Consider the following 124038-nt stretch of genomic DNA (forward strand, 5'->3'; position numbering starts at 1 on the left):
CTCCCTTACTAATCCACTATTTAATTCTAAATCATGGAAATTAAGGGATCAACTTTCCAAGGATTACTAAATTGTAAAATTTCACAAAAAAAGGAATTTCTCTAATTCTCTTTTTTTTTTAAAAGAATCCCAAATTCAACATTTCGAATCTCAAACATTATTTAATAGTATCAAATTAGAGTTTTAAAAGCAATGCGGAAGCTTGAAAGTCAATTGGGACCTAAAATAATGAGTTTTAGTTCAAACCAACTATCTCACTATACTCAATAAACTCTCGCTGACCCGTGCAATGCACCATACACAAACAAAAATACTCGTATCATAAAATTATCACTTAATCTCGATTTGCACAAAATATTTAGGAAGAGGGAATGTTACACAAAATTATCAATTTCATTTCAAATCTTTCAAAATATACATGTTTCTATTTGCATAAGTATTTTGGCCCTATTCACAAGTTTACAATCAAAACTCATTAACCCAAAGCACAAAATACACAAGTGATACATGAAATTATACAGGTAGTGCATAAAATATGTCAAATGATTCTAGTTGGCAATTAGCTCAACAAATACACATGAAAGTAACAAAAAGAGGCATAAAGAGGATTACTTCACAATCTTAAGCCTCTGTGTGCTTTCCCCTATTTAGATCCAATAAGCTAGGTCTTAAAAGTATTAAGAATTGAGGGGTGAGTATAACCACTCAGTAATCAAGTTTCACTTAACCTATACAGTTGCATATCAATTGTAATTAGATGCAAATAAGCAAATAAGCACAGATATCACAAATAAACACTCGACCATGGTTCACAAAATTAACAACTATGTGACCAAGCTTACCACAACACATTTTATGCACCAAGCATAACACGGAGTTGCAAAAATAACAACCATGCGCCCTCAACACATGTTGGACCACAAAACTAACAATTATATAGCCGGACTTATACGCATGATCATATGCCAACCTTATGTTCTCCTGTTATTTTTGACACAAAATCGGTGGCTATCACGTGACTATGTCCTTCACGAACTAACCCAGCCTTTTACTTATGAGGAGCTACCGAGCCAGGGTTAACTCACTCACTTATGTAATCTGGTTTCCCCCAATACTAACAACCATAGGGTGTCATATCCCTAACCTAGCCTCCTCATGAACTGGTAGAGACTAGATAGGTTTAAGTCTCTTATAGAACAAGTAGGACAATCCCGAATCAACTATGGGATAAGGGCTACCTATTAATTCCAACGATCGATGCCAAGGCTAGTTCCCAATTCCAACAGTCACTGCCAATACCACATGAATTTAAATCAATCTATTCCTCTCCCCAGGCAAACTCCTGTCAATGATTATGCTATGCACATTTCTCATATAATATACATTTTAACAATCAATTCATAGTATATGAATTCACATAAACTCAAATACTCCACAAACTCAACATATAATACATAACAATTCTTTGCTCACAATAACAAATCACAATCAATTTAGTAAAACATAAAGGATAGCATAATCAAAGTTATCTTTTCAAAATGATTTTACAAGTCAAACACATTGCCAATATGTATCATTGATTTAAATTATAAACCACATTTCACAAACACAATTAACATTCAACTATAAAGATTAAGTTTCTCCCGATTACTTCAAACCTTTGAGAGGTCAAATGTTTACTCCTCACTATACCAACTTTCTGAAGCTTCAACAAGCTCAAATGGTGACAAAATGAACCATACTACAATCACACCACAAGAATATCATCATTGTCTCAATTTTGAAAATTTATCAACACATAACTCCACTCGCTTTATTTTATCAACACATAGTCACTATCCATTCATACCTAATGGGCTTATTAGGTTCCATTAATACACATATTACTAATAATACCTTAAATCATCTTTAATGCACATAAACCTCTCCCAACTACCATATTTATATTAATTTTTGGATATTAAATGCTCTCATGGACCTATCACTTTTAAAATTATCAATATGGTGTTTCAATACATTAAACAACTCCCATCATACTCATTCTAACCAATGAAATTAGACCCATACCTCTATGGATTAAAAATCCATCTTTTAACTCAAACCTACCATAAATCATCATAAATGAGGAAGAGAAAGGAAGAATAAGGCACCATAAACTTACCTTAGGTATTTGGAAGCTTCAAAATATCAATAATAAAAGCCAATGTCGTGCCTTGGCAAAGTCTAAGTCGAGTTCTTTGTTTTCCTCCCCCCTCTTCTTTTGTTTTCGCACACAAAATGTATCTGATTTATCATATTTTTGCCTGTGCGCCGCAGCAGACATTGCCCTCCACTGTGGCGCATGGCACAGAGGAGCCTAATACATTTAAATTCATCTCTGTGCGCCATGGCAGACTGACCACGCACCGTGACATATGGCATAGAGGATAAATCTTCACTTTTTCTTTCTCTTTCATTGCCCGAATAGCCTACCATTAATCTGAAACCACTTCTAGGGCTAAAATCACCATAAATACACCAAGTTAAGTCCCTCTGGCCATACATCTTATTAACTCACTAATTACTCTCATTAGTTTAATAGACTAAGATTAAAATTTTTTGGATGTTACACGGGCTATTGTGTGAAGATAACATGTTTTTGGGAAAAAAGAGCTCTTTATTAAGATTGTGGATTGAAAAATTTTATAGATTTGCCATTTTTCTGGACATCATTAGAGAAACAAATCCAAACTTTGTTCCCTATTGAAAATACAACCATAGTTAAAATTATTACTCACAAAAATATTTTAAATAAGTACTTGCTTCAATTGTACCATGAACTATAGCAAATAGCATTCGAGAAATAGGTTAGCCTAGGAGGCTAGCCTGTTAACCTCCTAAAAATTGACAAGTTAAGTTGAAAATCTTTAAAAAGCAAGCTAATATAGCTCGTCTTACCAAAAGAACATGCTAGCTCCCCTTTTCATTTGCTCACTTTATTATTTTGATTCTAATAAAATGAGAAGCAACTAGTTTGCACTTATCTTAACTATAATGCTTTAAGCTAGGAGCTTGGTTCCATGTGTGTTTTCTCAATTTTCATTGATATATCACTTTTACATAGACAAAATGATTATGTAAAATAGATGACATGTTATATTTACGGGTGTCAAAGTTAATTTAATGATGCAACTTTATGAAAACATAAAAATAAATTGAATTTAGCTTGCAAATTAGTAATTCAATTTGAAAATTGAAAAATAAAATATTTGAAAATGTAAAAAAGAAAAAGAGGGTTGGTGGGGCATGCATATACAATGAGCTTCCAACCTTCTAGAAGGTGAGTTGATCAAAGCCACCCTATAATATTCTAAATTTTAAACCTAAAATTTATAAGTTAATTAAGGATATGTTTAGTTAAAGGATTTTGGAAGGGAGGGGAAATGGTTCCCTCCTCTCATTTGGTTAAGAAATTTGAGAAGGGAGCCCTCCCCTCCAACTTGGGGTTTTCTAGAGGGGGCTAAAATGTCTAACAATCCTACCCTTTTTTAATTAGCATTTTCTCTTGCGATAACAAGCTTATAGACTCCTTTACCCTATTGATCAATTACAATTCAATCAAGTAAGCTAGCCTAGATGTATGGGTGCTTAAATTTTAAATGGAATAACTTTTTGTTGTAAAATTGGTGCCAATAAGCTTAATGTAAATGCTTAAATTACTTTGATCAGATGTTGGATAGATAAATAGTGCATGCTAGAAGTTCACCTTTAGATGCTATCAAGATAGCAAAGTTTATTGTCATGAATTTTTTTTGTGTCGTAATGTATGACACAGTGGCATTTAGCTACTGCACAATTGACTTTTGGTCGCAACAGGCCTTGTCCATGTTTTTCGCCATGACAGATGACATATAGACTACAATAGACAGGCCGGGTTAAGAGAAAGTGATGTTTTTGCCCTTGTTTTCAATGTTTTCTCTTTTCTCGATGATTGCCATGCTTTTGAATTTATTTTAAATTTTAATTTATCATATATGTTGAGCTCAACAAATTTTTTAAAGGATTTTATTGGGATCTCAATATCAAAATGTTTTAGTATGACATACTCTTTTCTATCAAGATAAATCTAATTATTAGATAACTTCTGATTACCATGATAATATTTATATATGGCTTGTTCTAGTAATGTCAAGGTAAATATTACATACCCACCCCACCCCACATGTTAACTTGTATTATTGTTTTTTTTAGATAGATATTAAGAGTAGATGCCATTAATAATCAATATTTTTTTTTCAAGTATTTAGGGCAAATGATAGACCCCTCTTAACCTACATGCTAACTGTATTACCTACTTTTAACACCCCATTTACCACCATAAATTAAAGGATTTATTTATTTGTTCTTCATGTTTTGTCCCAAGAAAAGTGTAAAAGTGATTACTGTGCTCATAAAGAAAAAAAAAGGTTATAGGAAGCTTTGACGTTGACTTTCACAAATCACTTTATCATATAATAAATAATTCATTGGTAAGTTAAGAATGAGAAAGTTTTACATAAATTAGGTATACTATATCATTTGTAATCTATTTAATTAGAATGTCTGAAATAATCTAAAATAAAATTTCATATGAATTATTTTAATTGATTTTATTCATATCACATAATGCATATTGAATTTCTTATCCCTTCTCTCTCTAGAATTATTGATGTCAAAATTAATTTATAGTTAATGTTATTTAAATGTCGTATTTTTATTGGATAAATCACAAATGACATAGCACACTTGGTCTATCTAAAAATTTTCCATTAAGAATGAAATCTATCAAGAGATATAATAAAGGAGATTCAAATCACACGGTTCAAATAAACGAACAAAATAGAAATAGATAACCAAGGAATTATGAAGCTTCTTCATGAAGGACATGGTAATGTGTTCTTTTCTAGTCTTTAACATTGGGATTACATTGTCTTGCCTCTTGTAACCTCGTATCCATCTCTAGAAACACTGAGAAGGGAATGTTGGAAATGGATGGGTGTGCTTGAAGGTTATAACTGGAAGTTAAGTTTTTAATGAATGGAATAATGCCTAACATGTACCGTAGGTCACCAAATATAGTGGCTGAATGGAATAAAATTAGTATATTGTTGCCAATTTGATCTTTCATTTGCGATGGCTGTAATAGCAATATTGTTTGTTAGGATGACGTGGAATGAAAAGCCATTTGCTGTAGAGTGCAAACACTGTATATTTGAGTGTGTGGATTGCAGTCAATTAATTAAAATTTTAAGGTAAATATTCGTGGGCTTGCCGCAACCATTTGTATATTTGAGTCTCATGGAATTAGAATCTCAACGACCAGTTCAATTTCATGCAACACTACTTTATGACCAACACAAGATCACAAAAATATGACATCAGCATCTAGAACAATCACAAAGGTGATTGACTTTTCCACATTTAATCCAAGATGTCATTCATTTATTAATGAATTCAATTTTTTATCCTAATGGTATGAGCTCGAAATTTTTTAAAGTGAGTTATGTGTTCTTTAACTCCATATTGAAAATTACATAAATATATCTCTTCTACTTTTCAAATACATTTTTTTAAGGAAAAAACTCTTCAATCTTAGTTTACTTTTAAACTTCACTATCAAACTATCATTCTTTTAATCTGAAAATAAAAAAATTGCAGAAGATCCTTAATGTAATTTTTAGATCTAGGATCATTTGGAGAAGGCTTCTCGATTGTGCCATAGTGAGCTTTATAAGTTGAGGAAATGTTTTCTTTCGGAGTCACGCACCAATATTCATAGTACAAAAACTCCAACAAAACAATGTGTATTGAATGCAAAAATAACCGTGTAAGTGTTGTGTGAATTTAATAGAATAAGTTTTGACTTTTTTAAAGTATTGTTGCTTCTTAGAAATATTATAATGTAGTCAATTTTAGATGGAAGCCAGAGGGGGAGAAAACAAAGCAAAAGACTAAAAGTTGCTTCTGTCAGATGGATAATGTGTTAATTGTTGAAGGCATTATTTTTATTTTAAATTTTAAATAAGGGGTAAATATGTCATTTCATAATAAATTGAGATGTCTAACAAATCGCTAAGGACTAAAAAATAATTATCACATTTGGTGATACCTATTTCTCATTTACATGTTTCAAATGTGTTTTATTATCATTCTCCCTAGAAAAAAATAGATCAAGCTCTGTGTGCTTTATTTAATCATGGACATTACGATGCTCAAATAATCTTAAAAAGTATAGAAGAGGACTCAAGATATTAAACTTTAGATGGCTAAGGTCTTATTTGGTATCATTGAATTGACAAAGTGGAAATAAAATTATAAAAGGAATCTAGATCTAAGAATATTTGGCAGACAAGAAATGTGATTTTCAAGGAATTCAATCTCAACAAAAAGGCTAGAATCTAATTCCATCACAATCTTAATCCAATTGATTGGATTCCTTGAAATTCCGCTTCAAACTTTAATGCCCTCAGTTTCTACACTTCATCTCTATTGTAACTCTACCTTTCCACATCCCCATCACCTTGATGATGGTGCTTCACCCTCCAATACAATGGAAGCACTGACCTTCTCTCCAGCTTGAAGCTCAACTTTGACAAAGCTCAACCTCTACATGCTAGTGACATTTACACAAAGATTGAAGCTCAACTTTGGCTCCATCACTACTATTGAAAGTCTCAACTGTTGTTGGGAACACTGTTAAAACTTGGTAGAAAGCATATTCAATTAAGAAGATTAAGCTAGTGCCAAAGGCGATGATTGTTCTATCGTTGGTGAGATAGCTAAGTTCATTGATGCACCATTTCGAAGAGTTGATCTAATTATTGGTTGAGTTGTTTTAAATTAAATGTTAGGTTCTTGGAATTTTTTTTTAATTTTTTTTGGGTTTTGATCTAAGTTTAGTTGAGGTTTTTGGACAATCAAGGTGATATGGTTGCCACACACAAGGGAGGAACTCAATAGTTGTGGTTGGCAATTTTAAGTTCAAGTGATTTTTTTATTTTTATTTGACAAGGATAATTTAGTAATTTTACATTATAAGTATACTTATCAAAGAAAAATTTATTTGTATTTCATTTTCATAACAAACATATTTTTATAACCTCATTCTATTCCATTTTAATTTTTAATTTTGATTCCGATTCTTTCAAAAAATCTTACACTATACCAAATGGTGTATAATAGCTCATACATCTTGTTATTTGCTATAAATTTTATATTTATATTAACTATTAACAATGATATTTATGTTGATATATTGATAATTGATATTATGCATAATGAATAATATTTAAACTAAAATCTTAAAATGAAAAAAATCCATTATAAATTCGGATCATCCATGTGTAAATTTAAACTGTCCAAAATTTTGTCTGAGTCTCAGAATTTTTTGATAAAAAAATAATTATGCCAAGGATTTAAGAATCAATACCCGCTGCAGCAAGGCTAGGAGTTGGCCCAAAAAAAAAAGGGGGGGGGTCCCGGGCAAAGGTTACGCAACCCACAATCGCTTTCGCAGAGCGTCTTGGGAAGGCGGAAACAATCATCAGGGATCAAAACGACCACTGGCCGTTTAATCGTCTCCGTCGAAGAAAATCTCCGAGTCTCGTTTTGTGCTGGTATTGATCGGCCCTGAAAGAGGAGGGACGAGAGGCTGACACCGAATAAAGATGGGAGAAGAAAAGCGACACCAGATGATGCAGAACCTCTTCGGTGATCAATCAGAGGAAGAAGAAGAGCTTGATTCCGAGCATGAATCGAATCCCCAACCCACTTACGCTTCTGTATGATACGGTTTCTCGTTTCTTATCCCCAAATTCCCCTTTTTGCTTGCTGTTTGAATGTGCAATTTCATTGTCTGAGCCTCCGAGGCTAGGTTTCCCGTTTCTCATCCCCAAATACGAGTATCGGTTTGTCGGTTTCAAATTCATTCTGTGTTCGGACCTGTATTCTTATTTGTAAACTGCAATTCTACATTCAGTGTAGCACTGCACATTCCTGTAGAGAACGGGGCAGACTTTATGGCCGTCTGTTTACTGCTTTTTGAAACTTTGGGAATAGAAAGATGTTCTTATCTTTCGAGTGTATACATTATAAGTTGACTGCTTTCTGTTTCATCTCTTACGTGTAGTATGATGAATTGAAAATCGTTTTGTTTTTCTTCAGGATGAAGGGGAGGGGGGGATAGAACCTGAGGTTGAAGGGGAAGGGGAAGGGGAAGGTGAGGGTCATGGGGAGGTGGAAATAGAAAGTGAAGGTGACGTGCCTGATGGGGATCCAGATCCCGGTGAAAGTGAAGGAGAGAGGGAGCAAAGTTCCCAAGAGGTAGATATTGTTGATCAAAGAGAAGAAAGTGAAGCAAGATATTCAGATAGTGATGCAAAAGACAACTACAATCAGAGAGTTGTAACTAGCAAGCGTAGGGATGTGATTGAGAGTGGATCTGAGAGGTCAGAAGAGCACCATTATCCTGAAAATGATGATGAGGAAGTCGACGAAGCTAGAAGTCTAAGGTATCTTTAACAGGTTCTACACGCACACACGTCATGTAATACAGTAACTTTTTTCTGTTCTAGACTGTTCAGTGCACGCTCTAATGAACCTAATGACTGAGGTTGTTTGGTTATCTAAGTTTTTTTTTTCTAAATCTGTTTGAATGGTTGTGTGTGTTAAATTATGCCTTAAATTAGATGATGGAATAGATTAGTGACCGTGTTGAGGACTTGTGATTTATTGGCTTGTGCATGAACTATTGCAAGATTTAGTGAATGAAAATTATCTTTTGGCAGTGAATCACCCAGAGATGATAAGGATCGGACTCGCATGTTGCATTCTGCTCCTGAAATTCGTGATGTGTTTGGTGATTTTGATGATGAAGAGGAGGAGGCAGAATATGCAGTTCGGCATGACATTGAGCATGATTCAAATGTGAGTGAGAGGGGCCAATATTAAGATTTTTCTACCTTTTCTCCTAGTACTTTGAATTTAAGCATAAGACTAATTATTTTCCTGTCTTAGAGATCTCCTTTGGAGGAGGAGGAAGGCAGTTATGGAAAGAGCTTAAGACCAGAGGACATAATTGCTGATGAAGAAACTCATTACGAGTCAGAGGAGGATAACATTGAGATGAAACTTAAAGAGAAGCCACTTGGGCCCCCATTGGAGCTAGAAGTTCCACTTCGACCACCTCCAGCTTTTCCAGAAAAGGTATGCCTTTAATATGTATTGAAAATATCATGTCTATTGATGATTCTTTATTTCTCAAAGTGGATGGACAAGACACGTAACTAGTTCTCTGATTTTGCTTATGCTAACATCTTTATAATTTCGAAGGTTGCAAATTTAAAGGAGCTTAGGTGGATGTCAGAATTTTGAACAAAGTGCATAATGTATACTTTTAGGACTACTGTTTGATTATCACTTTACTAACCTGTTTGTTGAAATGGTAATGCAATCTTACATTTTGATACTGAAGATCATGCTTAATAGATTAGTACTGTTTTACTATATAGGTGCTTAATCTGCATATTAAAATTACTTATATAAAATCATATGCACTATGTTGACTGTATATGTTGAGTTTCGGCACTCACTTTTGTTTTTGGGCAGATGAACATGATCAAAGTATCTAATATTATGGGTGTTGACCCAAAACCATTTGATCCTAAAACATATGTTGAAGAGGATACATTTGTTACTGATGAATCTGGAGCCAAGAAACGCATACGCTTGGAGAACAATATTGTGCGCTGGAGGAATGCGAGAAATCCTGATGGCACGCTGACTGTATGTAGCAATATATCGTTGTAGTTAGTTTTTCATGCTCAAATGATCGTAAGCGTTCAATTCATGCCCATGGATAGGAAGGAAGATCATGCTTTATATAAACTGTTTATGGTTTTTATTAACTTTCTTTGTTCTCTCCCTTTTTGTTCTTTACAATTGTCCTTTTTTTGAGTGCTAAAATGTTATTTAAAATAACAAGCCTGATACTGAGTTAGGTCTAAACTGTTGAGGTAGAATTTCTTTGGAGAATGTAAAGTTCACAGGTTCTTTTGACATGTGGCTTAAACCTCTACTTGATTGATAGCATTTGTTTTTGCTGCAATGGACAAATAAATCGTTTTCTGTATTTTGCAAGTTGAGATAATGTTAAAGAAGTATTAGAATTTGGAGGACGAAATTTGAACATCACATTGGTCAATGATTTATTTATTTTGTGTTCCTCCTTTGTTTAATTTCCCATTGATTTGAACCAGGTGTGATTGAGAAGGTCTATTGTATCTAAGTTGAGTTGGTGAAGCTGTAATTTTAAATGGTAAAGGTTTAAAAGATGTTATATGACAGGCCTTAATGGAATAGGTAGTTTAAAGCTTCAATGAGGCTTCTGACAGGGTTGTTTCTGAATAAAATTGCTTCATGGTTGTGTCTGCACATAGTACCTTGGAGTCCATTGTATCACGGTCTAAATATATATAACTTGCATAATTAGTTTGTTCTATGTACCGGTCACACTATCAGCTTGAAGGCAATTTTCTTAAATGCGTGTGTATTAAGAGTGTGGATGTATAAATAAGCTCTATTGATGTATGAAGGCAAAATGGTTGCATATGGTTAATGTTTTATTCTTTTGTGAAAAGTTCTGCTTTTAATACCAGAACTATTTCAGTTTAACTGTAGCACCCTTACTCTTTGGTAGAAAATGTCATTGATGATCAAGATGAATTACTATTGGTTTTATGCTGATGCAGCGTGAAAGTAATGCTCGTTTTGTAAGGTGGTCTGATGGCAGCTTGCAGTTATTAATAGGGAATGAAGTTCTTGACATATCTGTGCAAGATGCACAACATGATCAAGCACATCTTTTTCTTAGACATGAGAAGGTGAGTTGTGATATGCTATATATCACTTTCTTGCTAGTAATTGTTTATTCTCTAGAGAACCATGTGCCCGACACTGGACAACGTGTGCAGGGGATCCTCCAATCACAAGGAAGGCTATTAAGGAAAATGAGATTTATGCCATCTTCCTTGTCTTCAAATTCTCATCGGCTGCTGACTGCCCTCGTGGATTCAAGACATAAAAAAGTTTATAAGGTTAAAAATTGCATTACTGACATTGATCCTGAGAGGGAAAAGGAGGAAAAAGAAAAGGTATAATTTATTTGGATAGTAGTTTCATGCCTTTATTGCCCATCTTGGTACTAATCTCCTATTTTTCTATGGATTTTGTAGGCGGAAAGTCAAACCATCAGAGCTAATGTACTTCTTAACCGTAAAAGAGAAAAGGTGAACCGGAAATATGCTCCACCTGTAGATAGGAGGCGCCAACTTTCTCCTGGGTTTTTGGAGGATGCTTTAGATGAGGTGTGCTCTCAAAATATTGTTTCCTGCCCAGTCATTGTAGCCTTCATTTGCATCTGCATATGCCAGAGTCTTTTCTAGTCTCATGACCCACGTAATAACTTCTTCTCTGCCAGTTTGTTTAATCTTCCACTTTTCTTTTTTCAGGAGGATGAAACAGATTATTATAATTCTCATCGTGCTCATCGTCGCTTTGATGATGATTTTGATGTTGAAGCACGTGCAGAGAAGCGAATTATGAATGCTAAGAAGGTATTATCACTCTGTATTCTGATGGTCTGAATTTTGCTGGTTATTTTCCTTCTATCACTAAATGAAGGTTCTTTTCTGGGATTGTAGTCACAGCCACCCAAAGATATCCCTCGAAGGTCATCTTTCCCACCTGTGAAGTCATCCCGGCGCCCAATCGAGTTCTCAGATGATGAGAGAGAGGAATCTGAGTATGAAACAGATGGTGAGGAAGATGATCGACCTCTGCCACGAAAGAGGGCTGAGGATACTGAACCGGAGTATGAGGATGAGGAAGAAGAAGATGAAGAAGAACATTATGAAGAGGAAGCACAAGTTAATGATGCATCAGAGGAAGAGGAGGTCTTTATATTTTCAAATAATTTAGTTTGCTTTAAGATTTATTAGACTTGTCAATGAATAAGTAGGCATAAACTGTCTTTTGTGTTTCATTGCTTTGAGAAATTTGGTCTTTTAGATTCGTTTTTATACAGTTTGAGATCGAACATTAGGGATTATATGCAACTTCTTTTGCACTTCGGTAGCTTTTTCCTCTCATTTTTTCCCCTTACGTTGACATACAAGTTATTGGTAGCAGCAAAACTATTTTGATTTTCATTGGCGGGATATAAAGTTTGTAGACTGTGGTAAATTGTAAATACCAATGATAAGTGTTGGGCATCTTCACCAAAGGAAAAATCTTGAATTGCTGCTTGGAAAGTTTTGACCATTTCTTGGAAAGAAATTTTTGGCATGTTCTCTGGATTAATCTTGAGAACTTTTGATAGAATATTCTAGTTTTAATTAATGCCTCATTATTGTAGTATCAATAGATCAATAGAGCGTATACTTAGTTGTGTTTACTACTAATGCTATCATCATCATCATTATTATGGCTTCACCTGTGGAACTCCTACAATCCGTGAGAGCTGTTGTACGTGCCTTTTGCGCAACATGAAAATGCAGTAGTAGTTCTTTTTTTTTTTTTGGGTGCGCACATGGTGCCGTAATTTATTTAATACTATAATGTAGAATATAAAATTAGGACCATGATTAATTGCTGCAGTTTCAATTTTTTTTATTTATTTTTTGGCAGGAACCAAAACAGAAGAACAAGGAGATCAGAGGCATCATGAAAAGGAAGGGTTTTGAGTCAGATGAGGAATCTCCTCCGAGGAAAGCAGCAACCCATGCCCATAGGCGAATGGCAGTTGTTTATGATAGTGATGAGGAGTGAATTTCTTCAAAACCAGATTACTTTCATGTGAGCGTACCTTAAACTTAATTGTGAAACTCGAGTGTAATTAATTTGTCATTTCTTTGAGGGGAGGCCAGCATAATGAGACCTAGTTTTTTTGGAGATGACGAGGAATGCAACTTTTCCCCCCTTTTTTGATGGCTGAATTTTGTCTTGTCTGCTTGGTTGGAGGGGAATGGAGGGGAGGGGAAATGAGTTCAATTTTTAAATAGTGGAGAAGTGGGGTGAAAAGCTTTTAATTAATTTTGCTTGCTCTTTTAATTTACTTTACATATTATCTTTATTAAAATTTTATAATCCTGCTTATCCATTTTTCTTCAAATCGAAGTCATTAGAAACTTCCTTTCCCCTACAACCAAAAGGGGGTTAGTTTAAAATGCCATCTGAATGCAGCCTGCCATCGTATTAGGTGATTGTTGATTTTATTTCACATCAGACGGGTCAAGTGACTGGTAATTCTTAATGTTCCCGTGGAGTCGACCACCTCGTGCTTTTCCCCTGTTTTTATGGATCCTTGCGATTGGGATTGCCAAGAGCAATGTGGTTGAAGGCAGCTTAGCAAATTATTGAATGCATCAGGAGCCAACGTGGCTCATCTTTTCTCCCTACTTCGCTTCCTTTGCGCAGTTGAATCTAGTTATTCATCTTTACGTACGACGGAAATTACTCTTTTTGTCTCCGTGAAAATTTAACGGAGTATCTTTGGATCATTCACAAAAGCATGCAACTGCGCTTGAATTATCTTCTGTAATTAGCTTCAATGTCTTCTTTTGTAATTGCATAAATGTTTACCGGCCTGTTCAATGAAAAAAAGTTTGATGCTTGCCGAGTCACTAGTTTTGGACGATCATCATTGTATTTTCAAGCATCATTTAAAGAGATGTAAATATCTAAAAATAAAATTTGAGGGATTAAGGAAAGATGAATGGTGGAAAAAGTATATGATGAGCGAGAAGTGACAGTTAAATTCAAAATGCACCTATTCAATTTATTTTGGGAACAATCACAATTTACTCTATCTAATATGCAAAATTAGCTATTAACCTTTTCAAAATTTTAATTCTCCACAGCTCGGTCTTTTTGTTTGAATTTATAAAATATTGGTCCTGCCTACGTGTAACCTTTCTGTACATGCCACTTAATGGAATGTATTTTATATTTCTTGTTTTACATTTTCTTTTATTTTGGAAAGATTCTATAATAAATTTGGAAGAATGAATCATAGGCCAAGGATGGAAAGAATGAATCAATATCAATATATTAATATATACTCAATTTGGTCTTATTTATAAATGTTTGAAATATTTTTCACTTATTTAAGAAAAATTATTATGATTATGATGTTTTGTTTGTTAAAAATCTTGCAACTTTTCAATTATAAGTATTTGTTATCTACGCGAATGTCTTTTCAAATTAAAGGATAAACTGAAAAATTATTTCTTTTGATTTAACATCTTATAATTAAGATTAGTTTTTATTTTTATAAAATATCTTACAAACATGACTAGAAAATAGCAAGTACTTTAGAGTTATCCTATATTTGGGTAGTTATAATGTAACTTATATTCACACTTCCAAATTCAGTGAACTTTTTTTTTTTTTTTTAAACATAAGGAGTAGGTTTTGACAAATGTAGAGTGATAGACAAACCTTTTTCAACTAAATTGTTACATACACAAAAGTGATGATTTAAAATTTAATTATTTATTTAATTGAAAATAATCTTTATTATTCATGTTAATTTTAATTAATAAAATCACTTGAACTTGAAACTAGGCCCACCTCCAAAGGTTGGCGTCCTTTATGGAAATATAAAAAAAGACTGGGCTTCAGAATCTAAAAGCGGATTTGGGCCTTGTCTGTACATTCTGGGGAAATCCAGTGACCCCAACTTGATTCACCTAACAGCTCGAATTTAAACAGGCTCACCAAAATTTGGAAGCGACTCTTCTAGGAGCTTCTGCGTTCGCTCGCGAAGGTCCACAAGCCTTCCAGATGCCTCTTTTGGATCAGATATTCACATCTCCCTCCCCCGCTCACCTCTTCACTCTGAGCTAACCAAATTCGCGAAACGTTTTCATCTACTCTCACAACCAAAACTCCCGAAGGGTTCTGTACGTGCTTCTCTCGCTCTTTGCTTCAATCGATCAAGGCGTCAAAACTTGCTAGTCCAATTGGCTTCGTAGTTTTTCGTTCTTACTTAACTTTTTCTTGTTGCTACTTCCGACAATTGTTCATAAAGTTTTTATCTCCCCCTTACAGGTATGCCAATTTTTATCCCTTTTGTGTTTAATTGTGTTGTTACTGTGATGTTGGATACTTGATGCGTTCTTGATTTTGCGTCGTTATAATAATTTGGGTCCTTTATGTGTGTCACGGTACTTGCGCTTTCTTTTCTTTTTCTTTTTTATTATTTTTTCATCATCACATAGGTTTCTGAAATTCTGTATTATCCTCTCTTTGTAAGGTTCTAAGAGGCAAATGAATCCTGATAAGTTCACCCATAAGACCAATGAGGCTCTTGCCGGAGCACATGAGCTGGCAATGAGTTCTGGCCATGCACAATTCACACCCCTTCATCTCGCAGCTGCTTTGATTTCTGATTCCGCTGGCATTTTCTCCCAATCAATTTCTAGTGCCGCAGGGGAAGAAGCTGCGCGTGCTGCAGTGAGAGTCTTCAATCAAGCGTTGAAGAAATTACCGTCTCAGTCTCCTCCTCCGGATGAGATACCCGCTAGTACGACCCTCATCAAAGTTATTCGGAGGGCACAAGCAGCGCAGAAGTCGCGCGGAGACACTCATTTAGCTGTTGATCAATTGATTCTGGGTCTTCTTGAAGATTCCCAGATTGGCGATTTGCTGAAGGAATCTGGGGTTGCTGCGGCAAGAGTGAAATCAGAGGTAGAGAAGCTTCGTGGCAAGGAAGGGAAAAAGGTTGAAAGTGCTTCTGGGGATACAACCTTGCAAGCACTGAAGACTTATGGGCGGGACCTCGTTGAGCAAGCAGGTAAACTTGATCCTGTCATTGGCCGTGATGAGGAAATACGAAGGGTAGTGAGGATTTTGTCAAGGAGGACGAAGAACAACCCAGTCCTCATAGGAGAGCCAGGAGTTGGTAAAACAGCCGTGGTAGAAGGTTTGGCGCAGAGGATAGTTAGAGGAGATGTTCCTAGTAATCTTGCTGATGTGAGGCTTATAGCGTTGGACATGGGTGCTCTGGTAGCCGGTGCGAAATACAGGGGAGAGTTTGAAGAGAGGTTGAAGGCAGTTCTAAAGGAAGTGGAGGAAGCTGAGGGGAGAGTGATACTCTTCATTGATGAAATCCATCTAGTCCTTGGTGCAGGTCGAACTGAGGGCTCCATGGATGCTGCCAACCTCTTCAAGCCTATGCTCGCTCGTGGTCAGCTACGATGCATTGGTGCTACCACGCTAGAGGAATACAGGAAGTATGTAGAGAAGGATGCAGCATTTGAAAGAAGATTCCAACAGGTCTATGTGGCCGAACCCAGTGTTGCTGACACTATCAGCATCCTTCGAGGGCTGAAAGAGCGATACGAAGGTCATCATGGTGTTCGGATTCAGGATCGTGCTTTGGTTGTTGCAGCTCAGTTGTCTAGCCGCTACATCACAGGTATGTATTATATCTGGGTTCTTTTTTTCTTTTATTTATGTTTCCCTTCGTGAAAACTTGGTGATTTTGATAACATGCATTTCATCTACCTACGATTGCATACATGGTTTTACAGGGCGTCATCTTCCTGACAAAGCAATTGACTTGGTGGACGAGGCCTGTGCAAACGTGAGAGTTCAACTTGATAGTCAGCCTGAGGAAATTGATAACCTTGAAAGGAAGAGAATGCAGCTAGAAGTGGAACTCCACGCACTTGAGAAAGAAAAAGACAAGGCTAGCAAAGCACGTCTTGTAGAAGTAAGTAGTGTTCTCTTCTGCATTGTGAAATATTTTTAATGGTTTCTGCTGTTGGATTGCGGGCTCTTATTTTACTTGGTTTAGAGGTTCTAATTGCTCGTGTTGCGTTCAGGTGCGAAAAGAGCTTGATGATTTAAGGGATAAACTTCAACCGTTGATGATGAAGTACAGAAAAGAGAAGGAAAGGATAGATGAGCTTCGCAGGCTCAAGCAGAAACGAGAGGAGCTCTTGTTTGCTTTACAGGAGGCTGAGCGACGATATGATCTTGCCAGAGCTGCGGACCTGCGATATGGGGCAATTCAGGAGGTGGAATCCGCAATACAACAGTTAGAAGGAAACGCCGGCGAGAATTTGATGTTGACGGAAACTGTTGGACCAGATCAAATAGCTGAGGTTGTGAGTCGCTGGACTGGCATACCAGTGACGAGGCTGGGCCAGAATGAGAAAGAAAGGTTAATAGGACTTGCTGATAGACTGCACCAGAGAGTGGTGGGACAAGATCAAGCAGTCAGTGCTGTTTCGGAGGCAGTGTTGAGGTCAAGGGCCGGGCTGGGAAGACCTCAACAACCCACGGGCTCATTCCTGTTCTTAGGGCCAACTGGTGTTGGTAAGACTGAGCTCGCAAAGGCTCTTGCGGAGCAACTTTTTGATGATGAAAATCAGCTGGTGAGAATAGACATGTCTGAATACATGGAGCAACACTCTGTGGCACGGTTGATTGGCGCACCACCTGGGTATGTCGGCCATGAGGAAGGAGGCCAACTAACGGAAGCTGTGAGGCGAAGGCCTTACAGTGTAGTCCTCTTTGATGAAGTGGAAAAAGCACATACATCTGTGTTTAATACTTTACTTCAGGTCTTGGATGATGGGAGGTTGACTGATGGGCAAGGTCGCACTGTGGACTTCAGGAATACCGTCATCATCATGACTTCAAACCTTGGAGCAGAGCATCTCCTGACTGGACTCTCGGGAAAATGTTCGATGCAAGTAGCTCGAGATCGAGTCATGCAAGAGGTATCTTTTTGCAGTATTTTTTTGGGGGTTACAATCTTATTGTTGAATTTTATGTGTAGGGTAAAGGGTAGCGTTTTCTTCTTGGGGCTGTAGTCGCTTAAGTACTTTGCTTGTACAGGTGAGAAGGCACTTTAGGCCAGAACTGCTGAACCGGCTCGATGAGATTGTGGTATTTGATCCTCTTTCACATGACCAACTGAGGAAGGTCGCGAGATTACAAATGAAGGAGGTTGCGGCACGTCTCGCTGAGAGGGGAGTTGCTATGGCAGTGACTGACGCAGCGTTGGACTTTATACTGGCCGAGAGCTATGACCCGGTTGGTATTAGTGCATCAAATCCGATATTCTATTCGCTTTATGATCCTAAGGGACGTTCGTACTTAATTTGTCGTTCATTATTTGCAGGTTTATGGAGCTAGACCAATCAGGAGGTGGCTTGAGAGGAAGGTGGTGACGGAGCTCTCAAGGATGCTTGTAAGGGAAGAAATTGATGAGAACTCGACGGTCTATATAGATGCCGGGCCTAATGGTAACTCGTTGGCGTATCGTGTGGAGAAGAATGGAGGAATGGTTAATGAAGCTACTGGGCAGAAGTCAGATATTTTGATTCAGATCCCAAATGGATTCAAGAATGATGCTGCTCAAGCAGTGAAGAAGATGAAGATCGAGGAAATTGATGGCGATGAAGATGCTGAGATGGAAGGTTGAAGTGTGAGAATCAGACGTGAGTGACTACCGTTTCCTTTCCTTTTGTTTGTTTCTTTTGCATAGGGCACTGTAATGATGGTGCGTGAAAATGCCCTTTATGTAATCGTAAATTATTTTTGTTTGTGAATTGAAGTTAAAAATGTAAATTGGTTTTTTTGAGCTGGAGTGAGGAATGAAGACCTTTCTTTCTTGTGAGACGTCGATACGTTTGTGAGCTTCAATTCCCTCCTTAAGATATTTTCCTTTGCTGTGGGGCTCGAATAGTTTGGATCATATCAGAGATGTGATATAAAACTCTGTATATTTAACTGGAAGTCTCTTCTTGGCTAACTTCTGAGCATATGGAAATAGTTGCGTGTTAGAATTAAGAGTAATCAAATTTGTAGACAAGCCGGTGGGGTCTGCAGAGATCGTGTGTGGAAAGAATTGTCCGAGTGGTATGTTTTAATTTACTATTTTCATATTGGCATTGCAATAGATATTATTGAAAATTGATTCGAAGAATTAACTGAACAAATTAATAAAGAGGGTTACAAATAACGTTACTTTAATGTATTTCTAAATGTGTTTTTTCATCTTTCTCGTGCAGCTGTTCCCACATAAGAAACATTTGGAAAAAATGAGTGTGTTGCACATTTTAATGAATTAACATTTTAGAGAGGAATTAGTGACTCCATGATAAAATGATATGAAAGCCAAATTCAAGTTTGCCTCATTGATGGGTTCCTCTGGTAGGTCACCCGTGATAGGAGCATCATGAATTGGCTGAATAGTTATATCTCACATCAAAGAAATTTAAGGAAAATCTTGATTATATAAACGAGTGTATTGCACATCTCGACAAGTTAGTTTTTTGAGGAGAAAATAATGATCCCATGATATGGTAACATCAGACATGGGAATATTGGTTCATTTTTTTTTTAACCACATGAGTCTAGCCCATTCATTCAAAACTTAGTAAAACAACAACATAAAAATTTTCCATGCCGATGTAGGATGTTGGCGAGTCCCGTGAGTTTATTGTATGTTTTTTCAATGTTGATTTAATTTGCATATAATGTTGGACTAGTGAAGGTGATTAGTGTTTATCACTTAGTTAGTGACCTTAAAAATCTATATAAAGGATATCAAATTACATTAGATTAGGTAAGGAGATTGAAAGAGGAAGATTAACAGATATTCTTACCTCGTGTTTCACCTCAAAATGTTTTGGGAGTTAGGTGTATAGTCCTTCAAGTGAAGATTTTCTCATTTTCTTCTCTTTATTCAAGTTTATATGAGCTAACATAAAATAAATGTCAGGCAAAGTTTAAAGGAGTAAATGGGGACAATCCTACTGATTCTGATGGATAAGATCAATAGAGTGTTGCAGCAGTAGTGTTATGAAAACAATATGGTAGAGACAACTGTGAATATAATAGCAGGGGGCAGGAGCAGCAAAAGTGGAGCAGTAACCTGCAATTCTTGCATGGCCTTCGATTAAATCAATTACTTGCACTTTCAAATCATGTATTGAATTTGTGCATATTCATTCATCATCAACAGCTATACATGTTCCGAGCAGGGAAAAGAGCAAGACAACAAAAATAGAGGGGGATGCATATACAGTACGTACCATCAGTCAGTCACAGTCATCCACCAAACTGTTTAGTCATTATTGTTTATTTAAAAAAAAAAAAAGGGCGCGTGAGTGTGTGTTTGCAACAAGCACGAGAAAAGGCTGGTTGATTGTAAAAGTTTGTACTTGATGCATGGTTTAGTCAAATAATGTGAACAACATTCCAGCCAAAAACAAAAAAAACACAACGTGCGCAGCAGCATATATAGGAATGGAAGGAAGACATACATGACATGGTATAACAATCCTTTCTGTAATTCCATGAAGTTGGCCGACATGGGGAATACAACTTGAAGAGGAGAGAATTACTGAAGACACAAGTCTCCAAATTTGATATTTTTGGCAGGTGCTTGGACGGTCGTCTACAGTGTGAAGTCTGAGCAGTTAACATATACTCCAAACTGATATTGACGTCCGAGATCTGAAATAAAACTGTTCTATTCTGAACGATGTCTGCCAGTGGATGTCATAGAATAGACGATTGTTTCTGTAGTTTGATTTGGTTAAACACATCAAAGTCAAATATTCATTTTGTGTGTTTGTTGCATCCACGGGCTTTTCAAGAGTCAACATTTGGAGGTACACAAAGTACAAGGCCAAATCTTCCAGACAGCTATTTGCCTCCACTGAGTTCCCAATCACTGCCTTCTATCTTTCAGATAGTTCTTTGACCACTTGTGCCTCAAAATTCTTATACTTATTTTAGGTGGTCTGTACGTGTTAGGATTTCATCTCTATCACCAAAAAATATTCCTCCAACTCAAACATTTTTAAACTTCAATATTAAATTAAACACTAACTTAAGACATTAATAGGCCGAACTCCACCTTTTATTAATAAAAAATAGACAACATGCTATAATAAATAGAAAAAAATAAACAAAAAAATAATATATAGAAAATAAAGGAATCACATAAAAAGTGCCGCAACATGCCAACTTAGGGATTTTGTTTCAATGTATACTATGTACAAAGTTAACCAGCTTGTCTCGACAGACATCTGGAAGCTGATGACACGACATGGACGTACTGTGTACGTACAGGATCATCAATTAAACTCCATTGGTAATTAATTTCTCAATTTGAATCCCCCCGTCGGAAAAGAATATAAACAACAATTAAAGACCTTTTCTTCTACGTTCTAAGTAACACGCCAATATTCATATTCTGTAAATAGAAATGAGAAGCCAAGAATCATCATTCAGTTTTAATTTTGTAGTGGACAGGAGGATAACACATAGAATGAAGACAATTACAGCTTTAATTTCAAGTCTAAATTTAATTGAATAAGCAAGTTACAAATATGAATGATCAAAAGTTTATCCCAACAGTTAAATATTCAACGCGCGCGTTCATATATATATATATATATATTTTGAACGGGTAATTAAAGAATGGGACGTGGATAGAGACAGATAGAGGTGATCAGCAGACAATTTGCTGAATTGCATTAATAAGGTCAGTTTGAGTCCCCACACGACAAAGCAATAGAAAATAACATGTCAGTTTCTATCGTATGAATGCGCATACTTCATACGCTGTCCTTTTAAAACAATTTTGACAATGGAAGCCTTATCGTGTAGCTCCGTTCTTATTCTTACTCTTTTTAGAAAGAGAAATGTATGATATTAAGTACTCTTATATTTTTCAGTCAACTACTATCCATCAATTTCGTGGATAAAATTCAAATAAATCAAGCTACCTAATTAAAAGGAGCCTGTCTTTTGAACTTCTGCTCTGCATTATGAAAGATGTATATATAATCTTCTTAAACTACCGACAAATGATATTCTTGGCCTTTGAAAGAACGAAGATACTTCCTCTGTTCTTAAATATTAGAGAAACTATCCTATATTTTATTGTTTTTTTATTTTAACCAAAATTATAAATAAAAAAACAGTAATTACATTTATCTCAAATTTTCCTTATAAATGGAAAGTATCATTAAATTACTCCTCCCGTCCCTATATGTAAGGTATTTTCTATAAGTTTAATTATTTTATTTCTACACATAAATAAGGGATGTCATGATACTTTTAAGTGATTAGATAATTTTTCTCTTATCTTAAAAAATAAAAAGAGAAGGAGATATTAATTATGTGTTTTACTCATCACCATGATATTAATTGTGACATTATCAAGGAATAAATTGAAAATTATTGTGATTTTATGTGCTTTCAACCATAAATAACAAATTTTTATTATTATGTGAGATTCAATAAAAAAACACATTATACATTTTTCTTGTCACATACAAACATCTTACATGCAAGGATGGAGAGAGTAGAGAAAAAAAAGTAAACATTAATTACAAGGAAAATTTAATTCAAATATTTCAATTTTTGACATAATTATTGAGATTGATAATTACATTTTTTTAAACTGCATGAGTTGGTTCAAATTCTCTTATATTATACTCCAATCTTTAATATAAGACAAAGTTAACAAACATCATGCTTATTAAAGAAGAGTAGTTATATCCTTAAAATTATTAATTAATATGTAATTTTTCAATTTTACCTTCTTTGCAAATAATAATCATACTAAATTATATCCCAGGAATTCAAACAACACTTAATAAACAAGGAGTAAAATTGAAGAAAAAAGTGTTAATCATTCTAACTTCATCTTTAAAAAAAAAAAAGTTTCAAGCTTCGTTTCATATTGAAGACCCTGAGGGGTATGACTTATTCATGGTTTCAATATGTACCCATATGCAAGTTGACTTCAACTGAATTAATATAAAATTGTGTGAAGTTTGAAAAAGCCTATTCGTCAACTGTATCTACCAAGTCCTGGTTGACGGCAATATTCAAGTTGATCTCTTACTCTTAACCTTCATAGCTTTCTGGAAACTATGAATATTCTCATCAAGGTTTGTGTTCATATGCTAAATCTCCTCGCAAATTCAGGCATTTATATGTCACATGCCACTTGTAAATTGTATTTTTTAAGGAGGGCAAAAAGGAAAGGGTGACATATATCTGAAAATAATTTTGCGTCCCCAATGCTATTATATATAGAGTATCCTGTGTCAATGTTGTTTTGTCGCTGAATTTATGTAGTTTCGTATAAAAGATTATCAAGAAACAAAAAAAAAATGAACTAGTAATTCGTTACAATATAATTTTGTGAATAATTCTGATTTAATTTAATTCCTATTTCATAAATACTAAAAGAATGCGATAACTACTACGAATTTGATCGTTTATAATGAAACGATGTTCATTGCAAATTACAGGACACTACTACTCCGATCCGATGCACCGAAAGTGTATTTATCTTGTCTAGTAATATATGTATAAATGTGAATACCATCTAAATATTTACGAAAGCTGCCATTCATAAACACGAAAGGGAAGTTAAAATAGACATATTTAACGATCGCAATTATCTTGACCTGGTTTGCGACTTCGTTTAATATACTTGTCTTTCGTGAGCAGAGGGTCTTATTAGGAACAAACTAGATTTAATTCATGTTTAAAGAGACTTTTATAGATACATATATAGTTCATCTTTTGTGCATGCATGTTTTATTAATCAGGATAGTTTAAATTTATTTTAAATACTTAATTTTTTATTTTTAATGTAAATTAATATTTTCAAATTTATAGTTAGAATAACATTTTATGTTAACGGAGACTTTTAGTTAGCAATATATCTAAATATTTGACTGTTAATAGCATAAAGTGATATCGTGCATTCCAACGAGATAAGCCTTATTGTTGTTTTGTAGTTAGAATGGCATACTACTTTTAATTCTGTATCTGTTTAATAAAAAAAAGTGAACAACAAAAATTCAAATAAAGTAAAATTCACGTCATTCAGATGTAATTTGAAAGAGTCATGTTCTTCGCTGCTCTCAAAACCTTTTTATTTCCTAAAACAATAATGAAGATTAAAAAAATCATCAGCTGTGTGTATTAGTGGATATGAGAAATCAGTGGAGAATCTTTTTACCAAGTCAATCTGAATATACAGTGGGAAAAGTATATAAAAATAAAATGGCAAGTCCTATATTTTGAAAAACGACAGCGTTCGAGTCTACTCTTCGCAGCCTCTTTCTGCTATAAATCCTGCTATTACCTTGTATTTGACCTGATTAAAAAAACTTCAAATATATGTCTTCACATAAATTAGAATATCTCTGTTGGCAAAAGAAATATTCTCTCCTTTTAAAAATTAGGTATTTTTAATCAAATCTCATCTCAATAAAGTAGTTACTTATTTTCAAACTAACCATATTTTTTTATATTTATTCCTTTTAAATACCCTACAATAAATATAAAGTCATTTATCAATAGAGGTATTTTTGAAAAAAGATAATAATTACACATCAAAAGATTAAAAATATCTTATATTTTTTTAATATCAAATTTTTTAAAAGAATATCTCACATTTTTAAAAAGAGGGAGTCTCTAACTTTACAATACACATATTCACTAAAGGCCGTATGACTTGTTCGTGGTTTCTATTTTCTAAACATGGTATAGGATATGCAAGTTGGCAACATCCAATCAAATGAAATTTCTTGCGAAATTTGAAAAACCCACACGTATTAATTTTTTTTGTTTTGTAAATGATATAAAGAAAATATCTTGCCTTTCGCGTGTTTGTTGAACTATCTTGCCTCCTCAGATAAAAGAATACGAAAAAGTCAGCGCTTCAACGATTGTTTTCCCCATTAAAAAAATAACAAAAAAGAAAATAGGAAGAAAGAGAAATGCGTCTCTTATACTTGAAGCTGATGGAATAATTTCTATGGATATATAATTAAGTTTGAACCTGCACAGGCAAATTCTTCAACATATCATGAATGAAATTTAACACATCAGGACAGTGGACATATATGGACGAAATTAAGTATACAATGTGTGCATGTGTGTGTAGGAGAAAATCTTGAATATAATTGAGGAGATAGCAGACTTTTTTTACATAGTACGTATGAGTTATGACTGGCATTTAATGGATGAACCAAATCTTCAAACAGAAAGCTAAGCCAACATCAGTCTATCAATAATTATGGGATAATAGTAATGTGCTTATCTCGAACCCTGACAACAATTCCTTCTAGCCAGAGACTGAGTCAATTTCTGAATTATACAAAACCATCGAAAGATTCCAGGTTCTGTGCCTTTGTAGATTGCAAACTACTATTATTTTTTACAAAAATTTTTAACATGTCAATTCACGTCTTCATTGCATCAAGCATCTTCTTCTTTATCTTCAGATTCACATGCATGTATTGCTGGCTGCTTTTCAAAATTCTGCCTTGAAAATTGTCCCTTCTCCAAGGCTCATGTCATTGATCTGTATATATCCTGACCAAGCAGCTACTTATTAATTCTCCATGAAATTTTTTATAAATTCAGATCGATTATCATTAGTTTCCTGATCCCCCGAATAATTATCACTTTAGATTTATAGATGATATGATTGAAAAAAAAATTCAATTTTATATATCACCTACAAGTTACTTCAGACTTGATTATCACTATTACAAATCTGTTTACACATACTGGATGGTTTTTAAGATAACCATCTAACACATGTATATAAGATTGGATAGTTCTTTGTATAACCGTCCAATATTATTTTCTGCCTTTACATATTGAATGATATTAGCTAAATAACTGTCCAACAAGACGTGTTTAGTATAGACTTTTTTGTACGTAGTAGTGTATTCTTATTTCATGATGCAGCCTAGATGGTTCAACTGTTCAAATTAAATGTATGTCATTATAATCCACAAGTTGTGGTCCAAGTCTTAGTTGAGGCAAATGGTAATTGGGCACCTGATGTATAAAAATTTATAAAAGTGACCATTTTATATTTGGGTTTTCAATTTTTAAATGAGATATCATTTTGAAATAAAACTAGTGTTATGAGTTAGATAATTATATAAGTTTTATGTGAGTGGTTGAATTACCTTAATTAAATATTGGATGAAAAAAATGGCACACTTTATAAATTCATCCTATCACATGTTATGATAGCCAAGAGCTATCATGATCCGCATAATGGCTTGCAAAGCATGGTGTCCATATCATGGTGCATGATATAGCGTGAGGAGTAACTTTTTGTGTAATCTGTTGTGGCGGATGATACATGAGTTGCTGTGCACATACTAGTTTGGAATGAAATGACCTTTTTGTCCTTGTGTCCTTGTATTAACTTTTCTTATATTATGCCATGCTTCCTAAGTGTTTTAAATACTGATTTATATTTTTGTTTGACTTCAAACACTTTATAAAGGATTTTTAATTGGAATACCAGTTTTAAATGTTTTTAATTATAAATCTGTTTAACCTTTTCTATCATGATGGTAAAAAAGATGATTAGTCAAATCATAATTACTATAATAGCGTGATTATGTGTGGTTTGTTCTAATAATGTTAAGACAGATATTACATTTTTTTCATTATTTTTGCCTATTTGTTTTCTTATTTTTGGACGATTGCTCCTCATTCCTAATAGATTGTAAAATGGAAATAATGTCAACTTTTTTAAAAAAAATCCGTTCATATATTTGATCCAAATGGCACGGAATTAAAAAAAAATAAAAAATACAGAAAAGTCAGATTAATAATTTTTCGTGACGATTCAAACGAAGAATATAGAGGGAGACAGCAATTTCGTATGATGATCTTATATATTGAACAAATGTCCGTGTACGTTGATTCTTGAAAACGAAACAAAATAATAAAAATTGTAACCAACTCAGTTAAGTTTTTCATTTGGGCCTGGTTATATTGCTATAATGTATTGAGTGCAAAAACAATATTCAGTTGTTTGAATCGTTTGAAGTCAACTCCTAAATTGTTTATATATTATAAACTAAATTTCGCTCTCGTTTTGTATAAGCAAATATAAGAATACGGCGCGCTGTAAAACAATATTAAAACAGGGTTTTCTAATATCACGAGTTGAGACTTTTCGTGGATATTTAATATCTGTCACTTCCACTTTGGCTATATATATACTTGTTCTTGTGGGATTTTGCCTGAAAATGGAATCATTATAAAAATTAAACAAAACCCTCCAAGACTACTCTCTAAGCCAGAATCCAAGGCCACGTCTGTGAATTTTCAGAGGAAAAAATTGATATAAAAGACTAAAAGAGAATGAACTTGTCGTTGATGGAAGAGACTACTCTTAGCTTCTCTTCATACTGTTGTTTTCATGTCTGCACCAGTAGGATTATGATTCATTGGTTTGGTTGAATTGATATCGCGTGAATGATTTTGTTGATTAGAGTTCAGTTCAGAAATATTTTTAGTCTGCATGCGAATAATGGCATCGTTTTGACGAACCATGCATTAAAGGTTTCATATATAAATCATATATATTCATAACAAAATAAAATTCATTCGAATCAAACAGTTCGTGAGGTAAGATTTTTTTTTAATTGTTGCTGTTGTTATAAAAAAAATTGTATATCTACATTGTCAAGTTAATTTGCCGTCTCAACTCGTTCAATCAAATAGATGTTGGCCAATTACTTAATTTGTTTGACCAACAGTCAATTACTTAATTTAATGAATGAGTAAAAATCTGTATACAAACCTTAATTTTAAGTTCAATTTTAATAATGTTGTATATCCTTGTGCACACCTGACTTTTAATTGACATTTGTATATCATGCATACTATTCTAATTCTCTTGTCATGTTATCATCATAACACGTTTTTCGTTGGTTATGAGGCGTCTCATTCCATCTATTTATTTAGGATTAGGGTGTAAAAATAGCCAATGAATTTTTTCTACAGGAACTCATAGTATTCTTTAAATTAAGAATAGTACGTGGATATCTATTGATTTTATAAAAGAGGTTAACTTTTTTTAATATATTAAAATAGCGTGACATAATTGTTGAATTATTGAGGAATTTTAACTTTTTTTATAAAATTAATATGTACTTATATATTATTGTTAACTTAAAGATATTAAAAGTTTTGAAAGGAAATTTTTTTTGATATTTTTATACTTTAAAACATTTATTTATTTAAGGTAGAGTCTTACGTATGATTTTTGAAAAATAAAAAGGAAAGACAGAGGGGAGGAGTTAGTTCAGGTTATAGCATTACCTACTAATTAAGGTGGAGTGGATATATATGAATATCATAAAATAATGCTGGAAGTTGTCACCTACGTCACGCTTATGACTTTGTCAATTAAGTTATGAATATTAATCTGTACCATTGGCATTTTTCATATATATATATATATATATATATCTATATATATTGGCTTAATGAGAGGGGCAAATGCACCCCCTCACTTTGAGAAATATTACAAATATAATATAAAAATTTTATAACTTTGTATTCCTTATTTTTAATTATTTGCCCCCTTCAGACTAAATAAAAAAAATATTTGAGCTCAAAAATTTATTAAATATAAAATAGTTTAATGGTTTATATAAGATATGAAAAATAAATTTATATAAAAGATTATATCAACTTAATCATTATAATTTTTGAGAAGAAAAATGATAATTAATTTATTTATTATTTTTAAAAAATATTAATTTTTTTATTAAATTATCCCACACTCTTGGCTCTTGATCCTGAGTCCGCCACTATATATATTAGTTTGTTAATAACTCGGCCATCATACTAATTAACATGCAAAACATTACGAGTATGGGTCGATCGAGTGTAATGACTTGAGAACATCAAATGAGTTGTGGGAAGATAAGAAGCAGAGAGAATAAAAATAATCTTTTCAATGAAAGATGTGGAGCAAGGTGAAGGAAATTTTTAAGAAAAATCACGTATAGAAATCTTAGCCAAAAAAAAAAACTCATAAATGGTGTAGTAACTCCATATAAATTTGATGACGATATCACAAAATGGGTTAAAGGGAAGTCAGATCATCACATAGTGGCCAAAACATAATGGTGCTTAAGTATAAAATAAAGAAAGTCGCAAGACGCACAAATAAACATTGACAAAGCGTATAAACTAAAACAACGACGGAGGGAGGTTAGTCAAAGGGTGAGATTAATTGCCAAAAAAGAAAATGCAAATGTTGGGAAAATATAATCAAACATAGGAGAGCTGATGTTGAATCCATTGATTACAAACATTATTACTGTGGTTTCGTTTAACCAGAGATTTAAATTTGAAAGTTTCAACCCCAACACCAACTTGGGCTTAGCTACCCCACACCGCATTTCCATCAACCTACCACCCTCCACTCCCATCAAAAGTCAACTCCCCCCGCCGTCACCATTAATTCCCATGCCAATTTTTGTTACATGTGATACTGTCACCAGTGTAGCGGCAAAATTATTTCCAAGGACCAACTCCAAAAATTATTCATTTTTAAGAACTCAATATATATTTGCAATGATAGATTTGAGCCTTTGAGGTCCTCCGGAATAAATAATTTTTGTACTTGGTCCTTGAAAGTATATGCATGTAAATCAATGCCATTCTGCTTCAGAGAATCTATCGTTAACCATGCATCCTTGGTTCCTGATGTCCCATATTTCACGTAAACCTCTTCCTTTTCTTGTGCATATAAAGTATTATTGATGACCAAAAAAACACTATTCCGATTAAATATATATCATCCGTAGTAAATAGTAATGCATTATTATAAAATATAAAATTTAAAGCAAGTTATATTATTTGTAAATTACAAACAACACAACTTATTTATACTCGCAGCCAAGTGAATCAACGTTTAAATTCCTGCGTAAAAAGGTACCCATATCTTGTAATCTTGACTATACATCTGTAATAGAAAAATAATCATTGTGTGCAATTAAAAAAAATGAAACAGAATTTATCATTAGTTTTTAGAACCATTATTTATATTTTGAAAGTCTTCTAATTTGGATCTTTTATCAAATAAAACATGAATATTAATATTATTCATATTTGAAAATCCAGAACTGCTAATATTATAATCACCCCCGCGAAAGACTTGAGCTTGCCCTTTGGCTGTCACCACTCACCAGTATGGATGGTATTATAAAAAGGGCCTTGCCCTTCCATGGAAAGCCATCGGATCACCACACGGATTATGATCGTCGTCTCTCAGTCGGTAAGAACAACACAGTTATAATCTCACATCTTTCTCTCTCACATGGCTACTCTGCCGTCTCCGTGGCTTCTCGCCTTGGCCTCTCTGGTTTTAGCCTCCCTCCTTTATCGCCTTCTCAAGCTCTTCAATCGACCTTCTCTCCCTCTTCCTCCAGGCCCCAGGCCATGGCCCGTCGTCGGAAACCTCCCTCACCTGGGCCCCGTCCCCCACCACGCCCTCGCCGACTTGGCTAGCACCTATGGCCCTCTCATGCGCCTCCGCCTCGGTTTCGTTGACGTCGTTGTCGCATCTTCCGCCTCCGTCGCCGAGCAGTTCTTGAAGGTTCATGACGTCAATTTCTTGAGCCGGCCGCCCAACGCCGGAGCTAAGTATATGGCTTATAATTATCACGACCTTGTGTTCGCTCCCTATGGTGCACGGTGGCGCGCGCTCCGCAAGATCTCTGCAGTTCACCTGTTCTCCGGCAAGGCCCTGGACGACTTTAGACATCTCCGTCAGGTTAGTAGACTCTTCCATTACAACTGTACATACATGATTCTGCTTTTGTGTATCCTATTTTTAATTTTTTTTTATCGTTTTTTCTTTTTGAGATCTAAGTTGATGATAAGAAGTTTTCTTTATCGTTTGACTAACAAATAATTTATTTAGAGTTTGCAATGCTTCATCGAATTGATCTATCACCATCAATGTATGTTCAATTCCCTTAAGAAATGGAAGCCTATTTGTTACTTCTTCTTGTTGTGTTCGCGGGACTTTCGGATAATAGTTTATTTCGTCTTAGTCAACTGCTTCCCAACTTGAATTTTATAGCCATTGGATGGCGAGAGTTAATTAACAACTTTAAGTATTCTTTAATTTAGACGATCAATCACTTAAGAAACATATCGATTCTTCGATGTTATATCTTGAAAAATATAGAATAAAAAGATGCTGTTACTTCAAACACCATTAAGATTTCTATTAAAGAAAGATGGTGTTAATTACTTTCAATAAGTAAAAATATCGAAAAATTTACCCAGATATTGCAAACCTTAGTTGATACCCTTGGGGTGGAACTCCAGTTCTTTTCTTAACGTTTGAAAAGGCTGATTAGGAGATGTACTAGAAAAATCACGGAAAACATGTACTCCGCCCGACCAAATATGTAAATTATTTTTAATTAAATATCATCTTTTAATAAAATATTTATTTATTTTTAAATTAACACAATCTTTTCATATTTACTCTCATTTAATAGAGTGTTTTATTTTAAAATAAATATAGAGTCATTTATTTATTAGGGACACTTTAAAAAAAATGCAATGACTATGCTATAAAAATACTAAATATATCTTATATTTATTAACATTTAATCCTGAAAAAAATGTTTTCCGTTTTTAAATGGAGGGAGTATGTTTATACTTAATGAATGAAAACAGTACTATTTTTGTTAATATAATTCATTATTTGTCTATTTTAAAAATTGGTGTGTTGTTTTGAAACTTTTATTTTTGGTACCTTTTTTCCCAAATTGAACCTGTAAATGTTTGTACCTCTACGTGTTTTAATTTAATTCTTTATTTCTTTGCATCTTATTGGATGTACTTGTTTTTATAACTATCGATCACAAAGTCCATTCAATTAATTAAAACTGACAAAATTGATCACATATCGCTTTCAGCGGTTGTAAATTTGGGTTCTTTTAAGCTGACAGAAAATTGTAGTCATCATTACATCATCAAACAAAAAAATTAGACATCCTGATATATTAATATTTTCTTGGAGAGAAGTTATGGTTATAAAAAAAATTAGCTGACGAAAAATAAAAAACAATGGCCGATCATCCCAAAAATGTTCTTCTCACGAGGGGAAAAAAATACACATCACCAAAAATTAAACATTTACTCAAATGCTTTTGGTTTTACAAAATTCGTAAATAATTTTTTTTAAAAATATTAATCATAATAAATACTCATTTGATTTTTGACCAACTTTGCCTGATTTTTGCCTTAACAAGTATGCTCGCCTTATTTAACGGAATGAAAATATTGGCAGGAAGAGGCATCACGATTGACACGTAATCTGGCAAGAGCAGGGTTCCGCGCGGTGAACCTGGGTCAACTGCTCAACGTGTGCACCACCAACGCGCTAGGGAGACAGATGATAGGGCGGCGCGTGTTCAACGACGGGGCCGAAGGATGCGATCCTCGGGCAGACGAGTTCAAGTCGATGGTGGTGGAGATGATGGTGCTGGCCGGAGTTTTCAACATTGGCGACTTCATCCCGGCGTTGGAATGGCTGGACCTTCAAGGAGTTCAAGGCAAGATGAAGAAGCTCCACAAAAGGTTCGACGCCTTCTTGACCAACATCATCCAGGAACACCGGGTCTCTAAGAGCGACCACCACAAGGACATGTTGAGCACTCTGCTTTCCCTCAAGGAGGTTCCCGGCGAGGAGGGAACCAAGCTCACTGACATCGAGATCAAAGCCTTACTTCTGGTACTCCCCTATAATTTTTTATTAAGTAATTTCTCTGCACCTGCTTTTTTATTTATTAAAATAATATACCGGAATAATTTTTGCAGAACATGTTTGCGGCTGGAACTGACACGTCGGCAAGCACCACTGAATGGGCCATAGCAGAGCTGATCCGACACCCTGAAATGTTGGCCCAGATCCAGAGAGAATTGGACTCTGTCGTGGGCCGGGAAAGGCTGGTGAGCGAATTGGACTTGCCGAATCTCCCGTACTTGCAAGCCTTTGTGAAAGAAACCTTCCGTCTTCATCCTTCAACCCCTCTTTCGCTTCCAAGGATTGCAGCGGAGAGCTGTGAGATCTTCGGGTACCACATCCCAAAAGCAGCCACTCTGTTGATGAATGTGTGGGCCATAGCTCGTGACCCCAAGGAATGGTCCGACCCGTTAGTGTTCAAGCCTGAGAGGTTCCTGCCGGGCGGCGAGAAGGCGGGTGTAGATGTTAGGGGCAATGACTTTGAGGTAATTCCGTTCGGTGCGGGGCGGAGGATATGTGCAGGCATGAGCCTTGGGCTTCGAACAGTCCAGCTTCTGACGGCAACCTTGGCCCATGCTTTTGAGTGGGAGTTGGCAGATGGGCTCAGCCCACAAAAGCTGAACATGGAGGAGGCTTACGGGATAACCCTTCAACGCAAGGTCCCCCTCTCAGTGCACCCCAAGCCCAGGCTCGCATCCGACGTCTACTCTTCATCGTCCTAATTTCAAGTTTCGTGCGAATGTGACAAGGCAAAGACTGTGGGCCCTCCTTGTATTTTCACTTTCAGCTTTTCAACACTCCCAAAATGCTTTCCGTTCTTCAAATCTTAAGCCAGGCTCTCAAAATAAATCAAGTGAATTCTTAACAGATGTATAAAAATGACGAGTATATATTTCTTAGTGAAGTTTGTGCTCGACATGCTTATATATTTATTTATGATTAATCTAATGCATGTATCTAAAGATTTTTCAGTGGTGTCTTCTTAATGATTAGTTGTAGTTAATTGAGATCCTATTTAATGAAAGTAAAAATAAAATGATCAAGATATAAAGGGAATAAATTAACTATATTAATAAAAAAATAAGAATAATTTAATTTATGAAATTGTGAGTCATGATTTATGAAATTTTAAAAAATATGATGATTTTTATATTTATAGCATATAGCATTAAATTTTATCATATTTATCACATAAAAAATAATAATTTATTTTTTTATTTTATTCCATTCTTATCATCTTTAACTCTGACAACAAAGAACACATGAATTTGTTCATTTTATATGTGTATGTGCTTTTATTGGTATTCTCAATAATTAATTGAAGTTTGCACTGTCATTTGAATACTCTTCAAGAAAGAAATGGACACGTGTCAATGGTACAAGATAAGAAAGAGATTCTCTCTCTTTTAAGAAGACAGAAGATTGCCCTCTGTTCCCTACTCTTTGTTAATTTATATACACATGACAGTGATGATTATCAATAATCTAATATCTAAAATAAAATTTCTATTGATTACAAATATTTATTTATTTTTTAGCCTGAGAATTATAAATATTTAATTACAAATACAATTCCACAAGTGTTTATTTGCTTGCAATTTTTCTAAATAAGGCTGTACATAACTGAGAATATATAGTGAATAACCCCAGAGTTGTTTTCTTTTCTGTTCTTTTCTTTTTTTTCTGTTATCATTAATAGTTTTATACAAACGATCGTGCAGACTCTTTTGAAAAAACAGAAGCTAATATGATTTGAAAAGCAACATATTACATAAAAAAATAATTACCAAGATACTATTAAAAAATATTTTTTAAGATGTTATAGAACCACAAATGGTTTGATATCAGCCTGGTAGGCAGGTAGAATATTTGCACACAGCTTAATTTGATTGAATCTAATTTTCACAACTTGCCTTCATTAAAATCGATTTCCTCCTCCCCAATTCCAACCCCAAGTCATCATTAGCTAATCATCAATTTCATTAACATAATCATAATTATAAAATGATTATTTTTATGATTACTGAATTATTTTTTACAAAAATAATTGATGGGGTAATCATTAATGAAATGATAAGCTACCACTATATTTTTTATTTCATATAGTAATATTTTTTGTAATTAATCTAAATTGAAGTAGAATAAATAATTATTTGAAGAATATAAAAAAATAAAATGAGATTACTCCCTCGATTAAAAAATATAAGGCATTTTTAACCGAATCTCGTCTTCAATAAAATAGTTAATTGTCTTCAAACTAACCTTATTTTTTCATATTCACCTCTATTTAATAGAGTATTTTACTCTAAAATAAATATAAAGTGATTTATTCAATATGGACACTTTAAAAAAAATAATTATTACACATTAAAAGACCATATAACCCTTTAAAAAATGTCTTATATTTTTTAATAAAGGGAGTGCTATTTTTTAAAATAATTAAAGATCAAATATTTTTACATTAACAAAACATAATTTATATATAATGGCTTTCTATGTCACATCTTAGTCTTCTTAAAACACGTTACGGTCAATGTTATTAAAATCGGATCGAATATTAAACCAGTCAAGGCATTTGTTTACGGTTTAATGGTTGGACCAGAGTCAAATCGAAGTCGGACCGTTTGTAATTAAATTAATATATTTTAAATATTTATATGCTAAAAATTATAATTATAGTAAATATTAATTTAAGTAATATAATTTAAACACCTTCTAAGGCCACCAACACTGTCCTAAAGTTTGTGGCCTCCATTTATTTGACTATTTCCCCTAAAAAGTTAAAACATTTATTATATTTGGTTTCTCACATGATTTAGCTTGTGTGCACAAAGACAGTTTTGCTTTTTCACAACTTCTTCTCATTTTTTCTTGGACCAATAAGGCTAACTCCTTATGGCTTACAGAACAACTAGGAGCTACACAAATATTAGTGTCCCCAAAGACAATCATTTAATTCAAAGACTTAGTGCACCACGAGCTTGTTAGGTGCGACTGGTAATATATCAAGAGAGAGCTTCAGTCGCAAGATGAAGAGAGAGATTGATAATGCAAAGCACGAGTGTGATGACTAATGAGAAAGAATGAAGAGGACTCAGTGATTCACAAAGAATGCGCTTGAAGAAAATGAGGCTTGTGCTTAATTCTTGCAACTTGAAAGAGATTTTAGCCACAATGATTTAGATTTAAGGTTCGAGAGTATGAGATTGAGAGGTGTGCTACTTTGCATTTTTCCCTTTTCTGTCTCCTTCATCTAAAAATAAAAATGGTTTTTTGAAAAAAAAGCAATAGCTTATTTGTCAATTTGGAGAGAGAAAAAATAAAGTAAATCATTTAAACCATTCAAACTGCCAGTTCTCCTGACTCATAGCTGGTTCAGGCAGTTTGCAAGTGGTTCTCTTCTCCCCCAGTTATGTGTTAGTTTTGGATCGGCTACCTGGCCGGTTCCCGATTGAATCGGCCAGTCCGATCTGGTCCGATTCTGATATCCATGGTTACAATTGCTATTATCTTGTAGGCTCTTCATGTTGAGCTTCTGATGATTTTGTGATTGGTACAATTAGGGTGGTATTCAAATAAAAAATAGAAGACTTTATACAGGAGATCAAATGTTGAGGATTCGTGAATATTTTATTTGAGAGCCCTCCATGTTCAAATGTATAATCATTGTATTCAAATGCAAATAACATTGAATCATCAAATAAAGAAGTGAATGTGCTGAATTGTTCAATATTTGGATAGCTAAACTGGTAGGACAAGGATGATGAGGGCATACAATATGATTAAGTAAATAAGTTAGAAGAAGAAAGACCTCCTTAGTCTTGTTCCACTTCATATTCAATGGCATTGGGTCCTATTTATACTACTATGAAATATTTTGCTTTATTGCTTGAATTTGAGATGCTGTATAAGGAAACAAGGGTCCTATTTATACTACTATGATTTGTAAATTGATAACAGGTACATAAATGGGGGGTTAATAGGAAAATAAATGGGGGTTGCAAGGGGTTACAAATAAGTTTATTGTACATTAAGGAGAATGTTGCAATAGATATACACCTTTTAGTTTTACTATTGTCATTCCATTTCAAATGGCCTCCACATCTCCTACTTTAGTTGCCTTAAGAAATATGCAGGTGTGACATGCCTATTGCAGGTGGAGCACATTAAGAGACCATTGTCAAGCGTTGCTCCCTTAATGCAAGTAATATGTTGCATTGGTCTTGACAAAGCCTTTCTTGATAATCTCTTAATGCAACTAATATGTAGAGGGTTTTGAAGACTTAACTTATATAAACCTTTTGATATATTTGCCTGAAATTAGTTTAAAAAAATATTAAGAAGTAAGAATATCAATTATAAAAAAATAGTGAATACTTACTGCAAAATTAGTTGCAACAGTTCTTGAACTAATCCAACTTTGAGTATGTCTCTAATACTATTGCATGTACTTAGATGTGTGATTGAATGACTCATTTTATATAAGAGACTCTACAATAGTATGTTCTCATCCTTCTTATGCATTGTGAAGTTTACATATTCCTTAACCCAATTTGATAATGTTCTTCCCTTGGTTAGCCTTTGGTGCTTTTCCTCTATCTTGACTTGAGGTAGCTCCTGTAAATATTTAAGAGAGAGACCACTTAGTAACAAAGGTGCATCTAATTTATACAAAAGCATGTTAATCAATTACAATAATGCAAGTGGCAAAAACATATTTTCACATGTTATCTTTGACCACGACACTAACAATCATGTGGATGGGCACAATCACAAGTTATATAACACATATTTACAATAACTTCAATTAGTCATAATACAAACAACTGTGTCACTAGATAATCATAAAATGTGAGAGTCACAATACTAACAATCATGTGCTCTCAATATGAAATGTAACACTACAATAATAACAACCATATAGTCATGATAACGTATACATAATCAATACCATCCTTATATCCTCTTGATACCTTTGACATGAAACTATAGGCTATTTTGAGGGATTTGTCTATGTGATTAGACTATCTAAACCTTTCATTTTTGAGAAGCTACCTGGCCAAGGCTATTGCACTCACTTGTGAATCACGATCTAATTCAAATCTCACACTATAGGGTGTCGAACCTAAGATAATTTCCTCATTGAACAAGTAAAAACTAGTTAATTTAAGTCCTTCATTTTGAACAAGTAGGACAATAAAAATATAAAGACAAGCCATTGAGTTTCGAATAAGCTACCTTATCACGTGGATTTAAATCTCTACTCTCTTTAAGTGAACTTACACCTTATATGATTATGCAAAATAATCCGTGCTTAACACTTAATGTAATGCTTGCCTTGACATTATCAAAATTCACCACACAATCACAACAAACAATCATAATTAGGAGCAAGGATTGCTCCTGAACTATATATATGGGCTAAAACTAATGATCTTTTAGAAATAATTTTAGAATATTTGGGATCCCATAAAAACCTTTTAAATTTATAGTTTAAGCTTAAACTTAATGATTTATAAAGGTATTGAAAGTATGGAAAAGTTTTGGGAAGCAAAACACTTGAAAATAGGGCCAAAAATATTATTTTTGAGTATTTTAGTGTATGCATCGCGGCATGTGGCACAAAGAGGAAAATTTGGCCACTGTAACATGCTCCATGGCTATCGCAACAATGTGTTGTGGCGTATGTCTCCATGACAGTAAAATGCTGTCATGACAGCTTTTTGGGATGAATTTCGAACGAGCACTATTTTCGCATTCGATCTTCGATTGAATTTATTTATATGCCTACACAAAGCTTATTCAATAAGCTAATTAATGATATAAGTTTCATTATGATCCAACATTGTATGAGAATTTTAAACACTTGAATGCAAAAGTCAGTTTTTAAAGCGATTTTCAAGCATTCAAGTATCCAAAACTCAAAACTTATACCATTAACTCATTTTGAGGCTTAAACCAAGTCCAATAGGTTAAAATATACTTGATTAAGCATTTAAACATATAAAAACATACCAAATATAAAATTTAGCCACTTAATACCGATTTTACCTAATATGGCCAAAACACAAACTCAATATTATATACATCATTTGGTCTCTATTGCCACATAATACACCACACACACATTATCACCACGTGTATACAATATTTTTTACACTTGTATTAGTATTTTAGCCCATCACCACAAAAATCACCATATATTCACATTGTATATAATATTAAGCTAAAATATAAAATAACATAGTATAACACAAGTGCAATTAATCAAGATGATATGCATTGCTAGTTGGTAACTCATGTTATCATCTATATAAGTTTATGTACACAAATCAAAATAAAATCAAGCTTTACAATGATAATTGTAGCAAGTATGTTAGCCCTTGCTCGATTCCTTCCCTTGCTCAAACTCATCGACAAAACCTGTAAAATAATAACTACGGGGTGAGATAAAAATTTTAATAACTAAGATAATTTATATTATCGATTAACATGCCAAGTTATAAACAAACTTTAAAATAAGCATAACAAACACACTATATAAAATACCACAAGTTACATGTATGATAACTAATCATCTGGTCTTCCAATACTCCTGATCGAATTGATAGGCTATTTCACAGAACTAAACCACATATATGATCATCAAGCTCACCATCCATGGTAGGACTACCTGGCTAAGGTATCCTAAATCACTTCTGGACTACAAGTTTCTCTTATTACAAGTAATTGGGGTGTCGTTACTCTAACACGACATCCTATGGATGCTAAGGAGTATAGTCTCCAACTCTGCATTCTTTTGGGTACTAATTAAAATAAGTCTCCAATACCGCACCTTTTTTTAGGTACTAAGAAAAAATATGAGCTACACCTAGTGTCTCAAGGTGCCAGTAGTGCCATATGGATTTAATTTTCACTAACTCTAATAAGGTGACCTTCTATCCTCTAATATGCCACATTTCACTACATATCTATACTTAACTATGTATAAATTACTTTCTAAATAAATATAACAAATCTTACAACTTACTGCAAAAATATAAAATTTTACAAATTAATACTCCACTCATTTTCTAAAATAGTTAACTTTTACAAAATTTATACATACCTAACTCAATTTAGAGCCGAATATTACCAAAAAAGCCAATTAGCAATCAAAAAACATAATTAAATTAATTAATCATCATTTCAACTAATTTATCCTTTAATTAGTCAATTTTTTTTCAGATTTAAAGTTTTCAAATGTTACTCTTAACATATAGTATGCCCCTTTCCTACTAGTCATATTTTTACATGTAATATTTTCTCATCACATAACATGCGTAGATTTCAATCATCATATTTGACATATAACTCCTCAACATCAAATTCATATGCATGCAATTTCTCAAACTACCATAAGTACTTTCTCCTTATACTTTATCAAATTCACATATACATTTCATATTACCTACTCATGATATAATGAAAGCATTTTAAACACATGTAGATAGCTTTTCAATAATTTTGAATATCATGCTCATCATGTAATTTAAACATCATATGCTACACTTGCATTAAAACAATTTCACATGGTTCAATAATAGTTCATAGAGACATATAACCAATTGACACACAATTGTACAAACAATATTTCTTCAGGTTACCTTAAACTTTTGAAAGATCAAAAGTTTTGCCCCTCAACAGCAATTATTTTCAAAGCTTTCCAAAGCTTGAATGGTGCTAGACAATAATTAGTATACAATTGATCATATTAATAACCATTAACATCCTCATTATGACAAATCTCAACACTCTAACTCAACACTTTCACTATTCAAAACTCAAATATCTGTATTAAACTATACCTATTGGGTTAATTAGCTCCTTTTAGCTCACATTAGTCACAAGGAACCCTTAAACCATCATTAATGGCATTTATAACTTACAAAAATCTCATTTATGGTGAATTTTTGGCCATTAATGGTCATCAACCACTAAAAATGCATTAACTCACATATCCATAGTTTAAACAAATCAAACAAATCCATTTAACTCTATTTAAATTAATAGGTTCAGACCCATTGCCCTATAAGTCTAAAGATCACTTCCTTAACTCAAACCCGAACTTTAAAATCTGAGAAAATGGAAGAGAAAGGAAGGAGAAAGCTTGGAAGACTTACCTTAGACATTAACAAACTTTAAATTACCCATAATCCTTCAAAATAGCAAGCCCTAACAGAGCTCCTCACATACTCTTCATTTTCTCCTTTATTTCTTTTATGTTTTTAGATTGATTCTCGCTCTTCTTACTGTAAAATCACAACCATGTGATGTGGTGCACACCATGCACACTATGGTATGTGGTAAAGAGGGTTGGCTTTGTGTTTTCTGTGACTTATACACCATGGCATATGACATGCACACTGTGGCATGTCGTATAAAGCCATATTGACTCATTTTCCCCCCTTTTTAAGGTTTGAGTGACTTGATTATGCTTAGGATTCAATTCTAAGGCTGAAATCACAAGCCAAAACATTTATTAGCTTTCTATAACCAGACTCCACATTAATTCTCTTAATTATCCTTGTTTAACTTAATCAATTAGGGGTTACTTTCCAAGATGTTATACTTCACAGGTCCTTAAGTGAGATTTTCCCATCAAAGAGTTGATTCACTTAATTTTTTAGGCTTTTTTTTTGCTTTAAGAGGACTTCCGTATTATATCAAATAAAATCAAATTGTGGTTGGAGATGGGTGGAAGAATTGAAGCAAATCAAGCCTAGAAAGATAAGAGACCAGAAAAGTTATGGCTAGAGGAAGTCAGATGCTTGAGAATCAACCTATCAGAACCTAAATTGAATCATGGCTAAAGGCAAACAACTTTGATGGTTTGAACATTTTTTGATAATTATGGAGAGCTATGGTTAAGGATTTCTCAGGCTTGAAGTAAGGGTTGGAGATTTGGAAGGTCAATGAGCGACAGCTTTAATGGTAGAGGCACCGCTATCACCTCTATCACTATCTTTTATCAGCAACTTTAACAATAGACACGTTAGGGAATTGTAAGAGCTTTGAAGCACCATTTCATTTAGATTAAGTGTGGGGAGAAGCTTGAATGGAAAAGACGGCAAATGAAGAAAGTGATAGAAGAACCCTGTTCCAAGGGTATGGGAAAGGAACTGAGTTCCATCATTTTTTATGGATGTAGCTTCCTTAGAGAAACAAGTTCTAGTGTACCAAACATCCTATTTTCGGGGTTCTGCATCCACTTCTGCTTCTAGTTCTACTCTACTAAATAGGCCATAAGAGAAATTGAAGAAATGTAGTGCAATCGATAAATGGGTAGGCCTGACCTATATAGGCTCAAGTCTAAAAGCCCGATTACTTTAAAATTAGTCATTTCTTCAACTTGGCCCTCATTGATCAACACAAAGGTTGGACTTATAAGCCCTTTTTTATTTTTTTTTAAATTTTAATTTTTACATTATAGTATTATATATTAATTTTCTAAAATAAAAATTATATCATGCAAAAATTCAAAATGAGTAATATAATTCTAAAATTAAAGTAGAAATACATATTCTAAAATTTAAATTTAATTTTATTTAAAAATATATCTCTTTTTTGCATGATTTTAAAAACTGGACCGAATAGGCTGGTTCAATCGATTAAATCAGGGAACCGGTCATTGATCCAATTTGATTGAAGCATAATAATTAGGAAAGAATTGAATTGGTCAATAACCAATGAACCGATCAAAGAACCAAAAAAACTGAAAAAAGCGATGGGTTCAACAGTTTGCTTGGTTTGTATTTTTTTATTTGTTTTAGGTTCAGAAGTCAAAATGACATCATTTTGATTTTTTAAAAATATTTTATATTCTAAAATTTAGATCTATACTCCATTACTCATTTACTCCTACTCTATAGTCAATTGCCTTGCCCTAGCCTCATGCACGAAACTCTTCCCTTCTCTTGTAGATTGTTGACTGTCAAACGCATGCCTCAGTGAACTCCTCCCCCTAGTCAGTATCTTATCCTAGCTCGACCACCCCTTGTCATTGTTTTCTCTTAGCTCCCCCCGTCAGCGGCTTGCTCCCAGCTTACACCCCCCATTGGCATCTTGCTCCTAGCTCCTTTCGTTAACGTTTTCTCGCCATCTCTTCCTTGTCGAATGCACGTCGCCTAGCTCGCCCCCTCTGTCAATATTTTCTCGAGTGCTCTCCATTCTCCAAGTTGAAGTTAACTCTAAACTCTAAGAAGTGGTACCCATTCTCTAAGTTGAGTGTATATGCACCTCTAATTCTATTCATTTCTTTATAGTGATGATTGACATTTGAATCATGATTTTGAATGTGTATTACTGTGGTTTAATGGTTTTCACTTTAAATTTGGGAAGAATGTAATAATTATGGATTAAACTTGTGTGTAAAGATAGTGGATTATTTTTCTTTTGATGTTGGATTGTTATATTATGGATTTGGCCAGTATATTATGGATTAGATTAATATTTGTGATTTTTTTTTCATTTTAAATGACATTTTTATACTTACATAGGAATTTAATTAATAATTTTTAAATGTATATTATTTGAAATATATTAATATATTGTTGATCGGTTCGACCTCGGTCCAACCATTGAACCATGAGTTACTACCTCAACTGATTTGATGGCTAGACCAATTTTTAAAATCTTACTTTTTTAGTAAAACTAAATAGGGTCTAAATGATTAACTAGAGTCAAATGTCACGGATGATATTTTCGTGACCGTGTAAAGACCAAGATAATGAACGGTCCGCTGGTTAGCCTCGCACAATATGGGTAAAGGGGGCGACATTAGCATTGGGGGTGTTCTGCCTCAGTCTTCGGACTGTGTGCACAACTGGTCGGGGGCTAGTGCCGCCTCCCTGATGAGCCCATGGCAGGGCGAAACCAGTGTGATCCGTACGTGGTAAGGCTTGTCCTGAGGATTATGTGGTCCTCCAGGACGCCGCACGGGCGCCGTGTGCTGCGCCAGACTCTCAGCCCGTGACAGAGTGGTATCAGAGCAGGACGTACTTTACTGTCGTGTGCGCGTGGGGTCCCATGTTGGGACTGGTCGGCCTCAGCACCGTTCCAGAAAGGCCTCCGAGCAGGTGGGTCCAAAAGTGGGGACTCGGGCGGGAAGGTTGGCCGTTGTCGACTCCACTCCTGTTGGCTCGCGGGTGCGAGTGGGTCCGAAGAGTGCAGGACTCGGGTGGCCACTCAGCAAGTAAGCTGGTGTGTTTGTGGCAGTACTGTACGTACGATCCTTGGGCGGAGTCGTTCTCCCCTAGCACGAGGGCGTGCTAGATTGGGTGTGGGAGAATGTCACGGATGATATTTTTGTGACCGTGTAAAGACCAAGATAATGAACGATCTGCTGGTTAGCCTCGCACAATATGGGTAAAGGGGGCGACATTAGCATTGGGGGTGTTCTGCCTCAGTCTTCGGACTGTGTGCACAACTGGTCGGGGGCTAGTGCCGCCTCCCTGATGAGCCCATGGCAGGGCGAAACTAGTGTGATTCGTACGTGGTAAGGCTTGTCCTGAGGATTATGTGATCCTCCAGGACGCCGCACGGGCGCCGTGTGATGCGCCAGACTCTCAGCCCGTGACACAAAGCCTACATCTTTAGGCTCTAAAGGAGTTGGGCTTAAGAAATATTTTTCCATAAAAATGGGCCTTAAAAATGGGTTTAAACCAAAAACTCAATTTGCCTGGGAAGGATCCTCTGAAGTTGTGAATTGGTAAATTTCATGATGTTTTCCCTTTCAAGAATGAAATAAAAAATTTTATGTTTTATAAAAAATAGTCCCTGCATTTTAAATTATAAGACATTTTTAAATAAAATTTCACATACCAATAAATCTTATTAGATATATTTAACGACTTTATCTTTTCAAGATAAAAATATAAACTTTTAAAAATACTCATTATTTAATATATTGAACATAGAAGGGATGAAAATTAATTATAAGAAGAGAAATAATAAATTTAAAATTGGTGTATTAAATGAAAATTTAATATACCTAAAGTGTTTTATATTTTGAAATGAATTTTTTTTTTTAAAAGTGTCCTTTAATTTGGGACGGAATGAGTGATAAAATGTACAAAATATCTTTAAAAACTTCATGAAAATTTTGGAGCTCGAATTTGAATCTGCACTTAATCATGGAACTAAAACAAAGATGAAATCAAGAAAAAGTAATTAAACCTATCAACTTTGACGTATAATTATTGTCTTTCCAAGAAAACGTCAAACTTGTTTTTTCTTTCAAAAAAGGAGGAGAAAAGCAGTTTAATTCAACGTATCTTGTGTTTTCCTGAGTCTCGAAACAAGATTAATATATGAAAACCATATTAAATGATAACGACGTTGAGGTTCATGTCATTCTGGAAGCATATAATTAATAATAACAACACCGAAGCCTCAGCGTAATTGAACATTTTTGTGCTGGTCATGCCGCGTAAAATAATAACCAACCTGCAAACGCACAAAATCGCGTCACTACTGACCTTGTCTCGTCTCGTCCATCAAAATTCAACCATCCGCCACACTTCACCAATCCAACATCCCTCATCTTCAACCTCAACACTTATAAATCACCAATCCCCTCCTAATCATATCACACAACACATCGCTCACCAATTCTTTATTTCTGTCTCGTCTCACCAATTAATCTCTTTCCAATATGGCTTTTGCGCCCTCTCCATGGCTTCTCGGCTTGGCTTCTCTGGCTTTAGCCTACCTCCTTCATCGCCTTCTCAAGATCTTCCGTCGTCCTTCTCTCCCTCTTCCTCCAGGTCCGACCCCCTGGCCTATAGTCGGAAACCTCCCTCACTTGGGCCCTGTGCCCCACCATGCTTTGGCCCACCTGGCCCTCACTCACGGTCCTCTGATGCACCTTAGGCTCGGCTTCGTCGACGTCGTGGTGGTCGCTTCTGGTTCCGTCGCCGAGCAGATCCTCAAGGTTCACGATGCCAACTTCTCCAGCCGGCCGCCCAATGCCGGAGCCAAGTACATGGCCTATAACTATCAAGACCTTGTCTTCGCTCCCTATGGCCCACGGTGGCGCAAGCTCCGTAAAATCTCTGCCGTTCATCTGTTCTCCGGCAAGGCCTTGGACGATTTCAGACATCTCCGTCAGGTTAGTAGTTTCTTTCACTTTGTTAGCTCGTTATTTCCATTTGCGCCACTGAGCGAGGGAAAAAGTTGTATACATTCTTAATTATCTTCACATCTCAAAAGCGTACAAAATTTTTTTGTGATGGTGAAAAAGTGCTTAAACTAGCCAAAATAACTGGTTATGATCGAATTGTAATTAGTCTTTTGGGATTGTTTTTTTTTTTTTTTGGGTTTGTGCTCATTACTTAATCCATATTACTTCAATCAATTAGCGTGTCCTGTATATAATTTTTTGAATTATTTTCATTTCATTAAGACAAGTATGCTCCAAATTATACTTGGATGGTCATATAACGATTGGATACCCAAAGTTTTAAAATTATTCAAAAGACAAAAATATCTTAAGAAATACTTAGATTCCGTACTATCATATTAAGATAATACATAGAATGTAAAAGGATGTTGAAACATCAATGTCAATTTTCTTTCAGACTCTTTTAAAAACGTGTTTTTGATTCCCGGCAATAATACCTAAAATTATTTTCCAGTTAAAAATATGTATTTTTTTAACCATTCACTTTTGTATTCAGTGGTATCGTTTTCAAAAAGAAAAGGCCAAACATTCGAAAGCTTAATTTAAAGTTTTTTTATAAATGTTTTTGAATAACAACTCATGACTAGAAAGTGAAGCATGCAAACCCGCCCGCCCAGTTTTGGCCCCCACCCCCCCCCCCTAAAAAAAAAAAGAAACAAAGAAAAACCCAACCACCCAATTTAATTTCCTTTCTTTATAAAAATAATAGGATTAGTCGGTCTCGTAAGCAGATAACGTTTTTTGAATTACCTATGCAGATCACATGATTGATTAATTATTAGTGTGCTTGAATCATACAGATCATTGACATAACTTTTAAACAATAAATTTTATTCGGTCATTTTCCCATTACCAACTACAAGCATTTTTAAATTAGCAATAGCGTGTTCAGGCAAAAAAAAAAAAAAAGCAATACAGGTGAGAGTTTTAGAACTACACATTAAGTTCAATTTATTTTGTTTAAAACAGCCAGACCTTTTTAATATGGGAATTCAATCCATAACTAAATTCCTTCACCAAGAAAAAAAACAACTTGGGGGTAGTGCACAGCTAACAGCTTGAACTTGGCACCTTGTTTATCATTTTAGACTTTGCCTTATAATTATGGATGCAAATTAACATTGCAGGAAGAGGTCGGAAGGTTAACGCGTAATCTCGCGAGTGCCGACTCACAAGTCGTGAACTTGGGACAATTGTTGAATGTGTGCACCACCAACGCGCTGGCCAGGGCAGTCTTAGGACGGCGCGTCTTCAACGATGGTGCGGCAGGGTGTGATCCTCGGGCGGACGAGTTCAAGTCCATGGTGGTGGAGATGATGGTGTTGGCCGGAGTTTTCAACATTGGCGACTTCATCCCGGCGTTGGAATGGCTTGACCTTCAAGGAGTTCAAGGCAAGATGAAGAAACTGCACAAAAGGTTCGACGCCTTCTTGACCGACATCATCGAAGAACACAATGTTTCCAAGAGTGAGCACCGCAAGGACTTGTTGAGTGCCTTGCTGTCTCTCAAGGAGGTTCAAGATGATGAAGGAACCAGGCTCACTGACGTCGAGATCAAAGCATTGCTTTTGGTAATCTTCACTTTCTTATACATTTACAGATATATGCATTCGTCCCGCTCCCTAGTTTTGCCAACTGCTTGTTTAGCTGAACATAATTGATGACTGATCAGAACATGTTTGCGGCGGGGACTGACACGTCATCGAGCACCACAGAGTGGGCCATGGCGGAGCTGATCCGAAACCCAACCGTGCTGGCCCGAGTCCAACAGGAATTGGACTCCGTAGTGGGCCATGACAGAGTGGTGAACGAATTGGACCTGCCCAACCTGCCATACCTGCAGGCCTTTATAAAGGAAACATTCCGTCTTCATCCATCCACCCCTCTCTCCCTCCCAAGAGTCGCGGCTGAGAGCTGTGAGATCTTCGGGTACCACATCCCCAAGGGTGCCACTCTCCTGCTTAATGTTTGGGCCATAGCCCGTGACCCCAAGGAATGGTCCGACCCGTTGGAGTTCAGGCCCGAAAGGTTCTTGCCGGGTGGGGAGAAGGCTGGTGTGGATGTTAGGGGCAACGACTTTGAGGTGATCCCATTTGGAGCTGGACGGAGGATATGTGCTGGAATGAATCTTGGGCTTCGAGTGGTCCAACTTCTGACCGCCACTCTCGCCCATTCATTTGACTGGGAGCTTGCAGATGGGCTCAGCCCACAAAAGCTGAACATGGAAGAGGCTTACGGACTCACTCTCCAACGAAAGTTTCCTTTATTGGTTCAGCCGAAGCCCAGGCTCGCACCACACCTGTACTCTCAATTCGCCTAGAGATCGAACCATGTGGATGTATATGCTTTTCTATTGTGTGCGTACATTTCCCTAATTTGCTTGTTAAAATTTGTTGTATAATTTGAATAATTTCTTTTTCATTTGCCAACATATAGGCATTAGAGATGACCGCTGGCTGAATGGTCTTGGTGTAATCTTTTTTTTTTTGGAGTGGAAATGGAATTTCATTAACCCAAACTGTATAGGTTTCAAAAACGCTAGAGCACCATATTTACAGCAGAGCTCTGTAAGTTTTACGTGTGTTAATAGTATGATCAACTGCAGCTCTATGTTTTGTTAAGGTATATACTATCAGTTGTGAAAGGATTCAGCAGCAAAAATGCGAAGGTTTCTGGCTTCCCATAATTTCCAACAAAGTATTCTAACGCCTATCTTCCATGAGATATCAATATGAGATCAGTTTCCTAGTATTCATCACAAATAGAATGTTGTGCCTAAACAGCAAAAATCAAACGTGCTAGAAACGCAAAATCTTTTCACTAATGTAAAGGGTGTTTTTGATTAATGAATGATAAAGTTGTAGTGATTATAATTTGTAAAGCCAAAAACCTATAATTTTAATTGCAAAGTATAAAGTAAATTGAATTGAAAAAAAAAAAGGAATTTGAATCTGTTTCTAATGTAGATTGTCCCTCTTAATTGCATTAGTTGAGCCACTTTATAATTGTATGCTTAAGACTGTTGTGCTTGTATGTAAAATATCCATGATTACCAAGCACAGCCTCGTGTGATTTATGACACGTTAGATAACAATGTCAGGTCCACTCAACGATCCTCAACATTGAGTCACTCCAAGTGACTCAAGAGTCATGCTTCCTAATACGTGTGTCACAAAACTTCTCATGGGAATGGACTAAGCCTTATCTTCATTTGAGTATTGGCCTTGTTGTTTCATTTTTTCTTATTTTCTGTGATTTTAGGCTTGATGCTTCATTTTAGGGCCAAACATGATCAGCCAACTTTCAATTTATATTCTTCCTATAAAAACCAGTTTGCATGTCAAGGGGGAGTACTTTCTTCCAAGCAGCAGCAGCAGCAGCAGCCAAGTGGCACTCTTTAAAAGCATATGGCAGATATTCTCTTGCAGGCCACGTCTATGATTTATTGTCATCTTTCTTCGAAAACGTTCAGAGTTTGTAAGCAACCCATGCCTTTGAAAAATAGCCACATGACGATTCTGACTCTCTATGCAGTTGGAATTCTCCAAACATTCATCCAATTAATTTATCAGCTTGCCAATAGGGTGACCGAGAGGCAGCGTATGCTCAAAGAGAGACCATTTCCAATTCCCATTTTCATCCACAAACTCAAAGGTTGGTCGATCGACTATCTAAATCATGATCCCGTATATCAGCAATTGAGACAAGTTTTAAAGGACCTAAATCACTTGCCCACAAATTTGACCAGAATCGGATGCCATTCCCGTTAGGAAATGGCCCTGATGTAATCTTTTTTTTTTTTTTTCTTCCTCCCGTTTGTATGTTCATCATCCAAATTCATCTCTTTATGGTCCCTAGCTTCTTTCCTTTCTCTCGCATGGTATATTTCAATGTAAGAATTGTCATATATACAAATTACTATTTAAAATTAATCTCAATTTAAATATATGAACCGGAATTTTTTAAAGATATATATATATATATATATATTAATAAAAAATTAATGACACCTCGTTTACCCGGTTCTAATGAGGCAAATTTTGAAAAAAAAAATTATCCTTAAAATAAGACAAAATCAGGGTAATTATTTTTTAATTGTATCCCTATTTATTTATTATAGTTTGAATGTTTATATACTATTTTTTATTTTTTATAAAATTACATATTTTTTATAATTTTAAGGATATGACATATTTTTTAAAATAAAATTACAGTAAAATTTTTACAACCACTGACGCAAAAGCAACCGTCCACTAAACAGTAATGCAGGCTTAAGAAGAAAAAAGCTTGACCAATCAAGTCGTCTGTGACCATATTTACACTGCTTTTATTTGTCGATGATTATTCGAAACAAAAAATGTGCACGTCGAGCTATAATTGCACACTCTCATTACAAATTTAATTAATTATCATTATTCTTTGCCTGATGTAACTTATTTGAAAATGAAAGACAAGCCGACCTCATGAAAAAGGCTTACGAGTTTATGAGGTTTTGATTCATGGATAGGTGCTCTGTTCCATTTCGGCTTCGGGTGGTTTTTATGTCAATCGGTCAAAAGACTAGAAACATTAACAAAAGAACCTCTCAATCTCCAGGCACGACCTTAAGAAATAAAGCTCTGATGAAGACATGATTTATCCCTCCCAGTTTGTGGCAATGTTTCTCCAACTTCATTTTTTAACATGTATATCCAAACGATTTTGTTTCCTTTTTTTTCAATAAAAAAAAACTTGTGAATGGAATGGAGTTCCAACATTGAGATAGCAAGAGTCACACACAATTCATGTTCTATTTTTTCCCCATTAATCATCAAAATTATAACCTGAATCCTGTAACACGGCATAGCTAGCAAGCAAGTCATGCAAATTTGTAATGATGAGAAAACTATGGTTAACAGCAGGTGAGAAAAGTTGTTATTTTGAGAATTCCACTTAATTCAATTTGTGATGATGTACATTTTAGGGAAAATTTCAGTCCAGACCTCTTGACAAACTTAATTAAAAAAAGCCCTCTAAAGTCTGAAACTTCATTGCACACTAAGGGGAGTGAAACGAAATTCAAATGCATACATATTAAAATTACCTTATTGTCTCTAATGAAAGAGGAAACAAAATAATACAATCAAAGTGAAGGAAAAATGGAAGAAGAGATGGAATCGTCTGGGAAGGGTCTTCCCCCTCATTCCCCCTTTGTTTTGCCTTCTCCAACATCATGAGCTGGTAACTTCATACATTCCCTTCTAATTCTGTTCTATAATCAGTTGATTGCGCTGTAGAGGGTTCTTCATGCAGGGTTGGTTGTGTTGAGGTCTGGTAACTTAGAAATTGGTTGAGTTGAGCTGTGATGAGTTTGAAGTTTAGTAAGGAGAAATACTGGATGATGACTTTGATGCTCTTATTTTACAGCTTGGCATCAATACTCACATAATATAACCTCGGCCTCAAGCGCCTCTCTTCTCTTCCCCCCCCCCCCCAAATAGTGAGATATGACTCTCTTTTTTTAATTATGGTAGCTGTTGTTGTTCATTTGCCCAGAGTTGTTATAAATTTGCCTACTTTAGTTGTTAACTTGTAAAATTAATAGTGGTATGAGTTGTAAATTTGTCAATTTTTGTAGTACATTTGCATACTGTGTTGTTATAAATTTACCTACATTGGTTGTTTATATGTCCAATTATAAAGTATTGGGTAATAATTTCAATTTCAACATGTACTTGTGTAAAGACTCATAATAAATGGCTAGTTCTTCTGGAAACCAACTATACTGCTTCTTTCATTTAAGGGGGAATTTAAAAGTGTAGGGGTAAATATGATTTATGAGAGTGATGTTGTAATTGGAAGATGGACAAGTAAAGAAATAACATATGAAGGACTTAGAAGTATAGTAGCAAATGAGTTATGGATTGAATGTAAGGATTTTAACATGAAGTATAAAGTAATTTCAATCGGAGAGACATTATTGGGTCTTGTAGATAATATTGGAGTTGATCAACTAATTAAGGACAACAAAACTAATGGTTATATGTATGCTAGAGAAACACTACAATTGGACATCCAACAAGAGTAAGTTTGTGAATTGTCTTTCTTGTAATTTTAAAATTCAAATTAACAAACTTGTTAGTTGACATACACTAAGTTATTAATATCCCTTATACACTTATTAATGCAACATACTGGAGTTATTAAGATCTGTATAGGGAAGTTCATTGAGTAATCTTAATTTGGCGACATCAAACACTTCTTCTCCATTGCAACATGTATGACACTATTGTTAAATAGCATCAAAATTAATAAAATTAGATATTGTAATAAAGCACAACCTAGGTTGTCTCCTTAATAGTCAATAAAGTAACTATTTAAATTATGATTATGAAAAAGTAAATAATGGGAGGTTTTTTATGGTGAAATTAAAACTAAAAATCTTGCATTGTCTTCAATGCAGTTCAATTTAAAATAATCCAGTTAATCTTGTAATAGCATATAAAATGCAAGATAAAAGTGAAAGGAGAAGAGACAACCGAATAATTTAAATTTTTATAACCTCTTAAAGTTAAAATTCTCATCTTTGATGGAGAATAGATGCTTGTTCAAAACATTTTTCTTTCTAAGCTTGTCAAAAGCTCCTTAAGGCGATGGCTTTGGATCAATTGGCAGAGGATTCAAAATGTATAAAAAATGATGAGCCAAGCCCTCTTTATATATGAAACAACCAATAAAATCAAGTAGACTCTCATTAGTAAGAGTCAAAGCTTTTGCAAAAATAGCTATCAGTACTTTTATTTTATCTGGTTAAAGGTTGCATGATAATATTTCCATTAAAGATGGCCTTAATGTTGTAGAAGGACTTTTTCTAATTATAGATACCTGCTCATAAAGCTCAACAGAAACAACAAAATCCTCCACACAAACACTATTAGAGTCAGAGTGCATAATATAATTAATAATTCCATTACTCTTAGTATTATCAATACCATCATAAAAAGCCATAGGGATCACAAAATCAATGTTATTTAAGTGACCAACTAAATGCATGATCTCATAAGCATTATTATCATCAGAAGGCTTAGCACAGATAGATGAGCTAATAGCCTTGTAGAATTAATATAGTCAAGTGGATCATCACACTCAGTAGAGTTAATCCAAATAAGAGGATCCAACAAATCATCAGAGTTTATAAGTTCATCTATTTCAACACAGGCAGCATAATTATGTAAGCTATCAAATGTATGATGCATAATGTTTTCATAATTCACCGCATTAGGCAACTTCGTAATTAAATCATCCTAAGTCTCATCACGTTGCTCGTTCATAAATGAAAGATAATCATATTGAGTTTCCTTACTAAGATCATCATTAATGCAAGATAACATGTTCTCTTTAAGCATAACATCCTCTTGAAAACTCTTACCACCTATATTCACTTTAATCTCATAGTGACCCTTATATTTGTTCTCAATTATAGGTAATTTCTCTATCTTATTATCTCCCAAACAATTAGAAAATTCAATTCTACTAATAGTTGCAGGCTCAATACTAGAAGCAGATAAGTCAAAGGAAGAACAAAGTAAACATTCATCAATATTAACACAATCAATGCATGGCTCAACATTCTTAGACTTAATTGTCTCAAGGCACTCTAAATCAATATTATCACAAGCATCATCAGATGTAAAATATATCATGCCATCAGAAACAATAATATCAGGTAGTGCAAGATTACTAATTATTCAATAAATTATTTAGACCAAGAAGAGTCAATAGAATCAATAGGAGATATATCAATTTTAGTGCTACTCTTACATGCACCTAATTCATTAGTACCACTAGAATATGGTTTAGTGATTTTAAACTCATCACTATTAGGAAATTCAATAATAATGTCCTCATCTATATCATTATCAAATGAAGAGTCCTCATGTACTTGTTCTATTGGGGAACATATTTGATCTACTATTTTCTGAGTCTTAAGACATTGATGTTGAAATTGTTGATTACTCTGTTGAGGATTCTGAAATTTCATGTTATTCTCCAATATCTACTTCTTCATAACTACAAAACTACTCCCCTCACTAGACTCAAGTGTTGGGATGGGTTGGCTTACAGGTTATAAAGGCTATGCAGTTTCAAGCAAATCATTAACCTGCATATAAGGGTATTGTTGGACAAAAGCAGGGGTAATAGGTGTGGAAGTGATGGTGCAAATGGTAGTGTGACCATTGCTCATTATATGTCGGGGAACTCCCAAAGGGGTAATAGTGAGGATGGTAAGGGGCCAATTCAAGTGGTTGTACCATTGTCTGTTTAGCAAGCATTTGTTTAACAATATAGGTCAGCTCATCAATTTTCCTTTCGAAATTATGAGTATCATGATAAAGCATGGAGGGAAAAAAATTAGTATTAAGGTGATAACCATTTCAAGCCATCTCTACAACTAAAATAGAATCACTCAAACTAAAGCAAAATAAAAGGGAACACAAAGTCCTCTTAAGTATATGATCAAAATAATAAATTTTTTTTAGATGGACCTTATTCTCACTAAAATTAAAAAAATAAAAGAAACTCCCTAAAATAAAGTAAGGAAAAAAATAAAAAAAATTAAATCTAGAAAAAATGAAAAATAACCTAAAATTTGAAAAAAAAAATTGAAAGAGCGCAAAAAAAAATCACATAGAAAATTCAAATGAATGAGAAGAAAAAAGAAAAATAAAAATTAATAATCAAACTCAAAAAGTTAATACCTTTGACTCCCCGACAATGGCGTCAAAATTTTGACACTACTATCGAGTAGTACCAAAATTAATAAAACTAGACTTTATAGTAAAGGGCCACCTGGGTCATCTCCCTAAGAGTCAATAAAGTAACTATTTAAATTATGATTATGAAAAGATAAATAATAGAGGATTTTTTTATGATGAAATTAAAACTAAATTAGAATTGAATAAATCAAGCACAAGCAGTGAAATCAATCACAATCCAATCACCTAAATTTAATCTTCCTTGTCCACAAATAAATTAATTTTATTTATTATTCTAGTTTTATTATATATTTCTCAAATTATCATTCAAGAATTAAACAATAATTTAAGTTATAGATTAATTAAAATCTCCCTCAACCCACAACCTAACAACTATTCTAAGTTAACCACACCAGAAACAAAGCATTGATAATCACCCAAGCCAGAACAAATTACTCTTATGATGCTATATCAATTGATTATAGCAAACAAAACTTCAAATAAAATTTATAAATAAAAAATTTACAATAAAGCTACTCTAATCAGCAATAACAGTTAAAGCATAAGATTCAGAGGTAGAGAGAAGAAGAGTAAATTAAAATAAAGCTAAAATAAAATCTTTCTTGAATATCAAAAACTCTAATTAAAATTTAAGATCATAATTTATGTTTGATCACACCAAAAATTTAGCTCTTCATAAAACTAAACATCAAACAGCATCTAACAGGAGAAGCCATCGGTCATGGAGAATTGCGAAGAGCTATTTGTTCTACATCGCCAACTTTGTTTCTCCCTTTTCTTGTCCAAGTCGTGATCTATATATCTCTCTTTACATCTCCTGTGCGGCCTTTATAAATAAAAGGGATGAGGCGTTCTTTTCGTGTGCATCTCTCTTCCTTTATTTTCTAATAAAAACTAATAATTTATTAAAAAGATAAAACCACCATAAATAACCCTAATTAAAAATTACACTAAAAAACTCAAAATAAATTTAAATAAAATTTTAAAGATTTAATTCTTGATTTGATCTCCAAACATGTCCATATTCTTCTTATCCAAAATATTCTCTATCAATATCTTTCAAATTAAATCTAAAAAATCTGTACAAGTAAGATAAAATTAAATAGCAACTGTACAAAAATATTAAAGATATTATTTATATTTTAAAATCAAAGATTTATTTAATTAAAATCTCAAAACTGAATATTGGCTAATAAAATTAAATAATATCTAATTAAACTTAATTAACCTCAAATAAATATTTAAAAGTCTAAATTAAAAGAATAAAAATATATAAAATTATCATTTATCAACGTACCACTAGGTTTAGGCATTTAGAGCACGCAAAGATCCTACAATATAGAAAGCTGAGTTGATTTTGTGTATTCCAACTTTTGATTTTGTTCTAAGGTTGAGGAGCAACTATTATATTTTGGATATAAATGCATCCACACAACTCTTTTAGTGTTTTCGCATGGGTTGCTTTTTATAAAAGTATTTATTGGTATGGGTTGCTTTTTATTCAAAAAAACAGTTTACTAATATAAGTAGATCTTTGTAAATAGGGTTTCTTGTTATGGGATGCATTTTGTAAGGTGGTTCATTTGTATGGGAAAAGATTTCATGTTGGTACTTATTTAAGGATTCATTAAAATACCAGGATGAAATTATTTGATGTGTGCTAATGTAAAGGATTGTTTATTAATATAAGTTGTTAATTTCCAAAGCTGTACACAATTTCTTCATTTTTCTAACTAGAGCTGTTCATTTTCCCTACTCTAGTTGTTAATTTTGCATCCTATAGTTGTTCATTTAATTAGTGTGACTTGTTTCTTATGAAAGTGGCTTAAGCCTTTTAAAGGACACTTACAAATTTTCCTTACAAGAGTAGTTCATTTTTCATACCGAAGTAGTAAATTTTCTTATAGAAGTTGTTGAGATGCGTATACCTTCACTTAATTTTATTCTTAGTTCTATTATCTCATAATAAAAAGAGTTACAAATTTTTCATATTAAAGTTGTTCATTTTTCACACTGAAGTGATTAATTTTCTTATAAGAGTTATGTTTACATAACTTTATTTGATTTTATTCTTAGTGCTGTTATCATGGTAAAAACATTTATAAATTTTTTATATTGAAGTTGTTTATTGCTTATACTAAAGTGATTACTTTTTCTATGGGAGTTGTTTGTATGCATAGCTTCACTTGATTTTATTTTTATTGTTGTTATTATGATAATAAGAGTTGCAAATTTTCCATACTCAAGCCATTCATTTTATATACTGAAATGGTTAATTTTCTTACAATAACTGTAAGTGTGCATAGCTTCACTTATTTTTATTTAAACTGCTATTATCATGGTAAATGAAGTTGTAAATTCCTTGCATCGAAGTTTTTTATTTTTTTACAAAAGTTGTTCTTGTATTTACATTGACTTGTTTATAGCTCTACCTTCACTTATTAATATTTAGAGTTAGTTTTTTCTTGTAAAATGCAGTTGCAAATGAACCCTAAATGAGTTGTTCATTCATTGTTCATTTATACAATCAAACTTGTTGATTTGTCTGGCTGCCTAAAAATCTAATGCATACAACTAGCAACGAAGGTATTGTATGTAACGATTGCAGAGCACAAAATGATTCATCTCTATCCAACACCAATAGTGCTCAACTCCATTATTAACGGCCAGCTAGACCACACAATCCTTGCTCTTCCTCACATTGTCCACATCAGCACTGACGGCGCCACTCCTCCTTGCTCTGTCCTTCGTGCCATGTCTGAATAGGGGATTCCAAGTCATCCCACACTTCCGGCCTCTACGAAACTTTCGACCTGCTTACCTTCTGAACCTGGGAACTCAAGTGGGGCTCCCTCCCACTAGATGCCTGAGCGCCACATGTGTTTTGCAGTTAACTGAAGAAATTTTTTAAAAATTTAAAAGAAGGTTAATTTTTTTATTTCCCTCAAACATTTTAGTTTCATTTCACTTCCCTTGAGCAGTGAAGTTGTAGACTTTAATGGATTTTCTTTTTAATTATGTTTGGTCAAGGGTTTGGACTGAAATTGTTCCTACATTTTAATTTGATGTGTTGTGATGATCAAGGGCAAGAATATAATATATATTTGCAGTGAATCAATCTGCCAAGAGATCCGACAAATTTCGGTGTATTATTTAGTAACACTACTAAGTCTAGATAGATCTTCAAATACCACTGCATCTGATTTGTGGAAAACAGATTTTGGCATCTAATTAAATATATTATGTTCCTCCAATAAAGGTTCGCAATTGCATGTGGTCAGCCTCTACCAAAGAAACTTTTTTGTGGAAAAGTAATTATGCTTCCTCACACATATGCCCATATATACATGTTGTGAAGATCATGTCAGTTGTAGAATATAATCCTTGGAATACCCTTTTCTTACTTGGTGACTAGGTTAGATTGGTGTGATTTAGCTGTCTATTTTCTCTAAGAACACACTCAGTATTGGATGTCTGGCTTGATAGAATGTGTGCGTGTGCGTGTACGCGCATGCTTTGAATTTAGATGAAAAGAGTTGGGCTTTAGCGTCTGTCTTATTATTCTTGTTTATATATAGATATATATATATATATATATATATGGAAGCCATCAGCATGCGATATTGTCTTTGAGGGGGTTGTACTGAACATTTTCTAGTCTCACTTGGAATTGCTATATACAATGTCTGCAAAGAGCCAAGATCAAGTATTGCATGGTTATATGTAGGCTATAGCTCGCCTTTTTTGGCTTTTTCTTGGCTTCATGGCCCTTAGAGACCGAACTATTTAGGTTATAGAGTCCATAGTGTGTCTCACTAGGAAAATGAATTTGTTCTTTATGTTTAGTTATATCTTCATATTGAATGTAGTTAATTTTTTGTTTCAATTTCCCTCTCCCCTTTCATTAATTCCTTAGTTCCAACCCTGACGGCACTGCTTTAGCTGGGATTGAGGTGGCATCAAATAGCTATATTACTATCTCCGTTTTTATTCACGGGACAAGATTATCTAATAATTCTCACATATACAAATTATTGACTTATTTCATTTTTCCAATTCTACCCTTATTTTTATGTCCACTTTATTTGGAAACATTTTATGGAGAATGTTGCGCTCATAGCAAGTCATTTTATACATTCAATAGGGGCATATTGAGAAAAAAATACACTTATTAAACACTTCATTTGATCTTATTCATGAGTCATTACTTTCAACATGTTTAATAACTAGGACCAAAGGAAATTAAATCTTGAAACTTATTAATTTATCTAAAAATTTAATAAGTTTACAACTTTGTTCTTATTAATTAAATTAAAGCAACATCTAATGGGGATAAAATTAAAGGAGAAACTTATAATAAAAAATTTAACGGTGTAACTTATAAATATGATCAAAATTTTTTTTTTTTACCTTATAAATAGGAATTGAATATATGGAGTGCTTGTCAAATTTTACAGTTTACAGTTTTAAACACATTACCCTCCAAATTTCTGCACGTACGGATGGAGTAATTTACAACTATATACTAGTTAATAGGGCAGTTTTAACTGTGAGTAAGATATAAATTAATGTGACCTAGACTCACCCATTCTTTACAAGGCTGTAAACTTACATGGATATCTAGGATGTCTAGCACCTGATTGGCTTGCTTGGAACTTTGAGAGGAGGATGAGTTTTAGTTCTTGGAATATTATTTTTTGTGCATAGTGCTGCCTCTAAACTCCATGTTTCTCATTCTTCGCTTTCTTTTCCTTTCTCCTTTTGAGAGGGGAAAATGTCAAGAACCTGTGCTTTCTAAGTCGACGATCAGATATGAACGTCCTCTTTTCATGTTTTAATTTGCCGTCTTTTAATATTCAACAGTACGTGTATATTCTTCCAGATACTCTTTTTAAAGGCCGCATGTCTGAAAAAAGTTGTTCATTGAGAAGTTTGCAGCTTGTTGGTGACACTGTTTTAGGAAGGATATCACGTTTTCACACCACCATTTCTTTTCCTTTCCTTTCTTGCTTTTTTTTAGCGAAATTATAGACTTGCATTAACGCTGGTTTTTCCCCCCTTTTGGTAAGCAGAATAAATCCATTCGTATTTTAAGGTGTATCAATAATAACATTATTCAATATGTTTATATTTGAACAACTTGACCTATTAACTATAGTAAAAGTCTTGTTCGATTATTATTTTGCATTTGTTTTCTATTTTTATTATTCAATATTATCTCGCCTTCCTAAATAGAATGTCTCATAAGGCCTTTTTATTATTATTTCAATCACAATTTTGCCAATCTCACCGAGATTAATATGAAAATTTTAAAATGATCGCTTATGGAAACTGGATTAATCACAATCCAATATTTATATTAAGCACATGTGAAGATTAATTATGAATTTTCCCTTGTCTGGTAAAACTATTTTCCGTGATGAAATTTTTGGCTGATTTTCTAAGAAATATATGTAAGTGGATATTTCAAAGAAAATACAAGCGTTGAAAACGTTATGGTTAAGATTCTTCCAAAGTGTATCTTTTTTGACTTTCCATTGCAGTTCTGGAAACATAATTAATAATAATAGAGAAGCTTCAACTGTACATATTGAATTTTTCTGGGTTTAGCAGCCCGCGAATATGAGAAAGTCGCGTCAGTGACCGAGTCTCATAGTTCAATTCCAACCACCCGCCACGCTTCAATCCCTATGAATAACCCTTCTTCCTCTTGGTCTGTCATGCTCCATTCATTTCAAATTATATAACACTTTTAAAAAAAATTTATCATTTTAAAATATAAAATATTTTTAAAAAATAAATATTTTATTAAATAAATTTATTGTAATATTACTTTTTTTCTCTTTTTGTTTAATATAATTAAGTATAGATTTAAGACTATTCGATAAAAGATATTTTTAAAAGTTTATATTTTTTTTGAAAAAATAAAATTATTAAATATATTTAATGAGTTTATTGATGTATAAGATTTTTATCTAAAAATATCTTATAATTTGAGAGGAAGAGAGTATTATTTAAATCCTCTATTATATTTAAATCCTCTATTATAATTTAATTTAAGAAGATGCTTGATTTACTTAGTATTTTAAATATCTAGGAAATTTTCATAAATTTACTTTCATGTATCTATTGTGCTAATTGAATTTGCTGATTTCATTTAAATTGTTTATCACCCATGCAAGGCACGAGATTTAAATCTAGTTTTTACATTAGCTTTTGACTAAAGTGGATGTCTAGGATGCCTAACACATGATTGGCTTGCCTGATATTAACTTCGACAGCAGGATGATGAGTTGAAGCTTGACACAAGCTTCTTCATGTTTCAAGTTTCATGTTTTGTCTTCTTTCAATATTCAACACGTTTATATTTGTTGAGATATATATATATATATATATATATTCTTTTTCAAGAATGCATACCTGAGTACACTGTTTAATTAAGAAATTTGTGGCCCCTTGATGACACTGTTTTGCGATCATCTCTCACGTCAAGAGTTCGTCTTGGCAGCAAGAAAGGATATTGCGTTTCCACACCACTATAAGCAGAATAAATCCATTCATAGTTCAACGTATCAATATTATTCAATAGGATATATTTATATATATTTGATTAACTTGACTAAATATATAGTATATGTTTTGCCCGTTAATTATTTTGCATTGATTTTCTTTTCTTAGTATTCAAAATTTTAAAATGATCGCTTGCGGAAGTCAGATTAATCATATTTTCCAAAAGTTACATTGAGCGCACATGTAGAGATTAATTATGAATTTGCCTCTCGTCCGGCTATAGATATTTTCGGTAATTAAAATTTTGGCCCATTTTCTAAGAAATATTTATCAGTGGATGGTTCCAAGAAAATACTAGCGTTGACAATATTATGGTTAAATTCGTCCCAAACATATCTTTTTTTGACTTCCCATCGTAGTTCTGGAAACATAATTAATAATAATAGGGAAGCTTCAACTGTATTGAATTTGTCTGAGTTCAGCAGCCCGCGGGAACGAGAAGGTCGCGTCAGTGACCTCGTCCCATTTCATAGTTCAATTCAACCGCCACACTTCAAACCCTATAAATGACCCCTTCTTCCTCCTTCTCTTTCATATTACTCGACCTCTCTGTTTTCTGTTTATTACTGTCTCAGTTTCGTCTATTTCCTTTATGGCTTCTCTCACTTCTCCATGGCTTCTGGGTTTGGCTACTCTCGTTTTAGCCTCCCTCCTTCTCCGCCTTCTCAAGCTCTTCCGCCGTCCTTCTCTCCCTCTTCCTCCTGGGCCCACCCCCTGGCCTCTCGTCGGAAACTTGCCCCACTTGGGCCCCGTGCCCCACCATGCTTTGGCCCATCTGGCCCGCACTTACGGTCCTCTCATGCACCTTCGGCTCGGCTTCGTCGACGTCGTGGTGGTCGCTTCCGCTTCTGTCGCCGAGCAGATCCTCAAGGTTCACGACGCCAACTTCTCCAGCCGGCCGCCCAATGCCGGAGCCAAGTACATGGCCTATAACTATCAAGACCTTGTCTTCGCTCCCTATGGCCCACGGTGGCGCAAGCTCCGCAAAATCTCCGCCGTTCATCTGTTCTCCGGCAAGGCATTGGATGATTTGAGATATCTCCGACAGGTTTGTAGTTTCTTTCACTTCATAGCCTTCGTAATTCCATGCGCCTGTGAGTAAAGGGATGCAAAACACTTCTTACACTTTTTATCTTTACATTAAACAAGTGTGCAAAAGTTTTACAGCCAGTCAAAAAAATCTTAAACTACATATACACATATATCAGTCCGCAAAAAACTATATATATATATATATATATACATATTTGAATTGAATCGTTGATGATGCCCAAGTCACGAAAAACAAGAGTTTTGCAAGTTGTCATCATGGTAATCCATATGACTTTTATCAATTGATCCATTAAATGAATGCCAATTGCAGGAAGAGGTTGGAAGATTAACGCGTAATCTGGCGAGTGCCGGCTCACGAGTGGTGAACTTGGGACAATTGTTGAATGTGTGCACCACCAACGCACTGGGGCGGGCAGTATTAGGACGGCGCGTCTTCAACGACGGTGCAGCGGGGTGTGATCCTCGGGCGGACGAGTTCAAGTCCATGGTGGTGGAGATGATGGTGCTGGCCGGAGTTTTCAACATCGGCGACTTCATCCCGGCGTTGGAATGGCTTGACCTTCAAGGAGTTCAGCTCAAGATGAAGAAACTGCACAAAAGGTTCGACGCCTTCTTGACCAACATCATCGAAGAACACAATGTTTCCAAGAGTGAGCACCGCAAGGACTTGTTGAGTGCCTTGCTGTCTCTCAAGGAGGTTCAAGATGATGAAGGAACCAGGCTCACTGACGTCGAGATCAAAGCATTGCTTTTGGTAATCTTCACTATCTAATACATATATACAGATATATGCATTCATCCCGCTTCCTAGTTTTGCCAACTGCTTGTTTAGCTGAACATGATTGATAACGGATCGCAGAACATGTTTGCGGCGGGGACTGACACGTCATCGAGCACCACAGAGTGGGCCATGGCGGAGATGATCCGAAACCCAACCGTGCTGGCCCGAGTCCAGCAGGAATTGGACTCCGTAGTGGGCCATCACAGAGTGGTGAATGAATTGGACCTGCCCAACCTGCCATACCTGCAGGCCTTTATAAAGGAAACATTCCGTCTTCATCCATCCACCCCTCTCTCCCTCCCAAGAGTCGCGGCTGAGAGCTGTGAGATCTTCGGGTACCATATCCCCAAAGGTGCCACTCTCCTGCTTAATGTTTGGGCCATAGCCCGTGACCCCAAAGAATGGTCCGACCCGTTGGAGTTCATGCCCGAAAGGTTCTTGCCTGGCGGGGAGAAGGCTGGTGTGGATGTTAGGGGCAACGACTTTGAGGTGATCCCATTTGGAGCTGGACGGAGGATATGTGCAGGCATGAATCTTGGGCTTCGAGTGGTCCAGCTTCTGACTGCCACCCTAGCCCATTCATTTGACTGGGAGCTTGCAGATGGGCTCAGCCCACAAAAGCTGAATATGGAAGAGGCTTACGGGCTTACCCTCCAGCGGAAGGTCCCTTTGATGGTTCAACCAAAGCCCCGACTTGCGCCACACCTATACTCTCAATCCACCTAGAGATGACTCGTTACCCGGTTTCGGAAACTAACAAATTTGTATGGGGACATGTTTTTCTGTTGCTTGTATTTCCCTAATCGCTTGTTAAAATTTGTTGTATGATTTGAATAAATTCTTTTTCATTTGCCAATGGCACTTGGGCACTAGAGAAGAGAAGCCCAAAGGTCGTGATGTAATATTCTTTCTCCAATTTATTCATAATTTAGGTGAATGTCTTCGTTGTACCTAGAGTTTCGTTTTTCTTGTTTTATTTTGCTTTGCCTCCCCATGCTTAGAGCTATAAGTAAATTATTATTTGGCTTTAATCAATTTTACATGTGAACCATAACTTGCAATATCTACACTGATAAAAATTAAATGACAGCCACATGAGGGTGACTACTGACTAGCATAGCGAGGATGGGATGGGATATCAATAGGAGTCGAGCTTTCAAATTTTGCAGTTGTAAAGAAAGAAATTAGTACAATATTATATGTATTGACAATCATTATTCATTACATAACCTCAGAACAATGCAATGCATGCAAGGATTGCCGAAACAATGCAGCGAAGGTGTGGCATTTGATGAGATGAGATTTGAATTACATAACCGGCGTGTGTCATTGGGTCAGCGACTGTGGTTGGTGATTTGAAGCCTAGCTATTTGTTTGCGTAACAGCATGAGCATTTTCATACTTGGAGGCAATCGAGTTCCCAAACCTGATTGATGTTCTGCGCATCGCATCTCCAGCTCCAAATCCACTTGTCAAGACTTGAGCCTCCTACAACATGCTCTTCTTCCACCAAGTAGTCAAGAGTGATCGAATGTTCATGCATCCACTCCATTGAATGAGGGACTTGTCATGCTGCCGGTCAGAAAACTTAATTTATCATTTCGATGAAAGAGTTCTAGTAAGGTGACACCATGTCGTTCTGCTCTAAAACAGAAGATACTCCAGTTTATTGAAAATAAAGCCCAGTCTCGTAAGGTTAATGGACCACGCACTGATGCCATGACTGGTGTTATTTAATGTTTATTCATTTGTTATTTTAAAATATCATATGCCTGGGACAACGTGTCCTGATTCTTATCATGTGGAGCACTCTCCACACTGTATATATTGTTATCGAATTGAATATCAATGAACATAATATAATTTTTTCTTCCATTTGCAGTTTTGCACTCTATGCCTCTTCATGGCATCTTGGTCTTGCTAATAGCCGTGAGTCATGACCTTTTTTAGGAACAGAAAGCCCACAAAAATTTGTGCAGAGGACTAGCTACCTAACGTGTAGCTCATCCAATATATCACCAAAAAGTAAAACCATACACTCCACAAGAGTAGCATTTATAATAACTTCTTTATCATTCAGATGGTGACACTAGCGAGCCAACCAATCAGCGAAGCAATTAGATTCCCTATATATGGGTCCAACATGCCAAAAGACAAACTTGATCATTAAATTCTGAACATATAGCATCACCATTTCCTCTTAGAATAAGTGCAAAATGTCGACATATTGAGGTGGTCCGTGAACATGCACATTTTGATAGAATCTCATGAATTCCTCGCACCAAGTCGTTTGCAAGTATTTCTCTCATTAATTATTATCTATACAAATTCATCTTCCCAGCTTCCCTTTGTTGTAGTCCACGCAAGCTTATTTTTACCAGTGTAGACCATGCAAATGAACATTGGAATACACCACTTAAAAAAGCAAATGGGTTTATTCAAATTAAAGCTTTGTTCAAGCACACTTGTTCCTTCAAATCTTTTCCCCTGCTTCGTGCATAGAAGGCAATTAGGTATCTAAAAATATTTACACACTACACAGATCAAATGATGGCTGTCCATTTACAAGTTGTCAAGCAATTACTCCCAGTCAGCGTCAAAGAATCCAGCATCTCTCATCTCGGAGTAATAAGCATTATCCAAAAGGAAGTCTTCCTCCTGCAGCGAGAACCAAGAAATACTAGATATGCTGTTCAAGCTTTATTATAAAGAGGCATCCCTGACTGGGCAATGTCTACCACAATGTTACTGATGGACCACACTCAAAGGAGTTCACCACATAAGACTAGGGGAGTTCCACCGCAAGAAAACAGTATAATTGTGAATATAGTAGTTCATGGGCACTATTGAGTTTGTTTAGGACCAAATTCAAAATTAAACCAAACTGGTTTAATCAGTTTTTGCATAATAGAAGACTCGTTTTTCAGTTCTGATTCAGCTAAGTTTGATTTGCTCTTTTTTACATTATTAATTTTTTCAATGATGCAAGTTTTTTTTCAGTTTTTTCACTTTCAAAAATCTATTTTTTTTCTCAAGTGATATAAGTATTTTTGTTTTATTACAGATTTTATTTTTTAAGTTTTTTTTTATAATAAACCAAAATGTAACTTCTGTAGCATATGGCAAGAAATGATTACCTGGAAAAAATCTTCTAGAAAAGTTACATGCAGAAATGGCAGGTATAGAGAGTGATAACATAATACAGTGAGATCATACATCCTGCAGTAAAGAAGATCCATCCATTCAGGGCAAATTTCATATAAAATATACTATTGACTGCTACTTTTATTGGCAGAGAAGGGATGCGGGATTACCAACTGCCCAAGCCAGTCCCAACTACTGCTAGCCCACAAGCAAACAGGGCAATTGCACTAAAGACAAACATGGCAACAACATAGTTGTAGAATGCTGGTCTGGCTGCAAAAGGTAAAAGAAATTTGTACATCAGAACACACTTGGGGTCGCTTGTAGAGAGTGATTAGAGAGAGAGAGAGAGAGAAGAATGGATGGGTCATGAGAGTGATAAGTTGTAGATCCTGCATACAGTAACATCTTTTTGTGTCACTCTACCTCCTAATGCATAAATGCATGATCAAAGAGGATCTAATTTGATTAGAAAATAGATCTAGTAAAACAATGGTGACAGGACAGCAGAACCAGACACGCACGCACACACTTACGAGGCAGCTTTTCTCTCCATTTAGAGAAATGTACAAACAATATGAAGCCATATGCTGCGGCAAGCAACAATTTGTGGATTATCAACAAACCCCACTTGATCTTATGCGAGCTTCCAACATCACGACTGAACAAAGGGACTCCAAATCCAAAAACATATATTGCCTGATATGAAAGTACTCAATGTAAAAGGTCAAATCACTAAATCAAGTAGTACAACATCACTAGGATATCCTTGATACAAATAAAGCAATAAGCTTCTTCCAACACCCTGACATTATATATTTCCTACTAATGCAAAATCATGTTCATATAGATTAATAATTATGACAAAGTTTGACCAAGAAATTCTAGGCGTGCCTAGCCCCCATCCCCTTATTTACATTCAAGTTGATACTTTGTAATGATTCAAATAGATCTTTCCAAGTGAATTGAAAAATTAAAGTGAATCGTCCAGCAGGCCCTTGTTTCAACCTTTAAAAGAGAACAGAACATGACTCAGATCAGTAAAACCAATAGCACATCAAAAGTGTTCTTCTATTTATGCATCTGGCATGTGGCATGAACAAAATTAGTTTTACAGGTGAGTAATTCCATCAATAATTGGGAGATCAATAGTAGTGATGGAAGAACAAAAGTGATAATCCTATCCACATCTTGCAACTACAAGCCTTAAAATGAAAGATACTAATCTTTTTTAGTCTCCTCAATTAAGGCAATGTTCAAAAGATGCTTTGAGAACGAATTGGACATGCTAATGTTTGAAACACCTCTGTTACTTTTTTTTTTTTTTTAATCTGAATGCATCACATAAATGGGGAAAAATAAATGATCTTGTAAATCATTTGGTGATCCACAGAAAGGTTCTGAAAGTCATTAAAATTACAGCTTCCAAAAACATACATGGCAAAAATTCAACATGCTTATGGGAGATATATGTCACAGACTTAAAAGAAGACAAGGGATACGAGGGCTGCCTATATACATAAAGTGGTTCCATGATATATGAAGTAGAAAAAAGTTTATGTACTTCACTGGGGGCTGAAAATTATGTAGTCAGTTTAAGGATTAGTACTAAAGCCATAATCAAAACTCTACGTGACAGGTACCTTTAGACACAAAGCAGGTAGAAAATGTCTAGTGCATGCATGCGCATCAAATAATGTAAATGAAAGCACGTATAACCTTAAGAAGAGTATCCACAATGACAATGATTCCAGATACAAGGAAAGTATGCGCCAGAGTTTCAATCCCATTCATATAATTATCCTTGAGAAGAAAAGCCATCATGCTTATCTCCAAACAAAGTATTCCCGATGCTGTCAATAATGACAGGAGATTCCATGTAACATCCTTGCCTGGAGAGCACTGCCATGCCTGCTTAAACAAGAAAGAAGTTGTAGTTGAAAACTCTTTTAGAGTCAATAACAGCACACATGCAAAGCCTGAAACCAACTGATGGGGAAATGAGTGGGTAATTTTCCATATTGCCGATGAAACACGAACGCAAGTCTTGCTATACGTTTAGCATCTCCACTTAAATAACGTGAACTCTTCCTTGAAATAACAAAATAACACTACAATTAAGTGAATGACGAAGACAAAAATATGTTTTAATAACATATGCAAATCCAATGGAGGGCAATTTTTAAATTCAATGTTGGAAATTCAGGAGATGATCAAATACACATTCAAAAGTTCCTTAGAAACTGCAGCAAACATATAGTTGCAAAACCTTATTCCATAAATAGTCATAGCACTAAAAACCCCTAGCTATCAACAATTCGCAGAATTCACTCAGCCACCTCGGACCTTTCAGATCCAAATCTAAACGTCCATCTAACATATGAACGCGTAACGTATTGTCTTAATTTCAAATGTCAGCAACGGGGATCATATTTGTCATTAAAAAAAAAAAAAAAAAAAAACTATTCAACAAGCTTGATTTTACAATCCAAGGTCCTAAATCTTTATTACTTTAATTTGTTTTGCATGACTTCACATCCAAACCCCCGCTCTTAATGGAAGTGATGGTATGATATGTAGCATCTCAAGTTCTCGCGCCCAAAGGGGGGGAAACATTGGGGAGGTCAAAAATATAGTTTCCCCACTATTTTATTCCGTTTATCACAAAATTAGCCGCACCAAGGAACACAAGAATTTGCTAAGCATACCTGAAAGAAACACCAAGCGATGTTTAAAAGAGTAGCAGCCCAAAGCAGAGCATAACAGGATTTCATCACATAAGATCCTCCATTACAAAGTTTCTTCAGGTTCTTCTTCGCGTGTACCGCCAGATACAGCACAAACAAAACCGACGGAACGACAAGGAAGGCGTCGTACCAGAAACCATTGCAATTGGACAAAGAGATGAAAGATCTTAGACGTCGATCGCTGGTATTGGACGCAAGGCTCGGAGTTGGAGGGAGAGACAGTGAGGCTTGGACAGCCTGAAGGAGGCTTCTTGACATAGTTATGCGCAGGATATGTGCTATTCCTTTTTCTTCTTAGCTTTTTATTTCCAGATATCAAAGGCTGGGATCAGATTGGTGTATTGAAAAGAAAAGGGTTTTGAGAAAGAGTACGAGCATGGTTTGGTGGGTTTTGGCCAGGGAGGTTCAAAACATGACAGATTCAAGAGTCGTGGGATTTGTAGGATCCGATTAGCTGAAATTGCAACTTGATCGACGGATGATGGAAGGTTTGGGTGGTTTTCTGGGTGCGCTGAATTGAGGAAAAGGCAAGGCTACAGGAGACGCAGACGGTCCATTCATCCCACCGGAAAACGACTTCGGTCCGTGGAAGTTGCTTCATTGAGTTTATTTATTTACTCCCTCTAATTAAAAATATAAAATATTTTTTAAAAAATTAAATATTTAAAAATATAAAATATCTTCAACTTTAAAATATAATTTTATTTTTTAAAAGTGTCCATATTAATAAATAATTTTATATTTATTATAAAGTATTTAATAGAGATAAGTATAAAAATATAAAATTAGTTTGAAAGTAAGTAACTATTTTATTAAAAGTGAGACTCAATTAAAAATAATTTACATTTTTTACCAGAGGGAATATTTATTTGGTGGCCTAAGCTTATTTGTTTATGAACAATTTAACAATAAAATATTAGCAGAGAATATAAGCCTCCAACATTATATATGAACGCAAGTAAAGTTAGAAAAACAGGTGGGCTCGAATCTTATGAGCCTAACTCTTATAAACCCGACCTATAAAGGCTTGAGCCTTTATGCTCAATTTTTTATTTTTGACTTCTTTTTTGAAACTCAGCTCTTATTTAAAAGGCTTAGAGTCGGGTCCGTAAATCCTATATGAAAAAATTAAAAAAATTAAAATAAAATTAAGTATAATAAATTAATTAAATTGTTATAAAATTTAAAAAACTCTCATAATATTTTAGAAATTAAAGAAATTAAACAATACACATTAAGAAGTCTAATAAGAAAATTTAAATCTTGATTAAAAAATAATTTATTTTTTATAAATACAAACATAATAATTATAAAAAAAATAAAAAAATTTATACTATACATTGATATTTATTAAATTAATTTTAAAATAACTTAAAATTAAAAATATAATGTGTGTAGGATCAGGATTTCAGGCAAGCAGGTCCTTCTTGGCTTCAAATACATGTTCCATCAAAGAAAAAATAATTAATAATATAATAGGATTTGAAGAGCCACCTGAGCCCGAGCCTCTTTTTAAAGGATTTATTAAAGCCAAACTCTCAAATTCGATTACTTTAAAAAAATTAATTTTAAAAATTTAAAACTTTATTTAAACAAAATTTTTAAACCCGACATCAAAGTTTAGCCCTCAAAAATCAACCTTTATTTCCATCTTTAAATACAAGCCTCGCTTTTTTTTTTTTTGATATAGTGTGTATTTATTTACATATGATATACTACATATATATTGGTAAAACCGTAAAAGAGTACATAGCATTAAATCTATTTGTCATATTCAATTGATGAATTGTTAAACTAGTATATAAATTAATTTAATAAAATATTTTATTTATGATCAATTTTTAATAAATAATCCTTGAATTGATATTTTAATTAATTTAATGACAAGTTTTATTTTTAATATTTTTAATATATCTATTAGGAATTTTGAGTTATGTAAATAAAATTTGGCTGCCCAACCAAACTCACTTTCATTTAAGTGGGGGTGACCTCAATCTGTGTGGAAATTTGTTCATGAAGTGTTGGAGTTTATGTATTTATTCATTTTAGGATAAAGATACAAAAATATTTGAGAAGTCATTAGTCAAAAGAATCTTGTAGCTTAAAAAAATGTGCAAATGCCCATGAAATTATTTGTTTGATGCATTTGTGACTAAATCGTCAAAATTTAAAAGCATTAACCGTTATACTGTAGTAACAGTTTAATCATAAATGTACCCAAAGATAACAGCATTGTCATTAATACACTTTTTCTTATATTAGATTAGTATATGCTTCTGGCTAATGACTTTTTAAATATTTGTACTCTTTTATCCTTTATTTTGTTGGCATGAGCTTTGTTATATTTAATCATCAACAACAACAATCTTGTCACCAAAAAGAAATTAACAGTTTAACAATATTTCATCAGCAGGGATAAGCAATAAGAGAACGCGTTAAACAATTATCAAATAGTCAAAAACGTGGACGATTACATGGCCCACGCTCAAGTTGTCATTAGCTGAAACATGCATGTTTTACACGGAATTTAAAATGATGTCCATGCAATTCTTATAAATATATTAATAATTGTTTATACGGGCAATCATGTCAACGGATTTATCGATAAAAAGTAAAAACTCTGTCATCAATTTATACACCCGCATATCTTTTTGTATAAAATTAAAATTTGTGACAAATCATATTATTTTTAAAGTATATATCAACAAAATAACACAGCTTATTTATTATTTTATGCAGATTATATGCCACCTAGTTAACTCATGTGCAGAGTCAATAATTTGGACATATTAAACTTATTCGGCCTATCTAACAGGCTCAAACTTTCTCAAAACTTTAAATGATCAAGTTTGACTTAAATTTCTTTAAGCTTCCTGAGCACTCAAATTACAATATCTAATTCTTTTTTTTTTATATATTATTAGTTTCATTGCCAACAAATCCTTCTAAATTTCAACAAAGTCCAAAAACCCATTTTCTCATATTGAAAGCAAAAGTGTGTACTTCAATAGATAAAGGTCTCTCCATCGCAAATTCAAATTGAATCAGGTAAAATAAAACAAGTTGCAAAACTACCTTAATTAAAAATAACAACCAAACTCTTTTATCCAAGCGAAGATCAATCCAACACAAACACCACACCAATGTCCATTGTCTAATTGAACAACTAGAACCAAATCAAAGAATAATCCAACAGCAATACAGCTTTAGAAGAAAATCTCATGGCTATAGGTGGAGACGAGAGGAAAGGAAAGAAGAGGAAGAAGAAAATATTGTGGCTATAGGTGGAGAATAAAGTTGTAAAAGAAAAAGACACCAGAGCCACTCGATGGACACTCGAGTTGCCAGATCTAAAGGTCGTTGTTTGTGGCTCGCAAAATAGAGAAGATGGTTAACATCACCAAGCAAAGAAGATGGTCACCATCATTGAGCAAAGAAGAAGGTGGCCAAGAGGAGTCAGGACTTTGGAGAGTGATAGAGAGTCAAAGTCTCAAAGCCGAGAAAGAGAGAGAGTGAAAGACAAGCTGCTTGAGCTCAATTGCGAGAGAGAGTGACGGACGATGAAGAAAGGGAAAAGGGTAGGGTTAGCTTGACATGACAAAATATTATGTGTTTGTGCTGCGCAACATTTAATTCATAAAAAAATAAATAAAAAGAGGTATTTAGGTAGGCTTCGCTCTAATTTTGTCGAGCTTATTCAAATAGTGAATAAGCCTAAACTATAAGTATTTTTTTCAAGATGCTAAGCTTGACCCTAAAATGTTTTCCACTTATTCAAGCTGACTTGTGAGGTTTGGTTTGAATTATTAGCTCTACTCATATGACGCATTTACTCCTTAGGTAAAGTATGATGTGACATGGTTATTGCTTGTTGGTTAGTCTCCTTTAAGTACATTACTTAAAAAATTAAAATAAAAACAAGAAAGAAAAAACAAAACAAGTACAAATCACATGCCACCATTATTCTCTCTCTTATTCTAGGTCGAGAAACTTGTATCATCTCATCATTGGTGGTGGTTGAGAATGGTATTTTTACATCCTTTTGGTTTGAGAATTGATTAATGTTTAATGTTCCTTTAATTGAATTTGTTGCCAAGAGGGAGGGTTAATTGATAGAACTAAAAAAGTGTTTGACTACATTGAACAAAAAGGTTATTGGGACTTCCAGAAGTTACTTTCTTGGTTCCATCTGAATACGGTTGCTTATCTTACTCATGCCTACCTGTCTTGTGAGGAAAGAGGAGGGGATAAGTACTTTTAGAAACCATCTATGATCGGCTCTTTTAATGTTAAATTTAACTACTCTTTTCTTTATGCAAGTACAAGGAGAAACACTAATAGTAATTGAAAAATGCTATGGAGATAGTATATTGCGAGAAAAATAAAATTTTTCATGTGGTTGTTTACACATAGAGGAGCATACACACGAGCTGAGATAAAGGAGAGGACTAACAATTGAGTAGAACTACCCTTTTGGATGTGACATGATAGAAGACTCAATGAACCTTATTTGTGACTCTCTAAATGTATCAAACAAGTAGAAAGCTATCGTCAATGAGGATTGCTAGAGCATTTTCACTAACTTGATAGGTATAAAGTAGGTTAAATGGCATCTAAGCCATGAAGCAGGTTAAATATATGTGAGAATAGTGACTTAGGCAACTCTTTTTGACTATATTTGCTGGGATATTTGGGTTAATAGATGTAGAGAAGTCTTTAATGTAAATAATCTCCTTAATCAGAAAACTACACTTTATAGTTTTTTTAGAGCCTGTTTAGACACTAACAGACATAGAGTAGCCCGCTCTTCATCTCATGGAAGCAAACATTTTAAGGAAAGCAATCTAGTTAAGAATGAGTCTATGAAGCTTGAAGTTGATGGTTCTATTTTATATGGTGGAAGTAATGGCTATGATGGTTCTATTTGGAATAGAGATGAGAATTGGCTTTAATGCTTTAGGTGTTAATTAATCAAAGTCCCTACTGCGATTGTAGAACTACTTGCTATTGGTCATGGCCAAAATTTATGTTAGGCTAAAGGCTTTCATACCGTGGATATATGTTTGATTGCATTAAGGCCATTCTTTTACTAATGAGGAGCCATGATAACTCTTACCTTTTTAAGGAGCCGGCTGGTGATATGAGACTTTTGTATCATAGGGATTAGAGTTTGGTTATTTATCATTTTGGTAGAGGTTTTAATTTGTATGATGATTATCTTGGTAAAATATCCCATTCTATGGATATAACACTTTGTATATTTGATTATCCCCCACCTTTCTCCTAAGAAGCGGCAAATGATGACAGGGTTATGCTTGAAGATTTGGTCTTATTGTAATCGTTTTTAGATTATGAATGCATTTTTCACTTAAGAAAAAGTCAATGGTAGTATATGATAGGGTTGGAAAACATGTTGGCCTAGCCCTTGATAAGTTTAAGCCTAAGGACCAACCTGTTTAAGCTCAAGCTCTCTTTATAACCTTGAAATGCAAAACTCGACCCTAGATATAGCGGGCTCAAGGTCAGCCTTGTAGGCTTCAGGCCCTTTTAACTATTTTTATTTTTTCAATTTTTTTATTAAATATATAACTATGTCATTCCAATATAATACCCAATCAAGAAAACAATGAAAAAACTAACTAAACAATATTTAAATGAACTAAAAATACAAATGAAATGACAACAAGGCAACAAGCAATGAATTAGCTAAGTGAACATACTTTCAATCTAGATCAGATGAAATTAAGAGACTGAGATATAGGATTGGGAGATCTAGATGAATTAGGAGATTTAGGATTATATATATACATTTTTTTTGCCTTCCTTCTTTAGCAAATATGGACTCACATGTGATGTAAATTAAGATTTAGTTTAATTTTTTTCTAAGTTCAAAAAGAGTCAAAGTCATAAGAATTGATTAAAAAAATGTACATATAAGCTTAAACAAGCTGGCCAAACAAGCTGGCCCTTAACCCTTAAGGGCTGCCCATTTAAGCTTGAAATTAAATATACTAGCCCGTTTAAGCTTGATTTACTATTTTAGCATCATATTTTTATGCCTAACCCTACTATTATACAAGTTTAAACAGACAGGCCCAACGAGCTCGACTCGTTTTCCCTACTTTAGTGTATGAGTATGATGATAAGTTCAAACAAGCATGCTTTGGATGCTCTACTAAAATTAATTATGGAATTCAAAATTATGGTTTAAAAAAAAGTCATCCAAACACCTACAATTTTTGTAAATTTCATTTAGTAGAAGTTAATTTGTCCTTCATTTAATAAATCAATTTTGCAAAATCAAATTTAAAAAATATTATTCAAATATCATCACATTTTGTAAATTAATTTTTTTCAATTGAAATTCAAACACATATGCAATTTGTTTATTGGTAGCGTTTTTGGACTAATCTTCACAATTCTAAATGCATGACCTTTTTACTTGAAACATTACTTTGCTCCACGAATATCATTTATTTTGATAGTTTGTATCTAACTAAACAACCTCATCAACCTTTATGACCCAAAGTCTTACTTTAAAATGGGCCTTAATGCTTGCTTTAGACCTTAGTCATGATAAGGCCATCTTCAAGACTGATTGCAAACTCCTGTCAACATGCATTTCTCTTAATCAACTTGATCTCTATGATTGAAAATATAAAGAATTATTTTTTATTATGTAACAGCCCTCTCATCACATATTAGGTCCTCAATTTGCTTTACTTGTCGGGGTAATTGCTTTTAGGTTGTATTTATATGGATGAATTTAGGTTGGAAATTTGGATTTGAAATCTTGCATTTAAAATTCATAAATTATAAATTTTTTTTGGATGATATAAAAATTTTAAATTATAATATTAAAATACTTTGTTTGGATCTTAAACAAAATTTTAAATTCTATATTTGAATTTAGAGGCAACTCGAATGATGTCAACGGTTCAGTCCTAATCAAAGTCAGCAATTTGATCCCGATTAGGGATGGTGACCTAGTCTCGATTAACTCCAGCTATCCAAACCTAGACGACGTCTATAGTTTAATCTTGATCGGCAGTAATAGTTCGATCTCAATCGACATCGGCGATCCGATCCCAGATAATACCTAAGGAATAGCACATGACGATTACAGTAGTCTAAGGGCTATAAATTAGACTTAGATGATGACATCAAAACATTCCCTATTAACAACAATGCATGGCTGGACAACAAAGGCAGACAAATAGAAGATGATTATCACAGATCAGTCCTGAACGATGACAATGGTGGCGAACCAACATAGTTGGATGTGACAAACCAGTATCAAATGGTGGTCTCAATCGACATTATGGTCTAATCCCAGTCATCACCAGTAGGCCGGTCTTGGTTGTCATCAAGCATCCCATTCTAATCATCGCTGGCATTCTAGTCCTAGTCAACACTAGTCATCCTATCCCAGTGCACCCCAACTGTCCGGTTCCCATCACAGCTGGTCATTTAGTCTTAGTCAAAGCTGGCTGTTAGGTCCTGATTGGTGCTGTTGGTGAGATCCAAGTCATTGTCAGCCATCAAATCACAGTCGACATCAACGATTCAGTCTCGATCAACCCTGGCATTCAATGCTAATCATCATTCGTGGTCTCCATTGTAACACACCAAATTTTTTTTTAATAATTTAACTCAACCATAGTTGGGTTACAGCCACCCAACATATTTTTATATCAACAATTTCAATATAAAATATTTTATAATTGGCTTTAACTCACACAATATAACATTTCAGATAAATTTTTACCTCCCATATGCTATTAGACTAAATCACATTTGTCCATCCTTATACTCCCAACAAGTAAAATAAACAATTTAGTCAATTTTCAACACAAGTCAGTTATTTGGCCTCATAATCATGCCATTTTAACCAATCCAAAGTAAATCAAATATTAAAATTACAGTTATCCAAAGTATACTAAAAATAGAAATAGTTTGAAAGGCATGATTACATTTCTATATTCATATAATTGTCAATAAACAAAAAGCCCTAATATTAGCAATATAATACATTATAAATCATAAATCAAATATCCAAAAGAGACAGTGGATCTATGCCACTAAGCCTCTGGGACTCCTCCACATGTCACTCGTGGCTCTTCTCCTGAAAATTGTTAACCACATAATGAGACTCAAAAGTCCCAGTAACCAAAGCCAATTTATGACAGTGTGTACAAACAGTTAAGTGTGTGCTTACTAAGTGGGAACCAAAAATAATATAATTCCAATAAAATATAAAAAATATTACAATACACACAAACAACCATCCTTATATCCCTCCATTAATCTCAAGCCGTAGCCCTCACTCGGTGCTAAATTACCCGGCCAAAGGTTGATTAGCTCAAACCCTTACAAGCCACCTATTGAGCTCCAATAGGGGCGTACCACGTGGCACATAAATACAACAACAATAGCAAGTCTCCCAACACCTCCCACAATAATCAAACAAATTCATAATAATATTACACAATTTTACAATATTACAAAATTCATAATTTTTTCAATAATCACTCAATTAATATGAAGTAACACTAATCACAAATTAAAAGCATGGTTACCTCATGGCTTTTTCAATAAATTATTCCTTATAATTTCTCTCCCATCACAATTTTCACCAATAATACAATCTACAAATAACATATTATTTATAAATATTAGTTTCAATTTTTGAAACTAATAAAATAATTCTAATAATAGAATTAAAAATATAACATAATTTCTAATCTTAATCTTAATACAAATCTAGAGTCAACACTATTAAGTAAAATTTTTAACTCCTCTTTTAATTATCAATAAATATTAATAATCTAAAAATCAACTTCTAAACTAATTTCTATTATCAAAATTTTCTTCTTATTTCATAAATTCGTACCTAAAATATTCAAAAATTAAAAATTGAGTCTCTAGCTTAGAATCATAATCCTATAGCCATAATAATTCATTTCTCATCCTAAATAATCATCTAAACCTCAATAAACTAACATATATTTTCAGATCTAATTTAAAATTTGATCTATAAGCCACAAATTCAAAGATCATCAATAAATTTATACTCTTGAACATTTATTATACTACTAACAACCTCATAAATCATATTTATTCAACATAAATTCATCCCTCTTCCAGATCCTAAATTTTCTACCACCACAAAATCAAAAACCAAAGAGGAAGGATGACTAAGAAAATTTTTTAGAACACTAACTTAGTCTTGAAAAACTTAAAATCACACCCTAAATATTCTATTAAAAATTCTTACCTTAAAACCCAGCACCAACGAAACTAGACGCTCTCTCTGCCTCAACTCGCGCACAGAGAAGAATGAAGGAACGAAGAAGTGAAGAAAGAAGGAAGGAGGTGGGTTTTTATAAAAAATTCAGTGGGTCCCACATTTTTTTTATGATTTCTTCTTTCCTCTCTCTTCTTCTCCTTTTTTTTATTATTTTATACAATTATTGATGCATGCGGCGGCCGAAAGCAAATTCTCTTTTTCTTCTTCTCTTCTCTTTTTTTTCATACCTTTTTTTTATAATAATAATTTAATAATATTTTTTAATTAATTAATTAATAATTTTTTTATTAATTTTTTTAAAAAATTTTAATTTAGAATTATATCCTAAGTTAGATTTAATGATCATTTTCTACTAATTTGCTTATCTCTAAATATTTTTTTCAAAATTTCTATTAATCCAAATTAACTATTAAAATTTAAATTGGGATGTTACAATTCTCCCCTCCTTTTAAAAATTTTGTCCTCAAAATTTAAAGTTAGTAACTATTAACTACTTACTTAATTAAAAAGACGAGGATAATCACGTCGCATACTGTCCTCGGTCTCCCAGGTAGCATCACCTAGAGTCGTGCCCTTCCAAATTACTTTAACCAATCTAATGGTCTTGTTTCTTAATTGCTTGTCCTTGTAATCCACAATCCTTTCTGGTTCAGCTCTGAATGTCAAATTCTCCCTGAGTTCAATCTCCTCGGGTTCAATTATATGGGAAGAATCTGGTTGATACTTCTTCAGTTGTAATACATGGAATATATTGTGTATACCAGCAATTTGGGGTGGTAATGCTACTTGGTACGCTACTAGTCCAACTCATTTTAAGATCTCAAAAGGCCCTATAAACCTTGGTGTCAACTTCTTAGCCTTAATAGCTCTTCCAACACCAGTTACTGAAGAGATTTTCAAAAATACATGGTCACCTACTTCAAACTCAAGCGGTCTTCTCCTCTTCACTTAATCTGTCCAACACAGTGGCGATCTACATTTTCTTCCATACAATGCCTCATAAGATGCCATCTGAATGCTAGAATGAAAACTATTATTGAAGGCAAATTCAGCTAATGGCAAGTGACTAACCCAATTACCTCTAAGCTCAATGGCACAAGCCCTCAACATATCTTCAAGAGTCTGTATGGTTCATTCTGTCTGCCCATCGGTCTGGGGGTGGTAAGTGGTGCTAAAACTCAGACGAGTACCCATGGCTTCCTGTAATGACTTCCAAAAGTTTGATGTGAACCTCGGATCACGATTAGATATGATATTTGTCGGCACTCCATGCAATCTCACCACTTCTCTTATATAGATTTCAGTTAATTTTTCAAAAGAATACGTGATATTGGTAGTAAGAAAATGAGCTGATTTGGTGAGTCAATCTACAATTACTCATATAGTATCATGACCAGAAGATGTTCTAGGCAATCCTGTAATGAAGTCCATAGAAATGCTGTCTCATTTTCATTCTGGAATATCAAGAGACTGTAGCATTCCGGCTAGTTTCTGATGCTCAATTTTGACTTTCTGGCAAGTCAAACAACGAGTTACATGTTCAGTTACATCTCTCTTCATCCTTGGCCACCACCAACTACATCTTAAGTCATGATACATCTTAGTTGCTCCTGGGTGAATGGTATATCTACTCTGATGAGCCTCCTCAAGTAGGATATTTTTCAATCGAGCATCATTAGACACACACACTCTATCTTTATATCTTACAACATCATCATCGGTCACATCAAAATGTTCAGCCTTTCCAGCCCCAATCTCTACCCTAATCTTATTCAAATGATCGTCCTTCTGCTGCACAATTCTAATTTCTTCCCAAAAATTATTCTCAAATTCAGTAATGTGTAGAGCAGCCAAACGATTCTCGACTACTTCTACATTTACTGTATGAAAACTACTCTATAATTCATGTTCTCTGACCATCATGTGAGCGGTATGTACAAGCTTCCTGCTCAGAGCGTCGGCGACTACGTTAGCTTTCCCTAGATGATATTTCAACTCAAAGTCATAATCCTTTAAAAACTCAATCCATCTACGTTGTCTCATATTGAGTTCCTTTTGATCAAATAAATATTTTAAACTTTTATGATCACTGAAGATTTCAAAAGAAGAACCATAAAAATAGTGCCTCCAAATCTTCAAGGCAAACACCACAACAGCAAGCTCCAAGTCATGAGTAGGGTAATTTTCCTCATGAGGTCTCAACTGTCGAGAGGCATAAGCCACTACTCGATCCTCCTGCATCAATACACAACCTAAACCTTTCTTAGAAGCATCAGTATACAAGGTATAAGGAGCAGTTAGAACAGGTAAGGTGAGCACCAGTGTGGTGGTCAACCTCTTTTTTAGCTCCTGGAAAGCAATTTCACACTCGTTCGTCCAAATAAATGGAGCATCTTTTCTGGTCAACTTAGTCAAGGGCATTGCAATTTGTGAAAAACCCTTAATGAAGCGACGATAGTAGCCTGCAAGACCTAAGAAACTCCTAATTTCTGTCACACTTCGAGGTTGTTCCCATTTCATCACTGCATCTATCTTACTGGGGTCCACTGCTACCCCTTCTTCTGAAACAACATGGCCTAAGAACTTAACTTCTTTAAGCCAAAAATCACATTTGCTCAGCTTGGCATAGAGCTTGTGCTCTCTTAATATCTCTAAAACAATTTTAAGATGTCTAGCATGGTCCACCTCATCCCCAGAATAAATAAGTATGTCATCAATAAAGACTACAACAAATTTATCGAGATAAGGCCTGAAGATTCGATTCATATAATCCATGAAGACAGTTGGGGCATTTGTTAACCCGAGCGACATCACTAGGAACTCACAGTGCCCATATCTAGTCCTGAAAGCAGTTTTAGGGATATCCTTTGCTCTAACCCTTAATTGATGATACCCTGATCTTAGATCAATCTTAGAAAACACTGCTGAATTGACTAATTGGTCTAACAAATCATCAATTCGAGGTAAGGGGTACTTGTTTTTTATGGTTACCTTATTCAATTGTCTATAATCAATACACAATCACAGGCTTCCATCTTTCTTTTTCACAAACAGTACCGGTGACCCCCATGGTGATACACTCGGTCTGATAAACCCCTTCTCTAATAACTCTTCAATTTATCTCTTCAACTGAGCTAACTCTGACTGGGACATCCTATAAGGTGCCTTAGAAATAGGCCTCGTACCAGGTACAAGCTCAATTGAGAACTCAACCTCTCGTTCTGGAGGCAAACCGATCACTTCATTAGGAAAGACGTCAGGGAATTCTCTCACTACTGAAATATGATCCACACCTTCTTTACTCTTTGCCTTAATTGAGAAGAAAACCATAAAAACTTGACAGCCCTTTTTTATACATTGTTCTACTTGAGCAGCAGACAACAACATAGGACTTTGGGACTCTACAGGGGTTACAGTAAGAGCTGAGAGTGACACACTCTTTTTCTAACAATCAAGTACAGCTCCATTTGCAGACAACCAATCTATCCCCACAATAACATCAATCCCTAACAAAGACAAATAAATGAGGTCTATGGTGGTCTTTCGACCCTTATACTCAACCTCTACATTTAGACATGCCTTAGCAATCCTTACAGTCAAACTAGCAGGAGTAGAAATCTTCACATCAAAAGGTAAGGTACACACAGGTAATTTACATCTTTTCATACATTCATCAGACACAAAAGAATGTGTGGCACCCGAATCAAACAAAGCACAAACATCATTATTAAGGATTTGGATTATACCTCGAATAGCATTAGGGTTGTTAGCAGCCTTCAGCCCAGAGAGGGCATACACTCGTGCTGGCACTATAAGTCTTTGATCATTACCCCTATTCTGATTTTGATAGCAGAATCGAGCAATATGACCAGGCTTCTGGCAGATGTAACAAACCCAACAATCACCAGAATGAAACTTCCCACACTTATTGCACGCTTGATTACTAGCAGCACCAGAAGTAGGAGTAGAGGTAGCTGGGCTCCTATAAGACCCCTGACGCCCACTCTGATTCCCTTTGTAGCTCTGGCCCTTATGGTAGCAGCCCTTCTTCTTTTGATTTCCAAAGCCTCCAAAAACTTGGCTGCTCCTCTTCCCTACTCCACCAATGGGTCTAGGGTGGATACGGGGCTTCCCATGAGGTTCTTTCCTCCTCTCTCTATCAGCTTCTAATCTAGCCTCTCTCTTCCTCTGAGAGACTATTCGAAGCTTATTGCACATCTCACTGAATGTCTTGATCTCAAAAGGGGCTAATTGTTCCCTTAGATCAGGTCTCGCCTTCTCTAGTAATCGTTCAGCCATACACTCCGTGTCTTCATGTTTCTGGAGGTAAGTAGAGTATTTAGATAATTCTGAGAATTGTTCAATAAATTCATCCTCATCTAGATCACCCTGGCGGAATGCATGAAACTCAGCCTCCTTTTCTGCTCTCAGTGCAGTAGGAAAATAATTCTCGAACAATATGGCTTTAAAATCTTCCTAAGTAAGAGAGGAATCATCCTTCGGTCCTGATATTTCCCACTACTTCTTAGCACTCTTCTGTAACAGGAATATTGTCAGCTGCACCTTTTGATTAGAAGTGCACACAACCATACAAAAAATACTCTCTAATTGATCTATCCATTCTTCAACCACCGCTGGCTTAAGATTTCCATCAAAAGTAGGAGGATTAAACTTGCGAAAAGTACTCCAGATCTTTGTGATCGTGGATGTCTATTAATCAGAGTGGAGACTCATATTCTTCAAACTAGTCTCATGTTGAGAATAGGAAGGTGAGCCTTCATCAGCAGATTGGCTCACATTGTATACCTTGGTATGGCTTCCTTCTAGTTGACCATTTCCTTCTCGGTTGGCGTTCTCCTTATATTGTCTTAAAGCGGCCAACTCTTCTTCTTGTCTTTTCATGCGGTCACTAAGATTTTGCAGTAGATCCATCATTTGCCTCATGGTTGGCTCACCCTGCCTTGGTTGTGGCTGTATAGGCTCGCCTTGCCCCATTTGTTGCTGTATGGGCTCTGATTGTGGCAGTAAAGGTATGTCATTTCCTACTGGCTCTATAGAATCATCGATAATTTCGCCACCTTTTCTAGTTTTGGACACCATCTCTCCCCTCCTAAAGGATGGAAGTCACATAATTAAGTCAATACTAATCTCAAGACAAGAAAAATAATGGAGAAGTATTATGATTTAATAATGTATATTGCCAATAAACTAGGTTAATGTATAACAATTTCATAATTTATAAGAATTTGAAACATGTAGCTCTGATACTAAGATTTGTAACACACCAATTTTTTTTTAATAATTTAACTCAACCATAGTTGGGTTACAGCCACCCAACATATTTTTATATCAATAATTTCAATATAAAATATTTTATAATTAGCTTCAACTCACACAATATAACATTTCAGATAAATTTTTACCTCCCACATGCCATTAGGCTAAATCACATTTATCCATCCTTATACTCCCAACAAGTAAACTAAATTACATTTGTCCATCCTTATACTCCCCACAAGTAAACTAAATCGCATTTATCCATCCTTATACTCCCAACAAGTAAAATAAACAATTTAGTTAATTTTCAACACAAGCCAGTTATTTGGCCTCATAATCATGCCATTTTAACCAATCCAAAATAAATCAAATATTAAAATTACAGTCATCCAAAGTATACCAAAAATAGAAATAGTTTAAAAGGCATGATTACATTTATATATTCATATAATTGTCAATAAACAAAAAGCTCTAATATTGGCAATATAACACATTATAAATCATAAATCAAATACTCAAAAGAGACAGTGGATCTATGCCACTAAGCCTCTAGGACTCCTCCACGTGTCACTCGTGGCTCTTCTCCTGAAAATTGTTAACCACATAATGAGACTCAAAAGTCCCAGTAACCAAAGCCAATTTATGACAGTGTGTACAAACAGTTAAGTGTGTGCTTACTAAGTGGGAACCAAAAATAATATAATTCCAATAAAATATAAAAAATATTACAATACACACAAACAACCATCCTTATATCCCTCCATTAACCTCAAGCCGTAGCCCTCACTCGGTGCTAAATTACCCGGCCAAAGGTTGATTAGCTCAAACCCTTACAAGCCACCTATTGAGCTCCAATAGGGGCGTACCACGTGGCACATAAATACAACAACAATAGCAAGTCTCCCAACACCTCCCACAATAATCAAACAAATTCATAATAATATTGTACAATTTTACAATATTACAAAATTCATAATTTTCTCAATAATCACTCAATTAACATGAAGTAACACTAATCACAAATTAAAAGCATGGTTACCTCGTGGCTTTTTCAATAAATTATTCCTTATAATTTCTCTCCCACCATAATTTTCACCAATAATACAATCTACAAATAACATATTATTTATAAATATTAGTTTCAATTTTTGAAACTAATAAAATAATTCTAATAATAGAATTAAAAATATAACATAATTTTTAATCTTAATCTTAATACAAATCTAGAGTCAACACTATTAAGTAAAATTTTTAACTCCTCTTTTAATTATCAATAAACATTAATAATCTAAAAATCAACTTCTAAACTAATTTCTATTATCAATATTTTCTTCTTATTTCATAAATTCGTACCTAAAATACCCAAAAATTAAAAATTGAGTCTCTAGCTTAGAATCATAATCCTATAGCCATAATAATTCATTTCTCATCCTAAATAATCATCTAAACCTCAATAAACTAACATATATTTTCAGATCTAGTTTAAAATTTGATCTATAAGCTACAAATTCAAAGATCATTAACAAATTTATACTCTAGAACATTTATTATACTACTAACAACCTCATAAATCATATTTATTCAACATAAATTCATCCCTCTTCCAGATCCTAAATTTTCTACCACCACAAAATCAGAAACCAAAGAGGAAGGATGACTAAGAAAATTTTTTAGAACACTAACTTAGTCTTGAAAAGCTTAAAATCACACCCTAAATATCCTATTAAAAATTCTTACCTTAAAACCCAGCACCAACGAAACTAGATGCTCTCTCTACCTCAACTCGCGCACAGAGAAGAATGAAAAAACGAAGAAGTGAAGAAAGAAGGAAGGAGGTGGGTTTTTATAAAAAATTCAGTGGGTCCCACATTTTTTTTTATTATTTCTTCTTTCCTCTCTCTTCTTCTCCTTTTTTTTTATTATTTTATACAATTATTGATGTATGCGGCGGCCGAAAGCAAATTCTCTTTTTCTTCTTCTCTTCTCTGTTTTTTTCATACCTTTTTTTTATAATAATAATTTAATAATATTTTTTAATTAATTAATAATTTTTTATTAATTTTTTAAAAAAATTTTAATTTAAAATTATATCCTAAGTTAGATTTAATGATCATTTTTTACTAATTTGCTTATCTCCAAATTTTTTTTAAAATTTTTTATTAATTTAAATTAATTATTAAAATTTAAATTGGGATGTTACATCCATAGTAAACGAACGAACGTGAAGGAAGGGAAAAACTTTCATTGAAATTTGAAATAATAAGGATTTATAAAGGATTTGAAATTATAGAGAGACTGAGATAGGATTTGAATTTGGGTCAAATTAAATCTATTTCTATGTATTTTTAATTGTTCAAATAATAAATTTAACTCAAATATAAATTTAAATTTAAATTTATAGACATCCAAACATAATATAAAGGAAGTATGCCTGATGGGATGGGTTCTTGAAGCATCACTTTCTTCATTTGCCATTCTGACCTCTGATGTGGAAGCAATTAATGATGCATTGCCAATACTTATACTTCCATTGATGTAATTGGTGTTGGTTAATTTGTTTAGTTTCGTTTCGTTTCTGTCAGGTTTTTGTATTTTTGTTGCTTTGTAACACTGCTACATTTTTCGTTAATCAGAAGGAGTACCTTTGATTTAAAAAAAAAAAAAGAAAGAAAAAATCATCTAACTAATAAATTTTATTGAGGTCATTTTAAAACTTTGAGTATTAATTAGCTAATTTTAACTAAACGTTTAATTTTATATGAAACTGTTAACAAGTGATCATAATAAAAAGAAGTTATCTTGAAAGAATAGTGAATAGCTGGGTTAAATTTAACATATAAACTTTCATAAAAATAACAGTTACAATATATTCCCTCTATCTTAAATTATAAAATATTTTTTAGGGAGATTTGCCATCTCAAAATATATGACATTTTGAAAAAATTAAAATTTTATTAAATAGGTTTATTATAGTATTATCCTCTCTCTCTTTTTATTTAATACTAATTAAGTGCAGATTTAAAGTTATTAAATAAATGGTATTTTTAAAGATTTATATTTTTATTTTAAAAAAATAATATTATTAAGTGTATTTAATAAGATTTATTAATATGTAAAATTTTAATTAAAAATATTTTATAATTTAAGATGAAGAGAGTATTATTTATTATCCACGTAATCCTCTCAATTCCTAGAGAATAGGCAGTGAAATCAAAATACATTTTGGAGAAGGGCAGTGATGGAATGAGGCGACTTCTGCAATACTTGGAAGTCCTGGAACAATAATTGGACTGAGGTTGGGGGCAGCTAATGGATAAGTCATCCTTCAACGTCAATTACTTCTTCGGCTGGGACATCCTTATCCATTTCTCTAACGCTGTGTATTTAAAGGATGCAAGCGACTGGTCCCATCGAGAGCGGCGGAGGAACCTCCATTATATACTCAAGTTCTTTCACTACTTTTAAAAATAGATTTTATTAATGCAAAAGCATAACGTTAAGCTTGCATAACAATTCCTAGCGATCTCGACCAATTAATGTAAAACTTCACCAACTAATAATATCAATTCGGCATCTCCAACAAAGGTTCTTAATCTGGCCTCTTGCCGTGATTTGACGTGGAGAATATGCATGTTCTTTCATGGATTAATCAACGTGCTCGAAGAAGATCCACCACAAAACCAATAAACAAATCAAATATTAAAGGCCGAATAATTAAGAAGTTAGCCCGGGCAAAGCACTAAGGCCGACCTAGCACGTACCTCACCCCTTGTCTTAAGTCACGGCCTCTGACGTCAACCTCGCGGGCTTGAACACTGACGAAGCAGCCCAATATTTTGGGCCAGGGGCTATATGTAACCCCAACATTTACCAAAAGAAGAATAAGGAGAGCCCTTGACGTGGCTTTGCATGGCCATAGCATGAGCTATTACACGCCGTGGAGATTGGATTAAAGACTAGTGCAATGTTTGGCTGGCAAAAAAAGAAATATATATATATTTTTTGCCAAGAGGTAAAAAGACATTTACAGCGATGCAAATGAATCTGCAAGGAGAATAACTCGTAGATGATACGTACACGGTACATAACATCCCTAATTGTTCAGATCTTTCAACAACGGATATCGATTATGGAATTTATTAATTTAACGGGGCCGTTTGTGGATTGTAAAATAAGATTACCTATTTTTTAAATGCCCAGCAAAGAGCATATAGAATTATAGATGCGCCAACTTGAAACATCCGCACAAAGTTAATTATAAGTTGAGAGTCCGATCCACGCTTACTCTTCACATCACCGTCAACGCTGCCAACTTTTTATTATTAGAAAATTCTACATCTGACACAGAAAGGGTGCACTCTAAATATCTGTAAGCTGTAAGCATATCAGAAGTACATTTATTTTATCGGTTGAAAATTATATTTATGTTACTCATTAACTATATTCATAAGTCATAACTAGGAGTAGACGTGTGGTGCGAGCCTGGGCCTTGGGTTCACAGACAAAGGGACCTTTCGTTGGAGGGTTACCCCATATACCTCTTCCATGTTAAGCTTTTGGGGGTTAAGACCGTCTTGGAGGTCCCAGTCAAAAGCATGAGCCAAGGTAGCGGTCAGAAGTTGAACCATGCAGAGGCCAACGCTCACACCAGGACAAATCCTACGACCGGCACCGAACGGGATGGCCTCAAAGTCATAACCCTTAATATCAACGTGAGCCTTCTCTCCACCGGGAAGGAACCTCTCGGGCTTGAACGCTAGCGGGTCGGACCACTCTTTCTGGTCACGACCTATGGCCCAGATATTCATCAGCAGAGTCGCGCCCTTGGGGATGTGGTAGCCCAAGATCTCACAGTCACTTTCTGCGATTCTCGGAAGCGAAAGAGGCGTTGGAGGGTGGAGACGAAATGTTTCCTTTATGAAGGCCTGCAAGTACGGTAGATCTGCTAGGTCTGACTCGTTCACGAGCCGGTCTTGACCCACTGTTGAGTCTAACTCTTGTCGCACTCGAGCCAGCACTCCTGGGTCCTTGATCAGCTCTGCCATGGCCCACTCTGCTGTGCTAGTTGTCGTGTCGGTCCCACCCGCAAACAAGTTCTGCATCAATCAATATCGTTATCTCTTGCTCATTCAGATAAAAGGGTTCGTTGACTATATTCTATAGAAAACACGAGCATCTTGAACGAAGAAGCAAGTGATTATAAATCTGGGCAATATCATAGCTTTTTTACATCTAATTATTGTAAAAACTCCGCAAAAAAGGATCGAGTACCATGAGCAGGGCCTTGATCTCAACGTTGGTGAGTCTTGTTCCCTCGTCGTTCTGAACATCCTTAAGCGACAACAACGTAGTCAGCAAGTCCTTGTGGTGGTGGCTCTCAGAAATCTTGTGTTCCTCGACGATGTTGGTCAGGAATGCATCGAACCTCTTGTGCAGCTTCTTCATCTTGCCATGCACTCCTTGAAGGTCGAACCACTCCAACGCCGGAATGAAGTCGCTGATGTTGAAAACTCCGCCCAACTCCATCATTTCCACCACCATTGACTTGAACACCTCCGCCTTCTGGTCGCTCCCGGCACTGTCTTCGTTGAACACGCGCCGCCCTATCATCGCCCTTGCTAGAGCGTTGGTCACACAAACGTTCACAAGTTGCCCTAATTTCACGCCACTTGATGACCCAATGTTTGCCAGATTACTAACCAGTCTTCTTACCTCTTCCTGCAATACTTATACTTTCATCAGTTCATTCAATTCCATCTCTCTGCTATCTGTGTGTAAGTGAGAGTGAGTACAAATCTATTTCTCTTTAAATATATGTGATATTTATACTGTCTATTTACTTACTGATGAGAACGTAAACATGGCCAGCTTATAGAAAGAGAAGCGTAAAAAATGAACCTGACGGAAATGTCTACAATCCTCCAGGGCCTTGCTGGAGAACATATGGACGGCGGTGATTTTTCGGAGCATCCGCCACCGTGGGCCGTAGGGAGCAAAAAGAAGGTCGTGATAGTTATACATCAAATACTTAGCTCCGGCGTTGGGCGGCCGGCTCAAGAAGTTGGCATCATGAACCTTCAAGAACTGCTCGGCGACTGAAGCCGAGGCGGCCACCATAATATCAACGACGCCGAGACGGAGGTGCATGAGAGGTCCGTGGACCCGAGCCAGGGTGGCCAGAGCCTGGTGCGGCATAGGACCAAGGTGAGGCATGTTTCCTACTATAGGCCATGGTGTAGGACCCGGCGGCAGAGGAAGAGAAGGGCCCTTGAAAATCTTAATAAGCCGATAAACGAGGCCGGCTAATGCAAGCGTAGCCAAGCCGAGAAGCCAAGGGGAGGATTCAGTCACAGTCGCCATAATGTTTGGCTAAATCGGCTTTATGAATATGAAGGTGGAAGAGGCTGATCAAGTATATATAGAGACGGAGAAGCTTTCGAGGTTTAGGCTTAATTTGAGTTAGTTAAGTGTGGTGGATGCACGTGCCTGTATGATTTAATTTGTACATGTTGTTAAGATGTGTATGTATATCATTATATGTATGTTTTCTGAATAGCTACCCGAAAGCATGGTATATGTCCTCAGTCTGGCTGCTAAATCGATCGGTGGATAAGTTTCATTTTAATACATCATTAATTTGCAGAAACATTAAGACGATCTATACATGGATCACCTCACTCAATTAGAACTTCTTGTTTAGATGCGAAAGTTATAGCTAGCCACGTTAATCTGTTTTGATGGCATTTTCGTTATTTAACTACACACGTATTTCACGTAACCTTTAATTTTATTTCTCGAAACTGTTTAGATTCTCAAATAAATTATGTTTGAAGACTTAATTTTTGTAATATTTACTTAAAAGTATTACATTTATAATTACTTTTAAAATAATAAAGTCATCCCACGTCTTATAGAAAACTTATTGTTGTCATTATTATTAAGTATAAAAAACTGCCATTAAAAATTAAGATTTTTTATTACACACAACTCACAAGTATATTTCTATTAAAAAAAGTCCTATTCCAAGCATACGGATATATATATATATATATATATATCCTAATGAGATGAAAATTATAGCTTTAATAAGTGGTTTAGCACTGAATTACACACACGTCTTGCATTGAAATATCGATATTTCAGTCCAAAGTCCAAAGTCCGAGAAAACGTGAAACGGTGAAAGTATGCGCGTGTTCCCCGTCCAGCCGGCATTATTAATTAAGGAAAATTATATATTAATAAATTTTGTAGTAATTAAATCTTTTGTATGAGACTTCAACATAGTTTTTCCTATTGATTATGTTCCCAAGCTGACCGGAAAGAAGATGATATTAATTAATTATATAATTATATAATTAAACGACATCATTGGTTTTTAACGGGAATCATGCTTTTAAAATTTTGGTATTTTCTTGAATATAATGTTCCCCCTATCTAAAATACTAAGTCCATCCTAAATTTTTGCAAGAGTTTTTAAGAGGAGATTTAACATTTCAAAATATAAAACACTCTAAGAAAATTGAGGTTTTCATTAAATAAACTTTCAATATTACCCTTTTTTCTTTCTTTATTCAATTTATTGTCCTCATTTTTTTCAATATATTAAATCAAGAGTATTTTTAAAAATTTATTTTTTTATTTTGAAAAAATTATATTGTTGAGTGCATTTAATAAAATTTATTAATATATGAAATTTTGTATAAAATGTCTTATAATTTAAGACAAAGGGAGTATAAGCCTTTTCTCTTAAATAATCTTGGTCCAAAATATAAATAACTTTGCGTTTGTAATTTTTTTCCGTTTTATTCCTTATATTTATTAGCATGGATTCTTATGTCGGTCAGTTCATAATTTTATTCTACCTCATTATAATTTTTTTTTTGGCCTAAACCTCATTATAAATTGGAGCTAAGGGTAAAAAGAAAAAATAAAAAATTTATTAGTATATAGATTATTGTTAAAAGATTATTATATCGTGGACGGAGAGAATATACGCTTAGTTTTGTTTTTTCAAAATACTGAAGTTAATAATCTTCGTTGAATAATCGTCTTCATATCCATATATACATATTTATAGTTCGCAGAAATATTCTTTTTCGTATCATGCATGGTTCGTCCCACTCTCACACGCGCGGATAGATATATGCGTGCATGATAGCATGTTCCCCCTCAATTTACTGTTAGTTTCAAATGCAACGCTGTCATTATAAAATCGTGACGTATAGAACTTGACCTTAACGAAAGAAAAGTAACAGTCAAAGAGTCACGTACTATTAATTATTAGATAATTCAGCCAATTGTTCCCTGAAATACCTAGATTATAGTGTTTTTCTCACACATAATATAAAATGGTCTCTTTTTTGGCAAAAGAAAAAAAATTATATATTATGCGTGTGCGTGTTTGTTTTTCGGCGCTCAGCAGATTATTTTGTGTTTATATTAAATTGAAAAACTATAAAATGTGGTATATCTTGAAGCCTTGCTTTGAACTAGTTGGTACGTGTATGTGGAGAGAGGGGGAGATATATATACATACATACATTATTATTATTATTATTATTATTATTTTCCCTCTTCTTTGCCAACTGAGTATTAGAGATAAAATAAGTTTTACATTTAGAAATTATAAAATAAATTATAAACATATAAAAATTGGTATGTCTCTAACCAAATAGCTAGCTTGAGTTATTTTAATGAAGTAAAATATCTTTAAACATATATTTAATATAAATATTCTAATACGATATTAAGAACTAATCCATTGGGGACACAACAAAAAACCTGATGAAAAAGGAAGGGAAAAGAAAGAATGAAAGAAGAAGAAGAAGAAGATTGAATCAGACCCTGTGCTTTTGAGACTAAAAAAATAGGGAGGATTACACTTAGGTCTCATACAAAAAAGTTAATTACTGCAAGGTTCATTGACAACTGAATTAAACTACATTAACAACAAATATAATTATTCCCAAAAAAAAATACAACCCCGAGTAAGAAGAAAAAAAAATGAAGAATTAATTTGATTGCTTTGATCCAAAGGGAATTGGTTGGTTTTTGCTCTCATCTTTGCTATATATTTATATATCATGTTGATTGTTCAGTGGCTCTTTTAGTGTTACGTTCCTATCTTAGCTTGTGGGTGTCTGTAATTTGAATTCTTATAGTTTTATGTCATTGTGCGATAGTTACGTTATTTGATTCATCCTATGTCCAGAGAAAAATACAGAATACAGTAAGAAAAATATAGGGGAGAAAAGAAATTAAAAAACACGCATAATTAAAAATCACAAAGAGAAGAGCGATATTAAGCTCAACAATGTTTATTGAATTTAACCCAACAATTTCAGATATCAAGTAATTATATAAAAAAAAAAAATACATCACAGCTGATTACTTAGAAGAAGGAAAAACGTAAAAGAAAAAAGAAATAAAAACAAAGGAAAAATCAATCTATTTTTAATATTTGCGATTGCTCAAATTTCCTTTTGATGACTTATTCAATCTAAAATATGATTTTTATTTCAACGTTTCCATTTATTGTCTACACCGCGCGTTCGTGTATATTTGAATTCTATGTGATGATTAAAAATAGATCTTTACGCTTGAAAATAATAGTGTATTTAAATATAGAACGTTAAATCTTATTAAGCCCTAGTTCTAGCGCTCTTTTATACACGCAGGTTTTTTTTTTTTTTGGTTAAAAAAAAAGAGCTCTGTAGAAGATGACCGAATCATTGAAAGCAAGTCGGCCAAACAGACTTTGGCCACACTTTTATAATTTCGTATTCTTTGATTTTTGTCATTTTTTATTCTTCGGAAAAAAAACGAGTAAAATAGTTTTTCATGGTCAATTTTAAAGTCAATGATGATTGTAATTAAAAAATTGTAGAAACAATAGATTTTTCAGATATGAGCATCGGGCTGGAAATTTTGTAACCTTCGTTTTGCTTACATCACTTAAGCATTTTTTTTAATTCAAACACACGCTTGAATTCAAATAGTGCGTAGGATTTTTTTTTTCCCCGGCGTAAGTTAGAAAACTACAAGAGGAAGGAATTAACATGATGACGTTAAATTCTGAAATCGAACAAAACCATGGGTTACGTGATAGCTAAAAATTTGTGCTTTGAATTTATTGGTGCAGCTTCATTGAATAATTCTCAGTAATTGAATTTGTTGAAGTATATTTTGATCCGTGCGGGAATACTTTTTACTTGTATATAAATACCGTAAAAACATGTTTGAAATATTTTTGAGTAATTTTTGTCAGAAGTTTTGGGTATTATAAGGTTTTTTTTATCATTTGGAAGGTAAGTATAAAATAAAAAAATTAAAAATTAAAAAATTTATTTTTCTGTACTTGCTACTTTATGCAAATTTAAATAAAAAATTATTATATTTTAAAATTTTTTACACAAATATATTAAAGATATAAATAATAATTTATTTTTATTTTAAAATATTTTGCTCCCATAATGGATTTAAGAAGGCAGCATCTACACTTGTGCTCTTCCTTTAGTTGATGTGAGGGGAAACTTTGAAATTGTGTGAAAGAATAAATTTTCTATTAAGTTCTACCCATAATTAATTGAAGAAAAAAATTTATTCTCCAACAAATATTATTAGATTTGTCATTATTTTCTCTGTCAAAATTTTCGAGCAATAATTTTTATCTTATCTTATGGATACTAATATAAATATTTTTTTAATTTAGCATATTATGCAAAATAAAATTAGCTTATTTTCTTTAAAAAAAATTTGTCAATGCATCATGAGAAAAAATAAAAAGTGTATCATAATGAATCACACACTGTTTTCAAACTTAAATGAAGCTTATCAATCAAAAGTGTTCCCTCAATCATTGATTTAAATGCCTCAAACAACTTTTGTTGACTTCATTTGAGCTAGTGAGTTCAAACCCATAATCTATATAGATTGAAAATCATCTCCCGTTATTAAATTCTAACTTGACACTTTAGAAAATGGGTTGAAGAAGGAGAAGAAAGAGCTGGGAGACTTACTCTTGGGTTAGATAGCTTCACAATGCCTCCTATCCTCTTGCGAGTAAAACCCTAGCACCACAAAGGTGTCTCGTTGCTTTCCCTCTCATGTTTCTCTTTTCTCCCTTTCTAATTTTGAGTTTGTCACACATTTACCTTTGTAAAAAATTAGCCATACGCCATAGCGTGTGGCATAAAATGCCTCGCCCACATCATTCTGTGACTATACACCATAACGAATAGTACAGAGAGGTTCTCCCTCTCTTCTTTAGCCTATTGTGCCATGGCAAATAGTGTATGAAACCACATTTCTCCACTTTTTTTCCTCTTTTAGGCCTATATGGCCTGAGCTTGATCTCAGACCCCCTTCCTAAGGCTATTCCCAAGCTCGGATGGTTCCTTAATCTTCTTTAACCATTTTTTACATAAATTTTGCTTAATTAAACTTGATTGTCTTATTAATAAACTAAGGATTAAAATTTAAGATCTTATAATACTCATAGTAAAAAGGGAAAGTGTGAATTGAGATATGTGTTGAGCATCATTGTATTGTAAAAGATTATGAGCATAATATGATGGGATTGATGTTAAGGAAATTGCATGTTACCTGTTGATGTCATGTACATGGCATGATCATTTATGGTGGAAGTTCGCTTAGAAAAAGGAGTAGTGATGAAATTCATGTGGTATTGGCTATTTATTGTTAGAATTGAAAGCTAAATTGGCTACCAACCATTAAAATTGAGAGATAGCCCTTGTCCCATGGTTGTTAAAAAATTGTCCCAATTATTCTTCAAGAGACTCGAACCTAATTAATCTCTACCAATTCATGAGGGGACTACATTAGGAATACAACATCTCATAGTTGTTAATATTGTGGGAAATTGTGACTCATAAGTGAGTGTAATAGCCTTGACTATATTAATCATTGCATCACTATAATTAATTGACATGCATTTATATATGCTAGATTAACTTTGGTTATTAAGTGGTGATATTCACCTCTCTTTCTTCAATAGTATAAGGATTACTTATCGAATCAGGGTCGATAGAAATGACTTGAGACATAAGATTTTGCTAAATCCTAATTGTAGGTCTCTTGCAGATTTAATCATGTGTATTTTGATTGATAACTTACCAACTAAGGGTTGCATTGTTTTGATTACTTACGCTACTTGTTGATGTGAGTTGATTTGTATATTTTGAGCCTAGGGTATTTCTATGGTAAATTTTAATGTCTAGACATAGCCAAAATACTAGTGTAAATATGAGACTTATGAGAATCATTGTAAAGGATAATTATGATTTTATAGTGATTTAGCTCCCCTTTATATTTTTGTGATCAAAGGGTTGAGTAGTAAAAATGTGTTATATATGTAATTGAATTGTTGTGGTATATTGCAAGAGTCTTTTATAGTTCATTGAATGTGATTTAAAGGTTTGTGTAAGTTTCTAGCACTGGGATAGAAAGTGGGACACTCAAGTTGCATTAATTTAGTAAAAGGAGTGGGTTTGAAAATGGTTGTCCAATTTTTAATTGAGAAATGATTTGCATGTAAAACTAATAATACCAGATAAAATTTGGAAAAAGCCTTCCGCAAACACCTAAATTACTTTATTTAGACGTTAGATAAATAAATGGGGTGTGCTGGAAGTCCAACTCGAGAGCTATTATTTGATAACAAAATTGTTGTCAAATTTATGTAATGCACCATGACGTATGATACAAAAAGTGTGCCACAACTCATTTATAATATGCCGCAATGCATCACTATTATTGTGTTGAAATGATTTTTTTCAATCAAAATACATATGCTTTGTTACAAACATGTATCTCACACTATCATGAACATCTTTTGCTTTGATTTTTAAATGATAAAAATATATTAAAGTATTTTAAGTTTTGAAAACTTGAGATTTCAATTAAGTAAATTTTACAAATTCAGTAATCCATTTGAGTTAGTCCTATTATTACTTTAATTAATAGTAGTTTAACAAGGGTGATCTTACGGTACACATTTAGAAGAGACTGTTACTTGGAGAGTGGAGACATGACGGGAATGATCATCTAAAACTCGAGAAATAAAAAAGTGTTGATGACAGAAAGAAACAATAGACCGACAATAAGAAGGAAGAAACTTCTTGAACAGAAAACGAAAACAACTACAAGAACGAGCAAGGGGGGAAAAAAGCAAAAAAGAGACCGAAAGAAAACACCGATTGAAAAGAAAGAGAAGAACAAAGATCAAGAAGCAGAAATTAACTGCCTAAAGTTCACAAAAAGGAGCCAAGGAAATAGAGAGAGGTGAAGCTCTCCCACCCAATTACTATTTTTTGTTTGACCATTGTATATGTACTCCTAGCAAAAAAAAAAAAACACAGTATAGGTAATTCTAGGGGAAAAAAAAACAATACAGGTAATTTTTTCTTTGGTAAAAGGCAAATATATTAATAATAAAAAAAGAGAAAAATTGTGATGTTGAGATTGTCCCAGAAAATTGCCATTATTTTTCAAGGGGAAATGAAGCGACGTGAATGTTGAGAAGTGGGAATAATAAGAAATTCCGAGCATATAATGTCAAAGACAAAATCGTGGCCACATTTTTTGAGTGAAAGTCGAAGATAAAGAATTCAGATTTGAAGTGAATGTCTCAATTTGACTAATATTTTGTAACATGTGAATAATTTTTTTATAAAAAATAAAATTTAAACCAATTATTATAAGTCTATAGTGAGAAAATGTTTTCCCCACATATATCTTTTTATTAAAATCAATGTAAAATATGATAGAATATTAAATATGAGTATCTCTTACAGTGAAAGTTCAAATTTTAGTCCATAATATTATGAGAAATTGACCCCACTAATCCTTACTAATAAGGAGGACATACTTTTTCCATCAATTATGCTTTCAAAGATTCAAATTTCATCTATATCAATTCTATGGACCGAAACGTAAATTCTTGTTTAGTAATTTTCTTCAAAAACAATATAATCCTTGATAATAAATAATCCCCCACTAAGCCATATTTTTAGATTTCATGTAAGAATTCTGTGAGAAAATTGTTACTTAAACCATATTATTAAGTTAATTATGAGTTGAAATAATTTTTTGTAAATTTAATAACTTATAATTTTATTATATCTCTTATTAAACTATAGGTTGAGCCTTGAGAAAGAAGGAAAAGCAAACAGAAAGGATTATTTCCCAAAAATAGCAGGATAGAATTTTGATAAAACCTGTCTGCCCAAAAAATAAAAAAAGAAAGATAAAACCTCATTTAGGTTTGTTTGTCAACTCCACAAACTATGAAAGCACGAGTCTGTTTTTTATTTTTTTGGCTAGATAAATGAGAGGCATCAAAGAATCAATGGCTCGATTGGTCAACTGCTTCTAAAACTATTACATGAGGAAAGGAGTAGGCGGATTAGGGATTTCGAGGTCTGATTCATCCTTACTTTACCCAAATGTTTTCAATATCATATATGTTTTCTGCTTGAAAACGATTACCGAATAGTTGCATGAGATAGCCCCCAGTAATACAGATCTTGATACGTGTTCCCTTGCAATATCATTAGTGAACATACAACTGTGGGTAAGGATGGAAATTGCAGAAAAAGGAAAAGAAGGAAAAAAGTAATACGTAGTCGCATAATGCATAATCATTAGTATAGATACAAACTATGGGTCAGGAAACATAAAAAATGGAGGAAACGTAATGAGCTTACTGAGCATTGAATACAAGGAGTTCAATGGAGTGAAGACACTTGGGAGATCTACAATCAGCCTCAAAATATTCATCTCGGTTCATGCGGCCATAGATGCAATCTACCTTGACCAATACATGCCATTCTGATTTACTTGCATTAGTGGAGGATAGGAGGTCGAAGTTCATGTTCTCTGAAGCCATAAGCAGCCTGCACACGCGTCGGTAAATAACAAATAATGATAGCATATTAGAAAGAGGAGTATTGGTATTTTGATCAAGTTTCTAAAAAACACGAAATGAAGCCCTACCCTTGAACATACCTGAATCTTTTGCTTCTTCTGCCAGAATCAGCTAAGCAGAGCTTACCCAAGAAGGGGTTCTTTTGCAAACATGGACAACATTGCTGATAAGTATGGGAGAAAGGAAGAATGGTGGGAGCTTGAAGGATTTCTCGTAAAAGATGGAAAGGAACCCGAGCTTTCAATAGTTTAAGGTCGAAAGCACTTTCTCTTACAAATAAGGCATACCTACTTCCGACGGAATCGCCTTATGATAACTGAACAAAGAAGGAGATTTTCTTTAAACACCGACGAATTTTCGTATCTTGAAGATGGAAGAGAGTGTTTCCACAACGCATTGGACTCTCAAACATACTATCTGATGAGAAGACAGGAGGCACAATTTTCTTTTCACGGATGAAGTGGAGCTTTGGCACAGAAAAGTGGAGTATTCTTTTAGAAATAGGTAAATGAGAGTATTGGGTTATGTGGACAGACCGCAGGATCTTAGCTTTTCACAATGGACAATAGAAGACAACAAAGGATAAAGGAGTGTATCTCTCAAATAAGGTACATAATGTTTTTGTAAAGCAGCAATGACATGAGAAATTCTTAAAACGCCGCTAAACTTCTTCCATTTTTGAAAGATATGGAGAGATGTAAAATTTGGTATCTGTAAAAAATTCCAAAAATAGCCTCAGTTATTTTCCATAAGAGGCTACTTTTTGAAAGGTATATAGATAACAAGCTTAACAAAAAGCCCAATAAGTGAAGGCCCAGAGATAATTGGGCTACAAGCAAAGACTTGTCTAAAACTGTCTCTAATGACTTGTCTTTGATGGCTCTGTTTCCGAAAACGTGGCTCATCAACGTCCGCCACTGCGACTCCAATGCCATTCAAGCGCTGCAAAACTCTCTCTCCCTCTCTTTGCCTTTCGCCACTCCCCATGTTCCTGTTTTCTGTCTCCTCGATATTATCAAATAAAAATGTTCAGATTTTTTTCTAAATTATTTTAAATTAATCATTTCACCTTCACATTTTTACTTTAATTATAATTCAATTTTTTAACTTTAATTTATTATAATTTAACTTTTATAATTTTAATTTAATTTTTAAATTTTATCTCTTACAATTCATTTAATTTCAACTGCTTAAGTATTACTTTTTATATTTTAAAAAATAAATTATAAATATTAAATAATATTTATAAAAATTAAAAAGATTTTTTTGACCAAAAATATTAAAAGAATTTAACAATATAAAGTATTGGTAATAAATTTTAATATAATTTTAATTTTTATAATTTTATTTTTAAAAATGTAAAATTAATGTTTAAATGATTGAAATTATAATAACTGAATTATTTTAAAAATTAAGTTATAATTAAGTTAAAATTTTATGATAAAATTATAATTGATCAAAGTTTAAATAAATTATAAATTAAAACTGTAAAAGTTAAATGATTAATTTTTTGAGAATTAGTAAAAAAATTTTTAATCCTAAAAAGAGAGTGATTTTATAAAAAAAATTATATCCAATAATCATTTAAATAAATTATTTATAAATAAAAATTAACAATAATTATTATTTTAAAAAAAGGATTAAAGTATAAGTTTACTCTTAAATTTTTTTAAAAAAATAATTTTTTTATACTAATAAGTGAGGTAATTTTATTTTTAAATTTTTATTTTAAAAGCACCATACACTTTATAGAAGGGTTTCGTTCTCTTTTAAAAAATAATTTAAAAATAAAATTATCTTATTTATAAATACATAGACAAAATTATTTTTTTAAAAAAATTTAAAAATAAAATTATATCTTAACCTTTAAAAAAATAAGCTACACTTTTATTTTAATTATAATTTATTTTACAGTGATCGTTGTCATTGATTGAATGGTCGTATGTAATTTTCTTTGCAAAGTAATTTTTTATTTCTTCGAACTTGAAATGCAGAAAAAGCACACACAAGCCGACACCAGAATTAAAAGGGTGGCCACTATCATTCCACTTCAAGAATTTCTCTGTCTCTCTCTCTCTCTCTCTCTCTCTCTCTCTCTCTCTCTCTCTCTCTCGCGTTTGTCATATTGTGTCTACGGATCCTCTCTCTCTGTGACAGCCTCACCAATCCAGCCTCCTGCATTCCTCAAACATGGCTTCTCTTCTTCTGCCTCTGGCAATGACTCTTCTGGCCTCCATTCCACTTTCAAGTACGCATGTCTTCTTCTTGCTTGACCTAGATTGTCTTCTTTCTGTGTCGTAGTTTGTGTGTGGATTTATATATATATTCGGTTTGGCATTTGGATTATGAAAGGTGGGAACTGGTGCGTGTGCAAAGACGGAAGCGACGCAGTGTTGCAGAAGACGCTGGACTATGCCTGCGGAGCTGGAGCTGACTGTAACCCCATCCGTCAGAACGGACCTTGTTTCCAACCTAACACCGTCAGGGCTCACTGCAACTACGCCGTTAACAGCTACTTCCAGCGTAGGTCTCAATCCCAGGGCTCCTGCGACTTCGCCGGCACCGCCACCCTCACCGCCTCTAACCCCAGTCAGTTCCATCTCCGCCTCTCCCCCCTCCCTCCCTCCCTCCCTCCCTCTCTCTCTCTGCAAACTGTGTTCAAAACTAAATATATAAAAAATTATGCCTGACGCTGCATTTTTCTTCTTGATGGTGATCAGGCACGTCTGGTTGCGTCTACCCTTCAACCGCCACGTAAGCATCCCTCTCCTTGGCTCGCCTTCTGATTCATTGTCTCTTTTAATTTTATCAACTTTATTAGCTTGTTTATTTAATTTAAGGGTACCATTGGTCTTATCTCTTTGAAATGTTTTGATTATGGTCGGGCCTTTACTCTTTAATCACCCAAGAATAAAGTGGCAACTTTACTTTGGGATTATTGGGCTAGCATTCGAATAGATTATTTTTCCTCAAATGAGGTTGGTTTAGGTGGTCTTGTAGCCTCTAATGGTTCGTGTGATGTTTCGTTCTTTCAATTATTTTTTAACTATTATATTCTATATATATAAGGAGATATATTTTGATATTTTACTGTAGGAGCTGATGCATTTTATTCTATTTTTTAAAGATAAATATTCAAAACTTGTGAATTTTTTTTATTTGTTAGAAATTATAAAAATATAAAATTGCACCGCTTAATATCTCTCATATTGTGTAAAGTCTAATTATAGAAAAACTATTAAAATGTTTGGGCATTAGGAAGACAAGCGGTCGGCTTTAGAGGTCCCGTGCCTTTCTTTCCTTTAGATAGTGCCTCAAATATTCTAAACATGGTTGTAAATCAGGCCGAAAGTAAAAGGGTTGAAAATCAGTGTTTTTCTGGCATGCCAGAATACATAATTTGAAAGTCGTGTATCATTAACTCATTATATTTGCCGCATTGCAAAGGAGTGTGGTGGAATTTCATAAATTTTTAGTAATACTTGAAGTGAGCATATATTATATATTGGATAATATTATATATATGCATGCCGAAAATGAAGCTGTTCCGGCGAGGAAAATTCATGAAGGTCCGTACCAATAACTCACCTGAGATACGTCTTTGTTTGGCGTGTGGGAAAACCATAGGAAATCATTGAAAAGGACAGGTAATAAGATCTGGTTTGAACGAAGAAAAACAAAGACTGAACGAGAAAATAAGAAAAAATATTTAACAACAATTTGGTTTGATATACTGTTAAGACACCTCCACCGGTAATACACTTATTTATTAGTAATATTTTTTAAGTTGGGCGTGTTCACATTTAAATATTTGATCTGATTAGATAGGAAAAACCTAGCAAGCCGCTTTTCTCTTTTCCTTTTGCTTTTCTCTTTGTACCTTCATTTTTCATGTTGCTGCCTGCTATGTTATCGTTTGGGGTCCTGGTCCAGCGGATACAAACGCCTGTTCTAATTTGACCAATATTGTCATTTCATCGTGATGTCCATTAGTCACTAGCTATTCATTGTACTTGCTCGCGTCGAAGCAAAGGCGCAGCAATAATTGGGATCCGATGCCTTCTTGTGAAGCACGAGCCTTGTGGAAATTAGATAAATAATCGTTGTTTTGAAAATTTATATAATGATATTTTTAAAAAATTACCGTCCCTGCCAATATTTTCAAAGTCACAAGTTAATATTTTCCAAATTAAATATAATTTTAGTTATTTATCAAAATTATTATACGATTAGATCGTCACCTGCTTATTTTTCTTGATTTGAATTTCTATTTTGCTCCTAAATATATATCCTTTTCCAAATTTTAAGGTTCATATAATTGTTGATTAGTTACAATAATACCCTGTTAGATGGGAAATGATTCTCTTATTTTCCTTTATTTTGATCTTCTTCCAGTTCCTTCCTTTTCAAAATATTAGATGGAAATTTGAATGGCCCAAAGATGTGATCTTTCATAAAATTAGTATTGAAATGACAAATAACCAAATCCAAAGTGCTAAAATTTAATTTGAATACTTCAAAACTGCAGTGAGGACAAAATAAAAAAAATTTATAAGCGATTAAATTTGAAATGTCCAAAATATTAATCTTATGAAAAGAAAATAGGGAGATATGGGGAAGTATTTCTTTGGGCACCAAGTATTATAGTAGGACAACTGTGTCCCTGTTGTTGGGGGTGGTGTTTGTGATGGCATGCCTTTTGCTTTTGGTGTTGTTTTTTGGATCAAAAAAGGTAAAGAAGCAGTCAAAAAGTCGGGGAAGTGGACATTATGAATAACACTGATTGATTTTGGATGTGGATGGTGACGATGAGGCGCATTAACACTTGCTTTCATGACGGAATCTGAGCCTTCTTTAGAAAAAGTCCACAATATTCATGTATTTCTCCAACCAGTTTCCATTTCACTTTAAGCTTTCTTGCTTTCTGAGTCCTTCCTCTCTCGATTTTCCACTTTAAGCATAGTTATATATGTTTTTGGCTTGAGGAATTTGAGAGGATTGCAAAATGAAATCACTATTTTTACGAATTGAGCTCATTTTCGCTTGCAATTCCATTGGCATGCTAAGTATGCCATATTAAACTTAATTAATATTAAAATGTTGAAATAGTAGTAAACATGAGTCCATGTATGAAGTCTCACGTATTCTTTGTTCAAATAAATTATAAGAACACATATGTCAGATTCTTCAAGTTTTGAGTTAAGATAGTGTCATTCTCTTCTCCATTCCTAACAACTCATATTTATATGTAATATTTGATTGGGATGGATTCTAGGTCTTGATCATTTAAGAAATGAATTGGAGATTTGGAGTGATCTAAATTTAGTGGGCTTTTTTTTCGATGGTAACCAGTAATGCAGGCAATACCTCCCCAACGGCAACCACTCCTTCCACTGGAAGTACATCGTCAACCACCACCGGCAGTACAATGCCGTCATCGTCAACCACCACAACTGCCACTCCATACAGTGCGACGCCGGGAGTATTCGGAGGCATCGGTAGTGGGGGCATAGGGCCATCGGCAGCAGGCATGAACTCAGATGATAGTCATGGTGGGCTTAGACTCGTGGACGCTTGTTTCCACTCTTGTGTCTCTGCCCTCCTCTTGTCTCACTTGTTCATGATTCAGCTCTGGAGGGGTTGAATCTTTCCATGCAGAATGAGTATTCATGAGAGTTTGTTAATTAATTGGGGACATGATATCTTCTTGCCTTTTAGTTTCTTTATTTTCTTTTGTTTTGTTTTTGGACTGAGTTTCTAGTTCTCCTACTTACTTGAGGAGTATCTGATGGGCCTTTTATTCTTTACTCAATAGTAGCATAGTTGTATGGTGGTGTTGCTGCTGTTATATTAGTACACTCCTACTTGAGACTTTCTCCCCCATCTCCTTTCTCTGTTTTTGCATGTTCTCTCTTTGCCTTTGTATGTACATTTGGATTCCAAGGTTTGTGCTGTATGTATGTGTGTATGTATTAATTCTATTAGCGTTGGATTTTTGCACCCTAATCTGGTTTTTAAGGCCATGTTTGATCAGACTTCATGGATCCACAAAAGTGTGATGAAGAAAAAAATAAATTACTATAACCTTCTCTAATTCTCCCGTATGTTATCAAAACAGCTCTTCTAAACAATTTGATGTTACTTTTCTATCAGTTATCCTTATGTTAATCATTTTTTTTTGTTTCTCTTCCATTTATAATCAAGGGTGAAAAAGAAGTTAGCATTGTTTTTGCCCTAAAGAAGGCTGGAATGGTAAGCAGGAAATTGATTAATTCTAGGTTTCTTAAGCATGAACGAATTTCGTTTATAGTTTTGGTACATTTATTTCTTTCTTTTTTTTTTAAATCAAAAGATCATTTTGTTCACTTACAAACAGCATACTCCAGCCATTTCTCCGGCCATGCATAGAAACTAACGACAATGATGAGTGCAAAGATGACATTGAACAACATTGATGCTTCCTCTTTGTACTCCTTGCACTTGTCTGATAGCCTTAGACATGTGTATTTAAAGAACAGCTCAATGAGGAAAATTATTTTGAATGTGCTAGTGACATGGCAAATGCACTTTACGTAAAGAATAAGATGTGCTTCATAGATGGGTTACTGCATATGCTGGAAGCAAATTCTCCAGACTTGAACCCATGGATGTGGTGCGATGTTAGGGTGAAAGGCTAGCTAAAAAGTGCAATGGACAAGGATGTTCATTCAAGCGTAAGGTATGCAAAGATTATCAGGGAGATTTAGGTTGATCTTGAAGAAAGGTTTGGGAAAGGAAGTACATCAAGAGCTTATGAGTTGAAGCAGGCCGTCGTAATGCTTTGAAAAGAGAATTCCAATGTACCTACATATTACACCAAATTTAAAGGTCTATAGGATGAGATTCAAACAATCATGCCATGTCTAAAAGGTGTATGTGGGGGTTGCAAGTGCGATATCAAAAAGCAACTAGTGGAGATGAAAGAGAAAGAGCGGCTACATGACTTTCTTATGAGTTTAGATAAGTCCTTTTATATCATTAAAACCCAAATATTGAGTATGAAGCTCGATTGGGTCAAGCATATCACTTAGTGGCAAAAGATGAGCAATAATGACAAATTTTTGCAATGAACAAACTAGTGGCTGAAGTGGTAGCATTCCAAGTCCAAGGTAGCTGAGGAAATAGAAGAGATAGGAGAAAGGAAAGGCCAAAATGTAACCATTGTCAGAAACTCGGTCATATAAAAGACCGATGCTATGAACTCATGGGTTACCTAGCTGAGTGGCCCAAATCAAATAGGGACAAGAAAGAACATGATTGTGGTAATACAGGGCAGAATCAACATGTCACACAAGTGACAACCAATGGCAGTCTCATTTTAGGATTGATGTCTAAACAATTTGACGCATTTATGAAGTACATCAATTGTGAGTCGGGGCCATCCAAGCAAATCGATCAACCTCATGCTAACATGGCAGGTATGATTAACTTTAATGATGAATGGGTCATGGATACAAGTGCTACGAAACACATATCTAGCAATCCTAACCTCCTTGAAGGAATAATGAAGACAATGAACCAACTACTAGTAAAGGTTCCTAATAGTCATAGTGTTCTTGTAACAGGGGTTAGTCAAACAAAGGTCAATGACAGCCTCCATCTTGACAAAGTTCTTCATGTACCAGATTTTCAATCCAATCTTATTTTCGTTAGCATACTATTGAGACAATATCATAACTACTATGTAATTCTTGTGGGAAATTTATGCTTAGTACAGGATTACAGGTCAAGGAAGCTGATTGGGATGGCTGAAGAACTTGATGGGTTATATGTCTTAGGGTCAAGGCTCAAGTGTGATATAGCGATGCTAGTAAAACATTTAAATGACCCTCATTTATGGCACCACAGACTTGGTCATCCTCCTGAAGAAAAGATAAAACAAATAGAGTATTTTTTTGGTTTTTTTCAGAATAAACAATTTGGTCATTATGATTCCTGCGTTAGAGCCAAACAAACTAGGCTTATTTTTCCTGAAAGTTCAATAAAGACTTCTTATTGTTTTGAATTAATTCACTATGACATATGGGGAGATTACAAGACACTTTCATTACTCGGTGCACGTTATTTTCTCATGATAGTAGATGATTTTAGTAGAGGTGTCTGGGTTTACTTCATGAAAAATAAATCTGATGTTAAGACTTGTCTTGCAATGTTTTTATCTATGATTGAAAATCAATTTGCAGTATGGGTCAATAAAATTCAAATAGATAACGGATTGGAATTTCAATCTAGCGATTTACTGAATTTATATGCAGAAAAAGGCATTATCTTGCAAACTACATGTCCCTACACTCCTTAACAAAATAGAGTTGTGAAAAGTGACACCGTTATATCCTTGAAACTCCACAAGCATTACAATTTTAGGCTACCTTACTAACTAAATTTTAGGGAGAATGTGCTTTAATTGCAGCTTATCTCATAAATCGTCTACCATCACGATTTACTGGTCATAAAACTCCCTATGAAATATTAATGGGGAAGAAACCAACTTATGAACATCTCCAAGCTTTTGGGTGTTTGGCTTACATGTATAATGCCAAACCTAGTGACAAATTTGATGAATGAGGCAAAGCATGTCTTTTCATTAGGTATCCAAATAACCAAAAGAGGTATAAACTATATGATATGAAGACTAATAAAGTTTATGTCTTGAGAAATGTTGTTTTCATTGAGGATGATTTTCTTCTTTACTATACTCATAATGATGACCTATGCTACTTAAGTCTCCCAAATGACACATGGTGGGATGATATTGATATCCTTATTACTGATGTCATGCCATTTAATGAGACCAATGGGCCTCTTTCTCATGATCCTGACTCACAATCCACTGAATCTAACATAGGTCAACAGCCTGAAACGCATTGAAGCAAGCGACAAAAGCAACTACCTCAATGATTTGAAGAGTTTGAAGTTGAACTACCATCTTCATTAACCCATTCACGTTCAACTACTCCCACAGCTTCAAGTAACTTAACTCAACACCCCTCTCCAATTTTGTTTCTTATACTAGATTTTCCCTAACACATAAAGCTTCCTTAATGGCCATTGACTGCCACAATGAGCCCAATAGTTTTGTAGAAGCAAATAAATATCTCCATTGGTGTAATGCCATGTGCAAAGAACTTAAAGATTTGATACCATAAAGAAAAGGAAATACTGATTGAAGGTAAAGTTATATTGTTCATCTCTATAATAGCTATATATACACATACATACAGTTACAAGAATCACTGTAATCTACATAAAATCAATGATGCTATATCTATCTACATTTATAATGTCTAAGCTATATCTAAGCTATTCTATAATAGAAATGTAATAATAACATAATCCTTCATAACAGAAATATAATAGTGATGTCATCCTTTACCACCGAACAAAACTATGTGTGAAAGTTTTATATTTGATAGATATATAATGAATAAAGGATAGATTTTAAATATAGCTACTATTGAAATTTTGTTTCAAAAGAATTTAGCCAATAGATGTGTTTATATAAGAAACAAGTAATACTTAAAGTATGGTTTTGTGATTTAGATATTTTGGTTTAAAAAAGTTCAATTATGTGATCACTAATGATTGGAATTAAGAATAAAGGGAGATTGTGTTTAATATAAGAACTGATAAACAAAATGAGACGAAGCAAATTATTAGGGCCTAAACTCAAATTGTGTGTTCATGGGAAGCATTCCGTAAAAGACGTGAGTAGAAAAAAGCGGCTTGATTATTATGTACTCCTTCAATTTTTTTTATAAATCATTTTACCAAACTCATTAGTATTAATGCTAAAAAGGTAAAAGACACAAAAGTATGTAAAATTTTAAATACACCTTTATATAAAAAATTTAAAAAGTGATGTCATATTATTTTTTCTCTTTCATGAAGGATAATTATAAAAATATCTTTTAAATATTATCTAAAAAGCCACACCATGAAAATGTGATTTATATATAGGACTGAAATGAGTAATTTAGTCAAAAAAAAGGCCCTGTTTGGTAGAGTTGAATACAAAAGATGGAAATGGAATTAGAGTAGGAATCTTAATAAAGAGATGTTTGGTATATATGAATTAGAATTTCCATGAATCCTAATAAAGGCTTGAATTGCATTCCTTGGTTAAAGCTATGGAATCCAGACCAATTCTATATAATTCTATTTTTTAAGACACTTTTATCCTCATAAACAAATTGAAAATATAACTTTGCCCCTATAAGTCATAAAAGCTAAAGCCCTTCACTTTAGATGGCACAATGGTATGGGTAAAGGCAAAAGGTAGTAGGAAGCCTACAAGAGAGAGAATGACAAAGATGCCTTAGGATATATAAGAATCCTAAGGCTATTGTGAAGTGGGTAGCTCAACACTTTAAAGAAAAGGTAAAAGAAGGGCCTTAGTTCAAAAATATATGATATGAAGAAGGACTTGGAGTATGACCTCAATTTAAGTGTGAGCATCCAAAAGTGTAAAAAGGCTAAGCGAATGATTATGCAAAAGATAGAAGGCAGTTTCAAGGATGAGTACTTGAAACTTAAAACTTATTATAATGAGCTTAAAACTTCAAACCCTAGATCTAATGTTAGTATAGATCTAGGTAAGGAAGCTGCAGAGAGTAGGCAGAGGGTGTTTAGCCACATGTACTCGTGCTTTAATACATCTAAGGTTAGAATTTATCTATTCTCATGTAATTTATTTATTTCTTACTATAAATATGTCCTTAGTTATTAGATTTCTTAGTTAGTCAAAACATTATAAGTTGGTTAGATGCAAGGTTATAGGCCATTTATTGGTCTAGATGGTACCTTTCTCAAAGGGAATGCTAGAGATATTTTGTTGATAGTGTGTAGTTTGGATGTTAATGACTCCTTCTACCCAATAGCTTTTGGGTTAACCTAATAAGAGAATACTTCAAACTGGAGAGGGTTTTTGCAATGGTTGATAAGGTCACTTGAGCTAAGAACAGGATCTACAGTCACTCTTATATCAGACATGCAAAAGGTTAGTAGTTTGGTTCAATCAATTTGTATGTCATTACTTGTTGTGATGCTCATGAATTGTTGTGTGCAGGGGTTACATTTGGCAGTGATACAGGTTTTACCTGAAGTTGATCACAGGCTATGTGCACGGCATATCTATACTAATTGGAGTAGAATGTAGAAGGGAGGAGAACTAAAGAAAAGATTCTATAATTGTACTTGGAGTACATTTAAGGAGCAATTCAAGGATAATTTGAAAGCACTTGAAAGTTTAAGTAAATAGGCAGCTAAATCTTTAGTTTCTCATCCTCCTCAAGTATGGGTTAGGGCATACTTTACATATAGGTGTCATAGTTAGGTTGTTGACAATAATACAAGTGAGAGTTTAAATGCTTAGATAAATAAGTTTTGGTGTCTTCCAGTGATTTAGATGTTTGAGGGTATGATATTAAAAATGATGTCTAAATGGGCTGAGGGTGACAAGATTATTGATAGGTGGACTACAAATTGTAATCCAAAAGCTTTAAAATTCTTTAAAGACAATAGATTTCTTACTGTCAAGTAGGGTTTTTTTTTAATAGAGATACAGATTATAAGGTAAATGAGGGGAAAGATTGACGCATCTCTACCTAGATCAATAAACATGCATAGGCAGGGTATAGGATTTAACTGGCATCTCATACCAACATGCAAAATGTGCTATGTATCATGCTAAGATCAAGTCATAGTCATGCATATCTTTGTTCTACCATAAGGAGAAATTTTTTGGATAGCTACGAGACTAGATTCCAACTTGTTAGGGGCAAACAATTCTGACAAATAGATAAATTTAAAGCTATTGATCCTCCACTTGTCATAGCACTATCAAGAAGACCAAAGGAGAAGAGGAAAAGGATTGATGAGAGTACTAGTAAGAGGAAAAAGGGAATTGCAATGCAAAGATCTTAGGAAAAGACCATTGAAATAGAGGCAAATGCCATGTCTAATCTTTCTAAACTTGTTATTGAGAGAGTTAGCAAAAAGGGTTGACAATGAAGTACCCTATCTATCATCTAGCTAGACATAATAAGTCCACATGCAAGGATGTAAGTCTTTATTTTATTAACTTGTGTAATTTTTTTTATAATTTTTGTGCATGAGACTTACTTTTGTTTTATATACATGTAAAGGTCATCCACCAATGAAGCATAACCACAAAAAAGGCTAAAAACAATTATATAATGAGCTTATCGAGCAACCTATGCCTGTACCTTTAAGTGGATCACAACTAGCTTTCATACCTGCTATAACACCTCCACTAATTCAAACAAGTTAATCAAGCCTATCCCTTAGAAGTAGGACTATTTATCGACCAATAACTGAGGTTGGCATGGGTGTTTGAGTAGATTTAAAAATAGGATGGACTGTATATAATGTAAGTACATTAACATATTAAGTGCGTTGTTGATTTTAAGTCTAAGAGTAATAATATCTCTCTTGGTCTGATTCTACAGCCTAGTTTACCTTTGGAGGTAGTTATTGAGGAAAAGACTGTCGAAGAATACATCCATCACCATATTGACCCAGAAACATGAATTTCCATCCTAAATGAGAGGGAATTCAGAAGGGAGAAGGTTGTTACCATAAATGCTGAAGGTACATTGAGGAAGATCAAGCATACTGGTAATGGTACAAAAGTTGGTCAACCTTCACACCTACCTTTTAAGCCATCAAGACTGAGATGGATAGGCAGTCTAGTGTCATTAAGACATAGCTTGAGGGTCTTAGGTAGAAGAGGACTCACTTATAGAAGGGAAATTCTTTTAAAGGTGGCATTTATAAATGCACAATGTAGACATGCAATTGGCAAGGAGACTTGCAGAAGAGGACTTACTTGTGTTTTTGGATAGATATTGGGTTTTAAATGGATATTGTGTAATGTTAACTAATTTTGGAGCTCTTTGCAACCTATCTGTATGAATGAACATTTATTAACTTATTTAGGATGAATGCAAAATTGGTATCAAAGTGACTTGGGATTAATTTTTGTATTCTTTTTGTTTCCTTTAGTATTTACTTGCCTAAGATTGATGACATTGTGCCATTTTGCAAGTTAAAATAAATAGCATTGATGGTTAGGTAGCATTATGTTGAACCTTTGTTTTGATGATTACAAAATAGAGAAGCAAATATTTTAATTTGTATTTAATAGAAATTAAGGGTAATTGGTTTATATACTTAATCTCTAACTCCTTATTCCTTTTTGTACTTAGTCTCTAACTCCTTATTCTTTTTGGTCATCTTACCTGAAGCTTACATTTGTCATTAGGATAAGTACTTAATTTGTCTCAAATACTTTCTTAAATCTATCTTGAGATTTGAAAAGATTTTAGCTTGAGTTTAATTATGTTATTAATGTTTATATTTTGAATTAAGAGTTTTAGAGATATTTAGTTTTGACCTTTAATTAGCATTCTCTATATATCTCTTAATATACAAATATGTTTGGTGTGAAACTTCTTTAATTTGAAAATAGACTTGTACAATCCAAATAACTCAAGATTCAAAATAGATTTTATTTGAAATAAATATGATTTTTCAAATTTGGCTATTAAAACTTTCAAACCTGCAGAAAAACATTATTGACCTTCGCTCACTGTTTTGATCATATCTTTGAAAATACTATGAATATTCACCTAGGTATTATTTCCTTTGAAACTAGACATTCAGATCTTTCCAACCATATGTCATTTGCCTCATTTGGATTAATGAAAGAGTTACACCTATTAGAAGTTGGCTTGTATTATCTTGAACACTTATTTCGGTACAAAGCTTTCTTATACCTAAACAAAACTTCCTTATACTAATACAGTGATGCTTATTCCGATATAAACATGAAAAAATATGCTTTGTTCTTTGTGCTTTGATTTCATACTCTTCAAAAATCATTCAATATCAATTCCTTTCACTTTTTATGAGTTGTGTTAACTTTATAACTTTTCTAGAATCCTTTTTAACACAATTTTGAGTTGAATTAAATACTTATCAATTCTTATGAATCTTTTATACTCGTATAGTGACTTAGCACTTCTTCACATATGAGTTCTTGCTTATACTAGTACACATAACTTATACTGATATAACTATGAAGATTTGTGCTCTGTTTTTACACATTATGTCTTCTTGCAATTTCAAATGCCATTATGGTTCCCTCAATGCTCCAAAACATAGCACAAGGCTTTTGGCATTGATTCCATTAGACAATGCAAAAATGAGTTTCAAGGATTTTTAGCACCCATTAAACATGCACATAATCATCAAATACAACCATAATACCCCATCCCTACACAACTTTTGAAACCTTGAGAACAACAAATAGAAGCCACGACCAAATTAAAGTAGAAGTAGCCATCCTCAGCGTCCTCTTTTCATTTCCCCTTGCCAATTTAATTGCACAATGTTTAGACTTCAGCTCATTAAGATCACAACGAATGGCATCAACCTTTGCAACTAGACCTTCACGAGTAGTGACAAAACCACCATACTTTGTATTTCCTCTCGAACTCCCATTATTGTTACTCAGCCTCTCGATAATTCCTAGGAGCTCTTGAATCACCTCCTTTGGCCTTTCACCCATGTTAAGATCATGCCATGCAAAATACCTACATTCCCCTCCCTATCAATAACCAAAACATCAAGACTTAGGCTTAATGTCACCATAAACAACCAAACAAATAATGCTAAAAAAATACTTGGTAGTAATTCAGACATCCATAAAACCTTTATCTAGGTTTATGCTCAGTCTAAGAGGTCTAATGAGGAGCCACTTCTCTGCACAGATAGTATCTCACGTCCCCTACATAGTTTGTGTCTTCGTTTCCTTGCCTTATGAATGTTGCCCTCCTCCTCCTAAAACTTGATGACACAGTGGCTAATTCCATCAAAGTTGCTTGTAACATAATTCTTGCTCTTTGATTTCGTCACCTTGTCTCCTTTTTGATTTCTTCAAGCCACATATGCCCTTGTATTTTTTACACCGCTGAAGCTTTTTTTTTCCACCTCCTTTTCCCTTCAATTAGCTAAGCTCCACCTCATCCTTGCCAAATTTACAATTAGATCTTTACACGTGGAGGTTAACAAATAATGACTCATCAGCACTTAACAATCAACATTTAACATTTTAACGTCAAGACACTGGATGATCCTACGGGTATACTTTAGAGGCAAAATTGAACTTTAACTCTAAATTATAATGTGTGTGTGTGTGTGTGTGTAATATTTCTTTTGTGACATATTTTACTTATATATGATATCTATTATCTATATAATATTTTATTTATATATTAAATATATGAAAAAATTAACATATACAATTAAGTTTTTAATATATTTTATTTTAAATTTAATTTTTAGGATTATTTTTGTCTTTTAAATATAATTTTATTTTCATATCTTACACGACAACAAGAATAATAAAAGGATTCCATCTATTTTTTAATATACCAAATATATTTTTAAAATTTTATTTTATTTTAATTTTAATTTCAATTTTAATTTCATAAAAAACTATTTATGGTTCACTTGTTTAAAAATAAAAAATAAATAATTTTTAGGAAGTTTAGATATTTTATAAAAAGATATTCATTTTATAAAAATTTATGAAAAGCTGACATTCTTTTATATTAGGTATAATAATAAAAAAATAATTAATAGTTAGTTATTTTTATATTTTATAATATATTTCTTGACTTTTATTTTATAAAAATAATTTATTATTATATTATTTTAAAATTTTATGATATTTTTATGTATTCGTTTTTTTAAAACACTTTTTCATTTATTGTATTAGATTATTTTTAAAAATTATTTAAAGTCGCTCTTTAAAATAATTAAATATTTTTTTTCAGATTTTAATTATTTTTTAAAAATTTAAATAAACAACATATAAACTCACAAAGTAAGTAATTTTTTTTAAATAAACTAAAACAAACTACCCTTAACCATATCAAATACATCAAATGAGGCGGGAGAGATAATCAGATTCGCGTCGGGATGCGTGAGTCGTGAGCTCACTGTAATTTGAGTAAACAATCATGTATCCATAAATTTGGAGGGGAGGCCCACAACCGTTGAATATTGAAGCTGAAGCGTATCAAATCAGAATCAGCTTCAGCTTCTCCCAATCATCACCGTTTATCTTCCTTCGGTGGGCGCCACTCAAGCCTATCCACGCGATTTTCGCCTGCTACGTGGCGCCATTTTTGTCATTCTCTCTTTCGTGACTGAGTGGGGCCGGTCCAGTTCCTTCGTCGCTCCGTCTTTCCATTTCTGTGCATTGCCTCCGTCCTTTCACGTTCAGAGCAAGAAACCCAAAAGAGTTGCAGCAACAAGCCATCATTAATCATGGAAATGCAGCAACAAGGCGACATCCACAACGTAAGAGGCCCCAGAAAACCCTAATTCAACTGCAGTTTTTCACCATGCATGTCTGCTTTCGTCCTACATTTTTGAGACATACTTGTATGAATTCTCCCCCACTTGAGCTCTCGACGTGTTTCTTTTCTTATTTCGGTTATAATATGCCCACTGTAAATTACTGCTTCGCTTTTTGCACTGCGCATGGATCCTTGTGGTTGGTCGTTTGTTTTAATGTTTTTGCGTGACTGTTAAAACATCACTGGGAGTTCATACTTCTTCCCCTTTTGGATTTAAAGCGAGTTTTTTTTAGAAAAAAAATTGAACGGGGTGAGGGAGGCAACCATTACATTGTTTGCAAGTTTAATGAAAATAAGATATTCATATTAGCATGACTAGAATTTAAATTAGAATGATGGGCTTGAGAGTAGCTATATGTTCTTTTAGGGTAGATAGTAAAACTGTAAAAGAGTAAATAAAAAATTAGATTGAAGTCACCGCATCCCAACCCTCCAATTTATAGAGATCTGGAAATCGAGGTTGATCGGGCCAGGTCAGAGTTACAAACAATGCACCAATCTCGATAGGGAGAAAAATGATCGAATTTTTTTCATTGTGGGTTTAATGTCATCAATAAAGTATGTCGATGTATTAACAATTAATACTTAATTATGTGCCCGTCGATACACACGGGCAAAACAGATCTGTATCTTATACATTGAACGTGTTGTAATAATAATAATAATAATAATAATAATAATAATAATTTTCGATGTCAACCTGGAGCTTTGATAACAGGGCTGCATCTCCCTTTTTACCGATACAGCTGCATAGCACCTGCTACATCTTCCCCAATATGTTTGAGGGTGATACAGGGAGTTAAGTTACCTATAAGCCTTACAGGACTTCTTCTTCCTTTTTTGGCCGATGCAGGATTTTCTTTGTTAAACATTTTAACTTGAGGATGTTTGTTAGATGGAAAGAAACAGGTGAATAGTGTTTTTTTTTTAAAATTAAAGAATCACATTTGAAAAGAATAGAATTAAAGGATGAAAGGGAAATATGAAGTAAAATTAGTGGATAAAATTGAAACGAAATGAAAGTTAAGGAATAAAAATGAAAGACGAGTTTAATTTAGAGGATCAAATTATAACCAAATAAAGTTAAGGGGAAAAAGTGAAATCTAAAAAAAAAAGAAAAAAGAAAGAAGAAAATAAGGAACCAAAATGTATGTTTGCTAGAAAGTAATGATGGGGCATGAGATATTTTTCAAACCTTTGCAGCAAATATCTGGTTTCTTTACAAGTACATATATCAGCATTGTATAGAAGAATAATGAGGGAACAAATAATATCATTCCAAATTCTTCTAGCATGGTCATTTGTTGTGTGCTGATGACTCAAATAAGAGACATCACTTTCATACGTCACCTTATTCATTTAAAATCATATAGTGACTTCCTGTTGCTGATTTGTCTTAACTGTTTTGTAGTTGTAAGTTTTAACCTACGACATAGTATGAACTTCTATGGTGGAGGGACTTTATTTATTCAAAAGGAGGGAGGCAGAGGAAAGAATGCTTAAGATTTCAATATCTATCAAGAAGACTTGGCTTTTCTGTACAACTGATATTTTAAAAACTTGGGTGTTCATTTTCATTGCAGGTTGAACCTTGTGATGTATGCGGTGATGCTGGTTTCCCTGAAGTAATTGCTACTTGCTCCAAATGCAAAGTTGCTCGTGCACATGTGTAATGATTTCTTTTCTTATTGTCTATTTAAATGTATATATCCAACTTGTTGGGAAAGTTAAGTATAATTGAATTAGCTAGTTCATTTATAAGCCTGATCTGTTTGTTCATCTATCAAATGCATTTACTTGGCTGTATGTTCGATTGTTGTTATGCTATCCAAAAGCCCAAGAAAAAAAAAAAATTCACCATTTTATTTGTGCTGTAATTTTTGTGGTGTGAATCAGAATGCTTATCACATAATTGATGGACCTGTGATCACCAGAATGCTTTCATAATTTTGCTAAATAAATCTCATCCTGAATTATTGTTACTTCTCTTTGTTTGCAGTTATTGTATGGAAGTTTTTCTCAAAATAGTTCCTGATGACTGGATTTGTGAAACTTGCCATTCTGGGAATGATGCAACATTGTTAAAATATGCTGAAAACAAGAATTTCTCAAGAGACCCTGCGGTCGATGCTTCTGACATAACTGATATAACTGAACATGAGAATACACATTCAACGAGTCCATATAAAATGCATAATTCTGGATTGCAAACTTGTTCTAGAAGCCAAAATGTTGGTGGAACTGGGAAAGTGAAATTCATACCTGAGGAAGAAGCCATTCGACTTTGTGGTGGTAAAGTGTCCTCAAAAGCTTTTCCTGCGAATTCTTCTATGCACAAGGTGTATAGTCCATCAAAAAAAGTTAATGCAAAGGTTTCATTTATGAATGTGAAACCTCATTCTAGCTCATCACCTGTGGAACATGGGAAACTACCTAGACACAGTGGAGTTCAAAAGACAACAACTAATCAACAAACTCCTCATTCATTGGCAAAAGGTAACACCCTTGATTGTCCCTGTCTATCTAGTCCTCCTCTCCCCTCCTTAAACAGAAAACCTGGATACATAACACACATGCGCATGTAAGGCATTTGATGAAAATAGAATTTTATGCTGTGTGACATATTAATTCAAACTTTACAGGAATCCTTGTAGACCGTTCAAGGAAATGTGATTGGAGAGAGCACTCCTCAAGCTTCATTAGACCGGTCAACCAAGAGGAAACTTCTAGAGCAAGTGCACGTCAGGGTAATGATAAAGCATCGTATTCAACACAAGCAAGCTCTCTTCCAATTAACACCGCAGGTATCTCCCATTTGTCATAGTTATGTTTTATGCTTGAATTTTTTTTTTTCCTTGGCTTGCTTATTTCTTCGTGCAAATTATTGTTCTTGGGTGACTTGCTCGAAGATTTGTTGTCTCTCTGTTCTTTCCAGTTTTTTTGTGCTGAGATACGGAATAATTTGATGACCCCAAACTATTTATAGTTCCCAGATAATTAGGCAAGCAGGTGACCCGGGTAACACTCAACAAAAAGATCCAAACAAATTGTTTAGTAAATTATGAGAAACTAATTTGTTGGTGAACATATCTTAGAAAGTGTCAAACAAGTTTCTCAATTTTGATAAATAACAGATTAGTACTAGGATGTGTCAACTGTTTACAAAAGAGCAACAATGCATGCAATGGGCTAGTTGACTCATATTTGATTTAAATCAAGTGGCTTCCTTTTGAAATATATTATGCTATGTGTATGAATAGGGGTACGATTGCCAAATAATATAGACATGCATTAGAATAAGGTAAGGCTATGGGCACATTGTTTTTGAAGATTTTGATTGCAAGGTACTGCTCCTTTGATTATGTTCTGTTATCACAGAAGCAGACATTCTGAACAAAACAATTTGCAAAATCATATTGTTAGTTGGACAGATTTCAGTTTAATTAGTCTCTTCTAGCATGTAAATGACTAAGGTGCTGGGAGTTTTTTCCCGTTGACTGTGAGGCTTTCTGCTCCCTGCTTCTGATACTAAAGCTTCTGTAGCACCCTCCAAAAAGGAGCATGTTTAGGAAAATCGGTTACTAATGGATAATCTATGCTAGTTGCAGCTGAAACCCTAGATCAGCAGTTAGGAAAGCATTTGAAAAAAGAAACATGTGCAGCTTCACAAGTGGGAAAATGTTCACCTGTTGTTCATCCTGGTAGGATATTTCTTTAGACTGTAGTTGTAATGTCATGACTGTCACTTTTGACCACAGTATGTTAAAATTTAGTATCCCATCATTTATAAGTAGAAAAGTTTTTTCACAGGCACTAAGGAATGGTTTATGCCAGTTCAAGTTGAAAGCTTGGATCAGCAGGTAGAAACGCCTAACAAAAAGGAACCAAGTGCCACTGTACAAGCTGGACAATCTTCACCTGTCGTTGATTCAGGTATTATTTAGCTTAACTTCTGTATCTTGTCCGTCACTCTTCTACATATCCCAAAAGCCAAGGTACTTGTTCTACCATAGTTTGTTGTTGCATTAGCTTTTAAAATCTCATCATGTATATGTAAAAAAGTTTCTTTACACACATTAAAGCATTAGTCATGTGCTACATGTGGGGTTTTAACCTGATTTCTCTTATTTTATCTCTGCCCTTACATATATCGTTTTTGTTGTGTGTGTATAGGTGTTTTTTGTGCTAACGGTGAACGTAATAGATCTAATGTTGATGAGAGAGGGCCGTGGAACATTCAGATGAATTTAAAGATGCATTGCTGCTGCGTACCTTCTTCACATGCTACCTGGAAGTATGTAACCTTTTATTTGTCCTGTATTACTTATTCTTTCATCTTTTACCCTTGTAGTAAAGTTCACTTTATCTGGAAAAAAAGTTCGCTTTGTAATTCCATGGTAGGAATGAACAGTTAGATTTACTTCTCATTTTAGTCTAGTCTGTAGGATATTAACTTAAGCAGTCTAAGAAAAGGACTATATGCATGTATATCTGTAAGTTCACCTATGCATATAAACCTCTATAGTTTTGAACATAGTTTGCAAGAGAGTTTCAGTGCCTCCATAGCCATAATAGGTACTACTTTAGTATAAAAACGATGGATCTGTGGAATATAATCCAATTGCAATTGTAATGCTCATATTCCCTCTTTTTCATTGAATTGAAATAAGATGCGGTGAAGGTATATGGGGGAATCTTTGAAGGAAATGGCCTTATTCATGCATTTTGCATGAAACAACCAATTGCTGGCATTAGAAAAGCAAGGTTATTGTGGTTGGCTGGAAGTTGGGAATTACAGAATATCCCCCCTTTTCGGCCTTCCCCTGGCTTTTGAAGTGGAGAATTTGCTTTGCTTTTAAATTGAAACCTACTGCTTACCAAATAACTGGTTATGTTTCAAAGTAATTGATTCTTCTCCTTTTTGATCTAAACTTTGCACTTTTGGAGCAGTATATTGGTTCATGATGTTATGGCACATCACCTGTCCTTCAATGGTGGTATGTTTGGATTGGGTTAGGAAAGGCATGTGAAATTTCAACTTTAACATTAAATGTTTGTTTAAATCTAAATTAAGAAGATGTCAAAATTGAAATTTCACTTTCCTTCCCTTTCCCTCAATCCTTCTCGACCAAACCATATCCTAGTTAATTACTGGTACTTGATGAAGCCTGTAGATATTTTGGTTTAGTAGTATAAACAAAATTGTAATGACCCACAAACTATGTGCTTCTGACCATTTTCTAGGGGTGGATTTAAATTTCAAAGCGCTGCATTGTGCACACTTTATGATGGATTGGAAGCTCTACCTCCATGCACTGTTCATCGTAAAGCATTCTATCATTCATGCAAAATGCCCTCAGTTCTTGAGGTGGAACCACTACCTATATCCAATTTCTTGATAGATTTGTTCCAAAGTGACTGTCCGGGACTTCAAGACGTGGCATTGTACTTCTTTCCTTCAGATAACTGTGAGAGGTCAGCTTTTGCTTCTTACTGATGATCCTCTTGGTTTGGAGTCATGCAATCATGTGTTGTCTAAGCTGCCTGTACTGGTATTGACCATTAACTGTAGGTCTAGACAGCACTTAAATTTCATATTTGAGTTCTTGGATGCCAAAAACGCTATGTTGAGAAGTGTTATTGATGGAGTGGAGTTGTTGGTGTTTACTTCGAAACAGCTAGATGAGGGCTCCCAGGGTACGGTACTTCATTATCGTTTTTATATATTAGTTGTTTTTATAGTTGTGAGGTTCATGCTTCCAGATTTATGTGGTACGTATAGGTTTATAAATTCAGGATTATTGATAGAAAAATGCAGAATGGAATCTGGAGTTTCTAAAAATTAGATTCAACGTTGTTTGATTGTTCTACTTTTAGAGTGAGTGCTTTGATAATTATTGTTTACCTGTCCAATAGCCTGCCTGGCTCGAATATAAATTATTGTTGCCTTCCTTCGACTTCTTCACAAAGACGAAATGAAATTGTGCTCACAGGTACCATTGAAAGATTAGATGCTAAAAATTTCCTATGGGGTGTCTTTCGCCTTAAGAAAGATGATAGAGCCATAGATGAGTTAACTGACCCAGAGGCTGTTGATATGGATATTGACATGGTTGGAGGAAAGGATGTATTGGGTAGAACTGACTTTGTTCAGAATCGTAAAGACAAATCAGGAAATTTCTCTTTTAATTCTGGCGAAGCGACGATACTTCAGCAAACCTCCGCGAAGTCTAAAGATAATGAGATCTTAATCGCTTCTAGAGATTTGAATCTGAACGTTAGAGATAAAATATCTTTGTCTACTGCTGATCTTGCAAAAAATATCAAAACAGAGTTTCCCTTTGACAAACTTCCATGGAAGTATGTCCAAGATTATCATAAAATTATGGACACAAAGGATGCCCCACCAGGTTTTGAAGGAGTCCATGAACGCAAGGCTTCGCAGCCTCCAAGGCTGAACACAGAGAAGGCAGAAGATAAAAAGACCATCACTTCTGGTGATTTGAATTTGAACGTTCGGGATAAGCCATCTTTGTCTGCCAATCTTCGAAAGCATGTCAAAATAGAGTTTCCTTTTGACAGATTTCCATTGAAGTCCATCCAGGATTATCGGAAAATTATGGACGCAAAGGATGCCCCGCCAGGTTTTGAAGATGTCCAGGAAGTCTAAGATTCGCAATCTCCGAGTCTGAAGTTAAAAAGAGAGTTCCTGACTTGTATTAAAATGTGATCAGTTAGTGACACTCGTTAGCTCGTAGAAAGCGCGCTTGCTTATGCAAGAAATCTAATGCAAGGGATGTGCAGAAACATGCTGATTTAGATGATCGAAGCAACAGAAGCTGTCCTGTTTTACTTTTAAGGGTAGACCTTCAAGCATGGCTTTTAATCCGAATGGCTTGTTAGCTTGTAGAGAGAAAAAGAGGTATTTTGGAAGTAGCATTGTGGTCCAGTGCTTGCTAGATAGACAAGAGTTAACCCTCGGTCAAGTATGGAAATGCTTGCTAACGCTCGGATTTATCAAATAGTTTGTCACTCGGTTTTCAAAAACCATACTAATCTCAATGCCCCGTTACGTAAGGCTAATTGTAGAGAAAGGAATATTACACCCCACAAAATAGCACTTTCGTTTTCTCCCTTGCACTTAAATGTTGCAGTTTTTTCCTATGGTGAAATCAGGTTAACCTTTGATTCAAGTAGCACCCATCCTATTATGATTCTATTCCTTAATGCTAGAGGTTGAAGGATCAAACATCATGGTTGGTGGGGAAATTATTTGTGTGTGGTGTGTGCAGTGTGTGAGGCCCCTTTTCCTATGAAAAAGAGTTAGATAGGTTATATAATTAAAAAAAAAAGTGACTTGTTAGCAAACTTACAATTGTTCTTCATTTTGAACAGAAATATTATAATCATTTCAACTGGTGAAAAGAAGATTGTGCAGCAAGTATCAGAAACTACAAATTCATGATGTTAACATGCAATCAAAACGATCCAGTAGTTTTGCTGCAGCTTACTCGCGATGCGCTAAAATTTAGAAAACTTGTCTCTCTTAAGTTGGCAATGAGGTTTTCCGAGTGAGAAATTGACATGCGCATATGTTTCAGTTATTATTCATACTAGATCAAAATGCTGACTGCACATTTTTTAATATGAACAATCTTAACAGCTAACCCACCTTTTAATTTTAAAAATTGACAAAAAAGAAAGCCATCTCAGTGCAGAATTGCGTAGGCCTCGCCCGCTGATCCAATGTTTGATTTCAAGGATTAAAATAATATTTTTACCAAATTTCGATAAATTTATTTATGTTTTATATGAACTCCAAAACCACGCTATTTAAGTCAATCAACTACTAGCATTTGATCATTCCTTTCAGTGGAAAATCCAATGACATTGGGATCAATTAATTAATTAACCAGGCTATTTTTCTTAACCCACCAAAAAAACTAGACAATTTTTTTTAAGCGAGTCTATAAAATGCTCTGTTTATAATTTTTGGATAGAGATTTTATTACTTATATTGATTGTGAAATATTGATGTTTGATAATCTAATTATTAAAAATGCCTGTCATTTGAAATATTTAAAATTTTATGATGAAATGTATACTTTTTAATTAAATTTAAAAGTATCATATTTATAAGATTAAAAGACTGAATTATTTATATTTTATTAATAAGAGATAACATAATAAAAATGATTAATACTCAATAAAAAATTTAAGGCCAGAATCATGTTTAGAATAAAATCCAAATTCCTCCTCCTCCTCCTCCTCCTCCTATTATTATTATTATTAGGCTAAAATACATAAAGCTCTTCTAAACTTTAAGGTAATTTTATATGACTCTCTTACTTTTAAATGTTTAAAATTAACCTTTAATTTTTTTTTTCAAAACCCCCTACAATTAATTAACTTTGGAGTAAAATACAGTGACTTCCTTTTATTTTGCTAAAATTATAATGACCTCTCATTTATTTTTAAAACATACACTTTAGTCCTATTGTTAACCCTGAATATTTCGTTTAAAATTCTAACATACTCAATTTTTTTATTTGTAATTATGTTAAAAATTTTAAAATTATTAATTTGCCCTTAAATCTAATTGTCTACTTCTCTCCTAATTTTCAAAACTTTTAATAATTAAGTATATAGATATTTAAAAAATAACTTTAAAATTTTATGTTAAAATTAATAAAATTTTAAAAAATAAATATAACTTATATTAAGCAATTTATTATATCAAATAATTATTTTATTTCTAGCCAAAAAAATCCTTATTCCACTAGATTTTTAATTTTGTTTTTAATAAATATGGTCATAAAACAAAAAGAACAAAAATATGCTCTTATTTTTTTGGAAAATATGATTAATTTCTAAACAATATTTATATTTAATGAGGGGTATTTTGATTTAACATGTATAACTTAATGATTAACTAATAATTGAGTGAATGAAAATGAAAACTTAAAAATAAAGAAGAGTATTTGTGTTTTATAACTATTCTTAGCAAGAGAAGATCATACAGGCTTTAAAAATAGAATGAAAGTATCTGTAATTAGGATAAAATAAG

General features: G+C 34.1%; 9 protein-coding genes across 14 annotated transcripts; 7 read left to right on the top strand and 2 right to left on the bottom strand.

The window, feature by feature from the left end:
- The first annotated feature begins 7461 nt into the window (after window positions 1-7461).
- Window positions 7462-13010, top strand: LOC129309496 (protein LEO1 homolog). Its single transcript, XM_054951093.1, has 11 exons — window positions 7462-7799; window positions 8182-8528; window positions 8805-8943; window positions 9034-9222; window positions 9625-9801; window positions 10767-10898; window positions 10989-11168; window positions 11250-11381; window positions 11526-11630; window positions 11718-11969; window positions 12703-13010. The coding sequence occupies exons 1-11, from the start codon at window positions 7686-7688 to the stop codon at window positions 12841-12843; spliced, it is 1908 nt and encodes a 635-aa protein (XP_054807068.1). The 5' UTR covers window positions 7462-7685; the 3' UTR covers window positions 12844-13010.
- A 1808-nt stretch (window positions 13011-14818) lies between these two features.
- On the top strand, window positions 14819-18844 carry LOC129309421 (chaperone protein ClpB1). Its single transcript, XM_054951000.1, has 6 exons — window positions 14819-15126; window positions 15332-16495; window positions 16611-16792; window positions 16905-17807; window positions 17926-18123; window positions 18212-18844. The coding sequence occupies exons 2-6, from the start codon at window positions 15346-15348 to the stop codon at window positions 18512-18514; spliced, it is 2736 nt and encodes a 911-aa protein (XP_054806975.1). The 5' UTR covers window positions 14819-15126; window positions 15332-15345; the 3' UTR covers window positions 18515-18844.
- Window positions 18845-30142: 11298 nt separating this feature from the next.
- On the top strand, window positions 30143-33648 carry LOC129309718 (flavonoid 3'-monooxygenase-like). The gene is made up of 3 exons (XM_054951401.1): window positions 30143-30685; window positions 32222-32665; window positions 32752-33648. Exons 1-3 carry the CDS (start codon window positions 30230-30232, stop codon window positions 33397-33399), a joined length of 1548 nt encoding a protein of 515 aa, XP_054807376.1. The 5' UTR covers window positions 30143-30229; the 3' UTR covers window positions 33400-33648.
- Window positions 33649-45295: 11647 nt separating this feature from the next.
- On the top strand, window positions 45296-48411 carry LOC129308142 (flavonoid 3'-monooxygenase-like). The gene is made up of 3 exons (XM_054949176.1): window positions 45296-45827; window positions 47027-47470; window positions 47572-48411. Exons 1-3 carry the CDS (start codon window positions 45372-45374, stop codon window positions 48217-48219), a joined length of 1548 nt encoding a protein of 515 aa, XP_054805151.1. The 5' UTR covers window positions 45296-45371; the 3' UTR covers window positions 48220-48411.
- Window positions 48412-61747: 13336 nt separating this feature from the next.
- On the top strand, window positions 61748-64009 carry LOC129308176 (flavonoid 3'-monooxygenase-like). The gene is made up of 3 exons (XM_054949217.1): window positions 61748-62273; window positions 62589-63032; window positions 63138-64009. The coding sequence occupies exons 1-3, from the start codon at window positions 61818-61820 to the stop codon at window positions 63783-63785; spliced, it is 1548 nt and encodes a 515-aa protein (XP_054805192.1). The 5' UTR covers window positions 61748-61817; the 3' UTR covers window positions 63786-64009.
- A 1466-nt stretch (window positions 64010-65475) lies between these two features.
- Window positions 65476-69532, bottom strand: LOC129309932 (protein CANDIDATE G-PROTEIN COUPLED RECEPTOR 2-like). Of its 2 annotated transcripts, XM_054951714.1 has the most exons (6): window positions 68912-69532; window positions 67923-68114; window positions 66740-66902; window positions 66374-66476; window positions 66197-66278; window positions 65476-65717 (listed from the first exon to the last, which is right to left on the bottom strand). In XM_054951714.1, exons 1-6 carry the CDS (start codon window positions 69206-69208, stop codon window positions 65640-65642), a joined length of 915 nt encoding a protein of 304 aa, XP_054807689.1. In that variant the 5' UTR covers window positions 69209-69532; the 3' UTR covers window positions 65476-65639. The 2 variants fall into 2 exon arrangements, with proteins under 2 accessions (XP_054807689.1, XP_054807690.1); XM_054951715.1 differs by lacking the exons at window positions 65476-65717; window positions 66197-66278 and having other exon boundaries at window positions 66457-66595.
- Window positions 69533-87841: 18309 nt separating this feature from the next.
- On the bottom strand, window positions 87842-90073 carry LOC129309724 (flavonoid 3'-monooxygenase-like). The gene is made up of 3 exons (XM_054951408.1): window positions 89436-90073; window positions 88809-89255; window positions 87842-88633 (listed from the first exon to the last, which is right to left on the bottom strand). Exons 1-3 carry the CDS (start codon window positions 89895-89897, stop codon window positions 87995-87997), a joined length of 1548 nt encoding a protein of 515 aa, XP_054807383.1. The 5' UTR covers window positions 89898-90073; the 3' UTR covers window positions 87842-87994.
- Window positions 90074-100564: 10491 nt separating this feature from the next.
- Window positions 100565-104367, top strand: LOC129308143 (PLASMODESMATA CALLOSE-BINDING PROTEIN 3-like). Its single transcript, XM_054949177.1, has 4 exons — window positions 100565-100732; window positions 100837-101073; window positions 101205-101238; window positions 103837-104367. Exons 1-4 carry the CDS (start codon window positions 100675-100677, stop codon window positions 104126-104128), a joined length of 621 nt encoding a protein of 206 aa, XP_054805152.1. The 5' UTR covers window positions 100565-100674; the 3' UTR covers window positions 104129-104367.
- A 10342-nt stretch (window positions 104368-114709) lies between these two features.
- LOC129309837 (uncharacterized) lies at window positions 114710-122152 on the top strand. Of its 5 annotated transcripts, none has more exons than XM_054951572.1 (10): window positions 114710-114912; window positions 116555-116640; window positions 116971-117467; window positions 117614-117775; window positions 118574-118672; window positions 118806-118904; window positions 119145-119265; window positions 120216-120446; window positions 120544-120668; window positions 120965-122152. In XM_054951572.1, the coding sequence occupies exons 1-10, from the start codon at window positions 114880-114882 to the stop codon at window positions 121639-121641; spliced, it is 2130 nt and encodes a 709-aa protein (XP_054807547.1). In that variant the 5' UTR covers window positions 114710-114879; the 3' UTR covers window positions 121642-122152. The 5 variants fall into 5 exon arrangements, with proteins under 5 accessions (XP_054807547.1, XP_054807545.1, XP_054807549.1 ...); XM_054951570.1 differs by having other exon boundaries at window positions 114743-114912; window positions 118782-118904; XM_054951574.1 differs by having other exon boundaries at window positions 114743-114912; window positions 118580-118672.
- The last annotated feature ends 1886 nt before the right edge of the window (window positions 122153-124038 follow it).

The sequence above is a fragment of the Prosopis cineraria genome, unplaced genomic scaffold, assembly GCF_029017545.1.
Source record: "Prosopis cineraria cultivar Desert tree isolate PC_DT_omini unplaced genomic scaffold, ASM2901754v1 PC4, whole genome shotgun sequence".
NCBI classification, from domain to species: Eukaryota; Viridiplantae; Streptophyta; class Magnoliopsida; order Fabales; family Fabaceae; genus Prosopis; species Prosopis cineraria.

What these genes read in the sequence shown, in the direction of transcription:
- LOC129309496 (XM_054951093.1), top strand. Translation starts at nt 7,686, where the DNA reads ATGGGAGAAGAAAAGCGACACCAGATGATGCAGAACCTCTTCGGTGAT. An exon ending in ATCCTGATGGCACGCTGACT is followed by an intron (nt 9,802 to 10,766) that starts GTATGTAGCAAT and finishes ATGCTGATGCAG; the next exon opens with CGTGAAAGTAATGCTCGTTT. An exon ending in ATGCATCAGAGGAAGAGGAG is followed by an intron (nt 11,970 to 12,702) that starts GTCTTTATATTT and finishes ATTTTTTGGCAG; the next exon opens with GAACCAAAACAGAAGAACAA.
- LOC129309421 (XM_054951000.1), top strand. Translation starts at nt 15,346, where the DNA reads ATGAATCCTGATAAGTTCACCCATAAGACCAATGAGGCTCTTGCCGGA. An exon ending in GTCTAGCCGCTACATCACAG is followed by an intron (nt 16,496 to 16,610) that starts GTATGTATTATA and finishes ATGGTTTTACAG; the next exon opens with GGCGTCATCTTCCTGACAAA. An exon ending in TGGCCGAGAGCTATGACCCG is followed by an intron (nt 18,124 to 18,211) that starts GTTGGTATTAGT and finishes CATTATTTGCAG; the next exon opens with GTTTATGGAGCTAGACCAAT.
- LOC129309718 (XM_054951401.1), top strand. Translation starts at nt 30,230, where the DNA reads ATGGCTACTCTGCCGTCTCCGTGGCTTCTCGCCTTGGCCTCTCTGGTT. An exon ending in ACTTTAGACATCTCCGTCAG is followed by an intron (nt 30,686 to 32,221) that starts GTTAGTAGACTC and finishes AAATATTGGCAG; the next exon opens with GAAGAGGCATCACGATTGAC. An exon ending in AGATCAAAGCCTTACTTCTG is followed by an intron (nt 32,666 to 32,751) that starts GTACTCCCCTAT and finishes TAATTTTTGCAG; the next exon opens with AACATGTTTGCGGCTGGAAC.
- LOC129308142 (XM_054949176.1), top strand. Translation starts at nt 45,372, where the DNA reads ATGGCTTTTGCGCCCTCTCCATGGCTTCTCGGCTTGGCTTCTCTGGCT. An exon ending in ATTTCAGACATCTCCGTCAG is followed by an intron (nt 45,828 to 47,026) that starts GTTAGTAGTTTC and finishes TTAACATTGCAG; the next exon opens with GAAGAGGTCGGAAGGTTAAC. An exon ending in AGATCAAAGCATTGCTTTTG is followed by an intron (nt 47,471 to 47,571) that starts GTAATCTTCACT and finishes ATGACTGATCAG; the next exon opens with AACATGTTTGCGGCGGGGAC.
- LOC129308176 (XM_054949217.1), top strand. Translation starts at nt 61,818, where the DNA reads ATGGCTTCTCTCACTTCTCCATGGCTTCTGGGTTTGGCTACTCTCGTT. An exon ending in ATTTGAGATATCTCCGACAG is followed by an intron (nt 62,274 to 62,588) that starts GTTTGTAGTTTC and finishes TGCCAATTGCAG; the next exon opens with GAAGAGGTTGGAAGATTAAC. An exon ending in AGATCAAAGCATTGCTTTTG is followed by an intron (nt 63,033 to 63,137) that starts GTAATCTTCACT and finishes AACGGATCGCAG; the next exon opens with AACATGTTTGCGGCGGGGAC.
- LOC129309932 (XM_054951714.1), bottom strand. Translation starts at nt 69,208, where the DNA reads ATGTCAAGAAGCCTCCTTCAGGCTGTCCAAGCCTCACTGTCTCTCCCT. An exon ending in TCGCTTGGTGTTTCTTTCAG is followed by an intron (nt 68,115 to 68,911) that starts GTATGCTTAGCA and finishes TTGTTTAAGCAG; the next exon opens with GCATGGCAGTGCTCTCCAGG. An exon ending in TTCTAGAAGATTTTTTCCAG is followed by an intron (nt 65,718 to 66,196) that starts GTAATCATTTCT and finishes TTCTCGCTGCAG; the next exon opens with GAGGAAGACTTCCTTTTGGA.
- LOC129309724 (XM_054951408.1), bottom strand. Translation starts at nt 89,897, where the DNA reads ATGGCGACTGTGACTGAATCCTCCCCTTGGCTTCTCGGCTTGGCTACG. An exon ending in ATTGTAGACATTTCCGTCAG is followed by an intron (nt 89,256 to 89,435) that starts GTTCATTTTTTA and finishes TAAGTATTGCAG; the next exon opens with GAAGAGGTAAGAAGACTGGT. An exon ending in AGATCAAGGCCCTGCTCATG is followed by an intron (nt 88,634 to 88,808) that starts GTACTCGATCCT and finishes TGATTGATGCAG; the next exon opens with AACTTGTTTGCGGGTGGGAC.
- LOC129308143 (XM_054949177.1), top strand. Translation starts at nt 100,675, where the DNA reads ATGGCTTCTCTTCTTCTGCCTCTGGCAATGACTCTTCTGGCCTCCATT. An exon ending in CCTCACCGCCTCTAACCCCA is followed by an intron (nt 101,074 to 101,204) that starts GTCAGTTCCATC and finishes GATGGTGATCAG; the next exon opens with GCACGTCTGGTTGCGTCTAC. An exon ending in GTCTACCCTTCAACCGCCAC is followed by an intron (nt 101,239 to 103,836) that starts GTAAGCATCCCT and finishes GATGGTAACCAG; the next exon opens with TAATGCAGGCAATACCTCCC.
- LOC129309837 (XM_054951570.1), top strand. Translation starts at nt 114,880, where the DNA reads ATGGAAATGCAGCAACAAGGCGACATCCACAAC. An exon ending in AAAGTTGCTCGTGCACATGT is followed by an intron (nt 116,641 to 116,970) that starts GTAATGATTTCT and finishes CTTTGTTTGCAG; the next exon opens with TTATTGTATGGAAGTTTTTC. An exon ending in TCTTCCAATTAACACCGCAG is followed by an intron (nt 117,776 to 118,573) that starts GTATCTCCCATT and finishes AATCTATGCTAG; the next exon opens with TTGCAGCTGAAACCCTAGAT.